This window comes from Mastomys coucha, unplaced genomic scaffold, assembly GCF_008632895.1.
Source record: "Mastomys coucha isolate ucsf_1 unplaced genomic scaffold, UCSF_Mcou_1 pScaffold15, whole genome shotgun sequence".
Lineage (NCBI taxonomy): Eukaryota > Metazoa > Chordata > Mammalia > Rodentia > Muridae > Mastomys > Mastomys coucha.
The window spans coordinates 133043578-133160854 of NW_022196897.1; the positions used below are offsets into that span (position 1 = coordinate 133043578).

Consider the following 117277-nt stretch of genomic DNA (forward strand, 5'->3'; position numbering starts at 1 on the left):
CCTTCCCTTCCCTTCCCTTCCCTTCCCTTCCCTTCCTTTCCCTCCCCTTCCCTTCTCCTTCCCTTCTCCTCCCCTTCCCTTCCCTTTCCTTCCCACCACACAGTTTACTTCCTAACACTCATGCTTTGATTTTTGTTTTGTTTTGTTTTTCCCTTGGTAGAATACAAAATCCTAGGAAACGGGGAATTTCTCTGTTTCTGTCCATCTCCAATTAGGCAGCACTCAAGTCTGCTTTCTGTTGCTGTGATAAAACACTCAGAAGCAACTCAGGAGAGGAAAGGATTTATTTGGCTAACACCTATAGGTCATAGGCCATCACTGAAGGAAGTCAAGGCAGGAACTCAAGCAGAAAATTTGAAGCAGAAACTAAGGAAGAATGTTGCTTGCTGGTTTGCTCACAGATTCATGCTTACCTAGCTTTCCTATAAGGCCCAGACCCATCTGCCTAGGCACAGGTCTGCACACAGTGTGTTGAGTCTTTCCAAGTCAACTAACAATCAAGACCTCCCATAGTAACACCTGTGGTCCAATCTGATTTGAACAATCCCTCAATTGAGATTCCCTTAGCAAATGACTATAGGCTGTATAACGTTAACAGTTAAAGCTAACTTAGAACAGGCAGCTATCATAAAATAGCTGGAGGTCTGAGATGGGGATACTAACAAGGGTAGGTTTTGGCAAAGGATGAGGGGGTGCTTGCCTAGGTTATAAGCTTACAACTTCTCAATGCCTCTTTACAGTAGAGTGTTAGATAGCTGGCTTTTATAATATAGATCACCAGTTATGTTCATGAACGCTCCACCATCTGACATATTCACCTTCTGGAGGCCCTACCTCCCAAATCATCACATGGGAAGATAGTATTTGCACTAACTGGGAATGGTGCCAGAATGGGCACAAGCATTCCTTTGTTGCACCATCCTAGCTCATTTTCCTGCACCCCAAACAGCACTTCTACACAGTGAACCTTCAGGATACATTTGTTGAGTGAGTATGAGAGTAACTGAGCCCAAAGGCGCTGCTGTGAAGTCAGATGCCTGTGATTGGCTCCATCTTGTCTCTGAACTCTCAGCCCAGTCCTGTGTGGTAGTTATCTTTTCAGCCAAACCAGTAACAGAGACCAAGTGTTGTCCTGATTGCTCCTCTTTGCTTCATCTGTGAGCTGCCTGGGGCAGCAAGGCATTGCAATGTGGAGTTGGAATGGTTCACAATATGTTTTGCTCTTCTAATGGGACTACCTCCAGGTAATGTCTGATCAGCCCTGGCCAGAGTTTCATTCCTCACTTCATTCTCCTTGCTTTCTGGAGGTCCCACAGTCTGCTTTGCACTCCACACATCCATGAAGCTTGTGAACATGGTCACTGCATCTTCTCTTTCCATTTACTGGTGTCTTCCTTTAATATGTCACTGTCCCACTCCAGAACTTTTCACTGAAGAGGTTCTCCCTAAGAACATTCTGGAATCTGCTTTTGGTCAGGCAGTAGAAGAGTATCAGCTGGCGGGGCCACCTGTCACAGTTGTGCTGAACAGGCGGGCTGTTTGTTTCAGAAGAAACATAGAGATTTTCTAAAGGTTTGCATCTAGGAACATGTGGTCATTTTGAGTGGGCCTGTGATAGCCAGGGATATATCTTTTCTTTTCAAACACAATTCGAGACCTTTTCCTATGGATTCATCAGCAGCTTTTCTCCACAGGATTGGAAGCTTTAAATGGAATGCTGCCTTCAGTTAGGAAAAAACAATAAGAGCAACAAAGGAAGGGTGTGAAGGAGCCTGCCCAGAACTCCATCTGCTCTAGTTTGTCTGTGCAAAGATAAGATCTGTTTCATTTTCTCCCTTGTTCCTGGTGTTTGGCTGTGTCTTGACATCCCCGACATGAAATGTGCTTCGTTCTGCCCACAGCAGCTCAGAACCATGCCAAACAAGAAACACGAGCTTGCCTTCGTGCCTGGGGTCCCTGCCTGTGATCTTTACCCACAGGCATCCGCCCTTCTGTGGATCCCCAAGAACAGATGCCCCATTAGCTCAGCAATGAGCCACCGAAGGGCATATCAAATTAGGGAGAAAGATAAAAGGCCCTTGCTTTTCAAAGTGCGAGCCAAAGAATCACAATAGTGTAGAGTAGGGTGCGGGCTCTTGGTAAGCATTGGCCCCACTGTCTCCCCCACTCAGTATCAAGGCTTGTTCCCTTCCAGTCGCCCTCACTTGCCTGTGATGGCATGGACATGTGTGCAGTGGTGGGCCTGTGAGTCTGTCAATGCTGGTTAGTGATGGTGGGAATGGGCATGCCACCTCCAGGATTTCAGCCTTAGTTTTCTCTTTCAGACCAGCAGTACCATGCTTAGCTCCTGCTGGAGAGGCAACCACAAAGATGCCAAACATCAAGCCTGTCTGTCTGTTGGGAAAAAAAGCTGTGCTGGGTCCTCCTTGTTGCTTCCTACCTCCACACCACTCATCTGTCAACCATTTAGTCAGTAGTGGTTTTATATGTGCTCATATATGTGATTTTTGAATGTGTGAGTATACACGTGTACATTTGTGTGTCATGCACTTTTGCACACATGCCTCTATGTCTGTGCATGGGTGTGTGTGTGTGTGTGTGTGTGTGTGTGTGTGTGTTCGTGTGTGTATACAGGGACATAGGTGTGCACATCTCCCCCTTCTACTGACTTGGGCATGTGGGGTTATTGGGCTCAAGGAAGGCTTCCTAGCCTCAATTGGGACTTAACTTGAGTGTCAGGGTGTCAGATGTTTATGGTCACATAAAGCTCCACTGAGCCTCTGGGTTCTTATTTCATGAACTGGAAGGATAAAAGGACTTTTATTAGAGAATTCATAGGTGGGAGCTCAAGACAAAGGAGGAAGAGCTGAGGCGTAGTAGGGACAGCTTCCAGAAGATGGATCCCAAGAGGCCTCACCTTGGAGTTAAGAAGGCTTTGCAGGAGCATGGACAAGGATAGTTACTCAAGTGGACAATCAATAGGCTTTCCATCAGTTTCTATCACAGGCTCACAAGCAGTCTTCAGACAAGGGTGCTCATCTATGGAAGCCGATGAGCAGAAACCAGATTTCCCTGGTGGGTTTTTTTTTTTTTTTTATAATTACAATATATTTTTAAGACTTTCCCCACCATGCTGGTGATCAAACTCAGGGCTTTAATACTTGGTGGGGTAGTGTCTCAATCATCTTAATGCAGTGCTGCAAGCTTGGGGCTGGTTCTGGAGAGTCAGTGTTTTCCATTCACATTGAAATGCATGACAGCAGCAGAGAGCACAGAAGCAATAGAATGGGTGAACTCATGAACAGCCTAGATGAATTCCCCTATCTATTCCAAAGGTAAGCAAACAGAAGTCGAAAGCTTTTCCCCACAGACAGCCCGGTATCTGGACCACCACCAGAAGGTGCTGCTCAACTTTAGGATAAGGCTTCCCACATCCTATAAGTTAAGCAAGAAAATCTCCTAAATGTTTCTGGCTTCATACTCAACTTCATTAAAAAGGGATACATTTTTAATAATTTTAAGCTTATTAACAACATATCCCTAATATACATGTAACTAACTGGCATCAGAAATACCAACAGCACACATAGTATCTTGCAGAACTTACCTGAGGATCTAAGGTAAGTTTGCCTCTATTTTTGAACTGCTGCTAAGTACCCAAATAACAGGCATATATTTCCTCATTATCTGAAGTCTTTTAAAATAAATGATAAGTAATTTGGTGATCAAGAATGCGTATATGTTTGTGTGTATATGCGTGTGTATGGGGGGGTTGTGTGTGGTTACATGTCTACTACTTGTGGTTGGCATTAACTATTAATAAAGGCACTATCTTCACAAGGACTTAAAGCCACCTTCTGTTCCTGTATCTTTTGAAAGAGTGTAATTGGCAAACAATTACTGCAATAAGTACCTGTGAGCAGTAGCATGGAGTCACAGCATGAAAAGATGCTGCTTCCTGTCTGGGACATCATCCTCCTTTGGGGGAAAGAAGGGTAGAGACAAAGTAAGAGTGAATATCAAATGCTCCAACAAATGAATCCTGACCTTGAAGGGGAAAGAAAGTTCAGTTGAAGGATAAGGAAACAGTTATTTTTAGAGTACAGCAGATAAGAAAGGAACTCAATGATGGAGAAAATTTACGCAAAAGTAAAAGGAAGTTGAGAAAGTATGTAATAAAAATAAACCCCAAACTTCCAAATGTCATCAGAAATGGGACCTTCTAAAATTTGTGAACTGAATGATCTCTTACAAAATATTGAACAGTGGCTAATCTCATTTATTAAAACAACTGGGCCTTCCAGAGGACATCTACTTGGGTCAGCTTTAGGACCCATTCACAGAAGGAAGGAATTTTACAGACCCATCTAGTGTAACAAATGAACATCACTGAAATACACACAGGATGCCAACAACCATGTCCACAGAAGCTGGGTGGACCTGGACAACCACTTACTTGAAAAGAACCAGAGATCATTGGAGTAGAATGGAAAGACCATAGGCTTTGTCTTCCCAGCTAGAACTGGCTCAGCCACTGATGTATGTACTGAGGAGACTGGCTTCATGCTTGACTTCATTAAATAAATAGACATCTTTAACATATAGTCTGATGAGCCTGGGATAGTGCTCAGCTGTGGTTCATCCTTTGGCGGGAGTATGAACAGAGTGAGTGTGGCAGTGACCAGCAATCAGACAACGTTGGTTTTACTTTTTTATTTATTTTTCAATGAGTTGCTTAGTTGGGAGGTCTGAAACAGGACCAAGGCCTAGAATATTTACCAATTTAGATCTTGAGAACAGCAGGCCACTATAGATTTTTCTCAGCACTGTACAGAACACCATGTTTAGAGGCCAGAAAACCATGTATGAGGATGAGAAGGCACAGTTAAACAGGAGCAGTAATTATGTCACTGAAAGACTGGAAGTGGTGTTCTGGACAGAGGAAATCAGTCATGTCTCCTTCACACGGTCACATAAATTGCCTTTGCCACTAGAGCCTTTTAGCAGAGCATCCTAGTCTGATAACTTTGCCTGAACTTATTTTGCAATAAGAACTTTCTCCAGAATCCTTTCAGGTATTTTAGGTCCTATGATCACCATTCTTGCCATTTCTACTAACTGAAGATGCTCTGGGCTTTTTCTCAGTCTGGGTATTTCCTTAAATGAAACACCCTATGCAGATATCACCCATAGGCTTAACCTTCACAGACATCTCTGAGGCCATGGTGTGCTGTCCTCTGGAGTGGTCAGTGGCACCAGTCTGTGGGTACACCATCCTTGCTGATGGTAATTTTGCCTGCATGTACACTTGCTGACCAAACTATTGATGGGGAAGTCACAGGAGGAACATATCAAGCTTCTCAGACAAACTCAACTGTGGTGGCAAATGCACAAATTCTCTCAGTCAGGTGTTTAACTGTTGCCTTCGTAACCAGCTCTAAATTATGCATCCTTTCACAGAACAAGACAGGAGAGCTCATCTTGAGAACCATCTTAACTAGGGTTCCTATTGCTGTGATAAACACTATGACCAATAGCAACCTGGGGAAGAAATCTTTTATTTCATCTCACAGCTTGTAGTCCAGGAAGTCAGGACAGGAACTCAAAGCTGTAACCTGGTCTGGAAGCTGAAGCAGAGGTCATGGAAGAATGATGCTTATTGGCTTGCTCCTTCTAGCTTACACAGCCTGCTTTCTTAGACATCCCAAGATCACCAGCCCAGGGGTGGCACCACCCACAATGGGCTTGGCTCTCCCATATCAATCACTAATTCAGAAAATGCCCTACAGGCTTGACCACAGGCCAATCTGGTTGGGTCATTTTCTCAACTGAGATTCCCTCTACCCAAATGGCTCTAGCTTGGATCAAGTTGACACAAAACTAGCTAGTACAAGAAGGTCTCTTATATTATAGATGAGAAAGCCAAGTTCCAGAGATGTCCTGAGAGAACCATGAAACCCAGAATCCAGAAGATCTTTTAAAGGGCGTCATAACAGGCAGCATTGATGGGAAGTCTATCATGTGTTTCACCTGGTCGTTTGGGTGGAATCATAAACCACTGAGAATCCAATAGCAGGGTCCCTTGAGCTTCCAGTTCATTCATTGCAACTATGTAAACTCTAAAATATTTGGTCATGTTTGGTAGTTTCCCCCAGTAAAGAACTTAGGATTTAGACAAGTGAATTTCAACATCCAGTCATCAATTGTCTATCCTGGTACACTGACTGAGTTCTTTACAACACAGAGACATACATAGCATGCTATATCTAACTTGTCGTTTGTTATGCCTTGGGTGCAGGTCTGCGTGTTGCAGCAATAAGTAAATATTGTAACTGACAGCCCTCTGGGATGTGGATGGTGTTAAGATTGGTTTCTATGGGCTTCTAAGGGTTAATTGAGGAAAAGAGTGTGGGATACCAGGGCCTGCAGTTGATTTCTAGGAGTCTCTCTTTGTGGGGCCAATGCTAACACAACATCTGGCATGCACCTGAATAAATCCAAGAAGTTTCCTTTTCAATATTGAATAAATTCTGCACCTTGACTCATGGCTATTAAAGCCATGGCGGTAAGATCTCAGGCAAGCATGGCAATATTTTCTTCATGAGGCCAGGCTAGTCTAGTGAGAGCGACATGAAGCCATTTCCAGGCCCTGCATCCCAAAGCCTCTGGAGACAGCTGTCATCTGGGTTTCTTCTGCCCAGCATTCTATGTGACTCACCTGATTTTGAAAGCAAACTTTCTATTTGGCTATGGGCACACTGAATCTCATGTTCCCAGGATCCTGCTGCATTTCTTTCAACCAGCATTCCCCTGAAAGATAAGTGCTTGATCAAGCCCACATAACCCTCCCTGTGCACTGTGGTTGTGCCAAGTCTCATCACTCAATGCGATTTACATTAAAAGTTGGTCCCTTGAAAGGGATGCTTCCTGTATGCCTTTCTGATGTTTTCTTTGGTGCCTCTTTGTGCTGTTGAAGAGAGTTCATCTAAGAACTCTTGATGAGGCTGATTATCCATATCCCTGACTTCTATGTGTTACCCTAAATGCAGCTGAGCTGGAGCTGTAGTGTGTTGGAGGTGAACAAGTTCACAGGGTTTCTTGGCATCTCCCCAAGAGAATTCCACGGCTTCCCAGTACAACCAAGTGTTCCTATATCTAGTAGCTTTTCATGTGCTCTGTCCTTTATTTGTCTCATTATGGTGACTTCTAAAGAATTTCTTGTCCGTGTCCCTGACCTTGCCCCTTACCCCTGTGCACCTCTAAGAAGTGTTCTTGGGGGATGGAGAGATGGCTCGGTGATTTAGTACACAGGATATTCTTTCAGAAAACCCAAGACCTATTCTCAGTGCCCACATGATGGTTCACAACCATCTGTAATTCCAGTTTCAGCTGATCTGACACTTTCTTCTGGCTTCTGTGGGTACCAGGCACCCATATGTTATACAAACAAATATATAGACAAAACACTTGGAAAATAAATCTTTAAAAATAATTTTTTTAAAAAAGATATGTTATCTCCTCCCTCACCTGACTCAACCAGTTTTTGTCTTCTCAACTCTGCATAGTGTTTCCATCTTGACCTCTCACTATGTAACCAACATGTAAAGACTGCTTTGGTTTGCCCTGAACCCCAAAACATACCCTTAGGACAAGAACTTTAACATCAGCCCTAGACTTTGGAGCAAACTGCAGAAACATTTACTGTGAATCAGAAGCGGGAGGCAAAAGGCTGACTTTCTGGTGCTTGTCTCCTAGGAAGTCCAGTCTGGAACAAGAGCTTACCGTGTTTTCTCTGGGTACTAGCTTATCTGTGTCTGACAGAAAAGTGGAACCTGAAATGCATTCATCTCATCATCTCCAAGACCGGGTATAACAAGCATTCTGATTATGTTAACAATTAACCAACAACTAACTTAGGAGATAGATATAGATAGATGTAGAACTTAACTGGACTTTTCCGGTTTTGCAGTACTGGGTGTTGAGTCTAAGGCCTCAACACATGCTAGATAAATGCTATACTACTTATATTTTGAGGCAAATCCTGCTATGTAGGCCAGGCTGGCCTCAGACTTACAGTATTTCGGCCTTAGGCTCCTGAGAAGCTGAGAGCACACATGTAAGCCACTTCACAGCTTGCAACTGGGCTCTTAGAACAACCTCTTCTAAAGTATGTATAGAGATTTTAACCAAATCACAGCACTTCTAACATTGGAGAATTTGGGGCTGGGTATTACCTAGTATCCTAGTGGATTTAATCTAAATAGCCTGCTAGCAACAAAGAGATTCTTCAAAGTTTATTTCTTCAATCTCTAGGAATGGTATTCTATTTCATAATCCATGTATTTCATTTAGTGTTTTGTAAATATATGTTAAGGTTATTAACTATTTTTATGAAAAGTCAATACTCAGAATAGTTTTGTGTGGCTTTAACAGGACTCCACATTAAACATCTTTTTTTCTTGCTCATGTTAGCCCCCAGGTCGAAAGTCACAGGCCCTCTTTCCATGTGAGAACTGCATCTGATAGAGATTTAGCTCCATGCATTCTCTCTTCACCCTCTGGGTCATTAAGAGTCCACTGCCCTTTGCCTTGGGGTCCATGTTGAGAAGGACAAAGTTGAGGCTGGAGAGATGATGACTCAACAGCTTAAAAACTGCTAGCTGTTCTTCCAGAGGATCTGGGTTTAATTCCCAGAACCCACAGAGTGACTGGTTAACATCTGTAACTCCAGTTCTGAGGGATCTAATGCCCTCTTGTGGCTTCCTCAGGCTTGGAATGCATGTGGTCCACAGACACACGCAGACATACATGTTAAAAAAGAAAGAAAGAAAAGGAAGGAAGGAAGGAAGGAATAAGGGAGGAAGGGAGGGAGGGAGGGAGGAAGGGACAGAGGGAGGGAGGGAGGGAGGGGGGGAGGAAGGAAAGCCGGCTAAGGCACTGGGCTCTTCCTCTGCCTGTAAATCTATAGCTGCAGCCGAAGCAAGGGCACATAAGATAGCATCAAAGTGGGGAGAGGAGGAGAGAGACAGTTTCAGGGAGTTGAGATTTAAATGTATCTTCATGAGGAGCTAGTTCACATCTGATGGTCCCCAAGCCTCTTTTTTTTTTCCACTCAGAGACTCCCTCAACTATTTCCCCTGCCTGTTCCCACTCCTCACTTTCACTAGTTCTTTACTAAGATCTAATTACTAAGACCTTGACAAGGTAAAGTTATTTAGTTGGTAGCTTCCTTAAAACAAACAATGCCTTTCCCTGCCTTTCTGTGTTGTGGATGGGCCTGGCGCTATTAGTATGTTGATGCTAATTCTGCTCTCCTGGGAGGGGCTGCGGACAAGGACTGAGTCATACTCAGGTGACTTCCTGTGAACCCATCGCCTAATGAATAAAGGAGCCAATCACTGGGCAAGTAGGCAGGACTTCCAGGTTGGAGAGGAAGAGAAGTCACTGAAAGATATAATAGTAAATGACATGTAGGCATTATATACATTACATATTATACACAATATAATAGATATTGATATATAGGATAAAACAGATTATAGTTAGACAGACAGATAGATAGATGGATGATAGGTAATTCCTGAGAAAGAGAAAGCTCTTGGCTGCACCTCTGTTCTGTGTGCCTGCCTTTCTTTTTTTAATATTTTATTTATTTACATTCCAAATGGTGTTCCCCTACTGGTCCCTCCCCATGAGCTCTTTACCCCGTCCTGCCTCCCCTTTGCTTCTGACAAAATGCTTGCCCTCCCACCCACCCACTCCCACCTCATCCCAATAGCATGCGCCTTCCCTGGGACGTCAAGTTTCTACAAGACTAAGGGCATCCTTTCCTGCTGAGGCCAGACAAGACAGTCCTCTGCTACATATGCAGCAGGGGCCACGGACCAGCCTATGTATGCTGTTTGGTTGGTAGCTTAGTCTTTGGGATCTCTGAGGGATCAAGGTTAAAAATTGTGGAACTCTTCACAAATTTGCATGTCATACTTGCACAGGGGCCATACTAAACTTCTCTGTATCATTCCAATTTTAGTATATGTGTTGCCAAAGTGAGCACTTATGTGTTGCCAAAGTGAGCAGTGCCTGCCTTTCTTATCTCCATAGTCCTCTGATGACCATTCTTTCTTCATGCCTGACACCAGCTCTGAGTCAACAGTCTAAAAAGGATTCCCTGTTTCCTCTTTGCCTTTCCAGGTTTTGCCTAGTGCCTTCCTAGTAGCATGGAGATGGATATAGTCTTGGAATGGGTTTCCCTATAAAGCAAATAAAATATGAGACAATTGTTCTAATAATGAAGTTTATTTGAGAGTTGATTCCCATCAAATTTGCCTAATGCATTCTTAAATATGGTCCCATTTCTAAATAGTCTATTGCTGGAGCCCATCAGAGAACCATGTGCTGCTCTGTCTACCTTTCAGGACCCTCTGCCCATAGTCCTCCTCCTTCAGCCCACTGTCTCTGACTGTGGGTTCACTCTGGGATGCTATAGGAAAAGTGTGCTTTGTGGAAAAGTGCATGCTTGCTCTTGAAGAAGGCCATTTGTCACATAAGAGATCGTTCTCAACATGTCCTCACATGTCTCACATGAATGAAACAGGCACTGAGAATGTCAGCCACTTCTGGAAAAGGAGGCAGGTATCTGTATTAAATACAGCATGTTGCTGTATTAAAGCCAATAACCTAGGAGTTTACACTTTGTCAAAGTCAGAACTTCACTGGCTGCATTCCTGATTACTATATCACTCTCATGCCGTCTGCCAGAAGAAAAGCACATACACAAGAAAATGGGAAGAGAGGTTAGAGGAAGGTCTAGATGGAGATTTGCTCATGAAGAAGCAGCATAAGGAGAATTATATTAGTTATTTTTATGTTGCTGTGATAAAATACCCTGACAGAGCCAATATAAGGAGGTTATTAATTTTTTTCTAGCTTATGGTTCCAGAGAGATAGACAAGAAGAGTAGGCAGTGAAGGCGTAGCAGCGGGAACAGGAGACAGAGATCACATATCTTCTAACACAGGAAGCAAAGTGAAAGAAAGAAGTAGATGAAGACTAGAAACCTTTACAGCTCCCTCTGAATGATGTACCTCCTCCAGGAAGGCCTCTAAATGTTGTATGACCTTCCCAAACAGGGCTACCAACCTGAAACAAGTGTTCAAATGCATGTGCCTGTGTGGTACACTTTTCATTCAGGCCTCCGCAATAATCCTCTGGAATTCTGAGGAAAGGTAAGTAAGCTGCAGGGTGCACAGCTCAGCTTCTGGGCACCGTGGCCGTCTCTGATTTCTTCCCCTGGATGGAGGATGCCAAGAAAATCACAGAGCTGAACATCTGCTCCCTCATCTCATGTGGCTGACGCGCTGACAACCTGTCCAAGGATAAAATCAGCACAGAGGAATTCAGTACCCAGGTGCTAGAGGACACTTCTTTGGAACATTATAAGAAAGCCTGAGTCCCACAGCTGACCTAGAATCATCTCCGCTTTCCTACAAGTTAGTACATTTATGCTGATGCTTAAGGGCATTTGGTTGAGGACCTTATCCTTTGCTCTTAGAAGGGCCTATGTATTATACTCTGTACTTGGATGAATGTTCTGGAAAGAGAACAATTGTTTGGAGCAAGTCAAAACATTTGAGAAGAAATGAGTTCCTGCTCCTTTAAATAACAGCCATGTAATGCCATGAATCCCAGTGGTCTATGAAAGTAAAAATTCAGATCATGGGGCTAGTTGACAATTAACTAACACAATATATACACATAGTCTAGATACATACATTATATGTCTACATATGTGTAGTCTCTGTGTGCATGTGCATGTGTCCACACATGAACTCATGCACCTGAACACAAAATGACCCCTGACCTTACAGTGTCTCCTCAAAGAACCTTAGCCAAGTCACTACAGAGTAGATATAAAGAACTCTGGTCATTGTTAATCCCATTGTTATTAATGGACTTGAACTTACTGACCAGAGATAAATTTCTCAAAATCTCCTGAGTCCTCCAAGATACATTAGATCCTCAACTACTACACTCCAGCTCCATCCTGGATCTGTGACTCTCCCCACCCCTCTTCCACCTTCTTTGCTTTTGAGGAAGGTACTTAAGAGGTGGAAGGATCTAGGAGCAGTTAGGGAAGGGAAATATGTTCAAAATATATTTTATAAAACAATTTAAATAAAAAAGGGGAAAGGAGGATAGTGTTTCCGTGTTCAATGAACAGAGCTTCAAGATAGCTATACTGAGCCATCTTAAGGAGAATGAAAACACATGATGCCCTTTTGCTATGTGAATGTCAAACAGCCTGTCATTATTACAGCTAACATAAGAGAAGGTCAACTGCATAATTAATAAGAATTTCATGAGAACAAAGACAGCACTTAGAGGCTGTCTCAGCTTTTAAAGAATGCAGGAAGCCTACTGGAAAAAAGAGGGAAGAAATCAATTGTGAAAATCAATATTACATCTACAGGAGAGGTGTGAACTCCTTATTAATCATATACAATGTTCCCCTCTTATATGTAAGGCAAATATTTGAAGACCCTCCAGTGCATGGCTAAAACTGCAGCCAGTACTGAATACTACAAGCACTAATTTTTTTATTATGCATGCTTACCTATGTTAAAGTTTAATTTATTAGTTAAGCTTGAAAAAACATAACTTTATATATATGTATATATGTATAATCATATATATATATGTATAATCATAATACAGTGTTGTAAAAGCAATGCAAATAGTCCCTTTTTGTTGTTCCCAAAGTAAGAGGGGTTTACTTTCAGGGGCTAAGAGGATAGTTCTCCAGTTCTAGAAGATCTGACTCCCTCTTCTGGCCTCTACTGGTACCAGTACCATGTGTGTATATGGTGCATAGAAGAAATACATGGAATCAGAGCACCCATAGACATAAAAAAACAAATGTTAAAGGGTTGCTTTGAAACAAGTACTGTGATACCATGATGATGGATCTGGGTAGGACTAGAGAGAAAAAGTGCAAAATCCCAAATGGAAGAATCAGTCATTTCACTCCTCATCCCAGTAGTAGTGCCTCCATGCTCTGCAGTTGGAGGACAAAGGCATGCCACTTGCACTGGGCATTCCCACCTTCAAGGTAGCCTGACTTAGGCTTTGAGAGAATAAAAAACACTTCCCGAGAGAGGGAGCAGGTATCCCAGGGAAGACGGCAGAACTTCCCAGAGCGACTTGAATAGGCATACAGAAATGCACACAGTCTTAAGATGCAGAACCCAAGGGCCCATGGGGAGTCTTCAGAAGAGTCTGGATCCGTAACTGTAGGTGGCTCACCTGGATCTTTGGGAAGCCTTGGTGTTGGCTGCTTTAGGAGCTAGTAGAAATGTCCTCAATACAGCTTACCTAGAGGATACTGAAGGATGGTCCCCCCAACCCCAGAGCACTCCTGAGATATGCTCCTCATTCTGCATTGGCACAGCTGGATAGACTGATGGGGTTTAAAGTACAGCTCTGTCACCTTCAGTAGAACAGATGCTCCAGTCTCCATCCAGCTTGCCATGTCATGGGGCCAAAGCTGGATTTCATAACAACACTCTTCTCTCTTTCCCTTCCACATCCTCTCCCCAGGTGAGAGAGAATTTACCTTCCAGGTGCCCCGAAGGGAACTTTGCCTAATAGTCACTACCACACTTCAACTTGAAACAATTCCCCTTAAAAAAGTCTTTCTCTTGAAGACTGAAAGTCAGGCTATGCCACCCCCTGAGCATGGCAGCTGCATATTACACTCAACCTGTGCTGATGTCCCCCATGAGGGGTTTTCTGAAGAGACAAGTTTGCCAAAGAGTTAGGAGAAAAGCATGCTGCTCATCTATGACATATAAGAGGGACCACCATGTGCCTAAGGTGGCAGCTGGCACTGGGATACCATCAGTAGAAATAAAGGCACGGAGTGAAGCCATAGCCAGGTAGGTTTGTGAGAGAAGACTGGCATAAGAAATGAGAAACCCACCTTCTACTACCTTCATGTGGTTAATAGCTCCTGAAGGAGTCACAAAGCCAGAGAACTCTGAGATGGTGTTAATAACAACCTGGAATGAAAATGCATTTTCCTATCTCTAGCTGCATGTTAAGTACAGCCAGAAGTAGGATCTGTAATCTACTCAAAAAAACAAATGGTGTTCAATCTCTCCATTCCCGATAATTGCCTCATCATTTAATTCCTGATGGTCGATCTAAGCAATGAGGTGACTGGACGACAATGACTAATACCTAATAAATGGATTAATCTTTTGATGGGTTCATACTCTGGTGGCATTGTTAAGAGACAATGACAGGTTAGAAGAAGTAGATCATTGTGGGGTATGCCTTTCAAAGACATTGTGTTTATCCCACCCCTGTCCCCTGCTGTTTCCTTCTCTGCTTCCTGGCTACCATGAAGCAGTCATCTCTCTTCCACTATGTCCTCTCTATTGTGCCTTCTTCTACATCATGCTCTGACTTTCCACAAGCCCTTAGTGATGGGGGCAAGTGGTCATACCCTGAACTCTCTGAAACCAGATGCCAAAATAAACTTTTCCTCTTTCTCAGTTGTTTTCTCTCAGGCATTTGTCATGCAATGAAAAATGGATTGATACATCTCCTTTTGTGTGCATCTGCCTGCAGAACTCTGCCCAGTGGTATATACTTACATTGGACACTATCTCTGAATGCCTGTTGGTGTGAGCCTTCATTCCCTGCCCAGCAGAGGCAATGATTTTGCTTTTACTCAACGTATTAGAGATGGTTGGCCAGCAGTGAAGCAATGACCCCAGTTGGCTTTGTTTTCTTTGTAGAATTCCAAAAATAACAACCACCTCTTTTTACGCCTTATTCAAAACTGGCCTATGAGCTCATATGGGTACATCTTCTTTTAATGTGTTCTAATTCAGGATCCCCCCAAAGCAACCACAGGAAAGATAAGAATTTTTGACACATGTTATTTTTAAATTCCTAAGATCTGAGAAACTAAAGGCAAAACATGTTCAAAAAAAACAAATGAAAACACGTGAAGGCTGAAAAGCTCAATTCTACCCTCTGAGTCTTTGCTAAGATGGGTCATGCCTTTGCTAAGGAGGAAAGCCATGCCTACTCTGGCTACCCAGACATCCTTGCTGGTCAAGTGTTCTAGGAAACAGCCTCTGACTCTTGCATCTCTCAGTATTCCTACTTTACATAATTTCCGAACAATCAATCATATTGCATAAAGCTGGCACTTTACTATCGTAAAGGGAATAAGGCTGCAATATCCCTGACACAAGGACAAACAATGATCCTGGGGGATGCATCTTAGTAATGTCACCTGAGCCATAGGTCTTGCATCAATAGTACCGTTTCCAGAGAGCCCTGTGCAGAGAGTAAGTAAAACTGGCTCACAGCTGCCCAGACATTGTTTTGTTCTTTCCTTTCTTGCCTTTTCCTGTTATTTGTGATCTTTCTTTGGGGAATATGTATAACATGGTTTTCAGCTCAACTCCAGGGCACTTATGAGGGAGGGAATCTAAGCGCACACCTTTTATTTGAGAGGTGATTTCAAGAAACCCCAGGAAGGAGGAGGGAAAGATAGGAGTCACCAGGATCCCCAAACAATTTAGAGAGCATCAAAGTCATCATTGCTGTGGGTACTCAGCTCAACTCTGCAAAGTGATATGAAACTCAGTGAGCATAACTCTAGTCATCCTAGAGCCTTGGTCTCAGAGAGTTCGAAGACCAAATCCATCAGCTGTTGGTTAGTGGTTGTCCCAGGGCACTGTTAATCTACTGCTTCCCCAGACAACAGAACTTTCCAAGGCTCCAGACAAAGACCTGATGACAGAGAAGCAGTTCCAGACTGAGACCAACAGGAATACATAGGCAGGCTGTAATAGCACTGACTCTGGGTGGTCCTTGGCTAGAAAACACATCCTATATAGGAGCTGCTCCAAAACAAAAGTTTAAATTGACCTTAAAACTGTGTATACTGCTTTTCCTGACAAAAGAGTAGCTCTTAATCCTGCATCAAAGCTTGTATTTAAATCTAGCTGGAGGTCTTCTTTCATAAGACCAATTAATTCAACTATACAGTGAAAAAGCATGTGTGTGCATGTGGATATGCATTCATAGATGCATGCATATATTTGTATAACAAGCATGTAGATATGGATATATAGACATATGCATATATTTACATAATAAGTAGGCTACAAGGGCTCCTAGGAGATGTTCAGTCAAGAAACTAAGCAGACTGCCAGAATGACTCCAAGGGAAAGAGTTGAGACGGGTGTCAGAGGGTGAAATGAATTCTAACACAGGACAAGAGGTATTGTATGAGGATGTAGCCCTGGCCTAAGTATTGACATATGGTGGCACTCCACTGGGGGAAGGTAGGGATGTGGGTGGGAAGGACTGAAAAATGAATGAAGTGCAAGAAACTCTGATGAGGGAGGCAGTGTGGAAGGAAGACAGTGTGAGAACTGGTTCCAGGGATTTTATCATGTGCCCTTGACTTATCATCTGCAATCCGTCTAACTCAACATAATAAAAATTATGTAAACTGGGTCCTCATCCTCAGGAGCACATTTATGTGCTCAACAGGCAGATGTGGTCAGTAGCTCCTAAATCAGTGCCCAACACCCAATGAATCAAGGGATGACCCTTAATGTGTAGTTTTAGGTCTTAAAGAGAATCCTTACATCTGAAGTGTCCGGTGTAGAACATCTGTCTTGGTTCTCCTACACTTCAGTGAGATATTGAATTCATCAGCCAGATTTCTATTCCCAACATTCATTTAAAATTGTCTCCTGGACAGCTGTGTGTCAGCTCCAGGGTGACTTACTGCTAATAGTCCCCACTGAGAGTCCTGATCTTGCTAGCATTCTTTCAGCACCATTATTGACTTGGCTAGTGGATGACAAAAATCCAAATGGTAGCCACTAAATAGTATGAAACATCTCAATTTTAACCTAAATTGGGGGCAAGAACAGTCTCGAGGCCTCTGCCCAAGGAGAGCTCAGCAGATGACCCAAAAGACAAGAGGAAAGGCCTGTGTTTGAAGAATAACAATCAGTGGCTGAAAGCTATTAAGTTCACTCTTCTAGTTCAAAGGGATTCGAAATGGCAATTTGTCAGGCAACTGTTGTCACTTTAGATGCCCCCAGTTGCTTCCTTTGAAGCTCTTGATTGACTACAGGAGGCTATGCCAGAGTCTTCTAAAGACAGATTTCCACAGTTGAACACATTTATGTCACAGTAATTATGACTCTTCCCAAATTTAATCAACAAAAGGCAAAAGAGTGAGAGTCTGAGAAAACATTCATGGGTTTGGGCCTAGTCTAGGCAGTGGCCCAGTGGCTGTGCACATGGCCAGTTGAATGGTTTTGATCACCTCACCGTGATGTTTATTTGCTGGAGACACAGGTAGAGGGACTGCCTACTTGATGGATATGATAATTAAACAGACTTCAACTTGAAATGGATTTCTAGAGAAAACAAAACTAGCCCATTAATAATTAATAATTTGCCAGGTAGTGGTGGTGCCTGCCTTTAATCCCAGCAGATAGGAGACAGAGGCAGATGGATCTCTATGAGTTCAAGGCCAGTGTGGTCTATTGTGTGAGTTTCAGGACAGCCAGGGATACACAGAGAAAGCATATCTCAAAACAAACAAACAAATAAAATAACCTAGATTAAAACACAGTGTTATCACTTTATGTAGCAGAGACAGATCTAGAAGGAAGTGGCAAACCAGTTGTCTTTGAAACTAGATGAAAAACCAGTGATCCCTTGTGAAGCAGTGGGTGATGAGCTTCAGAGAGATGCTCACAAAAGGCATGAGCTCATATACCAGCCAATCACCAAATGAGAACTGTGGATGCACTGAGCCCTAAGTCAGAATGCCATTCACAGAATAGACAACTTTTAAATTCTCTGAAGCACTTTTGCATCAGGAAGTATTTGCAACTTATGTTTCTATTTAGGAACCTATCATCAAGAACAGGAAGCTTGTTTCTAGATGTCTGCTGAATAGGGATTGCATAAAGGTTAAAACTGAGATGTCTCATACTTGTTTACTGGTTACCATTTGGGTTTGGGCACCTACTGGCCCCATCTGAAGCCTCCAAGGGGAAAATAAAATCCAAGACAACCTGAAGCTAGAAAGATCGGAAGCTGTCTCCAGAGCTCACTATCTTTCTAACCGGCTTAGCATGTCATCATCCTACCTCAAATGGGGGAGAGTAATCCAGAAACAGGGGCCTCTGGAGAGGACCAGTGCGGTGGAATCTGCCCAGTAGCTGTGTGCCAGGTATCCCTGCATACACAGGGACACATCCATCGTAAGTAACCAAAGTGAAGTCATGGTAGAGAAAATAACAGTAGAGATACCTGGATATGGGCCAGGGACAGGGTAAGGAATCAGGGAGATGGTAACCAGGTCTGTGGTGTAGATGGACAGAGACAAAGCTAGGGAAGATCTGTAGGGCTAGGAGTGAGGTCAGGGAAATGGTAACTCACCATGGACAATGGTGAACAGATGGCAGGAGACAAAGCTCTGGAAGAAAAAACAAGATGAGAGATCTCAGCTTTAGTTGTTTCACAGGTATATAGTAATACCAAGCACAAGGGCTCAGAGGGCAGTATATTTGGTGAAAAGGAACATATGCATAGAGTATATGGTGGAGACACATCACAGTGTCAAGCCATTGCATCCCCATGTGTGCATGTAGGCTGCTCAAGGAACATGCCTGACTCTGGGATGCTGCTCAGATCATATAATCATCAGCCCCAGGTTTATGCTAACTGATCTATTCCCTGAAGCCCCCCAAAAATGGATCCCCTCTGCATGAAAACCCAGAAGAAGTGAGTTTCTACAGGAATTGCTCAGATAAGGAAGACAATTGATCACATGCATACATGGGCCACAGAAGTCATGGCATCACAAAGCCAATCCAAAGGTTTTCAGAAGAACGATAAGACTTTGCAGTTAAAAATTCATTCCAGAAAAAGGTATGCCCTCCAATCAGGAAAACAAGGGGAAGGACATTTTTCCAGAGAGAATGAGATCATTGAGAGAGCCTGGGTAATGTGAGAAGACAGGGGAAGGCATCCTGTGTTAGTTACCTTTCCCATACTGTGATTAAACTACTCTGACAAAAATCAGATCAGAGAAGACTAGGTTTATTTGGGGCTTACAATTCTGGAGAGGATACAGTCTATGGTGGAAGGGAAGGTACGGAGGAAGGAACATAAGGCCAGAGAGATCACATTCACAGAGGTGAAGATAAGAGAAAGAAGGAAAGAGAGAGAACAGGAAGTGGAGTCCAGCTACAAAACAGAAAAGGCTGCTCCCAGTGGTGTACTTCCCACAAGGTTCAACCTTATAAAGGTTCCATAACCTCCCCCATACAGTACCATCCACAGGGACCAAGTGTACAGTGTACAGTGTACAGGCATGAGTCTATAGGGGGATCCTTTCTCATTCAAATCACCACATTCCACTCCCTGGCCCCTAAATACCTCATGGCCATAGCATAACACAAACCACCACACCTTCCTAATAAAGAACTATGATGATGACTTTTCTATTCCTATGATAAAATACCATCATCAAAGACAACTAGTAGAATAAATAGATTATTTTGGCTTAGAGCTGCAGAAGGATAAATGTCTATCCTAATGGGGAGGCATGGCAGCAAGCAGCAAGTTTGGTGGCAGGAGCAGGAAGCAGAGAGATTCTTCTTAGCTACAAACATGAAGCAGAGAAAGTAAACTGGAAGAGGGGTGAGGCTACAAACTTTCAAAGCCTACCCTCAGTGATGTACTTCCAGAAAGACTGTGTTGATTGCTTTCCAAAATGGTACCACCAACTGAGGACTAAGTATTCAAATGCCTAAGACCACGGAGGGTCATTCTCATTCAAACAACCAAGTCCCAACTCCTGGCCCCAACAAGCCACATAGCCCTATCATAATGCAGAATGCACTTAGTCCAACTTCAAGAGTCTCCACAATCTTTCTCAGTCTCAACACTGTTTAAAAGACCAAAGTATCTTTTGACATTCGAAGTAATCTTTTAACTGTATCCTCCCTTTAAAAAGTCCATCCTTCCAACATACAATGTGAATACATTACTATTTCAAAAGGGAGGAAATGGGGTACAGTGAGGAAACTCTGGACTAAACCCAGGAAGGCAAAGACCAGCTCCTGCAGCTCTGGGTCTAGGGTCTGAGACTTTAGTTTCAAAGGGCTCAGATGGTTCTGCCCCTCCAGTTTTGCTGTCTGACACACACATCTTTCAGTCCAGATGGTTTCACTCCCTGTATGCAGTCCTCGTGGGCAGTTGTCTTATGACTCTGGCACTCCATTGTAACCCAGGCTTCAGTTTTACAACTTTACTCAGTGGCTCCTCAGGGCCTCCTGATCTTTTAGGACATCCATGCAAGGACGTCCTTGCCACATGCTTTATCGGTGGCTCTTTAAAAGTATGGAGAACCCCTTCGGCTTTGTATTCTTTATGCCTCTGAAGCAGACACCATTTGCACTACTCTGGCAAGTTCAGCAGCTTGTGATAGGCTCCCTTGATATTGCATTAGCAGTATCTTTTTTATTCACTTTCATTCTAGATGCATAAAATTCCTTAGTCTCTCTTTTACCAACTGGAAGCTTATCTGGATGGGCTCTTGCCCTTTGGCACCTTGGTCTTCTTTTCAGTACAGAGCAGGCCTCTCCTTAATGGTGGCAGTCTTCCTGATATTACAGTCTTTGTTTCCACAAGAGCTGTGGCTGCAACATTAAGCTTACTAGTGCTCTTTTTCTCTTTTTCCTTTTCTGGCCCACTTTTTAATGTAGACCTGCATATCGATTATCAGTAACAATAATGCCACAGATTCAATATTATGCGGTCTTGAAATTTTCTCCACCAAAGAATTTAGTCTGTTAAAATTCAGCCTCAGAAAAGTTTAGGTCAGGCAGGCAGAAAGCAGATTCTTTACATCACGTAAATAGCCTGTAGCCCAATTGCTCCGAAGAACTTGCTTTCATCTGAACCCTCATAATTCAGGCCTCTACAGTCTGAGTGAGTCTCAGCACCGCTGTCTTCTAGGCTTAGGCCAATGACTTCAAAATCCTTCCATGAATTAGCACGATCAGATTCTGTCTGATACCAACCTGTTAGTTAGGTTTCTATTGCTGTTACAAAACACTGAAGGACGAAAGAGTTTATTTGGGCTTATGGTTTCAGAGGGAGAGTCCATAATGGTAGGGAAGTCTAGCAGCAAGGAAGGAGCAGGAAGCTGAGAGGTCATATCTTCAACAACAAGCATGCATGAAGCATGGAGAGAAGCCATCCTGGGAAAAGTCAAGGAAAAGAGTAGTCCAGGAGGAAAGCAAATGACCAACCTCAAGGAGATAACGGCTTGTCTTCTGTTTTGTGTACATTTCCAAACTTACCCCTGATATTTTAGAGTTTCTTGCAATTGCAGCATTGTGAATCACAGACAAAAGGTTCCCTACTCATGTCTGCATTTGCATGGACATGTGCGAATAAATATAGCTTGATATATTCCCATGTCTTTCTGATGATATGATGTGATCTGAATGGCCCACTAGACAAGCACACATGACTATTATGGACCTATCACTTCTTGAAAGGAAGCCGGAAGGCACAGAATGGCTCTAACACTACCTTGCCTGGATTGAGTTCCTATGAGTAGATAAGCTACTCACTTCTCTGGGCTTTTATTTCTTCATCTGTTAAATTACAGCGAGACTCTTCTAGTGCTATTCTGGTGTGTAAATGAGTGGTCTTATTTTAAAAAGAGCTTAGGACAGTACCTAACACAGTGAGCATTCTACAAGAGTTAGCTGTTTCTATGATGTGTTTTCTATCCTCCTTCCAGGACACTTACTGACATGTAGAAGCTTGGGAGAGATTAAATTGACTTTGAGGATAGTTTATTTTACACTGCTTGGATCCCCTTAACTTCACCCCCCCCCAGGTGGTAGTCCATATTTTAGCACACCAACAGTAGTGTTTATGGCAACCTGGGGAAACTTTTAGGCTTCCTGGAAAATGCTTCCTATGGTGGAGGGAAACCTGAGTCTTTGTAGTTTATCCATCCTTGGTCAGGTTCTGTCCCTGGTGGCCACATCAAACAGATTGGATCCAAAAGCAGTATTTCAAGAATGTCAAGGTGACTGGTGAGATCTCCTGAATCTTCTCCACGATAGAAAACTGATGACTTGAATAAGAGTGATACCTATATGTTCATATATTTGAGTACTTGGTCTCCACTTGATGGAATTATTTGGGAAGAACATGGAGGGATGGCCTTGTGTGGAAAGGTGTATCACTGGGCAACTTTGGGGCTTCAAAAGTCTGTGCCATTCCCAATTAGCTCTCTACCTTGTGCTTGTGGATCAGACATAAGTTCTCAGCTACTGATCCAGAGTTATGTCTGTGGAGTGCCTGCTGTGCTCCCTGCCCTGATGGTCATAGTCATCTGAAACTGTATCCCCAATAAATTCCTTCTTCCACAAGTCTACTTGGTCAAATATCTACATCAATATAAAAGTAACCAAGGTAATAACCCACAGGCTTAGTTGACATTTTCTAAGACATGACTTTGAGTACTTCCATGTCTTAGTTGGCTGCAAGCTCCCATTGATGTCAATACTACTTAAAATATGATATCCAGGACAGAACATCATCTTGAGAAGTAGGATTTGATAAGGACAGGATATAATGAAGCCTAGGATCTTCTTCATAAGTATTCTCTCAATGTGACCAATATGAAATCCACTCTGTTACTGCCACATCTTGAGGTCTCCCTGAATCTCTTAAGTTAGCCAGGCACTACCAATTTGGTTTTCAGCCTCTTGGTCACTGTCTTAGTCAGGGTTTCTATTCCTGCACAAACAGGACCAAGAAGCAAGTTGGGGAGGAAATGATTTATTCAGCTTAGATTTTCACATTGCTGTTCATCCCCAAAGGAAGTCAAGACAGGAACTCAAGCAGGTCAGGAAGCAAGAGCTGATGCAGAGGCCATGGAGGGATGTTCCTTACTGGCTTGCTTCTCCTGGCTTGCTCAGCCTGCTCTCTTATAGAACCCAAGACTTCCAGCCCAGGGATGGCACCACCCAGAAGGGGCCCTACCCCCTTGATCACTAATTGAGAAAATGCCTCACAGCTGGATCTCATGGAGGCACTTCCCCAACTGAAGCTCCCTTCTCTGTGATAACTCCAGCCTGTGTCAAGTTGACACACAAAACCAGCCAGTACAGGAGGAAAGGATTTATTCAGCTTAGATTTTCACATTGCTGTTCATCACTAAAGGAAGTCAAGGACTGGAACTCAAGCAGGTCAGGAAGCAGGAGCTGATGCAGAAGCCATGGACGAATGCTGCTTACTGACTTGTTTTCCCTGGCTTGCTCAGCCTGCTTTCTTATAGAACCCAGGACTACCAGCCCAGGGATGGCACCACCCACAATGGGCCCTCCAACCCTTGATCACTAGTTGATAAAATGCCTTACAGTTGGATCTCATGGAGGCATTTCCTTTCTCTAGGATAGCTCCAGCTTGTGTCAAGTTGACACACAAAACCAGTCAGTACAGTCACTTTCACTGACACCATTTTGTTTACTGTCAATGAAATTTATATACCAAGAACAATGATTGTTTGAGAAAATTAATCTTTTGTTGAACCTTACTTTTGCCACACAATGCCACACAATCTACTGCTGCATTATATAACTTGAGAAGCATACCACTAGAACTGACACTTAGTTAAGCACAGCTAAATCACAGAACAAAGTTGGGAGTCACTAGGCACACAGTTGGAGTCACCCACTGTTGTCATTTTTGCTCTTCTTAGGGAATATTTAGGACTCTTGCAACTAATTAAGGCTCAAAAGAAGTGTGTACTGAACTGGGTTCCATCTCCATTTCTCTTTGTATTCTAAAGTATTTCATGAAACAGCTTGTCAAATTATCTAACCATAGCATAGCAGGACATAGGGCCATTTAGCTGTTGGGCATGTGAGGTACCTTCTTCACTGATAGGCTGAAGGAGGAGCAAGAGCAGGATAACCTGTTAATAAAGTGAGTTGCATTAGTAGAATTTGCTGCATCCTTAAAATTGTTCAAAAAAAAAATCAGTGCCCTAGTAATATGATGAGCTGCAGAAGGGACCATCTGTGGTCCCAACCCCAGGTTCAGGGAGTCTGGGTAAAGCCCATGAATCTGCATTTCTAGCAAGTTCCCAGAGGATGCTGAAGGTACTTATGTGAGGGCCTTACTTTGAAAGCCACTGCCTTATGAACATCCTTCTGGCACTAAGAAGGTATAGAAATGGGTAAGAATGGGGGAAAGCAAGAGTTCTGCTCACACTGCTGAGGAACTATCTCTAGCACAGGACTGAGTCATTAATCTTATATCCACATTTTAATGAAAAGTCCTTTGGTTGCTGTCTATTTCTGGCTACGGTTGTAAACTTTTTTTTTTTTTTAATTCCGTGCCTTGTAAATAGAACCTGTTGATTAATTTAGGTGCTGGCAAGGAGACAAGGGTCTTCTCTGATCTTTGGCCAAAACTTTTTCTAAAACATAATACCCACTACATGGTTTAATCTAGTATTTCTTTTTTAAAAAGGAATGGAGTCTAGTGTGAAATTGCTATTTCTCAGTGAACTCATGCTGGCTTCTCGTGATCACAGATTCCCTGAAAGGGGGAACCAGAATGAGTAATGTGTTCCAGAATCTTGCCTGAAACAGACATTGAAGGTGTGTGCTCCTTGATCAACGCTGACTCTAACATAAAACTGGAAGAATTGTGTCTTCCAAGGGTGCACCCATCTTTACCCAGGACGACTTTCCAACAACAGAATTTTGCAACAACAGGCTTGTGCGTCTGGGCAACCTTTTGCTTCTTTCAGGGGTTTCCATGGCTGTCCATAATACATCGTAATTTGCTCCTGGGGACTGGCAGATCCCCCTAACTCCCACAAGACATTCCTTCTCTTCCTAGACCACTTCCCAGTGTCAGAATGCAGAGGCATCTTCCCAGAACTCTTATGGTACCACATCCTCAGGATCTCATGCTCTTGACTGTGAACACTCCAAAGACAGAATTAGTCTCTCATGATGCTCAAGGCCACCTGCATTCTGGGTGTATCCTGGACAAAGGTAAAACAAGCCAATGGGCACAAACTCAGTGGTGGGAAGTGTTGCCAGGCAACTACCTGCCTGCTAACTATGGTCTCTGCAGCAAAGGCAGCCTTCGTGACATATCCAATATGTCTTTCAACAAGGATCTGACCATAAAAAGATGCTGTGAGAGTAGACACTGTTTCCTCTGAAAGCCTCTATTTCATTTGTACAACCTCCTTTGTCTTAGGCCCTTGCTCTTCTCTGATCATGAAGGTCTAGTCACTCTTGATGCTATCAACAGATTTATAGAACTGGCTCCCTCAAGCCTTACTGAGATCTGAACTCAGAGAAAACCAGGAGATGTACAATTCTGCAACAAGCCCTTTGCAAAGGCTCTTGGAGATCTTCTTTAATCTTCATGGATATCAGTTGGTTATATAACCCCTATTTTAAAGATTAAGAAGCTGAGGCTCAGAAATGTGGTGTAAGTGTAAGTGATCTGACTTGAAAGTCTTGTGTAACCTTTTGGTCACCTACCCCAGGAACAACTGGTGTTGGAGGGCACTGTTCACACTAAACTCCCTAAAACCTTTTTCTTTCATTACCTAGATGTTTGGATTCTCAGAAGCCCACTGAAAGGCCTGTGGCTGAAAGCCTCTGAGGGCTATAGACTGTTTCCCACTTCCTCTCTACACTGATACTTGAAGCCTTCATTCTTTTCACCCTAGCATGGCTAACAGGACAGAGGGCATGCACATCTGTGTTTCCACATACCCTCCCCTTCATGTACATAAACATCGCCAAGGAGACACCTGTGTATACAGTCACCTGCTTTGGCCAGACAGATATTTATTTGCTGTTGTATAATGAGGGGAATTTGCACTCAGCCTTGAAAATTTGGCCACACTGGCCGGTCCTTCCTCTTCCCCAGTGATTTCTTCATGGAGAACGGCCACAGTCCACTGATCCTTTGCTGTACTCTGCTTCACAGACCTGGGAAGATCTGTTTTGCACCTGTACCTTAGCCTCTTTAGGTGCTTAAGCTGTCAGGGCAGCCCTGCATAGGCATGTTAAATCAAGCTGGACATGACAGAGAGGAAGTGCTTTTAAAGGCAGGTGTCAGATCCTGTCATACGTTATTTTATGGGATGGCCCTTTAAAACAGAACTGTGTAATGGGGCTTGTTTTAAAGAGATGGGTCTGTCTCACTGGACTAAATGGAAACTATGTGAAAACATGGTAGGAATATAAACCAGGACTGTTGAGGCCCACCGCAATCCACACACACAAGGGAGACCAGCAGAGGAGTAGTAGGGCTCTTTCCCACCTCAACAAACCTTAAATGCCTGTTGTGGGCTGCCCTTCAAAATGACAGTAGATGTCTTTGTCACAGCCAGAGGGTAACCACAAACAACATTACTTCGCTGGGTGACCCAGCCCCCTGGAAAGCTCCTGGATGGCTAAGTTGCTCATTCCTTTGCTACTTATTTTAAATTAAGATGTTTTAGCGGATTCCAATTTAGCTGCAGGGTTTCTTGAACAGTTGTATTTTAAAAATGTCTTTAAGAATATTTTGGGAATTAGTAAACAAAATATCATCATAGCCCTTCAAGTGTAGTTTGTTTGGGTGGGTTCTCCGCACTTGTTTCACCTCTGCTTCTCTGTCACATGTATCCTACTGCTCGCGCTGCCTTTAGTTTTCTGGGGTTAGAACCAGCATCCTCCAGCGCTGTCACAGGTATTCCTGGGATGGCCACAAGGCTAGGAAAAATGCCCAGGGGGATATGGATAGGGACAGAAGAAAGGAAAGGACACAGGGCCCTAGGATGAGGTCCGAGTCTCATCTCTGCTGCAGATATTCCCAACACCCAACCTCTTGCTTTGCTGGGTGACCCTACCTCCTGGGAAGCTCAGACATTTACAGAGCTCTGCTAGGAGTTAACTCTCTATTTCTGAGTTTGCCTAGAGCCTGTTAGAGACCAGAAAGGCTACTTATTGCTGCTTTAGTGCAGAATCCCAGGTTTAGAAAGAATTCCTGTCACCACCCTCCTACCAATGATGCCTGCTGTCGCCACCTGAGAGTTCAGCCTCTGTCCCTGGCCTGCTGCAGCGCTGTTAGATTCATAGCGTCACAGATTCCTTCTGTGCTTTTCCCAAAAAACCCACTCTCACCCACAGATCCTACCTGATCTGGAATTTTCCATGTTCAGAGGATACTGGCACTGCTGCCCACAGAAGTACCAGGCAACAGGGAGAGGGTGGGGCTTTCCATGTTTACCACTTGGTAAACAACAAAATCTGTCACCCAGATTCAGTCAGCCGCAGCATCTTCTAAGGTGTATCTTCTTGACTGTTTTTAAATATTGTTTAGTGAATCCAAATGAAATTAAATGCTAATGTGAGAAGATAGATTTAAATAGATAAACATATATTATATAGTGAGCTGTAACACGGGAGATACCTGGAACCTCACCCAGATAAATAACAAAGTACTATGAACTGGCAGCTGTTTATGTGGCGTTGAGTAATAAGCTTCTGGGGCCTGTGCATTCTGGGCAAGTTCTCCACCACTGAGTCACTCTTCCAGACCACTAACCTGAAGGCCTCTCTTGGGGACCTGAATCTTCTCATCTCATTCCTCTCACCACAAGATTTTCTTGAGAGTCTTACTAAATATGAATGTATTCTTGAAAATCATCCCTGGAGTTTAATGGCTTAATGGTACATGCTGTTCAACTAGACATTGAAGAAACCATACAAGTTGTTTCCTGCTCACACTTCCTTCATGATCTTCAGGCACCCAGCCTTCTTTCTGTGATAGTAATAGAGGCTTTTGTTTTTTTCTTTGCCGGATGCATAATAATGTGTTTTGACATCTTCTGGTGGGAAGTTGAGTCTCTTCTGGTTTGCTTAGGTACATGTGCATGCACCCACGTGAAGCTGGTACATTATTTCTATGCAAGTTTAAAAGCTAACACCTTACTGTAAAATACCTGTGGAGGGTGAACTTCCCGAGTCATGGCACATTCACATTATCTGGATAGTAGCAAATGGTTTCCTAAGGAGGTTACACTAACTGACCCTTTTCCCCACACCGTACAGTGTTATCATCCTGCACAACCTTTGTATTACTAATGCATTTTGCTTTAGTTCTTTGTGAAAAAAATGATGCTTCATTTTATTTTATGCTTTGCATTTTCCCTATTCCCCATTAAATAAAATATCTTTTTGTCGTTGTTGTTTACTGGCTACCCTTTTTTTTTTCTTCTCCACAGTTCTTCCTCAAATGCTATGTCGTCTGCTAGGCAGTTTTCCCCCCAACCCCCACCCTGTGTCTGTGTCGGGCTTTACCCATTCTGCGTACTAATCCTTTGTCCGTTCGCTATGCTGCCAGGATCTTCCTCTAATCTGTCAATTTTTATTCATGTTAGTCCTTCACTAAAATGTAGTTGAGTTGACTTATTGCTGTCATTGCCTTTGTGGCTTCCTATGTCATTGACTGTGGCTTCCTATGATTCCCAAACCTCAAGGAGCATGCTGGGAGTAGGGAGGGCGGTAAGACGGGAAAGGAGAAAGCAAGCCAAGCTTTCTCTTGAAATATGGGAAGGCACTATTGCAGAAGATAACCAATGTAATGAGTGTGTGTGTGGTGGGGGAGCATGTTACTGGTTAGAAATAACAGGTTATATTTTAAAAGCAAGAGGTAGTAAGGAGGGAAAAAATAGCAATTGTGTTTCCCCAGATTCCTATGCTGAGACTCAATCAGCAGCACTGTAGTATGAAGGCACAGGGTCTTTAGAAAATGATTATGTCACGGAAGTGGTCTTCATGAATGGTATAAAGACATCATGGATATGCTCTAAAATGTCTGGAAAGTACTCACTTCTATCCGCATTAAGTGGAGACCAAGCAGAAGACACCATCTTTGAAGCAGATATCCGGGTTGACCTGGAACTCAGTCATGGATCCCAAGCTGGATTCAAACTTGGAGCAATCCTCCTGCCTTGGGCCCCTGATTGTAGAGATTAAAAGCATGAGTCACCATGGAATTCTTAATTTTGTGGCAGCTGAATTTAGTCAGTCTGCGAAATTTCACTTGCTTGTTTAGAAAACAGATCAATAATATCTAATGTAGGAAAGCTTGATAGAACTAAGGTAACGTGTTAGTACTTCCAAATGTTTCTTATGCTGGATAGGGTAGGATACCAAACATCCCCTCTATGGAAACTCCTGGTGTATATTTCAATATATTGATATTTGTCCATGGTTATTCGTAGCTCCCCTTCCCATCCACTATGGGCTTCCATGTGGTCCCAAGGCCTCATAAAACATATTGTATAGAAGAGTCAGGTAAGGAGGAGACAGCTAAGACAGCAGGAAGGGAGAGAAGGCAAAGGTACTCACTCCCAGCACAGGAAACATGTTTCACTGCTCATCAATCTAACAGGAAAACAAAGTTACCAGTTAGGAAGAAACAAAGAGTATCAAGAAAGTAGATGGGGAAGAAGACAAGGGAATGACACAAGAATCCATTCTTGTCTTCATCAGACAAATCTTATTTTCATTCTAACAAGAAATGATGCTACTCAGCAACCACTGTCATAAGTTCTAGACTAGTCTGGTATACATCTGACCCTAAAATAAAATAAAATAAGTATTTGTAAATAAAACACTCTTGATGCATATCTGATGAGAAAAATGTAGTAAGACTTAAATAAATCGTTCTCTAATTGGATTGGTTGTGGAGATTTGTTTGGTTTGGTATAAGTTTTATTTTGTGTGTTTGCTCATGTGCATACATGCACATGATTATACAAGCAGAAATCTGAGATCAATTTGCAGGTTTCAGTTCTCTCCTACCATGTGGGTCTTAGGGGCTGAAATCAGGTCACTGGAATTTGTGGCAAGCTCCTTTGGCCTCCAAGCCATCTCATCAACCCTTGTTTTGCTCCTTTGATTATGCATCTCAGATAGAAGAGGGTCTCCAGGTGACTGATCAGTGTACATTTAGAAACAAAACATAAAGGTGAGGCTACTGTCATTGAGCAGCATGAAGATGCAAGGGTGGGTCTTCTGAGGTGATACTGGAAATGCCCAGGACTGACTCCTTAGGACACTCAGGACATGCATCAAATATGAGTGGTACCTGAAAATACCTGGTGAACTTGAGGATGTCCCACACATCAAATATGATAAGTGTGGGAAAGGGATGCTGTTTCGAACTCCTCCTTAGAGATGCTAGGTATCTGTATGCATGTGTGTGTGTGTGTGTGTGTGTGTGTGTGTGTGTGTGTGTGTATGTTTCCTGAGCTTCTCTGCCCTGAATCAGCTCTTCTTGATTCTTCTAGGGGACAGGTTTATAATGCATTCTTATATGCTCCCAAGTTTGGGAACCAAAGTGGGAACAAGAAATTAGCAATCAGCAAGAAGGAGGAAGAAGAAAGAAAGTGAAAGGAGGGGAGTATTTTCAGAAGCATTTTTTTTTTTACATTTTTTTTTCACGTTAGGCTGCCATGCCCCGAAATAGTAAGTGTGGACTTCATTTAACTCAAGTGAAAAATGTTTGCCCTATCCTTGACATTTCTAGGAAAGCAGTTATTGGTAGAAACAGAGTCCATCATTGCATGGGGCATGACTCCATACTGCAGTCTACACACATGGACACTAAAATCTGCCAACTGTAAGACAATTTTGGTTTTGTTCATGAAATCAAAATTATGAAAATTCTCATTGTACTTAAAGAAGTAGTGCCCGACAACTTGATTGAAATGTAATCATGTGAAAATTGAAGAAAATAGCTATCCTTAGAATAAGGAGAGTTTAAAACCATCCTAGGCTAAGATTCTAAGACCCTGGTTCTAAAAGAGAAGAGAAAAAAAGAGGAGGGAGGTGGGGAGGAGACTGCCCTCTAGTGACTAAATCGGTGAATTAAGCTCCGGGGACCTCATCTTTAAGCCTCCACAGATCACATAGTCTTGACAGAGCATTTCATTTGGGTTCTCTTGTAGAATCTGTTCCCCTTTCTGATACCATCACAGGATATTGAAGCAAGCCTCGGGAACTGAGGGATCTATTTATCTATCTATCTATGAAGTCATTCATGTACATTAATAGAAATCAGGGATTTATGCAGCCCAATGCTGTTAACTCTATAGAGTTTATTGTTGTTGTTTTGGTTTGGTTTCTTTACTTATTTTGCTTGTATTTTAGAACTTTTGGATAAGCATTGGCTAAGCACCTAAAACTCAATTTGTTAAGCAGCATGGTGCAATCATATGAACAGGCTTGATTTGTTTTTCTTTCTTTTTTAAGACAGAGATTGCTAAAGAGAAGCAAGCAAGCAAACAAACAAACAAAAGGGCTCACAATGTAAAACAGTGCCCTACAGCCCAACTTGAACATAAAAATAATCTAAATTATTCAAGGCCAAAGGCCTTTTAATTACATGAAATTTTAGTGGGATTTTCCTCTAACGATTCTTAGATCTTCTATTATCTCCCCTCCCACCCATTCATACACACCCCAGTAGCACATGCTATCCCCCTGGGGAACTGAAGTTTCTAGAGTTTAATTGCTTCATAAATGTCTAGAAGAAGGGGGAAGAAGAGAAGAAGGAAGAGGAAGAGGAAGAAATAGAAGAAAAACATTTCTAAACGTTTTGGAGAATCTGAATTGTAGATACTGTGTTGCCTTTCTGATGTTCGTTCTCTTTTAATCTATCATAAGTGAGTTCCCCAAATAAAAGTGAGTGCCAGGAAAGAATGAGGAAGAAGGAAAAATCATGATGGGAAAGGATCCAAAACCTGCTCAAAATACATGAAATGAGAGGGATTCGAAAGTCAGCTGTTCTCTTTTGAGTCCAGGGAACTTAGTGAGTTGATTTCTTATACAACTACAGTTCCAGTGACTCCAAGATTCCTGGCAGGAACCCCACTGAGAAAAACTACTGGAGCCAGTGAGCCACCCAATGTTCCTTTTAGGTACTGCAGGTTACTTGGCAAAAGCAGTAAGAAATTCCCCTTAGTAAGTAAATGTTTCATTAAAAGGTGAGTCTGATAAGCTTCTGTTTTGTTTTGCTTTGCTTTGCTTTTCATTGCTTTAACTTTTTATTGTTTCTTTTTTGAATTCCATGTCATGCACCCCAATCTCTCTCATCTCTCCCTCCCCTCATACTCTCTCTCTACCCTTGCATTCCCCCCCCCCCAAAAAATTCTTATTGTGGAAGCCGTAGTGTGTCATAGTATGTCCCACAGTATGCCCTCTTGTCCACACTTCTTTGCTAGCAAGTGTTCGTTGCAACGACTTGCAGGTGCATTTATGGATATCTGCTGTATATTACTGTGGTGTTTCTAAACATTTGAAAAGTTTGACAATTGAGAAGGAAAATACTGAAACAATACTCATCCATGTCTCAGGGAAGAAATAACCTATCGCATACACTGTATCAACTGGAGCCAAGCAGGGACCATTTGTATGTTTGAGAAGTTCATAGAGAGTTCCTTATGCAGCTACAGTTAGGAGTCATTGGCCATTATTTCTATCTGGGGTGCTGATTTCCTGGAAAGATAATTCTGTTTGGTTCAGATGGGGTGAGGCACCTGCTTGTGTCTCTGTGTTGATGGGCCCATGCTCTGGATGGTTGAATAAGGCAGTTGTTTGAAGATGCCAACAATCAGATTGGGGAGAGATGTCTACATGTCCGAGCATGTGTTTGGGTCAAAGGAAAGTAGAGATTTTGTCCTACAGGATGTTAACCAAATACAGGCTCATTGTATGTCTGCATCCTCACACACATGAAGGTGTGGGGATCAGAGAACTGAGAGTTCCTTGATCAGATTCTATTTGCAGAAGATCCTTTTTTTCCCCAGCATTTCCAACAAGGCTTAAGTCTGTCAGCATTTGCCTATGCCCACTGTGAGTATGCAGCATTTGGAATTTCAACTGTAGAGGGGATATTTAATTGCAAAATTCAATAAATAAATTGTATTCTGCCTCTCTGCCTAGATGTGTGCAATTGTATGAGTATGTATGGTGTGTGTATGAGTGTGTATGGTGTCTCAGTTATGTGTTTGCCTGTGTTGGTAGCTGCTTTTCCACACACTGAAAATGAACTTTGACTTTTTATAGTCTAATCAATGAGCCATGAGAGGGGTCTGCTGTCTCAGAAATTAGCTGAGATGACCTTCACTTGAAGACAGACATCATGTATCCATGCTCTGCCATTGAGAAGCACAGATTCTCAGTAATAGTAAAAGCATTGAGACTGTAGCTCTCACCTATTAAACACCATCCTCTATCAGTGAGAACCAGGGGTGTCTGGACTGTGATAGAACTAGACAGTGGGTTCCGACAAAAATCACAAAGTACAACAGGTCTCACAGGTAAGATTTATTAAGAGGAAGAGGTACAGAGGCTGCCTCTTGGAGTGTGGGGGGAGGGAAACCTAGGCCTTTTATAAGGCCTTAGTGCATGTGCAAGGGGGCATCAATGTGTCACCTATGGGCAGCTAAGGATGACATGTTGTGTTGTTTCTTAATCCCTCTGGAGCTGGCTGTAAAGATGCCTGGTTGTCTAGGAGTCCCTTTCAGCTGTCCATGGATGTGCCTGATTGCTAACAGGAAGGAGACTGAGCAAGGGGGGAGAAAACAAACCTGAAACTTCACTTTGAGACACAAAGTGAGGAAGTGCTCAAAACATGGCGTTAACACACTGCAAAAGCCTATTCAGGCTGGCGGAGCCAACACTACAGATGAGGTTTCAACAGCCAAAGCAAACTTCCACAAGTAGGGAGGCTAGGTTTCCTCTGGCCTCCACATGTAAGTACATAACACATGCACACACAGCACATGCATGCATACCCCAGAAACACATACACATGTCCACCTACACACTAAGAACACTAATTCTAGAGGATTAAGGCTCAACCCTTAGACTTTATGTAGCCATATTTACATCCTCAAGGCCCAGATGAGGTCAGACTGAAGTTCTGGCTTCAGTTTGTGAATGAGGATGCTGAGGACACAACTTGGTCCATGACACATGTGAAAGGCACACAGGAGCTGCACTGAGGGGCACCAACTTACCAGAAAATGGTAACAACAACATATAACCTAGAATAAAATGTGACTCCAGAGTCCATTCTGCTGTGGCTAAATTGACTGACTATATGAAAAACTAAGGCATATGGAGAACTACTCTTTGTAATTGAAAGCTCGCAATGATAGAGTTTGACATCCACAGCGACCATACTAGAGGCAAACATTGGCAGTAGATGATGAAAGCCGTGCTAAAGTTTTAATGGGGAATAAAATATTTACATCATCTCAAAGTATCTTTCCAAATCAGATATGTATGCCTTACAAAAAAGAAATAATAGAATACCGGCAAGCCACCTTAAACACTCTATGAAATCTTGTCAGAATCCTAGTAGTATGGAGGAGTGCAGAAGATCTCAGCATCAAGGTCAGCATGACCTTCACATGACATAGCAAGACTGTCTCAAAACCAAATCACCATCATTATGCCTCTCCTAATATAACGCAATGAGGGCAAAACATGCATTTCTAGAATATTCCTGGCAAAATCTGCATAACCAGGATCTCATCACAAGGAATACAAGTAGGGCAAATTTTATTCATTACCTAAGTTTTCCAGCACCTGATACACAATAGAGCTTGTACTCAAAAGGCCTGGTCCTCACTCTCAAACTCTGAATTCCAGAGGACTCACTGAACCTGATTGTCATATTGGTCCTCAACTCCTACACTGGTGGTGTAAGGACAGTCACAGTGCATCAAAGGGCATGGTACATGTGGATTCTAAAGAAAAGCCATCATTCTTTATCATAGGATTGGCGACAGTGCTTTCACTCTTGTCACCACACTTGATACTGATTGTCATGCTTTGGATTGAAATAGTTCCAAAGGCTCTTGTGCTAAAGGTTTGGGCCTCCACCTGTGTTTGGGAGACTGGTAGAACAGCGTTATGGAGGTGGGGCCTGGTGGGAGGGAGGAGTTGGTCATTAAGCATCCTCTTTCTTGTTCCTCTTCTCTTTCTTTTCTTTCCCTCTGTTTGGTTGATTGATTGATTGATTGATTGATTGATTATAATCTCAGTTTACAGTTCCAGAGAGAAACTCCATAGAGACTGAGAAGACACCACAGTAATTACCCAGAGCAGGAAGCTAAAAGGTTAGATCTTTCCCTATGTAGCACTGGCTGGCCTGGAACTTGCAACGTAGATTAAACTCTAGCTTTGAATGCACAGAGATCTGCTTGCCTGCCTACTTTTCTTGAGCTCTAGAATTAAAGGCAAGGTGCCCACCACTCTTGGCTCATTCCCCCCATCGTCTCTCTAGTCATCAGGATGCATGATGCGAACATAGTGCAATTCCCATAATGCAATGCAATTCCCACCATGATGTCTGCTTCACTGGCTACAAAACGAGATAACCAGGTGACCACAGACTAAAACCTCGTGAGCCAAGAACCAAAGTAAATTTACTCTTTTACCCCTCTTTCCTTTCTTTTCTCTCCTTTTCTCTTCTTTCCTTTCAGAGATAGGATCTCTCTTTGTAGTTCAGGACAGCTTCAAACTCCCAGCCCTCCTGCGTCCGCTTCCCAAGTGCTGGGATTTTCTTCCTCTGCTGTGCCTAACTCCAGTATCTGTCCCTGCTAGGAGATGCAGGCTGACAAGTGAGAGCCAGTGACAGCAAAGCAAACAATCACAATACTGTGGGAATGACAGCTGGTGGCAGAGAGAGCCATGGTCGTCCTAAAGGGAACAGCAGAAATACAATGTGCGTGCGTGTGCGTGCGCGCGCGCGCGCGTGTGTATGTGTGTGTGTGTGCGCGCGCCCGTGCATGCACTTGCATGCATGTGCCTACTTTTGCATATTCATATGGAAGCCCAGAGGTTGACACAAGGAATCATGCTCCACTTTATTTTTGAGAGAGCAACTCTCATTGAACCTGGAGCTTGCCATATTGTCTAAGCTGGCTGTCCAGGAAGCATGGGGGAATCTGCCTGTCTCTGCATCCCAGCCCTGATGTTACAAGCGAGTGCCGCTATGACCAGCTTTTACATATATTCCAGGGATTTGAACTCAGATCCTTATGCTTGCTCGGGATGTACTCTACCCTCTGAGCCCTGTCCCTAGCCCCTCTCTCGTGTTGCCCAAACAAGTAGGTGTTTTCCGTAGCTCACCCTCTCTCGTGCTTTCCTTCTGCTCTTTAGAGGCCGTCGCTCTCCAGTTTTTTCAGGCTGGATTTTAAGAAAGCGAGCCCGCAATGCCAGCACCTCGGCCACAGCCATTTCAGTTTCCTGTAAAATATGAGGTTTTTCTCTCACCGTATTTACTATGCACGGATGCAGAAGGAGAATTACTCACGTTCTGCAATAAAAATAAGCTCGGCTTTGCCAGCACCTGCTTTCCGCTGTTTAATAATGCCGGGCTCTCTTCCTCTATGTGCTTCTGTTTACTCTTCCACAAATTATTTTTGTTCTCAGTTGACAAAGATAAATGGTGGGATTAATATATATTGAAGCAGTCCCTGTGAACAGAGTGCCAGCCCGGGAAAGGGTGGGTATTATTTCCCTCAGGTAAGGCGGCATAGAGAACTGGATTAAGAGTCATTTGCTGTGGGGCTTTGCATGATCATGGTCCATTAGTGATACACCGTTTATGAAAATTGCTTTTTCTTAAATAAAAATTAGAATGACTTTCATTAACTTGTCAGGACTGAGCCAAGCCAACTGTATCCCCCAATCCCTCCCCCCACCAGGCCCCAAGGGAAAACAAAATATCAATGACATGGCTTAGTTCTTTTGTTTTTTAATTTAACCTAATAATCTCCAAACTGTTGAAAGTAACAGTGGGGGAGGCAGGAGGAACTTTACCCTTTAAGATCCTAGAATGCTGACCTGCAGTTAAAGCTGAAACTGTCAAAGGAATAGGAGGAAGAGTGGGTATAAAGTGAACCCAGCATGGAACCCTTGGTAGGTGCTCTAACTTAAGCAAAGCTTTATATGTAAGGAGGGACTTGGCAAAAATGTGGGATAAGCGGCTGCTTTCAGCACTGTTGCATTTTTGCTTTAATTTTACAGCATATTCTTGAATAATAGAAAGAGAATTTTCAGCTCAGCAGTTCAAAGTTGACCTAAGCCTAAGCTTCCCCCAGGCCCAAGGACACACAGTGTGGGTGCAATGGACACTCACCTATGTTCTCAGAGTGTCCTGTGATGGGGCATTTTTTTCCTTGCTAGGAAAGAATTTTTTTGTTGATGTGTGTTAAATAATTGTTAGGGCTGCTTTACGCTTGGTCTTTTTGTCTTGTGTGTGGGGGGCAACATTTGGAATGCAAATAAATAAAATATTGTTTTAAAAAGAGTTATATAGCTCATATTAACCGCAACTCTCTTTATGTGCTTGAGGATGACCTTGAACTTCTGACTTTCCTGCTTCTACCCCCTGAAATTCTGGGATTGTAGACTTGTGCCATCACATCTGCTTTAAATGGTGCTGAGGGCTAAACCCAGGGCTTCCTACATGCTGGGCAACTAACTGAGCTATGTCCCAAGCCGTAGACTACTTAACATTTGAAAAACATCTCTTAAATGCATTAAATGCTAACAAAAGATGTCAGAAGTGCTAATTATCTATAACCATATTTAGAATCTTTTTTTCCTGTCCCTGCTGTGGCATGTATGTCACAGAACTGTTACATCGGATTTCCAAGTTCCGTGGGGGGTGGGGGGGAATCACTGAAAGACCAGCATCTTCAAAATGAGATAAAGAACTCAGAGGGTCCAGGTCAAATAGCTTGGTCAAAGGCTCTCTGTTCACCAGACCAATTTAGTACTCCATTTACACCACATCTAAGGCTAAATTGGATCACATGGCAAGTTGTTTAGATCACAAATATTTCATTCTCCGTGCCAGTCTTCACATTAAAGAAAGAAGAAGAAAAAAAAAGGGAAAGGCTAGGGCAAACATTTGGAGGGGACTGCTGAGCAGTGGGGCAGTACCTACTGTACTATGGCAACACAATAAGCAAAGGTATTTGTTTGTGGTAATTCCCTCTTTTATGTGCTTGCTTCCTTGTGTAGCTTGGGTTCCAGTGTGGCATTACCCAGCCATTATCCTTCCTTCTGGTAACAGAACCCCCTTTAGTCTTTAGCAGATGCTCATGGTTTGAATGTTGTTGACTCACCTCCCAAGTGTCAGCAGTTGACAGCTCAACTTGAAAAGTCTTTCTCAAAAGGCATTTGGCCTTGTGGGTTGCTCTGCATGTCTCTAAGAACATGAGATCCCTGCCCAGTAAAGTGGACAGGGTTAATCAAAGGCAAAGGATGGGAAGAGATAAGGCATCCATGAACTGCTCGATCCTTCTGTGCCTGCTTTCCTACTTATGTGACTTCTGCTTACACAAAGTTAAACTGAGCTTCTCTCTCCTCCAGTAGAAGAAGTCACAGTATGTAATTTAAGACTTCTGTTAATGGGGTTGGAGAGATGGCTTAGCAGTTAAGCTTGTATTCTTGTAGAGGACCCAGGTTCTGTTCCCGGAATCCACGTGGCAGCTAAGAGCCATATATAACTACATTTATAGGGAGTCCAAGTGTTTCCTTCTGCCTCTCGGGTACCAAGTATGCACATGGTGCACATACACACATTCATGCAAACACTCATACGTGCAAAATAAAAGTGAGTCTTATTTTAGAACAACTCTACTTAGTGCCACAAAGTTTTAGGTATCTTGGTATCAGCACTGTCTAATTTACATTTTCTTGATAACAAACATTTGGAGACCAACCACCTGAGACTCCAGGAAATCATTTATTCCATTTTTATGGAGAGGAAAATGAAGCAAGTTGGGAAAATTGCTCAGTATCATATAGCTACCAACTGATGGCATGGGGGCTCAGATTTGCATCTGGAGACTAGGATACTACTTAAACAAATATGTGTTTTCACACTATGCTTGGGACCAAGTGTGGTGGTGCAGACTTCTAATTCCAACACTTGAAGGCTGAGGCAAGAAGATGGTGAGTTCCAGCCAGCCTGGACATAAATTCTTGTCCCATGCTAAACTCTATTAAGGAGCTCTCTCTTTGGTAAAACAATAAATTTGTATGCAGCACTGTAGAAACAATGGAGATCTCAATACTATTGTGTAGTAGAAAATATGAGGGAAGATGTTGCCAAAATCTCAGCAGTGGGTCTTTAACCACCCATGGAATCAAGGGACAGCTGAAAAAGGAGATGCACAGAAAAGAGAGGAGGGTGATGCCATTCTTTTAGTTCTGAAATGTCACCCAAGGAGCCATACATTTGAACAGTTGATTCCAGGTGGTACCATTTTGGGAGGCTGTAGAAACTTCAGGAAGTGAGGTCTAACTGGCAAACACATACTATAAGGGGCTAGCCTTTGAGTTGCACCCAGTCCCCCATTTCAGTCTAACTCTTTCTGCTTCTGCAGTATGACCAGCAGAAGATCCTGGCATGGTGAATTAAGCCATATCAGCTACCATGCTTTCACCACCAGGATGGAATGTCTCCCTTGAACTGTGAGCTAAAATAAAGCTCTCTCCTCTCTCTCCTCGAATTACTCTGTCCTGTGTTTGGTTACAACAATGAGAAAAGCAATGAATACACCTGGGGTGGGTATCTGAGTGGAATTCTAGAAGACATTAAGCAGCCTTTAAAGCCACATCTTAGTGGCTCAGCATCCCTGGCCCTTTGCATGGCTAGACGTGGCATGTTCCATGAGCCAGTCATGTTCTCTGAATCTCTTGTTCCTCGTGCATAGAGCTGGAAAAAATATAACTTCTCCTGTCTCATGTTTCCCTTTCTTCTTCTTGTCCCTCTTTTTTGTACCCTCTACCTGTCTTTTCCTTTTCCCATTTCATCTCCAACTCCCTCCTTTCCCTGTGCTTTGGCCTCTCCCTGCTCTGTTCCTGTGTTTTAGGGTTGACAGCTTTGGGAGAGTAGAAAGGGCACTGGAGTTTTAGAATCAAGGTAATTGGTTCCTAATCCAGTCTCCATTTAGGACTGAGAGATTAGATATGTCTCTTTGTCCATAAATTTGTGAGAAATCTCTCTTCAGAGATGTGCCAATGAGCATTGAAGCCATTACCCACATCAGCTCTTGGCCTGCATAGTCCACTTTCTAATTCTTCTCTAGAGTGGGAATCTCTGAGCACAGCTATGACTTAGCTACACACATAAAGCTCATCTGGGCCTCCCTGCTGACTTGGAAAACAAGATTACAATTCCTTCATGGGTCACAAGTCTTCATCCCTTCGTTCTTTAGATTCACATGCTGGGTTGGGCCCTGCAGTGCTGTGGCAGGTCAGCAATGTGAGGATGCAGACTCTCAGACCTCTGCTGACTTCTTAACTCAGAGCCTATGGACTCGCTGCACCTGGAAGTCATCTCTGTACATGAAAGTAGCAGGCTCTAGGTTGCTTTAAGAATTGGATCCCACATAACCACAGCTCATTCAGTTGTTCTCATGCATGTAACCTCCATCTTCCAGAAAGCCTTCTATGACCCCATCCTAGGTCAGGTCTCCCAGTTACCTATCTCTGTACCCCCTTGAACTTCTCTTAGTAACATTTGGTAATACGGTAATAAATAACCAATGTATGTTTGTAAACAATATAAGAGAGTCTTACTGATAGAATTCTTCTACATTATCAATAAATATTTAATGAGCTATTGATGAATACATATGTGAATGGACATGTTAAGGGCACATTATGTTTACATATCTAATTTGTAAGGCTAATCCAAACTCTTTGTTTCTCACCCTGTATGACAATGTAGAGGGGATGGAGCCTCTCTAATTGTATAGTAAAAATCATGCTTGGTTGATGCTGTGTAACACCCAACCTAGACACTATCTAGTCGAACTTATGGGCTTTTCTCACTCTACATATGAACTAGTAAATTTATGTGGCTTATCTTTGGCAGGGAATCTCTCCAGCAAGGCTGAAATAAATGTGCTGAAGTGCCAAGGAGACAATCTGAGTAAGGTAATCTCAGACCCCCCAACCATAAAGTTATTTCACTGCTACTTCATAACTGTAATTTTACTCCTGTTATGAATCTTAATGTAAGTATCTGATATAAAGGATATTTGATATGTGACATCTAAAGAATTCTGGCCTGCACGTTGAGGAATACTGGTCTAAGAGTCTTCAGAAATTACAATGGTCATCCCTGAGAGTTCACTCTGGTGGGAACCAGGAGTAAGATCTCCATAAAGGATGCTGCATCATTGTGGTGTTTGTTCTAATCAGTGCTTAGATTTTAAAACCATGGTCCATATATCATCTCCACTGTTGGTGATATTGAATTGTCAGTTTGCCATTATTATTTTAGATTCTATGAAAGTCTTGGAAATTTTATACATACCCTATATACTCCACGTCTCTCTGTAAGCTCTGGATACAATTCCACCAAATTTTCTGACTTATCCCTGAAGCTAGCAGGCATGTGTGGTAGAAATAGAACTTAGTGAGCTGGAGACCTGGCTTCCACTTCTGCCTTGGCTAGTATGGCCATTTGACCTTCCACTTCCTGAGCACACAGCTCTTCCTATGGAAGATGAAAGAACAACCCTGAGGGTTGAAGTCACAGTGATTCACGGAGATTACTTAATCATGAATTGCACTATAGACCCAAGGGTCCATGAAATGAGATGCCATAAGCTTCACAGGACCCAGCTGCACTGGGTATGAACATAAGAACTTAAGAAGTACAGGAAGAAGGAACGTCCAACTCCACATAGTAGCTGAGATTGACTTGTAGGCAAGACTTCAGAAAGCAGAAACCGGTTAAAGTCTGCATCAGAAAGGGCCACAGCAGGTGTGTGAAAATTGGAAGTCAGAGGTGGAATTAGTAGTGTAGAATGTGTCAAGAGCACAGAGACTGCCAGGCAGTGGCCGCACATGCCTTTAATCCCAGCACTTGGGAGGCAGAGGCAGGCAGATTTCTGAGTTCGAGGCCAGCCTGGTCTACAGAGTGAGTTCTAGGACAGCCAGGGCTACACAGAGAAAACCTGTCTCAAAAAAACAAAAAAACAAAAAAAAAAAACAAAAAACAAACAAACAAACAAAAACCAAACAAAACAAAACAAAAAACCCACAGGAAGCCCAAATGGATCCAGGACAGCTGTTTTCAAGCTGTGAGTCCAGATCCCCTTGGAAAACTATGTCCCCAAAAAATTATATTATGATTGGTAACAGTGGCAAAATTACAGTTGAGAAGTAACAATGAAAATAATTTCATTGTTAAGGGTCATCACAACATAAGAGACTGCATAAAGGTCACAGCATTAGGAAAGTGAGGACTACTGATCTAGAAGCTCAACTTAGTGGACAAAATTACTCAGCTCAACCAGGTCTACTGTAGACTTCTCTCTCTCTCTCTCTCTCTCTCTCTCTCTCTCTCTCTCTCTCTCTCTCTCTCTCTCTCTCTTGCTCTCTCTCTCTCTCCTCCTTCTCCTCCTCCTCCTCCTCTTCCTCCTCCTCCTCCTCTTCCTCTTTTAATCTTGCTCTCTCTAAAATACAATCTGTGAGCTATAAGAAATTTCAGTTTCCTAGGTCTGGTCAAGACCCAGTTGGCCTGAATGAAATTTTAAGGATGCAGCTAGGAACTTGAGAGGTTTGGGAATAGCAGGAGAATCAGAGTCAGCTTTGTCCATGAGGATGGCTCCAACCTGTCTGCAGTAATTTGACATGTTTTTTGAGTAGGTAGAATTAGTGATTTTCTTAGATGGTTGCTACAGGACTCTGAGTTTCTAGGGGATAAGGAAATTTCTATCACATGAAGTCATTGTAACCAAACCAATGCAGGGTATCTAGCTACATTTCACACATTCTGGCTAGCCTGTGAGCTCCTAGGTAGGATTATCTATTGAGGTAAGATCAGCCTTTGTGAAAGGTGATGGGAATGTTGTGCCCCCTCAGACATGATGCTGGTTCCAGTAAGAAATATTTGTCAACACTTGTCAAATGATTCACTTATATTGGATGCATTTTGCTGTATGTGAATGATACCTCAATATGGATTATTTAAAGCATGAACACATTTATTTTTCATTTACAAGTCAATATAAAGTCATTCCTCACTAAAGTTAGACAAATCTTCAGTTAGGTGAAGTGGTAAACAAAGAATGGTATTTTCATATGACTGAGGCTTAAAGGCTAAAAGGTGTCTAGAATGGGTGTTGCTAAATCAGGTTCTTTTAAACATTTTCTGCTCGAAACTGCTGTTTACCTGAAACATTTTACAGGACCCTGGGCATATAGGTTTATAAAATAGGTATACAAATCAAACATTTGCTGATAGTAAAACATAAAGAATTTTATTTTAAAATAAGATTTTGATGTCAACATACAATGTTCACCATTTCTGTAAATGAAAGCAAATCTGCACACTAACAAGGCAGGCTTGCCCATGTAGCTTTACACAAAGTCGTAAATGAATGGGTAATACCACAAGAGTCGGAATATCTTCAACGTCTTTCAGTTCATAGAGATTTTGATTTTATAATGTTAATGTTGAAAGCACGAATTTACATAAGCACCTCGTAGAGAATGACAGAAATATGTTATTTCAGAAATCATGGGAAATTTCAAGGCAAACTGCGTTGATGATGTGAAACCCAAGTCAGCAACTTAAACAGCTAAAACGTAAAACTTTCTAACACTTCAAAGCTATACTAACTTTACACTTGAATGTTGAGCATGCTGGAAAGTATTTACAAAATCTTTGTTCTTCAGTTCATAACATATAATAGTTTATTTACATCCCGCCTGAGTGTCTTGGGCTACTCTCACTGATGTTGAGCGGCATGGAGGCTGTGGTAAAGTTATGTAGCTCTCTCAAAAATGCAATCACTAGCAAGTGATGTCACACATGCCTCAGATCCCTTATGTTTTGTTTTGTTTTGTTTTTTAATTTTTTTTATTTTAAATTAGTTTTTGGTCGTTGAGCTTTCGGAGACCTTCTATGGCTGCCATTTTCTTTCATGACCCTGCATTCAGTTGGATGACCTCATTTGGGATCCAGGAAACTACTCTCTGGAATATAAAAGGATAAACCTCTTCTTTGTCTGGTGTGAGCACAGACTCTTTTGAAAACAAAAGAGCTCCCAGTTTACAGTGCCATAGAGTCACAAACCTCACACTGCAGTACGCGCCAAGAATCATAACCCGGGACAGAAAGCAAAACAAATCAGAAGAGTTTTTAGATTAGTATTCTAGAATTTTCTCTTAGTTTACCCACCTAGAGGGCTTACTGTCTGGTTCCCTTTTCAACCCCTGATTTAAAGCAAACTTGAATTATCTTCCAATAAAGAGTTCACAAATCACAAGCCTATGCCTCCTGCCATTGTTCAGAGGAGCAAATTGCACAGAATGGAGTGAGTGGTGTGTTTAACTTGGCTTCATGCATAAAGGTATTTCAGGTAAAGGCTGCCCAAGGAGTAGATATGACAGATAAGGTGAGCAAACTGGATGATACGCCATTTAGAGCACAGCTAGCCGGCTGGAGAGAGGCTCAATGGTGAAGAGCGCTTACTGCTCTCCCGCCCAGAGGACCCAGGTCTTTCCCAGGCCCCCCTCATAACGATCTTAACTCTATTACCAGGGCATCCAATACCTTTTTCTGAACTCTCTGAACATCAGGCATGCAGGCGGTTCACAGCCGTATGTGCAGGCTGTTGGTATTCTGTATAAACTCCATCCCCACAGATACCTGGCAGCAGCCAGGTATGCTCCTCCCCACGGTTACCTAGCAACAGCCAGGTAGGTCTGGCCCTATAAATAGGGGCTGCTTGCCCCCTCCTCTCTCTCTTACTCCTGCTTCTCTCCCTTACCTCTTGCCTCTTTGTTCTCCCTCTCTCCCCATTCCCTAATCCCTCTCTCCACGTGGTCATGGCCAGCCCCTACTTCTCTACTCTTTCCTTCTCTCTGCCTTTCTCTGCCTCTGCTACCCTCTTAACTCCCCTCCCCATGCCCTAAATAAACTCTATTCTATATTATAGCATGTGTGTCTGGTCCCTCAGGAGGAAGGGATGCTTCAGCATGGGCCCACCGAGGCACCCCCTTCCCCCACACCTCGCCAATTCTTATAGCTCTTTCTCATTTTATGATCACAACACAGGCAAGACATTCATGTACATAAAATAATTACAATGTTTATTTAAAAAAGAGGAGGAGGAGAAGGCAGCAAGTTTGGACTGTCAGGCTGTCATGTGTTTGGTCTTAAAAGTATGGTGGCTGAAAAATCCATGTTTTAAATCTTGTTTTCACCCAAGAGCACCGACACCAACTCCTTAAGATCTTTCCTTTAGCACAACGTCAGTATTAAAATTTCTCACATCTTTGTGTGATGCAAAGCTCATGGGCGTCCTCTATTCAGACTAAAGTCTCTCCTGAGTTTCAGAATGCAGTGGACATACCTACAATTGTCCACCTGAGGGCCCCATAGAGTAATGTCTGTGTTCCAAGGCACTTGAAAAAAAAAAAAAAAAGAACAAAAATACCGTTTCAACTGCCAATTCCAGACAAGTACGATAAATGTCTGTATTGCTGGACCAAATCTACAATTCTTCCCTTTTTGGAAAAAAAAAAGTGAGTTTTTAATCAAACAAAACTTTAAGAAAATTTTTTGTAGGCCAAGAATGTAGGGTTTGGACTTTAAAGTTATAACCCATGTTTTAAGAAAATTCTGTCAACTCTGAGCCAGGTCCCTGGCTGACTGAAGGAATCAACGGTGTGTCTGGGAATTACTTTGTCTCTCCCTCTGACTAGTCCCACGGTGTGCTGCACCACCTAAAGGTTATGTTGTGGTCTGATCTGATCTTTTCTGAGCTGATTAGAAAACCCTGTGTGTAGTCCTAAGTTCAAGAGGAAGTGACAGATGATAGGTAACTTTTTTGGTAAATAAGTTACTTGTAATCTCTTTGTGGAATATAAAACATTTAGGAATGATGGACTGCTCCCCCAACCCTTCCAGATCTTTCCATAGACATTTACTTGATCATCTCATTCTGCCTTATAAAACACATGTGAGAGACTATCCCATGTAAAAGAATTGGTCATGCTTAAATAACCAGCATCGTAGTACTCGGCCTAATCCTTGCTGTACCTTGTCCATCTTTCACAGGGTTAAACCAGCATCCTTTAAGCACCTGTCAGCCCTCCTTTTAACTGCACAGTCTTTCTGAAATATATGAAGCATAACCCTGTGATGTCAACAGATGTATCCAGGCTGCTTTGAGCTGTCACTCATCTAGTCCCTGAATTCATCAAACCTTCCTCCATGCACCTGGCTCTGAAATTACCCAAGAGCTAAGGTGGAGCCCTCTCCTTGAGGTTCCATGCCTGTCTCTGAAATGAAAACAAACCTCAACTCAAACTACTACGTCCTGTGCAAAATCACATGCATTATCCCTCGTCATGGTCTCCTGTTTCTCCTCCCTCGTTTGCACAAATGTTACCAGTTTCAGAGCTTTTGGAATTATTACCAAATAATAATTTCAGAAGCCCTCTGGGTTCGGAAAACAATGCTGAGGGAAGCGCTCCTGAGCCTCTTTAATCCAAGATAATTGCTCTGGAGCTTCGTGGGGGGTCTGGAATTCTCCTGCTGACTCTGCCAAGTAGGTCTCCTGGAAAGGGGCTTTGAGGACATTTTCTGTCTCTACTGACAAACAATATTTTTTAAGCAGAGCTTCTATTTACAAAGGTCCCTTTTCCTTCTGTGACAACTAGGAGCTCCCCTAAGGACCAAGAACCTCTGTTGGGGAGTTATGGTGGTCTGATCGTCTTAAGTCCCCCTTTTGCTTTCTTCCTTTCTTCCTCTTTCCCTCTTCTTTCCTTCTTCTTCCCTCCATTTTCTTCCTTTACTTTCTCTGCTTCCTTTTTCTCCCCTGTGCTTCACCATAGTTTTGTGTTTTGTTTTGTTAATTTATTCAACAAGGGCAGAGAGATGGCTCAGTAGTTAAGAACACAGCTGTTCTTCTAAAGAACACAGGGTCCATTCCTAGCTCTGGCAGGGTCATTCACAACTATTTGTAACTACAATTTCAAGGGAGCAACTCCCTCTTGTGGCTTCCAAGGTACCTGGGACACACATGATACATATACATTCATGCAAGAAAAAAATGTCCATTGATATAAAATAATAAGGTAATGTTAACAGCCTCTGGGATTTCTTTGGCTTAGAGGTTTCAGAAGGATTTGGGTGGTAAAGCATGCCCCTGGGGTGAACTCCACACTCCTCATCAAGATTATGCTGGTCTCACTGAGAACCGTTTACTATGATTTGAGTGCTTCGTATCTACCAAAGGCATTCATGAATGATTTGGTCTCTAAGATTACTTGGGAAGCCGGGCACTGGTGGCACAGGCCTTTAATCCCAGCACTTGGGAGGCAGAGGCAGGCGGATTTCTGAGTTTGAGGCCAGCCTGGTCTACAGAGTGAGTTCCAGGACAGCCAAGGCTACACAGAGAAACCCTGTCTCGAAAAACAAAAATACAAACAAAAAAAAAAAAAAAAAAAAAAAAAAAAAAAAAAAAAAAAAAAAAAAAAAAAAAAAAGAAAAAAAAAAGAAAAGAAAGAAAGAAAGATTACTTGGGAAGTAATGAAATCTTTGGGTGGGCCCTAGTAGGAAGACTTCAAAATGCTGGGACCTGCCCTTGAAGGGCTTTCCTATCTAATGGCATAGACAATTTATTCTGCCATGCACTCCACCACACTGTTACAGTCCCTCAGAGACCCAAAGCAAAAGCTTTACCCATCTCTGTCTTTGTCTAGAGTGCTGTAAGTGAAAGTAAACCTTTCACCTTTTAAAGTTAATTGTCCCCGTGCTTTGATACAGTAATATGAAGCCAATATATTGTTGTACTGTGGGCAATATCCTCACTTGCCAGTTTGATCTGAATTTTTTAACCTGAAACTTAGAGGTTGGTTCCTAGAAGTTACACTAAATGTTGACCTCTGAAACTCAAGCCAGGAATGCTGGCGGCCTGGGCTTGCTGTCCATAAAACTGTGTTTTCAGGAGTAGGAATGTAGGGAGCTGAATGTTAAGTTTCAGTGCCTGGGTGGGGAAGGCACCTCCTGAAACCACATGCTGCTGTCAAGAGCAAACCCTGCTGTGTCTTAGCCCCCCATCCTCCTGCACCTGGATCCTTAGGACAGGGCAGTTTTCACACTTCCTTTTTCAGACTTCTGCCAAGGACTCTGCTAGCCAGATCGGCAGACTTTCATCCTGCTGCTAGCTTTGCTTCCCTGGGGACATTTCAGACTGCTGTGTTTCCCTTCTTCTTCACACCTCTGCTGCTGGTGCTCTGGGCCTCCAGGAAGGAAGGTTACTTGTTACCAGGCTAGCTATAAATTCACCAGGGAATAGATCTGGGTCTTGTGTATAACCTCAGAAACAATTAGAACTTCAGGAGGTGACAGGTGGCTGCTTCTGTTTTGCAGCCTGGGTGTTAGAAACTGCCTTAGAGAGTTTAACCTTGCTCTTTAATTCTGATAGAGAATGTGGAAGGTGAGGATTTATTGATCTCTACCCCACAGCAAAGGAACTAATAATGCTCAGAGAGGTTGGGCTTCTTCCCAAGGTCACAGAGCAGTGAGCCTCAGAACTGAGCTTCTTTGAGGGTAGGGGAGTGTCTATCAGATGTTGGATGAAGGATGTCATTTTGCAAGAAAAGTCTAAAAGGACACATGAGTGGTGCTTGCTAGTGTTTTCTGTGTTAGTGGTGTCTCTTGTGGAGATCTCAGACAACCTGGAACAAGCTGCCATCCAGTCTAAGTATATTATAGCCATTTCAGAAAGGACAGCAGCTGGTCACAGTCATTAAAATGACACCAGGAAGAATATTTGCTGGGTCTCGATGGGAATGGCTTCCAAGCAGATCCCACAGATGGGAGGGTGTTAGCACAGGGTACAACTTCTGACCTTGTCAGTTGTGGGTCAACACAGATACTCAGAATAGAGTCAACAGAGAGAAGAAAATGTTCCTTTGGGGTCTACAAGAGATAGCTATACCCCCTCAATTGCAGCAGCATTTAGCACAATGCCCAAGACATGGAAAGAGCCTGAATTCCATCCATGGGTAAATTTATAGAAAGGACAAACCAAACAGAGTATATGAAAACAAGGGAATATTATATTCAGTCTAAAACTGAAGGAAAGACTACCATTTGTCACGATGAGGACAGGCTTAGAGGACACTGTGTTAAGTGAAACAAACTAAGCACAGAAAGCTGAGGAATGGCTATCTCACTTCCTGTAAGATCTAAAAGAACTGAGCTGTAGCAGTTAGAGTAAGTTGCCAAGGACTTGGGGAGGGAGAAAAGCAGAAGTGTTGACAAAGGGTGAATCATGTCAATTAGTCCAGTTAAGTTAGTTCCAGGAGGCTAAGGGACAGTGGTGACTGTGGTGTCCACAAGTCATCCTTTACTCTGAACACTCAACAGTACATAACATTATTTGAGGAGGAACCATGGGGGGGTCTATTTATGACATGCACGCAACTTCATACATGATAAGCATGTGGCAAGAAAAGAAACTTTAAAAAAAATAAAAGAAAGATTGTGACATCATGCATAACTCCCTGAATTAACTCCCCAGGACCAAACACTAAAATAACAAACAAAAAACATGAAGGAAAATATCACTTATGGAATTCACTGCCAGAGGATTACAAAAACCACTGTATCAGAGTGTCCTGGGAATGCCTGCATTAGTCTGCATGGGTCTCGTAGAACTGAATCTCAGTCTTTGAAATCATCCTGGGGGAGGAAGTAGGTGGGCGCTGCCTTCTGGAGTCAGAGTTCATGACCCATCCTTTGTTTAACCTTTCCGCACAGCCCCAGCCAGTGGAGCTGGCCTCTATCTTGTAGCAATCACAGAAAGTGAAGAACAGAAACATAGTGATCAGAGAAATGCAAATCAAAATGACCCTGAGATTCCACCTTACACCAATCAGAATGGCTAAGATCAAAACCTCAGGTGACAACACATGTTGGAGAGGATGTGGAGAAAGAGGAACACTCTTCCATTGCTGATGGGATTGCAAACTGGTACAACCACTCTGGATATCAATCTGGAGATTCCTCAGAAAATTGGAAATAGACCTACCTGAAGACCCAGCGATACCACTCTTGGGAATATACCCAAAAGATGCCCCACCATGCCACAGGGGCACGTGTTCCGTATGTTCATAGCAGCCTTATTTATGATAGCCAGAAGCTGGAAACAAGCTAGATGTCCCACGACAGAAGAATGGATACAGAAAATGTGGTTCATTCATACAATGGAATACTACTCAGTTATTAAAAACAAGGGCATCCTGAGTTTGGCAGACAAATGGATGGAACTAGAAAATATCCTAAGTGAGGTAACTCAGACCCAAAAGGACATGCATGGTATGCACTCACTAATAAGTGGATATTGGCCAATATATATATATATATATATAGAATACACAAGATGCAGTCCACAGAATTCAAAAAGGTCAACAAGCTGAAGTGCCCAAGTGAGGATGCCTCAGTTCCACTTGGGAAAGAGAAGAAAACAATCACAAGTGTGGAGGGAGGGAGGGACCTAGGAGGGAAAGTGGATGGGGAGTGGGGAGTGGGATGTGGGGGGAGAGGGGAACCTGATCTGGTACTGGTTGGGGGAAAGGATTGAAGTCCTGAGGGCCAGCAGAATGGAAACAGGCAACCTCAGGAAATAAGAGGTTGAGGGGACCCTTCAGAATGCACCGGAGACCTGGGAGGTAAGAGATACTCAGGACTCAAAGGGAGGGACCTTAGACGAAATGCCCAACAGTAGAGAGCAGGAACTTATAAAGCCCTGCTCCAGCAGGAAGAGAAGGCATCAAGTGAGGGATGGGGTTGCCATCCCACAGCCACATCTTTGACCCATAATTAATTGTTCCTGTCTGAAAGAATTACAGGGATGGAAATGGAGAGAAGCCTGAAGAAAAGAAGGTCCAACGACAGGATCAAAATGGGATCCAGCTCAAGGGGAGGTCCCAAGACCTGACACACTATTACTGAGGCTATGGAGTGATCACAAAAGAGACCTATTATAACCGCCCTACAAAAGACCCTACAAGCAGCTGAAAGAGCCACATGCAGATATTTGCACCCAACCAATGGACAGAAGCAGCTGACCCCTGAGGTTGAATTAGGGAAGGGTGAAAGAAGCTGCAGAGAAGGGTGATACTGAAAAAGGACCAGCAGTCTCAATTAATCTGGATCCCCGAGCAATCTCAAACACTGGCACCACCAAACAGACAGCTTACACCAGCTGATATGAAGCCCCCAACACACATACAGCAGAGGACTTCCGGGTCTGTGTTCATTCAGAGATGATGCATCTAACTAACCCTCAAGAGACTAGAGGCTCCAAGGAGTTTAGAGGTCTGGTGGGGTGGGGTGGGGGCATCCACGTGGAGACAGGGTGGGGTTGGGGAGGAGGTGTGGGATGTGGCCCATTTGGAAGGTGGATGGGGGAGCAGGGAATGGAATATGGAAAATATGTAAAAAATAAATTAATTTAATAAAAAGAAAAAAGAAACTAAGTGGCAAGGCCTCTGGCTTATTTCCGTTAAACATAAAAACATGTACACTAAAAAGATATTCTGGTTTTGTGGATGGTCAGTTGTGTTTTGTTGTCGTTTTTGTATTTTAGTCAGTTGTGTAATACTTTGGGCTCAACTTATTCCCCTCACCCTCTTGGGTATTTAAGTTTCCTAAGTGCCTGAGACACTTGTTAGCTGTCAAATTCCACTAAGAACCCTCATTTGGCCACCAGGGGGCAGATGAAACCAACAAATTACCCTCCAGACATGTCCCCCTTCATTTTGGTCTATCTGAACTCCAAGCAATTAGCAAGGCCAGGAAACTGCCTCTTAAACTGGATTAAAGGTTAAATAAAGATGGTCATGAGCTTATTTGCGTATGATTGGTGAAAGATTATGGGAAAGGAGAAGAGTTTCAAAAGAGTTTCTCCAAAGCCGTCTTTTTTTAAAGTAGTACATCAGCCAGCGTGTAGCTTTTCTCCCGTCTGCCCTCCTGGTCATATTTGGTACAGAGACCATCAGAATGTACACGGGTGCTCCCCTGAAGTTCCAGAGGGTCACCTCAGTTCTGCAGCCCTACCCTTTATGTAGAATGTCAGCAGTGTAAGTTAGATGCTAGAAAGATGAGTTGGACTTACAAAGCTTCATGATGTATAATTTCCAAGTTTGCAGCCTTCTGGAAAAAGCAAAGCTATGGAGATTGTGTGCTGGTAGGCTTAGGAAAGGGAGGGTGGGGCGCACACATAGAGATGTGCTGAGGTAGACATGAGGGTTTTAGAGTGGGATAAGGTATGGGATACCTGTGCAGGGTATATGACACTGTGTTTATCGAAATTCATAGAATACACAGCGCAAAGAAGCCCCAGTGTGAACCAGACCTTCATTGATGGACACATCCACACCCTGTTTGCAGCAGTTGCCACACTGACACAGCTGTGGAAGGCAAGGAAAATACTGAATCGAGGCTGAGAGTGCTTGTGCCCATTTTGTATTCCTTGATCAAGTTTCTGAAAATCTGAAACTACTCTAAAAGTACAGTCTATCCATTTTCCAAAAACTCAAAGAAACATCCAGCCTAGATGATGTTCTTGGTCACTGTTGATATCTATGTCCTCAGTGGTGGGTCAAGGCTAGGCAGAGACCTGTCTCTTCCTGGACTCTCAGTGTCCCTGGAGCTTATGCCTCAGACCTCTGACATTCTGTGTCCTTTTAGCTGTAGGGCTCCCTCCTTCCTTCTTTCTCCCTGAAGAGTGATGGCTAGGAGCTGCTTGATGAAGAGTTGAGTAGCTGGGTTGTTCTTGTTGCTTTACATCAAAAGCAGAAGGGAAGCTAAACTGTTGATGTCTAGAACCTGGGATTTAGGCATTATATAGGCTTCCAGAAGAAGGTGTGGCTTGGATTAGAGGTGGTTCTTCCCACTTCAAATATCTGGACTAAAGGTGTATCTTCCCACCTCAAAGACCACCTCAAAGGGTTAGAAGTGGCTCTTCTCACTTCATTTGATTTAATGAAGCAAAAATCCCTCACAAGTGTGCCCAGCAATTTGGGGGTTTCATTTAATTCCAGATGTAGTCAAATTGACAGCCAAAATAATCATCACATGACTCAAGAAAGAAACCTTCTGCATCAGCCCACAAATATCTTTTAACTTAAAGTGCCCTGATTGGAATACAGGGATCACAAAGTCACTTCTCAGGTTAGCTTACAGTGTCCTGGAATGGCATTGTCCAATAGAAATATAAGCCAGGCCAGAGAAAGAGGTCAAATATTCTAGTGACCATGTTAGAAAGGTGAAAACAATGATGGTATTAATTCATAATTCATTACATATAATGTAGCATACCCAAACTATCTTCATTTCCAAACTCCAAACTCAACAATGTGATATGTTACAGTTTTCCATACTTTTCCTTACACTAATTTTTGGAATCTACTGATGCTTTATTCTAGGGCTGGACATGGTAGTATGTGACTTTAATTCTAGCACTTGTAAGGCAGAAGCTGATAAACTTTCTGTGAACCCAAGGTCAGTCTGGTCTACAAAGTCAGTTTCAGGACATCCAGGAATATATATATATATATGGAGAGAGAGAGAGAGAGAGAGAGAGAGAGAAAGAGAGAGAGAGAGAGAGAGAGAGAGAGAGAGAGAAGTAAGACAGGAAGGAAGAAAGAGGAGAGAGCTGAATCTGTACTTAGATTTCTTAAAATTGATATTTGCAAAGGTAACTAGTTCAAAACTCCCTCAGAAGTCTCCAGTGACTGAACTAAATTTCAGTTCTTAACTGTAAGTAAACATATCTACAGATTTGGTTCTAAGGTCTGTTAATTTCCTTCCTGATGCTCAACATCCCCTGACAGTGGAAGATGTGGCCCAGTGGTTAACACAAAGTCTTCTAGACACCTCAAGAGCTTGTGTATTTCACCAACCTTCCCCCTGGAGTGTGAATCTGTCAGAGCCCAAATGAGATCAACAAAAAGTGATATATCTCAGGGTTAGAGAGACAGCTCAGCAGAAAAGAGCCCATGCTGCTCTGGCAGAGATTTGGAATTCGGTTCTCAGTACCCATGTCTCCTATAACTCTATAAGTCTAGATTCAGAACAGCTGATTCCACCAGCTTCTGTGGACACCTATACTCAGTGCACACACCCACACACAGACACTATCACACATACTGTATTAAAAATAATATAAACAGATGCAGCTATCAAGTAATTTGTGATATGTCTTTCATTTGTGAGTGATGGGAAGAAACCCATATTGGAAATGTTTCTCACCCAAGACAAAGTGTCCTAGTGTTCACTAACGTAATTAGCTATATGAGAGAGTCATTTTCTTTTGTGCTGTCTGTGAGCCACCCTGTGCCCAGTGTAGAACTTCACAAAGGACATCTGGAGTTTCTTCCTACAGGAAGAGGTACAAGCCTACATGGGAGATGAGCAGGATTGAAATAGGAGGCCTTCTAGGTGCATAATGATGGGTGTCTGGTTACCACTCTACAGCATTGTCTTTCTAGAATGTCCCTGACTCAAGAACACAGAGGATGGAAAGTTTGCACCTGTAGAGACACTGTAGTTCTTCACCCCAAACCCTGGGCTGCCAGCTAATGACATCTGGTCAGCACTCAACCTTCTGATAAAGCTGGAAATGTTAGCATCCTTGGGATGCAGAGCACCCAGAGAGTTGGTCAAATACAAAGAGAGAGCCTCATCTATGGAGGAGGGAGTATTTCCATAGGGTAAAGTCAACAAGTTTGATCCATCACATAAAGATGCATGCATGCACGCACGCACACACACCCACACACAAGCGGGCATACACACTACTGTTCATTATTACAAAGGATCAGTGCATCTTTGTAATCTGTGCAACAATTTAATACATTTCATAAGATCTGATACAATAAATTCTATGGTATTCATTGCCACAGGGTGTTTTAGTCAACTCAGGCAAGAAATGTTCTTGGCTTCTTTGAGCATGTGCAGAACAGATATGTCATATTATTTTGGAAATGATGCAGCATCTTAAAGAATGGTACCCTTGTTGTCCAGCCTTATCACAGGGATCTGGCTTCACAGTATCCTGGTGGTGTGGAGTTGAGCTTGGGAGTAAACTCTGGTCTGTTGATACTGAAGTCTGTGCTTCTGGCCCATTGTGGCCTCACATTAGATTAGCCAGCAGCTTATCAGCTGGCCCATTTCTGTACTTCAGTGTGATGCTCATCTCTGGGTCTAATGTGAGTCTTTCCTTGCAGAATCCTTCCCTTCTATCCCAAATATGACTGGGAATCACCTACTGTAAATTACAATCTATATCTAACTCAAATGTAGAATTAAAAATTTCACATTCTGTGTTTTAGTATCTAAAAACACTAATATATTAGTTTTTTCATTGTTATAATAAAATAGCCAGACAACAGCAACTTGAGGGAAAGAGGGTTGATTTTTAGTTCCCAGATGATGTCATGGCACAGCATATCATTGCTGGGGAAGTCAAAGTGGCAGGAGACTGAAGTCGCTGGTCACATCGCATCCATAATCAGAAACAAAGCAATGGAAGCATAAGCTTGCTCAGTTTTCTTTCTTCAAATATAATTTGGGATTCTGGAGAGGAAATGCTAACTACTTACAGTGGATGAATCTTCCCACCTCAACTCAATCAAGATGATCTTAGACAGGCATGACTAGAGGCCTGTCTCATAGGTGATCTGGATTCTGTCAAGTTGAAGATTAACATTCTCCCATATACTGTCTATTCTAAATTCATGCTTACTAAGTGCAATAACTAAGGTGAAGGTCTTAACTCAAAGATATGCATAAGTCTGTGGCCTAATAGTTATTACTTTTTTCTCTTCCTCAATTCCAAATCGACATATATTCTTGTGCATTCACAAACTCAAGCACATGTGCACTCAGATGCAATAACACTCTTGCATTCACATGCATGCCCTGTACTGCCTCATACATACTTTCATGATGCTGGCCTTTATAAGTACTTGCACATGCTAGGGAGGATGAAGACGATGTACACAGGCTTCATATACATGTGGGATTTAGGGGCTGCAACATTTAAGAAAAAAATCATTAATCCATGAATCAAAACAGGATTTCTCAAGGGCTTTTAATGTAGTTCAGTGGTAGAGCAGTTGCCTAGTTTGTGTGAGGCCGTAGGCTTGATCCCCAGAACTGCAATTAAACAAAATAAAATAAATAAAAAGTTTTTATCCCACTGTCAACACAGTCTTTGGTGTGTTGTGTTCACTGAAGAATCCTCAGGTCTAGTATTCTCACCTGATAGATGAAGGCATGGAAAGTGCATGAAACTCTTGCATCTCAGAAGCTATTCTTTGATAAACATCAGTAAAGACCAAACCACCTATGAGGCAGGCCTCTAGTCATGCCAGTCTAAAATCATCTTGATTGAGTTGAGGTGGGAAGATTCATCCACTATAAGTAGTTACAATTTTCTCTCCAGAATCCCAAATTATAATAGGAAGAAAGGCATGAGTCCAAACCTCAGTTACATAGTTTGATGGTTCATTTATTTCAAGACTTGGTTTCTCCTCAGTTACAGCAAGTGCTGCTGGTCCCTAGGTCTGTTGTGATGATGAGGGTAAATGAAACATCAGGACATATTCACCAGGATGAGAGGCTTGTGTTTGTGTTTGTCCAGCAGAATGGATGGTGCCTACCCACATGAGATAGGATTCTGTCTCTTCCTACTTCTTTCTCCTGAATGGCAGAGGGAACCCTACTCCCTCGCCTTCTCTGAGAAGCAGAAAATCTTCCTGTATCCTCTGAGTGAACTTAGCACCATGTCCAAACATCATATAAGCAGTAACAAGAGGAAACCCCTCACACCCACTTTGGTACACCTTGGTGTTTGCCATTATTAGAACAGCAAACGAAGTGCTGTTGATTCACAGGCTTGTGGTTTACCAACCCCAGCAGCTCAGTTCCTCTTCCTACCCAGTGACTCATGAATACACATCAAATCCTAAATAGTTTATTTACTGTTTGAATGCCTTTTTGCTTCTTGTCCTATTTCCCTCTGGACAGATAACCTAAGGTGCTTTCTTTACTCACAGAAGTAAATATGCAAACAAGAAAGACTCTTTTAGGAATAAAGCAAGAGAGAACACCAGGAATTTTGCAGAAAAGTGAAGAAAAAAAACTACTAGAGGGCTTCACTTGAAAAAAAATCTCAGTTCTAATTTTGAACTCAGCACGATTCTCATTCACAGAATATTTTTGCATTAGGTGAGATTATATTGAAACCTTACTTAGAAGAATGCTGAAGTATGGTGGTGGTCAGGACAGAGAACTGACCCCACCAGAAGGTGATCCTAACTCCTAGCTTCCATTGGGGAAATGTAAGGAATTGCTTGATAACCCATCCTACTTCACCAGCCCTCTATGGTGTGGCCATGTGAGCTCTGTCCCAGGCTAGGACCATTGAGTAGCTGAGGAAGCTTGCTAGAGAAACCAAACTGTAGAATACAAAATCTGTACTTTAGCAGAGTTCAGGTGAGCCATGTGCACGTTCAAATTAGAGACCATAGCCTTGGCAAGTGCTGCCAGGAGTTTGCTGGCCGTATATTCCAAAGGTTAGTCTGTGTTCCATTGAAATTCACAGAGTAATTTTTCCAAAGTATTTCATCTAGAGGATGACAGAGGTGGAACCTTCTTGGACCGTAGTGTTTGCCGTCATTGTCCCTGAGCCTCTCACATGGACAGTCTGTCCTCAAGCAAGAGCTTCCCTATGGTGCTTCCTTGGTTGAAGTGAGAACTTGCATCTTTAGATGCTTCCCAGCCACCCTCTCCCTCTGAGAAAGCATCCAGTTGCTCGCCCTAAGAAGGGTTTAGGGCACCAGGGCATCCCATATCTGAATCTTGTGCATAATTTTTTTCTGAAGATCTCCTGTCAAGTTTAGAATCTCTTTCAGAACCATTCTCCCTAAAGTGGTCCTGGGTTTGTCCCTCTGTTGCTAGGGCCACTTGATGCCATGTCATGGGTGAGAGGTGAATTTCACATTTTTCTAATACACTAGTGTGTGACTAAAATTATAATTATCCTATTGTTTCCAAGTGGGTCACTGGAAAACTGACAGGCTGAATGCTGGAGCTGTTTCTTAATATTCTCTCACATGTTTTACACGTGAGAGACAGAGCTATAGAGAAAGCTTTGAGTCTCAACCAACAGCAACAATAAATCTCCTTGAAATAACACTCTGTACCTGTGTGTTGGTTAGTTTTATGTCAACTTAAAACACACTAGAGTCATTTGAGAAGAGGAAACCTAAGTTGAGAAAATGTCCCTACCAGAATAGCCTGTCAACAAACTGGGATTCATTTACTTGATTGATGGTTGATGTAGAAGGACCCAGCTCAGTGGGCATTCTGCCACCTCTGGGCTGCTGATCCTGGGTTCTATAAGAAAGCAGGCTCTGCAAGCCATGAAGCGCAAGTCAGTAAGCACCATTCCTTCTTGGCTTCTGCTTTATGTCCTGCCTCTGGGCTCCTACCTCAAGTTCCTGCTATAAACTTCTCTGGATAATGTACTACAAGCTTTAAAATAAAATTTGATCCTTTCCTCCCTGAACTGCCTTTGGTAATGGTGTTTTACCACAATAGTAGAAACCTAACTAAGACAAACAGCACAACAGGAGACATACAGACCATAGGCACTAACGTCTGACAAGAAGTGCCGTCCAGAAGATCAGCTATAAAGTGCAAATATAAGCATATCACTTAAACTTGTGTAATTTTCTTGGCAATGCTTCTAATAACTGATCTCAATGGCCTCCTGGCAGTCAAGCTAAAGATTATCCTCAGTAATTTAATAATCTACCATAACCACCTAGTGGGTGTTTTCTATGATTGTGTTATTGATTCCATTGTGTAGTAGAAGCAGGGAAGGCTCTGACAGATTAAGTCACTACCTAGGTCTGTATGACCTAATCCATCACACGGTAGCTTCAAATTCTTCTACATCACTGTAAGATTTGTGTTGTCAGTCGTGATGCTGAGCTCTTGTGAAGAGGCAGTAAAGGAACAGGGAAAGATGCAAAATAATTTATTTTACAATATTTCCACTAGTCTGGCTAACAGAGTTATTATTACTCCCTGGAGAGACAACACAAATCAAGGGCATTGAAATAGAGGCTAACCTGACGTAAATTCTGACTCCGCCACTTAAGAGCTTAGCAAATTTAAGTAAATCTTTTCACCTCTCTGATTCCCAATTCATTACCTATGTAGAGGGATTCCTCATGCCAGCTTCAAAGTCTTGTTGTGTCCCTAAACTATCTTGTGCTCATAGAGTATCCAACATGGCTTCTAACCCACAGACAGAAAATTAAGTAGATGAAAGATAAGGGGTAAAACACTTCAATATATGGTTATACACAAAATTCATTTTCATGTTTTTCCCCCCAAATGAATGAGTGTGGCCTTAGAATGAAAGTTATATGCATTGCTTCCTTCAGGACAGATTCATTGAGAAATTGAATCTAAATAGTGGGGCATAATATCAGGGCCATCATTTTGGAGCCTCTGTATTTAGAATCTCATAGACCAAAGCTGGAGAATGAATAAAAAAGCAGTTGTTGAAAACACAGAAACCAAGAGTTAAACTTGGTATGAGTTAGGAGGGCATGGATGGGCACTGGAGTTGTCTTTCAAGAAGTAGGACAGGGGTCAGCAAATGTGTTTTGCAGAAAGCCAGTTAGTAAATACTTTAGGCATGTGAGCCCCGGAGTCTCTGTCTTATGACTTAGCTCTGCCACTGTGGCAGAAAACCAGCCACATAGCCTGCCATTAAACTCACAGGTCTGTCCCAATAAAACTTTATTTATAAAAATAAGAAGGGCATGTAGTTTGGCATGAGCACCATGGTTTTTCCACTGCCGATACAGAGGTTTAAAGTAGCTTGAGAATATCATCATCAAGAAATACTCCATCAAAAGGGGGATATTTAAAAGGTATTAAGATTCCAAAATATAGTTCAAGAAAATTTATAGGAAGGGATGATTTCTGGAAGTAGGGATTCATGAAAAATTAATTCTTTTTTACTGTCTTAAAAATGACTCTGGAAAATGTACAAGGGAGGGGAGTGTTTTCACTCTTCTGTCTGAAAATATCCTCCAACAGAGGATTCGAATGTGTTCAAATGTTATTTTATCCAAATAGTGGTGGCAGTTTGGAGAAATGAAGACTCCAGTGCCAGAAACTGCTACTGAACGGGAAGTCTGTGTTAAAGGGTGGGGCCCAGGCTGTACCCAGTGTCTTGGCTTGAGGTGGCCACAGGCTGCCCAGTCGCTGGGAGCTGGGCTTCCCAAAGAGGGACACACACACAAGGAACCTTCTTTCCCTATTCAGAGGGGCAGCTGTATGCCTGGGCAGCTTCATTCAGACCATGACTAGCTTATTGAGAATTTGTTGGATGAATTTCACCCTTAGAATTTCCCTTAAGGAATTCTAGGGGATTTTTTGGCAGGGATTGCCATCCAAAGGTCTAAAGGGACAAATGTTTCAACTTCCATAAGAGTCTATGTCACTACTGTCAGAAACATTGACATTAGGCTTAAAACTGTTCATGCAGACTATCCTTGCTTACTTTAGGTCTCTACCATAGGGCACAGGAGCATCAATAACTCTCACTCATTCCAGGATGCTTGCTTATAGATGGGGAAGCTGTTCTCCCATTTATTGACCTTCTCAGTTTGTGCATGGCTGGCAAAATAGTTGGGCTGTAGACTGAAAGAAAAAGTATTTTATGTCAGATAGTTTCTATACTGTGTCCTCAGAAAAGAAGTCCTTTCCAGAGATAGATGTTCAATCTTGATATCTAAAGTGGCATTAGAACTCAGAAGAAATGAAGCCAGCAGTCCCATTGGTGCGTAGTCTTGGTCGTGTGTGTGGCTTGTTTTTCTGTTGCTGAAATAAAACATCTCAATAAAAAGGACATGATGCAAAAATGTTTTTGTTTTGTTTTGTTTTGTTGTCTTACATTCCTAGGTTTCTATTTATCATGAAGAGAAATCAAAGTAAGACCTTGTGACAGGAACCTAGAGGCAGGAACATGGAGCAGATGGAGTGCTGTTTGCTAGCCTCCTTGTCTTCTCTCTGCTTCCTCTATTTTATACAATCTTGGACTACCTAACCTGGGTAGGTTGCCTCCTACAGTAGCCTGCATCCTTTCTCAACCATCATCAATCAAGACAGTCCTCTGCAGACATTCCCACAATCCAATCTAATGGAGGCAACTCATTGGACTAAATTAACCATGCAGGTTAATTAAACCAAGCACAGGGGCCTTTTGTAAGAAGCCATATGAAAACTTGCCACAATCTCCTTTTTTAAAAGAAGCCACTGCTGGAAGTTTCAGACGTAAAAGCTCTGGTCTCTTGTTGGAACGTTTCACTTTTCTACTCCCTTTTAAGGATAATCAGCACAAACTCTATTCATTTTGGGGAAAATAAACTATGTTTCCAAAGTCCAGCTGCAGTTCTTATTTTAACCAAGATGTTCTTAACTCTTTAAAATAGTTTAGTCTGTAGACTATTTTCTAACTGTAGTTCAAATACCAAGCTGGGTGTCAAGAATTACAAATGCATCTATTTTACTTATGTGGCCTTCACATAAATATTTGACTTGCCACAAAATATAAAGGAATGGCTATCTTAAAGAACAGGGCAGTGGTAGGGCATGCCTTTAATCCCAGCACTTGGGAGGCAGAGGCAGGTGGATTTCTGAGTTTGAGGCCAGCCTGGTCTACAGAGTGAGTTTTAGGACAGCCAGGGCTACACAGAGAAATCCTGTGTATAAATAAAAAAAATAAAGAACAAGGATAATGCTTAGTTATACCATAAAATGCTGTAACTTTTTTGTTTTTTCATGGACTCAGTATGTCAATAGATGCAAGTCTTCTAGGGAGAAAAGTATTAAGACAAGTATTTAGTAATTCCTTTTTCCGTAGCAATTTTTCACTAACTTTTGCATTTTTCAGTTGATGAAGTAAAAAGCCATCTACCATTATGTTTTTAAGAACAAACAGACAACAAGCAAACAAGCAAACAAAAAAACAGAATCAGCGATTTAAGACAATTACTCCCAGACCCGATTACTCCTTGTACAACATATTTTCTGTATATTTTGACTATGAATCAGTTTGAAAGCTGCAATGTTAAAACCCCAATTGAATGCTACTTTAGCCTTAACAACAGCTATCGTATAAGAACAATTCTACAATCAAATTAGTAATCAAATAACCAACGGCAAGTTGAAAATTGGTCAATGTATTATCTCTTCTATAACCTAATTCAAAATGAGACATTTAAAAATGTAAATCTCTCTTTTCAATGTTACAGAAGCGTCCGTGAATATTTCTATGAGCAGGGAAATCTTTATTAAAATCCTGACCAGCTATTGGGTCTGATCTTAGTCTTTTAACGGCCACTCTTAGAAAAGGCAACTGAGCCAGATGGAGTGCAATGACAATGGGAAATGGAAGGCAAAGCACATGAACTTGGGGTTGAACTACGCAAAGTGGGAGAACCACAGCCCCAAGGCTTTCTACTTGCGAATCTAGAAAACAAAGCAATAAATTAATTATTTTATGGGAGGAAATTTACTAGAAACACATTTACTAAATGAAGAACAATTTATTGAAGATAAAACTTCGTGTTTTTTTTTTTAAAGTGAGATTGATCTTATTGAGGTCTAGTGTCCCTAACTAGTGTCCCTAAATACTATTAAAAATTAGAAATGATTACGAGTTCAACTAACTTGCCTTACCAGCTCATTTTCTCTTTTTCATTCTGTTTAGTAGCCTTTGCCACAGAATCCTATCAAATTGTGACTGCCATTTGTATATAACCTACCAAGGTCATATCAAATCCTTAGGTAAATTAATAGTGGGAGGATTTTAAGAAGCCTTGCAAAATAGAGCAAATGAACTAGAGGCGACTGCAACTATTTTTAGGACTCTTGTTTGGCTCCTGGATAGGAGTCTACAGTTCTGAAGCTTATCACTTACTGGGGTCTCAGTTAGAGTACTGGGATTCTGCCCAGCTTGGGAGGGCGTGTGGATGCCTTTGGGAACGCGTGATACCTAATTGCTGGTGTTTTCAACATTTGCTTCCTCCATGACTGCTGTGATAGAACTTGATAGTAACGTGAACAGCATTTCTCATTAAAAGTTTACTCCCTGAGAAGGTAGGGATAAGGAGAGGAGCAGTGCTCTAGACCTCTGGAAGTCTGGAGCCAAACGAGTCTCTCCAAGACCATCCTTCTCAGGACTGAAAAGATCATCTCATATGTGAGCAATTTGTCAGTCTCTGAGGTTACATTTTAGATGTTTGCTTCAGCGACAATTTTGACATGTGAAGTGACTTTCTGTTTCTAAGTCAGATAGAACATATAACAACAATGTGATGGGGGCTGGCAAGATGGCTCAATGGGGTAAGAGCACTGACTGCTCTTCCGAAGGTCCTGAATTCAGATCCCAGCAACCACATGGTGGCTCACAACCACCCGTAATGAGATCTGACGTCCTTTTCTGGTGCATCTGAAGACAACTACAGTGAATTATGCCAGAGCGAGCGGGACCAGAGTAAGCAGGGCCGGCAGAGGTCCTGAGTTCAATTTCCAGCAGCCATACACAGGATAACTCACGGCCATCTGTACAGCTACAGTGTACTCATACACATAAAATAAATAAAATCTAAAGAAAAAAACCAACAATGTGATGAATAGAAAATACAGTCATTTCACAATATTTTTCATTGTTCAACCATCCTGATCATGTCAATTACTAAGAGAATCAGGCTTAACTTGTAGCTTGGGAAGTATTAAATAGCAGAGACATGTAATTAATGTCTCAAATTGTCAAGCGGCATAAATTTCTAGTTGTCATCTTGTAGTAAAGCCCACAGGTGAGGGCCTGATCTGCAGTTCTTCTCTTGGCAGGTTTTGCAGCCATGAGGCACAAGTACTTGGCAAATGCACTGAAAAATTATGAAGCCTTCTTAGGTAATGACATTTAGCAGTATGCAGTACTGTCAAGAAATAGGAAAGCTGTCACAATCTCAATTTAGTAGAGAAGGTTTAGAGGAGGTCCATCTTAGCCTGGAATTACAGACTCGGTGTGACAAGATGCAGATCGTTAGACCTCCCACTCATCTCTTTTTCTCTCTTGTATTTCTTAGCTAGACTGTCATAAAAATTCACAACAGAGTTTTGGAATTTGACCCAGGAGCTTGAATGTTTCCCAGTTGAGGTCTCCATAGGCTCTCTCACCAACAATTAATCCAGAGAAGTTATTTTTGATTACTTCTTTCCAATATATCAGAAGTGAATCTGCCACATGCAGGCAAATGCAGACAATTTTGTGGTTCTTATTCTTGTCTGTGGTGCCGGAGGTGGAACCCAGAGCCTCATGCATGCTTGCCATCCTCTGCCCAATGTAAGTAGTAGTTAGGAGTTTTAATCTTCGCCTGGTTTCTATTTACAAACCAACCCCTATCTGGAAGCATACTACCAGATGAGTTAGTTAACTTATAGAAACCCTAGCCTGCAGCCTATTCTCCAGCTAAGAATACCTCAGTAAGTTCAGTCAACAATAAAACCACTGCTTGCCGGGCAGTGGTGGCGCACGCCTTTAATCCCAGAACTTGGGAGGCAGAGGCAGGCAGATTTCTGAGTTTGGCCAGCCTGGTCTACAGAGTGAGTTCCAGGACAGTCAGGGCTACACAGAGAAACCCTGTCTCCAACCATCACCACCACCACCCCCCTACATAAAACAAAAAAACCACTGCTCATCATATTTAAAGCAGACACTGTGAAAATGGAGATGATGACTTAGTAGGTTCAAAATAAGGATGCAATCCCATGATCCTACAAGTCTAAGGAGCACACCTTGAGTCTCAGAGTCATTTATTGTAAGAGCAGCTTAAACAGTATTTCTTTGTTGTAATAAGTGGTATTAGTGACCACCTTCTAGCAGTGTTTGGGGCACAGGCATCCACCAAAATTCAGAGATGGTCTCTCTTCTCAATAGACCTGTAACCACAGCACTGGCGGGGTGATGTCTCTAGCCTTTGGAATAGTGAAGGCAGTAATAAAAGAAAGAAGCCTTATAAAAGGAGATACACATATCACAGTTGGTGAACTAGTAGCTTCAGTGTGGTGGGAATTCTTGGAATACTAAACACATCTTCTCACCTTACTCAGTAGCTGAACTCTGGAAAAGTTTATAATCCATGTGGAATCATGATATGGACCTGCTGAAGACCTTTGTAATTTCCTAAGCAATAGGAATGCTAAGAATATCTTTCATTTCTAATTTCTGGTCTGCCTTATCTTCTTCCTTCCTTCCTTCCTTCCTTCCTTCCTTCCTTCCTTCCTTCCTCCCTTCCTCCCTTCCTTCCTTCCTCCCTTTCTTTCTTCCTTCCTTCCTCCCTTTCTTTCTTCCTCCCTCCATTCCTCCCTTCCTTTCTCCCTTCCTTCCTACCTATCTTCCTTCTTTCCTTTTTCCTTCTCTCTCTCCATCCCTCCCTCACTTCTTACCCTTTCTCTTTGTGTGTGTCTGTGTGTCTTTGTCTGCCTCTGTGTCTGTCTCTCCCTCCCCTCTTGATATATCTGACACAAGATCACCTTAGGATCCTTTAGCCTCAGCCTCTAGGGTATTGATGTTATTAGCCTCTATGCCTTCTAACACATGAGCTCTAAAGTCCCTTGGAATTTCCTAGGTGATGGGAGTCTTTTGTTTTAAAGAGAGTCTTGGTAGACTCCTGGGTAGAGACTGTTCACCATAAAGACCAAGTCATAATTATAATCTTAGAATATTTGTTTCCATCCCCCACACTCCAAGAAGGAGACAGAGAATAGCAAGAGTTAATAATCAATCTTGCATTTGTACTGAAGTTTCTATAAAATTTTTTAGAAGACTGTATCTATGACACACCCAGCTCCACAGGAAGCTTTTTATCTGGCAATTCTTCTGTATTCTTTATTGTAGCCTTACTTTATTATATAATAAATCAGTAAGTATGCATGTTTCCTTGAGATCTGCAAGCATTCTGGCAAATGATTGGACACTGGGAGAATCTTGTAGAAAGAGGAAGAGGGCCTCAAGACACTCCAGTAACATTTCCTCTGGCCTTAGCTGCAGGTGGTCTTAAAAGGTGACATAGTAGATAGGAGATAGAAGTTGATGACGAGTAGGGACTCTTCAGTGATGACCATCACTAAGCCATGCTAAGGGTTCAACTTCCTGGTAGTATAGTTGCCTTTAAGTAACCCATGCTTCTGTGAAGAACCTCATAAATCATTGGTTTATGAAGCTGGATTTGGGGAGAATCCTTTCTTTGGTCTGTTGGTGCCCTTTCTGTCTAAGGTTATTGGATATTTCTTCACTTATATCAGACCACAGATGAGCACAGGGCTGTGTCCTAGCAAGGAGGATGGAAATGCAAATTATGGTGTCATTTCTATGTTGTGACTTTGCAAAGAAAGATGACTGCTAGCTCTTCTGTCCCCTCCCTTGACATAAACTGGAATGAGGACATTATGGACAGAATGTCTGTCCCCTTAGAATCTGTACTGTAGGGTTGTTGGCCAGCGTCTCTCTGCCACTGAGCATGGCTGCTTGGGAAGGCAGAACTTGAGGAGTTTGACTGTGTTTACCCCACGCTGCTGTTGGAGCAGGTGCTGGGCTGTAGGGAAGCCCTGAGGCATAGCTCTGGGAGTGGGAAAGTGCAGTCTGAGACATGGGAAAACTGAAGCTAGTTCAGGGGTCCCCAGGCCTTCAGCAAGTCCTGGGCCTTGGGGTTCTCAGACCCTTGGACATGCAGGCACCCCTGGGAGTCACAAAAGAGCAGGGACCTGTGGGCTGGGGACAGCATCTGGCCTGGAACCAGAGGACAAGGGGAGCTCCTGCGAAGAATAGTTGTCTTTATCTTGGGAGGTGGCAGGCTTGGTGGCTGTTGTGGCTGGAAGCACAGAGAGGTCTTCTATGGCAGATTCTATGGCTGCAGATCTGTAGGCAAAGGCCTTCTTCATGGCTCCCCACTGCAGATCTTGGTGAAAAGAGATAGTCCATGGTTCTAAACAGTTTATTGTCATGGTGGAAAGTGGATGTGTAAAACCATATCTCACTTCTCAGGGTGGGCCTGAGATTAAATACCATTTGCAGAGAGGAATATCTAGGAAGGGAAGCTTATTGGCTAAGCCCTCTGGGCCTCTAGGTACCTCATTAGCATGGAGAACTCCATTTTGGACCCATGTGACTACAGGTCATGTCTCTTTTATGTGAGAAACATGGGTCTGTTCCAAGTCAGGAGTCTGGTGGGGAGCTGGGAGTCTCCTATGCCTCAGGTGTGTGCCCATTGAGTCTCCGGATCTCTACCTGCTCTACCTTGCCAAACGTCCTGGCATAGTTTCATGTACCACACTATATTTTGTGCATTATGCTGTACAATGGAACCAAAGGAAACCTTAAAGGGATACTGATCACTTTCACTACAGATTTAACGTTAATAAATATTTTAAAGGACAAACATTTTTCCTACTTCAGTTTGACTTTCATTCGAGGCTTAGTACACTTCCAACTTCAACTTTGTAGCTGAAGAAACTGAGCCTTGGAAAGAGTGAGTAATTGAGCTAAATAGAACCTGACCCTGACTCTTAAGTGTTCTGGTTCTAAATTCTCCACATTGAACATTTTACAGTAAGACTGCAGAAGGCCAGAGACACGGAGAATGGAGGTTGTGAGTGAGGGGCACCTCTTCCATACAAGAGACCTTCAATACAAGTATTAGTGTATTTCTCCACAGAAAAGAAAGAAGGCAGTGGAATAATATACTAAGTATTTTATGAAAGGAAGTGCCAGCCTTAAATTCTTTATCTGGCAAAACTATCTTCAAAACTGTGGGGTATGGAGGCGATAGTGCACACCTGTAACTGAAGCACTTGAAACACAAAGGTAGGAAGACTTCAAGTTTAAGACCTGATAATGAATTCTTTTTTTAAAAAAAATTACATTATTATTTTACTATTATTTTTACAGTCCAGTTGTTACCCTCCTCCTGGTATGCCTTCCCATAGTCCCTCATCCCATTCCTCCTCCCCCTTGTCTCCAAGAGGATGAGCCCCCTACTCCCGCCAGGCCTCCCCACTCCTTGGGGCTTCAAGTCTCTCAAGGATTAGGTACATCTTCTTCCACTGAGGCCAGACCAGGCAGTCCTCTGCTATATATGTTTCAGGGGTCTTGTAATCTGCCTGGTTGGTGCCTCAGTGTCTGAACAATCTCAGGGGTTCAGGTTAGCTAAGACTGCTGGTCTTCCTATGGAGTTGACCTCTTCCTCAGCTTCTTCCAGACATTCCCTAATTCAACCACAGGGATCCCTGGCAAGGACTGTTTGCACAAACTTGAAACAGGAGATTCTTGGAATAATTATTACAAGGCCATGTCCAGATTCAAATAAGATAAGAGAGCAAAGAAATCAACGTTTGAATAACCCAAGAGTAAACTTCACACAGTATACAAAACATTATGCCTACAGAAACCAGCCTGCACTGTGTGTCAAGGCACTGCCTCAAAAGAGCAATGAAAGGGAGAAATTTTCAGATAAATAAAATCTGAGTGAGTTTCTTACCATTAGTCAGTCTTATAAGAAATAATAGTGAAGATCCTTGCAGTTGTAATTAAAGGATGTTGAACAACTAAAAATATGGGTTTCCAGTAACACTAAAAGATGAACCAATATAAACTCTAGTGTTTCAGATATTATAACTTTTAATTCCATTTTCTCTCTTATAAAAATTGAAAGACAGAAAACCAATTATGGATCCATGTTAACAAGCACACAGCCTGCAAAGGTGATTTCACAGCATCAGTAACATAAACCATGAGATGCAAGGCCATGGACTTATCATTTTATTGAAATTGAAACATCACAGATTAAGAGTATATTCTCATGACCTTAAGGTTATGTGTAATGACAACCATAAAGTAACTATGTGTAGAATAAACATGAAAACAAATGATAAAGGGAGAACATCCTTCTATAGAAAACAAACTAAATCAAAAGAAGGCAGTCATTGAGGAAGTAGTGGATGAAGAATAAGATATACGTAAAGAATAATCTAATGGCAAAAATAACTTCATAATCAATAAGTACTCTACATAATTTATACCATGAGCGTATCTTCCACAGCATAGGCTCTAAGAATCAGTCCCCAGTGCAAGTGCTTTATGAGTTAGAGTCTTAGGAGACCTGTTTGTGATTCCTAAGTGTGAGCTGATGCTGTCTGTAAAAGGGCTTGAGGCGCACATCTTAGCTGTCTTGCTCTCTCATTTGTACAGGCTGCCCTACCTTTTCATTTTCTGCCATGGAATACAGCAGTGAGCAGAACTTCATAAAATATTGTCACCAACCCCAAAACCAAAGACTTCCCAATCTCCTGAACTGTAAGAAGTAAGTATTTGCTCATTAAAATTATCCAGTCTTTCATATTTTCTGCTACTACGAAAAAGTGGGTCAAGACAAACAGGAATATGTTTGTCAATCAAAAGTCAAAGACTGGGTTTTAACACATAAACAGGAGACCAAGTCACATGTTGCTTATTCAATATTAGATATTGAACCTTTATTTTAGGAAAAACTATGGTTGAAAAGGAAAGGTTGGGAAAAAGAGGACATGCCAGGGACCTCGGATAAGAGACACTCCCAAGAATCTATGGGGACCTAAGCTGAGACTCACAGCAGTGGGAATTTGGAACCTGAAAAGGCTACATCCTGTAGTCAGGCAGGAACCCCAGTGGAGCGATGGGGATACCAACTTACCCACAAAATTTTCCACCCGGAATGTATACTGACTACAAGAAATGCAGGAACAGGGGATAGAACAGGGACTGAGAGAATGGCCAAGCAATAACCAGCTTAACTAGAGACCCTTCCCATGAGCAAGCACCGATCCCTGACACTATTAATGATACTCTGTTGTGCTTGCAGACAGAAGCCTAGCATGGCTGTCTTCTGAGAGGCTCCACCCAGCAGCTGACTCAGACAGATACAGAGACCCAGGGGCAAACACTGGATGGAACTTGGAGACTCTTATGTAAGAGTTGAGGGAAGGATTGAGGGCCCTACAGGGGATAGGAACTCCACAGGAAGACCAAGAGAGCCAACTATCCCGGACCCTTGGAGGCTCTCAGAGACTGAACCACCAACAAGAAAGTATACACAGTGCTGGACCTAGCACTGCCCTCCACCCCAAACATATGTAGCAGATGTGCAGCTTGGTTTTCATCTGGGTCGCTAACAACTGGTGTGGGGGCTGTCCCTAAAACTGTTGACTGTCTGTGGAATCTGTTCCCCTAACTCAGCTGTCTGGCCTCAGTGGGAGAAGAAGTGCCTCACCCTGCAGAGATTTGATGTGCCAGGGTGGGGAGATATCTTAGTATCCTTATTCTCTCAAAAGATAAGGGGAGGGAGAGGGGAGACCAGGACAGGGTCCAGTGATCTGGATGTAAAGTGAATAAATTAAACAGAAACATCCTCAAAAGAAGAAAAGTATTATTTAAAAAATAAAGAAAAGTAAAAAGAAAGTAAACGGATAGAAAACAGTCTTATGAAAGTAGCCAGCAAAAGAGCGCAGGGTGGCTGTATTACTATTTGACAAAGTGTATTTGGCAAAGCCCGATGTAAGAGATAGAGAAAAGCTTTGTGATAAGTAATGATAAAAGGGCTACTACTTCAAAAAGGAATAACAGTTATGAACACCTATGTGTCATGATCCAGAGCTCCAAACCATATGAAACAATCAACAGGACACAAACAAAGTAAAATAAAACTTATGTCAGTCTCTTACTTCCAGTGAGGAACAGAAAAGAAATTTTGAACTGTATGGATAAATTGGTTTATATCCTGAATTGTACCCACCAGTAGCAAAATATAAAATCCAATGCAAATATAGTTTTCTTCATAATAGAGTATATGTTAGGCTACAAAATAGGTCATAATAAATTTGAAAATATTGAAAGCATACCAATTTTTCTCTGCTGACAATTGAATAAAATGAAAAAATTATAGCATAAAGAAAACTGGAAATTTCACAAATGTGTGAAGTAAATATACTTAAAGAACAATGGTTCAAAGAACAAAATACATGGAAATATAACAATATCTGAAGGAAAAGGAAGACACTAATAAAACATTCCAAATGTGTGCGCTGTATAACATGTCATTCTTACTTGGAAACATATAGCTATAAGATGATATACTAAAAGTAAACAGGGACCCAATAGATAACTTTACATCTCAAGAATCCTAAAAAGAGTCAATTATACCAAAAGTTAGGAAGAGTGAAGCAGATTAAATAAAATAAAGAAAAAAAACAAGAAAGAAAAGGCAATAAAACCAAAGTGATAATGAAGGTAGAAAAACTTGAAATTAAGTTAACCAAGAGGCAAAGAAGAGATAATGCAGATATCTAAGGTAAGACACTGAAGTTTTTACATCTCACTAATTTCAAAGAAATTAAAAAGGAAGATTAGAAAAATATATCTTTGAAAACTGTAAGCCAAAACAATTTATGATCTATACAAGATGGAAAAGTTTCTAGAAAAAAATAACCCATTAAATCAAGTCAAGAGGGAATCCACATAGACCTATATAGCAAGTGGTATTTCACTATTAATAAATCCTCCCAACACACACAGACACACACACATAGACTCACAGACACACATACATACACATAAAGAAAGAGAGACACACACATAGACACACCCAGAGATTAGAGAGACACACACATGCAGATACACACACACACACACACACACACAGTGGACTGGTGGCTGGAGGGGCTGGGGACTAGAGAGCAGGGAACCACATAGTATTCTGGGATTTCAGTTTAAGAAGGTGGGAAAGTTCTGGAGACGAAGGTGATTGTGACTGAAGGACAGTCTAAATGCATTTGATATTCTGACCTATAAATGAGAAATAATCAGATTTTGTGTTGTGTATATTTAGCCACAACTCTTAAAAGAGAAAAATCTCACTACAAGTAAAGACTAACTAATGTTCTCTCTTCTTGGAGACAGGGAAACCAAAAGAAGCTCATGTTAGGACATCTCTGTGTGACTTAGAAGTGAGACACAGAGCTATCAACTTTCTTCTTACTCTTCTTGTCTATGCTTCAACTTTACTTCCTCCCCCAGACATTGCAAACTGCCCAGGGACCCTCAACATACTCTACCCTATGCCAAGCCCCTCCTACCCTCTCCGGCTCTTTCCTTGTCACATGTGTTTCATGAGATCCTGCATCTCATGTTTACAGAAAGGAGCAAACATTTCAAGTTATTGGAGCTGAGAAGTTAAAGACCTGTAATGCAGATCCCTGATCTAAGAGGGACAGCCTTGAAGATGAGGAGCTCAGCCTGCCTTCTCATTCTCAACAGAAGAACGTGTCACTATGTGAACTATCCATATATTTAAGTGCAGGGATTTGATTTGGTTTCCAAAAACTGGATAAACTTAGGAATGCCTGACTTGGAATCTCCACCTAGTATGCATGCAATGTAAAACGCACAGTACTTCCATTTCCTTGTGTCCTTCTTTTGCAGATAGAAAAGCAATCTGGACTCCCAACTTGACCCAAAGTGTCAGCGCAGATAATGCATTATCTTATATTCAAACTTCCTAAAAATTAAACTTGTGGAAAACTTGGGAGGGGGGAAAAAAACTGGTCTTGTTTTGGAAGCAGATTTATGAAGAATACCTTTTCTTTGGTAGAACTTAACAAGAGTCAGTGTCAGCTTCGTTCCACTGCAGGAAACGGCCTGTTTAGTATTAGTTTTTCCAACGGCCTCCTGCCCCCTCCTTTGTACACAGAGGGTCACAAAGGCAGGTGCGAGCTGGGAGCCAGAAGAGCAGACGGAGCTGACCTTTAGAGTTTTGTTTCAGGCCAGTGTGCACAGCCTTCTGAAGCATACTGACAAACACAAACAACTTGTGACCTATGGCCCCTGTCGCTTGTGTCTCCCATTGTTGGTGAGGCATCTGTCTTCTCCTAGACACATCTTTTGAACACAGAGAGACTGGAGAGACTGTGTATTGAGTTATGATGATTTTTGCAATCTTTCTCTGTGACCCGTTGCTTTTTTTTTTTTTTACACAATGAACAGACTGGGTTGAGGCAGATTTTAAGTAACAGATATTATTAATTTACTTCTGCAGAGTCTTTCATTCTGCCCCCTGTCTCAGATCTTATGTCTTTAGTAAGTTGTGTTTCATTTTTTTATCTTTTGTTCTGAGTTGAAATTTAAACGTAGAGGTAAAGCTAAGATGGAGAAAATAGGTATTTAATTCCCACGCTAGTATCTACTCAGCAAAAGTTCCCTCACTACTGACCTAGGTATTCAGGAAAGACCTGTGACTACAACCATTCTCTATGGTCTTTACTTCTAAGAGAGAAAAGCCTTGTTCACCTACAGGATCTTTGTCATCCACTGTTAGTTAGCTTTGCTGTGGTAACACAAAGAATGTAAAACTCAGTGGTGTTCACAGCAGCAAACCCATCAGCTTAAACATAGCAGGTAGCGGTATGTTTTCGCATTCTGCTCGAACACCTTGTCACAAGACCAGGTTCAGAGACTAGAGGGCAGGGGAGGCATTCAGCACACATAGAGAATCCTGCCTGTCTCATAGGAAGAGACCTAAAGAGAAGGGTAAAACGTTATAAGCCATACGTCCACACCATTCACAAAACTCTTACAATATGTGTGAATTGCCTTCCCCGGGTAGAGACAAGTAAGAGTGTGGGCCAGGATGGATAACTATTGAAGACAAAGGAAGGAGAGAGAGCAGAGAGATGTGGATTTTCCTTAGCCAACACAGAATCATGGCAGCTTCTCTGTGTGCTTGTCTCTTTCTGGCCACCTAGTATCACTTCCTCCTTCCTAACGCCACTTTACAGTTAGAGGACTTCTGCTTAATAGTTGAAACAGGACTCTCGTAAGAGAAGCACACAGAACAGACCTCTGCAGTCTTCTTGCCCACATTGTCAGCTCCACATATAAATACATGCGTCTTTCTCCCCAGTGCTCCTTCTCAGTTATCCACTTCCAGGTAGAAGCTTCCAGGATGCAGGAATAGTAACGACTGTGGGCACACCTCCTGCAGCTGATATTACAAGGGACCTACCTCCAGGTTCTGTCTATTTCCTGCCTTGGGAGCTTCACCCTTCCCGTAGAGCTCAGGGGAGGGGTAGGGATCTCTTTTCACTGAAATTCCCCAGAGAGACCTCTCCAGCCTATGGCCAAAGGGCACGGTCTGACCCAGGGTCATAAACACAAATTTAATCCAGTGGTATTTATTTCTGTGGACAAAATAGAACACCGAATATTAGAAAATATTATGCCATATTAGCCAAATAATAAATGAGTAAAAAATTGGAGTGGGGGGGGCTTGTCATAGTGAATTGCCAGGCTGCAGTTAGAATGTGTGTTCACAGTATATAGGTACATGAGGATGGTCAGAGGTAAGAGAGGCAGGGTAGAAGGTTAAAAAAAAAAAAAGCATCCTAGAATACTATAAATGTTTCTATGCAGGAGAATGAGGAAAATTGACATCAGTAAAACACCACCCACATACAAAGAGAGAGGGAGGGAGGGAGGGAGGAAAGGAGAATTGTGAGTGACGCTTACAAAAGAGTTATAATAGCATGTGATGATTATACTAAACTATTAAGTGAAAAGGAACAAAGGCATTGGCAATGACACATTTTGTTCCAGTAGAATGGAAGCATTATGTACACAGGACTCTGGAGTGACTTCAGATAAAACAGGAGTTCCGATTTTCTTCTTTGTTCTACTTTCATGTGGCATCCCATTCTTGTATAAAGGGGCATGAATCACCCTTACAAAGGAGGACAACATCTTTGAAAATTAACATCATCTGCAAGGAAAAAAAATGAAAAGGCAGAGAAGGATGATTTTATAAACAAAACACTTGCCTCAGCCAACCTTTAGGTAACTGAAGGTTCTCCCGCCACCTCTCTCTCTCTGGGTCTGTTTTGCCTGTACGCCTCTCCTCCATTCGGTCAGAGCTTCTTCTAATCTGCACTGAGTTGGAATGAGTTGAGGAACTCACTGGGGTTGAACACATGCCACCTGGATTTCTTCAGCTCTCGGTGTACAATGCTTCTCTCTCCTTCTTTTTGATGTTACTGTACCTCAGCATCAGCTTGTAGCATCTTTATAGTAGCCAGCCAGGGATCCAGTGCTTTCTAAATTTAAAAACAGAAACACACAAAGGCTTTTGATTAGAAAGAATCCCTGAGAACAATGTGAGTGCTGCCTAAGAGATGAACTATCTAACAGCTGCTTGGAAGCTGTGATGTGGTGGCCTTCCCCTGCCCCGTGTCACTTTCAGGAAGATCTCCAAGAATTTCTATAGAAAAGGGGGCATTTAGGACCTTAGCCAAGACACCTGCAGATCCATGGATTACCCCAGATTCTGCAGCTGTGGATAAAGGTTTTCGTGTCAATGTAACCAATCAATTAGATTTCAGAGTGCTTTGGATATCTACTGACTGACAAGAGAGCGTGTCTTATTGGAGAACAACATTGTGTGCTCTGAGTGCTCCAGGCCTAATGCTTCAAAGTCATTTCTCTTCTATGGAAGCTGATGGAGTATCTGAAAGAATGCAAATGGGGATACAAAACTGAAGCAGCATCCACATACAAAAAGTAACTTTAGTGATTATACACCCTGTGAAGCAAGATGCTGGAGTCTGCCGGCCTCTGGCTAGGTAATATATATTAAGTGTCACTCCATTCCAGTCTTACACTCATGGTGGGTATTGTTATCTATAACAACTCTACTTGTCATAAAGATAGAAGTGGGCTCAGAATGAAAGGATCCCTTACTACTAAGACTTTGGTTACCTTAGAGGCTAACACAAGACCCCTTCAACATGCTTTCTTACCTAGAGTTTACTGTTAGGCAAGCCGAAGACTGTATACAGATGTTGCTATCTGTCAGCACATGTGTACTCCAGGTTCTTATGGCCATGTGACTTTGCTCCTTCCAGTGGGTTGTGAATGGAAAGTGAAAGAGACTTAAAGGGATACAGGTTGACAAGGAAAGTGGGCTTCCTGAGATGCTGGCTTCCGGTTTCAAGGAGAAAAGGGCTGAAGGCACAGGGGTGGGGTTCTAAAGATGACCAATAGGAGAAAGAAATCAGGGTTCCTATTAAACACCCACACTGGGGTCTGTCTAGTGCCTATAGCCTCGGGCTTCTCTTATCCTGAAGAGATAAAGATGTTACTTTTCCTTTCTCCATAGGTCCATCTTCTGTCCTTTCTGAATGTTCAGCACTTTGTGTGGGTCAGGGACCAAGCACAGCAATCACTCTCAACAACTACCAACATGCCTCAGTCACAAGAGGGACTGAGCTGTCACTTGCAGGATCCTGGAAGAAGAGCCTTCTTGTCCCTATTTCAACCTCAGGATAGAAGCCAGGCTTCAAGGGTAGAAATTCATCTCCCACCTTGTAACAGCCACAGGTTGATGGTCTCCCCGACACAGTAACGTGCCTGGAGCTCTTCAGATGAGTAAGGCTAGAGGAAGAATCCTTTCCTGTCTTTTCTGTAGGACTTCACACACTGCCTCAACTCTCAAAATATTCTTCCTCTGGAAAACAAGGAAAATGTAATTTCTTATGAAAATACCAAGAACTGCTGTTTTGAAAGGCTGCAGAGAAATAAGAAATAAGCACAAGCAAGCAATAAATCATGGAAGCTGGAAGTGCTGGCCCCATTTCTGCCTCTGACCCTGTGTGTGGTCCAGGAGGTTTGAGAAAAGTTCAGCCATCAGCAGCCAATAAGTTTGGACACCATAGTGTTGAGATTTTATACTTTGTATGAGGTTTTCCAGTTGACTTATTTTTTGATGAAATGAGATTTAAGCAGAGTCTGGGGATGAAGCTCATTGATAGAATACTTTTACAGTCTGCATGAACTTCTTGGCTTGGTCCCTAGCACTTCAGATAGATAGATGATAGATAGATAGATAGATAGATAGATAGATAGATAGATAGATAGATAGATAGACAGATAGACAAATAGTAGATGGATGAATAGGTAACTAGTTTTTCAGACAGGGTATAGGTAGATAGGTAAGTAGACAGAGAGAGAGAGAGAAAGAGAGAGACAGAGACAGGCAGAGAGACAGGCAGAGAGACAGATTATACATAGGTGGTGTCTAACCAAATGTTACTCTTTAACCCAAACCTTTGTCACACACCATGTTATAAACTGTTATGAATTTATTCCTGCCTTTGTAATTTTGTTTACTAACATCCAAAGGAAATTTATTTTTGGTATCTGTGAATGTCAGTGTCTCCACATTCTTGTTTTGATCATGAAAGATGGTGACAATGTGAATTCTGCCCATTTAAAAAAAGAATAGTTTTCAAAACAATTCTGCATTTCTTTCTCAAACGGTTTGCCTAATATTTGTTTTCTTTTTCCTAAAAAGAATGGAGCTTGGTCTTCAGGTGAAGCCAGGCTGGCGCACCCTTCATAGAAGAGAGACAGATAAGTTGCTCATTTCCCAAATGTAAAAAGCCTTCCTTTGTCACTAGCAATTTCTTTGTAATAGTGACAACTATCCTCATGGCTTGTTATGTTTATAGAACCTTCTTTTTTGGACAACAGAGGATTACCAATACTTTTGTAAAGCCCAGCTGAGAGAGAAAAAAGAGGGAGTGACCACAGACAATCACCCATCTCAGGGTGGGTGCACCTCTCCCCAGCTGTGGTGAGTTCACATAGCAGGGGCTTATGGCTTTTTCACTCCAAAGTACCCTCTGTGCTTCAAAGAGAAGCCAGTGCTGCCCATGGCCCACCATAGTCCTGTTAGATGAGGAAGAGGGGACTAGTTATTGTGAATGTTCTCCTTCTATCACCTTGACTCCATATGTAAGAAGCTTGGAAGCCTTACCTAGGGTCTGACACCTACGTCAAGAGCATAGAAGTCAGTAATGGGATCTAGGCCTCAGCCTTCCAGAACAGCTTTCAAAGCTTGGCTGAGAAGAGAGGACAGAATAGTATCTGGCTGTATTCCTTTGTCACAAAGGATTCTGCTTCAAGTTGTTTGTGAGTGGGAATATCCTGAGAATATGAGAATAAGGTTCTGCTTCTTCTCCTGCTTGCTGCCATAGCCCCCTCTTTCCCTCTCCCCCTTCTCACACACACACATGCACACCAGAAAGCACATGCACAGGGCTTATTATGAAGATAACAACTTTCTTCATTAAAAAAAGAAAAACTGGTTAGTTTCAGCCCCTATTCCCTATGTGGTATAGAGAGCAAACAGAAGTTAATGAAGCACCTACCTTTTCCTCCATGGCTACATACACTTCAAGGAGCAAGGAATGTGTGCTATGAAGACTAGGTACAGATGTGGGCCAATGTCATCATTTGCACATTCTGTGAAGGCATCCTTCTTCCTCTTGAGCTGAAAGTCATTGTTCTGTCACACCATAATGGGGGAAAGTTCACAAAAATAAGGCATTCTGGATCTGCCAAGGTGAGCACACTGAAGTTTAAAGTTGCTGAGCTCATACCGGGAGTTTGGTTTCAGGGGGTGCCTTCTCTAGTCCCTCAAAATGCCAGGCACAGACAGTTACGCACTCTGAGTAAGGAGTAAGTACGTAACTAATTATGTAAGCATCTTCTCCTGGAAGATAAGACTCTGGAGCAAGCAAGGGCTACTCTTCCTCCTGAAACCCAATTCAACATCCTTGCTGAGCCCACTAGCCCAAAGCCCTTATGGGATACGCTTCCTAGTCCTCACTCTGAGAATTCACTAAGTTTCCCAAGGCCAAGTTCTCCCTGGCTTCTGCAAACCTAAAAGACTTGACTTTATTGTATCTGCATATTTGTTCCAAGGCCTCCTGGAGATCTAGGAGTAGTCTACTCTTTCCCCTCCAATGGTAAATAGCCTTGTCCATTTTGAGTATTCATCGTGTCACAGAAGACAGCAGTTCATAACAGAGCAGGAGAGAGGACTGAGAGAGAAGCAATCATATACTGAACCAGAATCCCGGGAAAGAACAGTCCATTAACTCTTGTTTGTTCTTGTTACACCACCTTGACATATGCTAGGAAAGTGACAGGAGATGTGTACATCGGGTGTACCCAGGGCTGCAGTGTGTTCCTCAAAACACAGCTTCTCTACAGTCAGCAGGTGCTATGGCCTGAGTACAGTTCAGAGAAAGGCTGCTATGGTACTTGGTAAGCAGACCTTGTAAACGTTCCGGAGGGAAACACTGGATAGCTTCCTTTGGAAGTATATTTTATTCCCCAAATTCTGACACTGTGTTATGAGATACTTTGGACAGTTCATGATGACACCAAGCATCACCCACAGTCATGTTCAACAGACACACATATATTTACACTTCACTTGGTTTCATACCGATCAAAACAGCTACCAGAACATCACCTGAGACTCCCATAATTTCTTCCCCTAATTCTTAAATGTTGTTGGGTAGTAAAACCATATGGCTTTCCAAACTCTGTTATTGGGAATCTGACCAGCAGATCCATCCCAGATGGATGGGAGCAGGGACTGTATATTCAACAGCCTAGATCAGGAAGCTCATAGGGACACAGCTAAGATTAACAAAAGGAACTGTTGCTTGGTCCTGGCTCGCCCTGGCCTTTGTGGGCCATGGACCCTGCATGCGGACAAAGTTCTGCAGCTCTCAGTTCTCTGCTAGAGAAGGAAACCACAGTGGCCATTTCTCAGGTCTGTGCTGAGGATACCATGAGAAGCAATGGAACTACTGGAATGGTCGTTACTATAGTAATGGCAGTGACTGGGGAAACTGGTGTTCAGTACATAGCCATGTTCCAGGAGCTCCTCAACAGTCTGTGTTGTGCCAAGGCATGTGGCTTAGTATATGACAAAGACTGTGACTTGGGGAGGAGAACTGAGACCGAGCTGGCCTTGAAGATCTCCAACCTTTTTGATCAACCCTATTTGCCAGCAAGAGCACCTTATACATCATTTTCATGAACAAGTGCCATAAACTTGTCTGAGATCTTTGATGGAGGTATCGGCTGTTTTACTTCAGGCTCTCTGAGTATCAGAGCCTGCACTAAGAACTCAGGTATAGTAACATATTAAGGACTTCCTACTAGGGAGAGTGGCAACAGATAGGACAGGCCTGGGCTGTAGGGTACGGAGCATGAGGAGAAACACAGTGAGACTAAGGGGTGAGTTCATGTGAAACACTGGTGTTATGGAAAGCTTAGGGCTCTAAATTGTACCCGAGAGCATTTGGCCATGAAAACAGAGTGATGTTCTGTCTCCATTATTTTCAAGGATACTCCAGTGGAGATAGAATGGAGCTCTCATCAACCAAGCACACAATGGGGACTAGAAACACAGAGGCACTCAAAAGGACCAGAGAGACACCTGCTGAGCAGGTGTTGGTGCAGGTGTTCTGGTCTTGGGCTTTGGCCCAACACAAGGCTTGGGTTCTAAGTATCTCGGTGACAACCCAGCTTAAAGCCTTTAATTGTAGAATCCTCATGACCGAAATGGCCACTGTGAGGGGGACCCGGCCTTGTGGTGCAGGGAGACAAAAGCCTGAGAGCTGCAGAGCAGTCACTGAATCATTCTGTGACTGTACTCTCCATCGTGCACCCAGGTAAACAGACTCGGCAGGTTTCACCTGCTCGAGGCTCCACAGCTGTTAATAGTAGTGACAGCCGTCATTCACTGAAGGGGTGCCATGGGCTGGGCAGCCTTCCAAGTGCTTTTTAACACTTAACATATTTAATCCTCAAACAATTCTTAAGTTCACATTATCATCAGTTCTGGGCAGGAGATATTTTTAATAATTTGCCTGAGGTCACAGAAACCCATGGACACGGTGCTGGAACTTGGACTCAAGTGCGTCTCACTAATTTAGTAGCCTCATAACACTGCCTCCAATGCTTGTGTGTGTGTGTGTGTGTGTGTGTGTGTGTGTGTGTGTGTGTGTGTATGCGTGCACACAGTTGGGGACTCACGTGGAAGTCAGAGGACAACCCCCAGGAGCTATCTACTTTGCTTTTAAAGACAGGGTCTTTCACTGGTTTGGAGTTTGCCGAATAGGCCATATGGCCAGCCCAGTAATCTCACTTTCTCTGCCTCCCCAGAGATGAGATTACAAATTACCCCCACTATGTCTACCTTTCTATGTGAGTTCTGAGCATTTTACCTATGACCTCCTCTTTGTAGGGCAATTGCTTTACTGACCAAGCCTGTTCTCTCAACCGCAGTGTTTGGTTCTTTATAAGTCTCTGTGATCCTCAAAAGTAAGGACCCTTTCTTGTCTATTTCTGCACTCTTATCATCAGACAGAGAAATGCGTTCTTTATGACACAGTCGGATGAAAATAATCATTTTGAAGCCACTTGGAAATGCTTTGCTCTACAGTTTAACTTGCCTAGAATGAGCCCAACAACAACAAAACTGTTTAAACCGGTTTTATTAACTCACTCAATAGAAACTTGGACAATGCTTGGCTTCATGTCAGGCCAAGGAAGAACAATAGTGAAATCAGATACTTTTCCGGGTTATCCCAGTGCAGCCTTCCCTTCAGTAGGTGGTTGTCACTTCAGTAGGAAGCTGCCATTCCCACCTCCAAGGTATCTAATAACAGGGTCCAAGTGGCCTCACCTTGGAACATCAGGAGGTCTTGATATTGGGTGAGAGGGACTGTCTTTCGTTCTTCATCCTCAGGTTCTGAGGACATTGGCAATCAACTTTGTTCCTTCTCTTCTTGCCCCACCTCCCTGCAATTACAGAGGTAATATCAAGCATCGTAATTAGGAAACCTAGAGCCAGAGACAGGGCAAGAGGGATAATGTTTCAGAAGGCATTCTGAGAAGCCAGATCAGGTTTCCCAAAGTGGAACACACCATGAAAACACTCTCTGGCCACCTAGCATTACAGTCACTTCCTGCTGTTCCTATGTGTCTTGATAATAAGTAACTATTAACCATTCAGTGGAGGGCATCTTATCTGAGCTGACTCTTTTTTCCTGCACTCATGCCATATGATTGATCCACAAAAATGAATGGCTTTTTTAATGAAAGAAAGAATTCACGCTGGCATCTCCAGGGCAGAAATGAGTAATTTCTTGCTCTGAGATGAGGAAGAAAAAGAGTCCTGTTTTGCTTCTTCGACTTCACTCCCATGATGCACTGAGGAAAGCCGTAGGGTTCCTGCCTTCTCACAGAGTGCCCACAGATCAGAGTGAAGCAGCACCCAGGGCTTCAGTGACTCATAACTCACCACCTCTCACATACTGTCAGAGTGTTCCCGAGGAAGAAAAAGGAACATGATCATAATCTACCCAGGGTAGTTAGAATAGGGACTTTCTCACACAAATGTGGAGAGGACATTACCTGAGTCCTAGACCCAAATGACCATTCTGACTAAAACACCTTAAATTGTTAAAGCTTAAACAATCCTCCTCACCCCTTACCCCATCCTGTGTTCCCTAGAAACCCAAGGAGGCTCTACTAGCCATCACTAGCTGCCAAATTTCAAGTACAAGAGACAAGAAGCTCTACAGGGGACATACCTAGCTCTGATTTAAATTTAATCTGTGTGGTCAATTATTTGTATAAGAATGGAGGAAAATAAAGACTATTTCGCAAAAGTCAACTCTGTAATTTTAGAGCCTTTAAGACATTTGAAAACGCCTTGTGCAATTATGTGCCGCTTAATACTCAGATAATGGAACAATGAAAGATGTATGTTTGCATTTTGTAAAATTAAACTGTATGCAGTTATTTATCTTTTACCTTAATTGTTTGAGCTTGTTTCTAATGTAAACTGTTGTAATTTTAAATAAATATCATAGAAAAAACTTTCATAGGTATCAAGAATCCAGAGTAAATTTACTTTGCAAATAGGCTTTGTAGGTACGTTTTACACGGAGGGTCTTAAATTGACACTTTCATTCAAAAATAGTTTGAATTACTCACCATTTGCCTCTCTGAGGTCAGACAGATCTCAAGGAGACAAGGTTTTATAATGAAACTCAGTTGACTCCCTCTTCCATATCCCAAGGTATGAGCAATGTGCAAAATCCATACAGCGTAAGGCAGGAACTCTAGTTTTGACTGATTTTAGTTCAGTGTACAAAAGCTCATGCTTTGTCTTTTCTGTTCTTCAGACTCTGTCCCATATTAGGTGCCCAAATGTTTATGCCTTGTGGGTAAAATTTTGGCCAACTTGAAGATTGGTAGCTTGCCCGAGCGTGGAGGCTTAAGAATTTGAACTAGAAAAGAATCAGCTCCATAACGTGAGTTTATGTGTTAACATATAAAATCACCAACAGGAGCCAGTTAAACTACTGTTTTTAAAGTCGTGTGCCATCAGTCTTCTCTGCTGTGACTGTCATACTGTGCTAAGTAGAAGTAGAACACAGCAAGCCTGACTCCTCATGGGTTCCAGGATCTAAGGTGTCATGCCAATCACATTCACATGTCTCCTGGCTGACATGACATCACTTCAGGATTACTAAGTCAGCCCAGTCCAGCGTCAAGTCTGACCCAGGCTCAGATATGTGGTTAGCTAGGTAAGTAATCCCAGGCATATTACCTAAAATCTTAGTGCCTCAGTTTCCTTATCTGAAAAAAGATATGGAGGGGATGAGTTGTTTACATTTTAGGATTCGATGCTTTAGTATATTTTAAATATTATTTTATCTAGAGAGATGGGAGGGTGTTAAGAGTGTATACTGTTCTTACAGGAAACCCAGGTGTCTTAGTCAGGGTTTCTATTCCTGCACAAACATCATGACCAAGAAGCAAATTGGGGAGGAAAGGGTTTATTGAGCTTACATTTCCACATGGCTGTTGATCACCAGAGGAAGTCAGGACTGGAACTCAGGCAGGTCAGAAAGCAGGAGCTGATGCATAGGCCATGTAGAGATGTTTCTTACTGGCTTGCTTCTCTTGGCTTGCTCAGCCTGCTCTCTTATAAAACCCAAGACTTCCAGCCAGCCCAGGGGTGGCACCACCCACAAGGGACCCTACCCCCCTAATCACTAATTGAGAAAATGCCCCACAGCTGGACCTCATCGAGGCACTTCCCCAACTGAACCTCCCTTCTGTGATAACTCCAGCCTGTGTCAAGTTGACATACAAAACCAGCCAGTACACCAGGTTCATTTACTAGCACCCTTGTTGGACAGTTCACAACTACCTGTAATTCCGGCTCCTGGTATCTGTTACCTTCTTTTGAACTCCAAGAGCACCTGATTTCATGTTCATATACCCACATAAATACCTCCAAGGACATACATAATTAAAAATAACAAAAATATTTTTTTTAAAAAAAAAAATGCTATTAGCCACTAAGCAGTAGAAGCAGTTTGTTTAATCCCAGCACTCAGGAGACAGAGGCAGGCAGATATCTGTGAGTTCAAAGAGGACAGCCAAAGCTATACAAAGAAACTTTCCCCACCCCAAATAGAAAAAAAAAGCACAAAACAAAAAATATTTTAAAAATATATATTACATTGTGGGCCTTATATATGCTTTATTTTTTAGATATTTTATTTTAAATGAGCTCAGATGTACTGAAAGGTTTCAAAATATTCAGAGAGTCTCTTAGGTTCTCTGGTTGTTCATACTTTGACAATTTGCTTTAGATATTGTATTAATTTTCTTGTGCTGTGTATGAAACAATAAAACAAACTAGGAGAGCTAAGAGGTGCACAATTACTGCTTGGCAGTACCCATGCTCAAGAGCCCAAGAAACACTTGCCAGAGTCCTTCAATCAGGATGCTTCCAGGCTGAACCCCATGAGTTAATTGGGACAGCCATCTGCACTGAGGCCTATGGTCTTCTGCTGAGCTCTTTCCTCTTTCCTGTGGATAGAGCTTGGTTCCTTGTAGTTGCAGGATTGAGGTGGCCATTCTTCTTGCTCAGCATCAGTCAGGCCTGATGTGGCTCTGCTATTCAGAGCCTCTCCTCATCAAGTGACTCAGGCACCCTCTCAGAAGATGGGTTCTAGGATGGGGAGTGACATGGGGAGTGACCTTCAAGGTTTTCCCTGCCCTTTCACATCTCAGGCTCATGCAGTTGGCCAAACGGAAGCACAATATGAGCCCTAATTCAAGTAAAAAAGACGTAGATTCTACCTCTAGATATGGGAGAGCTGCAAAGTCACGTGGCATAAGATGCAAATAAAAAGAATGTAATTATGACCTTCTCCCCAATTATGTATATTTGTGTATGAGGATGGGGAGTATATGCATGTGCCCTCAAAAACAGAAGAGGATATCAGATCCTCCAGGAGCTAGAGTTGCTTGCAATTGCAAGCTGATTGATGCATGCGGAGAGCCAGACTCAGATCCTCTGCAAGAGCAGTACTCACTCCTAGCCCCCAGGCCATCTCTCTCCATATTGTACAAGTTCGTAATTTACCAAAAATTGCCCCAAAGCAGAGTTACATCAGCTGCCTACCATCTCCTCTGTCTTTATATTTCCAGTTAAACATTGTTCCACGGTCTTTGTGGCTTCTATCACACACTCAACCTTTCCCATGGCTTTCAATAAAGATGTTTGGTCTTCAGCAGCCCTATAGAGCCATGTCTCCTGGTGTTGCTATGCCACTCACAACAGATCCAAACATCACACAATGCAGTGAAAGACAGCCTGAGATGGGGAGGCATTTCCAGGACCCCACAGTGTGATCAGACAGTTCAGCTGCACTTGAACTTAAATTTCTAACTACATCCAACTTAAGGCAACCAGTGATTCTGTCATATCCCTTTGTTCTCAGGGTGGGTGGGGGTGGGGGGGGAACTGGATACTTTCACTTTGCAAAATCAGTTCTCTGCTTACTTTCTTGTTCATTTCTAGGTGTTACACTGCTTAGGACTGATCTCTTTTGTAGACCAGGGAGCATGAGAAATGAAGATCATTTCCTTCACCATTATTCTAAAGTGGGGCACTACCAATATACACATATTTCCAAGAAGGCTACTCATCCATTCAGCCCTGGCAGTCTGGAAGGCTGTGAGACACAATCAGATATCCCTTCTGGGATCCTGGGCAATAGAGTGGTAGATTCAGATAGAGCCCAGAAATCTTGATTTCTTTCAAGCGCCTTTCAGCATCCCCTTGCCCCCTGAGACTCTCAAGAACAACAGATCCAGGAACCAGAGCAGCTTGATTTCTCCATCCTATGGAGGCACGGTGATGATTGTGAAGGCTCAACACCCCCTGTTCTTGTGAATTGGGTCCATGTGGGCTGTGGCAAGCCTAGAGCATCAGGGAAGAACAGAGGTTTTGCAACCTGGAATCTAGATCGGTGCCTGGATCTCTTGAGTTCCACCCTTACGCTAACTCATCTTGATCGTTAAATTCTGTAGTACCTGGGGCCTCTCTGGAAAGTCAGAGATGAGCAGTTCTGTAGGTTCTGAGATAGCAGATGGTATTCCTCAAGAGGCAGGAGTATGTAAGGAGGTAGCCTATTCTTGGAGGCCAAGGGAATGGCAGTTACCAAGGGGATGGTGGAATTTCAGTCTCCTGAATCACCCAAAGAGTTCTAAATGCATCTCGGAAGAGGGGAGGAAATAAGAGTCCTCTGAATGCAATGAGACCCAGCAAGCTTTTGCAACCTCTGAGGAACAAGTGAGGGTAAGGTGGATAAGGTGGCAATGTAGAGGTTCGTGACAAGCAGAAAACATGAAGCCATCAGAGTGCTAGTGCTAATATGTGCTGAAGAAATTCTAGAACATCACATAAGACATTAACCAGAATCCTCAACTTAGAGCTGTGAGGTCTTGGCAGTAGGTTGGGCAGACATGGCATTATCCCATTTCTTTTTTTTTTTTTTTTCTGGGGTTTGAGTCACTTATTCCTAGATTTTTAAAACTTTGGAAGCCAATCTGAACTCTACCTGTGAACCAAATACCAGAACACTTTGAATTCAGACTGTTTACATAAATTATCTCCATAATATATTTTAACCATAGCAGTATTTTATATACCTGTGGGGGAGCCATGACACAGCATAATAGATAGAACTTTCCCAGGCTGCCAATGCTGCTTAAGACCTGCAATAAATCTAGTCCCTGTATCTTAAGGGGCAAAACGCCAGTCTTTCTTAAGACAAGATCAGTGCCTCACCAAAAGTTAACTCACCTTTTCAGGTAACTCACCTTTTCAGAAGAGAAACATTTGCTTCCGGCTTGAACAGCTTCCATCTTAGGGATGTGCGGGAAGCTGGGGTGCTGTCTTAGTTTTCCTTTTGGTTAACTGGGAGACGACTTCATGCTTAGCCTGCTCCTGGAGGCTGACCTGTGTGAAGGGAAGGAAGTCCTGAACAGGTGACTAACATCTACTGCCATTATTTTAGCTGCTAGTGGCAAAAACCACAGTCTGTGCAGGCTGGCCTGTCTGGAACAGAGCCTGCTAGGGGGGCAGCATGACATCGTTATCAAACAACGTTAGCAAAATCACAGCCATCCTCCACGTGTGTGCTTCCGCTGGGTTATTAGAAATGGCTCAGAACGTTCCATGGCCTCATTTGAGTAGTGTAAAAGCGGCTTCCATCAAGGGAATATTCTGTGGCTCACCACAATAGAAATTCTCTGCTGCTTTAGAAATGCCACTTTTAACCTTAGCCTGATGTCCGTTCCGTGTTACTGACCACATCTCCAGAGATAGGAGACAGTTCAATCCTCGATACTTTTCAATCTATAAATAGCCCATGGTGGCATTTGTTTCCCATTTACTGCCTCTGTATGAGATAGGCAAAGCCAAGTTTTCCCTGGTTTGTGAGGCGCACCTCACTTTCTTAGACAGTTGGGCCAAGATACCAGTGTTTTACTTTCCAGTCCTGATGTCTTCATATGAATTTTTGATGTTCCAGGAATCATGTGCCTAAGGCAAGGGTGGAAGGTGAAGCTGCTTTCCTTATGTGCACAAATGTGACAGCTAGACTTGTGGAGACTGAGGGCTAGATTTTCCATTGCACAGCACAAAGCAGAATATCCACATCAAAAGAACCTTCCTCCCCTACAACCACCAAACTTCTGTTCCATTTACAGCTCATCTTCTCAAGACTGGACTTATCTGCTTCCCTGTTCTTTAGCTCCTCCCTCTTCTTAGATGTGCCTAACTAATTAATGGCTCTTACCACAGGAGCTCCTACCACAGAAGTCTGGAGACTTCTTAGAAGTGTCCACTGTAGGCAACTGGGTGGGGTACAGAGCCCCACTCCAACTTCACCTGCCAACCAGCTGTGTTAGCAATGCAACAGAATTCCATTTTATGTTTGGAGTCTAAAAATGCTTAAAGTTTGCTGTCCTGTGAATATAAGACGCTGTACTGAACCCTGGGCAAGTACCACTCTGTGGCTTGCCCTCCTCTCCTTTAGATGGCGCCATTTTACTGCAGGGAGGCCACTTGGTCTCCCTTCTCCAGCGTCAATTAGTATTCACTGTGCAAAAATCAGGAAATTCCTTCATTATGCCGGTGCCCGGTAGCAATCTGATAATTAAGGTGGTGCTTCGGCATTTCCATTATAAACTCCACTTCTCAGGGAGGGTTGTGGCACAGCAATAAGAACTTGCTGAGAGGGTTTCACCTTGGGACATTTTAGAGCAAACACTGCATTTCCCTTCTAAAGGGTCTTTTTTTCTTAATCATATTATGTCAAGTCTGAGAAATTTATTTTTCTCCATGTGACCAAAAATAATTAAGAATTTATCTAGATTTTTTTGCAATTTTAATTCAGGCATTGGTTTGCATTTAACAAGCAATATTTGAAGTAATATACCCATTAATTACCCTGATTTGATCATTACACAGAGTACATGAATGGACATATCTTACACTACCCATAACTTTGTGCGATTATTATGTGGACAATTAAAAATGGAAAAATATAAAATAAAATGCAAGATGTCAAAGTGTCTTAATTAAAAAATGGAAAGAAATGTTTTGAATTTTGATGCTTGTTTTCCCAAAATGTTGAGCGGTTCTTGCATTACCTTCTCCATGCCCTCTTGTTTAAAGTTTATGTTGAAGCTGTCCACAATTAGGCAATACTAACTTATGAGACCCTTATCCAAAACTTCACCAGAAGGAATTCCTGTAGGTGCTTCCTAAGAGTCACTGCATGCCCCAGCTCCCCTGTCAGTGGAAGCTTGAGCACAGAATCAATGCAGACACAAGGGCTCTACTGTGTAAGTTCTCAGCCACTGTCTTACAGGTTTCTGGGGCACCATCTGCATGCTCCACATCAACATCTATGGGCATTTCAGAATAGACCCCATTTTCAGTGTTCTGTTTTAATCATCAGACACTGAACCATATCATGTGTCCTACCTTTTAGTCATAAAAATACCTAGGGACAGTGAGTTTTTCAGTTTACTGAGAAATATTTGTACATTTCTACATGTTTCCTTATACAGGCTTCAACCAGAATAAAACCTCAAGCTAATGACACATTTCTATTTCCCATAGCAATGCTCTTACTTTTAAGAGTCACTTGCAGTTGGTAAGTGACTATATCAGCTAGTTTGCTGTGGCTGTGTCCAAATTCCTAAGAGTGGGGATATTATAAAGAAAAGAGGTTTATTTTACTAACTGCTTTAGACGGTGAAATTCCAAGAGTGGATGACTATCTCAGCTCAAAACTAGTGCGCTAAGCTTCCAGTGGATGAGCCTCTGAGGGACCGACACAAACCTTACCGACAAGAGCAGAGATTACCTGGATATGCTTTTGTTTCAGTTTCTGGGAGAATTTTTTTCAATGGAATTTGTAAATTGCACGTAATAAAAACATTAGTAATATATTAGCTATCTTTCTTTTCAAAAACTTTACATTTCCATGTTATTTTAACAGCTATGTGTGTGAGCATGTATGCATGCTATGCTATAAGTGTGGTGAGAACAGCTTGTGGGGAGTTGCTTCTCTCCTTTCACCACAAGGGTCTCAGTGATCAAACTCGGGCCAGCAGGCTGACAGCAGGCATCTTACCCTTTGAACCACCTCACCAGTCCATAATTATCTTTCTTGTCACCATGACAGAATACAGGACATAAACAGTCTACTGTTTCAGAGTCTGTGTTCCTATACTCCCTACTCTTAGGCATGGCTTCATGGAAGAGAACATGTGATAAAGGCTTGTTTTTATGATGAACAAAACAAGAGAAAGAGATGTCACACGGGCTGACTGATTTTAGCTTTTGAATCTGACCAGGCCCTTCACCTGTGGGAAGGTTCTGACTGGCCCCACCCTCAGTGAATCCTTTCTCTATGCTCACAGATGAAGCCAATGGTGCACTCCACCAGTCTCCCAGCTGAAGCCAAACTGATACAGAAGGTTCTGGTCCCAATGGCAACAATGGATATCTACCTTGTGCATTGCCCAGGTGATATTTCTCTACTATTACTGAGACCAGAAAGGTGCACCAGCCACACCTTGTTTGATATGATCCACATAGAAAATTAATATCTGAATGTTGGTTACCAACCTCCTTTGTACGTCACTAGCTAGTATTTTTTGTCTACTGGCACTGATTTGTCCATCTAAAAGGCAGATTTGGGGCCTAAGCAGGTCACAGTTCCAGGATTTGTAGCTCTAAAATCCACATGGGTTCAGAGGCGAGTTATGGCGTCGTCAGAAGATCAAGGTGATACAGAGATGACACATGCCTCGGTGCCACTGGGAGCTGACACAGAAAAAGAGAGGAGAGAGAGGAGAAATGGGGGTGAAAGGCAGAAATGAGCAGGACTGTGTCACTTCCCACAATTAGAGTTGATATCTAAAAAACAAATAAATTCACAGGTGAGTCATGAGAATGGGAGTAGAATTACTTTTGTGTAACTGATACAAAGATTGAAAACAATTCCCTCCTTCCTCCTGTGTTGGCTCGGCCTACAACATCTGTTTCTCAAAACACACACACACACACACACACACACACACACACAAAGGTAGATTTTAAAATACTAACTTAATTGTAAATCAAGATTGATTTCTAGGAAGCTCAGGAACAGAGGACTTGACAAATGGTGGGGCAGAGGTGTGTGCAGATGGAGGTCAGCTGTAGACACTTCTTGTCTGAAGAAAGCGGAGCCACACAGGAGCCTGAAAATCATAGTTGAATCTAGTTGGCTTCACTGCAGAAGTTTCCAGGATAGAGCTGTCAGTGACAGGTTGGCCAGGGGCGTTGAATTCTTTATACCAGGTGTGGGCTGTGTCCCCTTTTCTGCACAACAAACTGTTATTCACCCTTCAAGACGTAATTCCTGTGTCATTCCTGTTAGGATATTATAAGAGAAGGGGGAGAGATTAAGGACTAAGGATGGGGGTATGCACAAATAGGAAGGCTTTCACAGGATAGATGGAAAAGTATATTGGTGCAGCCATTGTGGAAACAGTGTATCAGAACAGAACTGCCATATGACCCAGCCAACCATCCTCCAGAAATATAACCAGAAAACAAGCCAGTGTCTGTGGACAGATGAGAGGGTGTGGAAACTAGAACACATGCATACATATATGGATGTAGCATAAGCCAGTCTAGAGCTCTGATATACAACACAAAGATTGCCAGACATTTTATATTATTGGGGGGATTATTTTTCTACATTGGTGCTTTTATTTGCTCTTGTCCACAGGCTTACCTGCTCTTGTCACACGGGCATAAATGGATCATTGTGCGAAAGGATAAATGTGTTAACTTGCTTTGCTGTGATAGTCTTACTATCCTTGTATCCTATAAAATCATGTGTATTCTTAAAATACATGCAATAAAATTTATTAAAATGTTGTGGGAGAAAATGTAACATCGGCTCCAAGTGGCCTGTCCTCCTGTGAGAACCTACTCAGTCCTTCCTACATGGCATTTCACTACATCTCCATGTGAAATGTACTGCCAAAGAACTCTGAAGGATGCCATTATTCCCAGTGGACTGTGTTCTAAAGGATCAAGTCTTGTTTTGTTTTGTTTTGTTTGTTTATTTATTTTTTGAGAGAGGGTTTCTCTGTGTAGCCCTGGCTGCCCTGGAACTCACTCTGTAGACCAGGCTGGCCTCGAACTCAGAAATCCACCTGCCTCTGCCTCCCAAGTGCTGAGATTAAAGGCGTGTGCCACCACCGCCTGGAGAGGATAAAGTCTTGTACTAGCCTTGCTCAGGAGACTTGGTAATACTGTCAGACACTGGCTAGTGAGTTAGATGGATACATGCACACATGGGTTTCTTGCTTTATTATTGGTTTGCTACACTTGAGTGATTAGGAGGAAATAATTAGTGGCTAAAAGCCAGCTTTTCATTGTGGTTACGGATGGCATTTTTGGTTTATTTCCACCCAGCACCCTAGTTTGAAGAGAATGCTGGGAAACCATGTGCATTTCGATAAAAATACCTAAGACTTCCTGAATCTGGAGATCAAACCAGGCTGGGAATTCCACCATGAATTCCCAGTCCCCAAGCTAGCTCTGCTACTCTAAAATTAAGATGGCCACTCATTTTTGTGAAACATTTGCTAGCTGGGAATGTGGTTAACAAGCAGTGAACTGTTCAGATGCCCGGAAGGTATTTCCTAAGAGACCACACGTCAAGTACTGGCTGAATCATGAGCTTCCCTTGGACAACAATAGGATGCTTTGACAGGCGAGGGGAGGGCTGTGCTGGAGTGATACCTGGCCTACACTAGAGCTGCCCAATCTGAGGCTGGGAGAAGGAAAGGGGAAACTGGAGACTGACTCACCGACACTGTATTTTCATGGGAGTTGCTTCTATGGGAATGTTCCTGGGTCAGAAAGAGCCACTTAAACTTTTTACCTCAACTCATGTTTAACTTAACGGATATTCTTCCACTCCCTTTAATTCTCAGCACACAGGCATTACTGAGGTAACAGTAGAATTTAATCTAAAGAATAAAATAAACTCTAGCGCCAGGCATGGGAGTCTCCCTTCAAGTTGTTGGCCAGAGGTGTCCAAGAGACTCCCAGAATAATATAGGCTATTGCCATTGCCCTTGGTTACCTCTCCAAACTTGAAGGTAAGACCCTGTTGATGAAGAAACCACACACTTCAGACATAGGACTTGGAGGATCTCAGCTATAACTAACATGGATGCATCTTCTCCAAAGACTAGCTCTCAGTATGCATCTAAGAACCATAAGGTGCCGTGCAAGCTCCCAAGGGGGAAAAGCATTAGTCCCACTGAGCTACAAAGTCAATGGTCTTGCTAGATATCCCTAAAGGAGCACTAGTGGCATTTTTATCATAGGGATAACCAACAATTGTCTAATTGGACTATCAATAGGAGGGAATTCATACCTATTGCTATAAACCTAGCCAAATATCCACGATAGAGAGGGTTTTAAACCCTGGAGAACCTATCTCTGCCATTTTCTGAAACCAATATAAATTCTAACTATATATTCTGAACACTTATCCTTATACCCAGACAAGTGTAGATCTCTCACCTCATGAAAGAAGTTTCCTTTTGCAGCAGACAGAGACTATTATGGAGATCCACAATTGGTCAAAATTCAGAGCATAAGCGATCATGGAGTGCCCAGCCCCAGTTAGTACACCCACTATGCAACTTCTATATCTAGGGATCAGGGAACATTGAGAAAGAGTGGAGAAAAGTGTGTAAGAGCCACAGGACTCCACTATTAGATAGTACCTTCTAGACATGACAGTGAAGCTGTACCCACAAAAATCTCAACAATATGGCTGCTTTAACAAGACTCCCATTCTATTAGCACCATGAAGATGTAGATGGGGGAAATTTCAAAAGGCCCCCATTCCTAGATGAAAAGCCACAGGCAATCATTCACTGGCTCATGAGAAAGGGAGAATCAGTTTGCTCCAGGGATGAACCCCATGATAGATTACTGAATCTCAAGTGGTCAGCCCTAAGTACATGTATGTATGAGCAATACTAAAGGGGCTCAGTAGGATATATATATATATATATATATATATATGCAGTAAAACTTTGAAAATGAACCATGTACATATATATATGTATGTATAGATAGATATATACATATATACATATGTATATATATGTATGCATGCACATATATATATATATATATATATATATATGAAGTTGAGAGGGAGAAGGAAAACCTAGAAGGGGTTGGAGGGAAGATTAGAAGTAATATACTTATATTTTAAATTCTCCAAAAAAATTAAAGATTAAAAAAAAATGAAGTTGAAAGACATAGTAACTGGCTTTAAGAGTTACTACAAAGAGACAGTAATGAGGACAGGGTGACAGTAGAAGCCACGACACATAGTACATTAGTCATTTGTTTTGTTGCTACAGCAAAATGCTTGACAAAAGTAACTTAAGAAGGGAAAGGCTTACCTTGTTTCGTAGGGCATGGTCACAGGTCTTACTGTGTCCACCACCAGGAAACAGAGCACAGAATGCTCATGTCCAGGTAGTGGCGTCCTTTTGCTGCAGTCCAGCATCCTAACCCTTTAAACCGTGCTGTCCATACTCCCACCGCAGCTAACTGAATCTAGATAATCCGTAAGATAATCCGTAATAAACATGCTCAGAAGCTGACCTAATCTAAGTAATCCCTCCCAAGCGTGTCCTGAAAACGGTCTCCTGGGTGATTCTAGACCAGAGTGACTCTCGATATTGAGCATGACACATAGGATATAGTAAAATTTTGAAAACAAACCCATGTACATGTGGCCTGTTGGTTTTTAATTAAAATACAAAGGTATTCAATGGGCAAAAATAAAGTGTTTTTAACAAATGATATTGAAAGACCCAAACAGCGGCTTCTTTAGAAGAGTATTTATCCTTGTTCATCCCTCCCATCAAGGAGCTAATCTTCTTGTTTCTTGGGCCTTCCCTCTCCTATATAAACCTGAACACTCTGCAGGGAGCTGAGGACAGACCCAGTTGTCAGAAAAATCTGAAGTACAATACTGCTGCTCAGAACTTCACTATCTCAGCCTCTGCCTCTTTACACATTGTCTTAGTCTAGTTTGCATTGGTAGAACTAAGTAGCTGAACCTGAGCGATTTATTCTGATTCTGATGTGGAACTGCTGCTGCTTCAAATTATAGCAGAAAGACTGACATATACATGCAGAATAGAAGGGAGTCAAAGGCATTAAATACTCTGTGTGGTGTGTGTGTGAGTGTGAGTGTGTGTGTGTGTGAGTGTGCGTGTGTGTGTGTGAGTGTGCGTGTGTGTGAGTGTGCGTGTGTGTGAGTGTGTGTGTGTGAGTGTGCGTGTGTGTGTGTGAGTGTGTGTGTGTGTGAGTGTGTGTGTGAGTGTGTGTGAGTGTGTGTGTGTGTGAGAGTGTGATTGTTTGGGGGGTGGTTATGGGTATGTCCATGTGTTACTGTGTCAAATATCTATCCTCACTTTTTCACCTTGTTTGAGACAGACTTCTCTCAGGCATTCTGAAATATGTTTGTGTGAAAATGCACTTAAAGCTGAGGAATTCTCGTCTTGGCTTCTGCCTGGGTTTTTATCGGATGACTTCTACACGAGCTAGCTTCCTGTGTCTTTATGTCCCTACATTCAAGGCGCTCTTTCCAAAGAGAGTGAGGATAACGTGGCTAGAAACCTGCAATTAAGCAACATTTACACATTTGGCTTACTGTAGCGGGTTTAATCTGTGTAAGTGCCATGTATTCACTGTTTCTGTCACAGAGGGATAGGTATGAAAACAAGTTGAGATGCTGCTATATAGACACACACACCCAGACTGCCTAATGGAGTCAGCTGGTATCTTACATCTCCATAGAGGCTCAGTCTCTGCTCATTCAGAAACTCTGCTGAAGCAGGGGACTGACTTCACAACCAGGAAATAGAAGCCTCTTAAGGAGTAACAATCAAAAGATTTTTATCTTAATTTACTTCCACCTCCTGGCTACAGAACGGTGAGGGAACTGATAGCAATCATCGTCTGTTCTGAGGTGCACAGGGCCTGACCATAATGAAGAGAGGACACTATTTATTACATAGGTATTTTCAAGTGTAAGATGCACTGCAGGGTTGAGACATTTCTATCAGGAAAACTGCCTGTCACAAATGACAATGGGATGAGAAATCAATGTCCTCCCTCACTCCTGGAAACCGCTACGTGTGCAGCAGTCTAGCTGATTCCTAACAGTAGCCCCTTCTTCGATGCCTTCTGAGGCTTCTGCATTAGGCTGTTGCAACATCTTTGCAAACATCTAGGTACTCAGATGCAATGACGAGCCAACTTCCAGTCTCATAATTAGTGAGGGGCTGGACATGGTAGGGGGCATCTAGGTGAGGTATATAGGATGGTCACTTCACACAATGGGGTGTGTTGCTGGAAGCAGATGCCAGGGTCACCTCCTTAGGTTCCTTACCTGTTCAGTTCTCTGGCTAAGGGGATCTGGAACACACCCTGGAGGTCTGAGCCACCCTAGAGGATGTTTGATCAGTGCACCTGCCTCTAATCTTCTGGCTTCCATTTCGAAGGCAGCATAATCCTATTTCATCAAAAGGCAACTTTGATGAATGGGCTTGTGTCTTGCTCTGCCCTACCTCTTTGTTACACTCCCCACCACCCATTCCTGGCCGAAGCCCAGCTGGGAGGAGGGCGGTCCTTACAGCAAAAGAAATAGCAAAAGAAAGACTACTTCTGCTAGTTAGGGAGAAAGCTAAAGCCACCTGTCTAAACTGAATGTTTGCTGCTGCCAAGCTGAGGTGGAGGGACAATGCCCTCAGCTCCCTCACTGGGAACCTCATCCTGGATCATGGAAAGAGGCAGGTCTCTCATGGTGGGGGTAGAAAGAGGTTTTCCACTCTAACCAGGATGTAGCCACTGGAGAAGATGTGTTAGCCTTGATGTGCTGGCCCATAGGCTCATACCCTGCTGGCAGAACAAACAAGGAGGGGGTGTTGTTTTGTATTGTGTGGACCAACATGGCCCCACTGGGGGTCTGCCTGTGGGTGGAGTCCTGCCTCCTTTAATCCAGGGTGGGATGGAAGACTTGAAACTGACAGAGCATGTGAAAGCAAGACAAAATTCTGATAGTCTGTGGAAGGTAAACATTTTCTTTCAGGATCCTCTCCTGGTGTGGACCACCTGTGCTGTTTCCCAACTATTCACCTCCATCTATTCAATTCTCTCAGTAAACATTCCATGGGTGGTACTCCAGGAAGGGCACTAGATGCTGGGGAGGAGAGATATCACAGCAGCATCTCTGCCCTCACTCAGCTCCCACTGCTCCTTTCAACAGCCAAAGGAACCTCCTTCAGCTCCACCTACTTCTCACGTGACTAGATTCCCAAGCCTTGGATGAGCAGGTGCAGTGGGCATCACTCCTGCATGACATCAGTATATTGGATGCTGACTCTCTGCAAATCAAACCAGACACTGGAGCCCTTAGAGATGTCCAGGTAGCTCACTTTTTTCAAACATGCACACTGAAGTCCAGATCCAGCCAAGACCAGCAGACCTCCAAATTGGCGTGTGACCGACCAGAGCTTCTAGCTCCCTAGACTCTGTTCTGTGGCTGCTGAATTTCTTCTTCTCCTTCTTGCCCAGCTTGGCTTTCCATGGCTGAGGGCTTTTTGATCCAAATATGAACACAGAAGAAGTATTCATGTCAATGGTTTTTATTGCAAGAGCAACCCATAACTTATTTTTGGAATTCATAGCATTTCCCCTGAAATAACTCAGTAGGTGATGAATCATTTGGTCCAGTAGCAGCTGAATCTTGTGTGGGACATGGCCCAGTGCAGCATCTACCTTCATTATGAAGGTTTATCCTGGAATCTGCTTTCCCTCCTGAGACCAAAACAAAACAAAACAAAAAAATAGCTTCCAATACTTCAAGGTTTTTATTTGACTTTATTTATTTAGTCAGTTTTTCTGAATCATCTCTTTCTTTAAACTGGTCTGACAGCTCCATGTTGAGTCTTCCAAATAACTACTTAGGGTTGAAAATGGAACTCCTCCCCTCCCCCATTTCAAGCAAGGCTGCTCATTAAAAAAATAAATGTTCAAGCCTCTGAGGTCCTACTTGCTCGGCCTTGGGAAGGAAAGGGGGAATATTATTTATGTCCCATCATAATAACATTTGAGTTGAGATTTTTGGTGATTAATCTACCAGATTCTGAGACCAGTGATAAGAGATTGGCAAAAGAAGTAGGTGAGTCCAGTTTAGGCACGCAGAAGATCTGAGATGAAGAAGTGCATCAACACTACAAGGACTCAAAGCAGTGAATCTCAACTGATGAAGGTGCAATGCTCAAATTAGATCTAGAGTCTCCTGGGACTTGGTTTCCAGACACCACTGCTCAGCCACACTAAGCCCATGGCTGCCATTTCACCATTTTTTTTCTCCTCTAAAAATTACTAGAGATTAAAGTCAACCCATCCTTATATCAGATGGTGTCATGAAAAATAGATTAATGCGACAGAATAGAGAATCAGAGATGCTCCACATATAGATCAGTATGCCACGAGAGCATCCTTTAAAAAAACAGGGGAAATCAAGATGTTAAGCCTTATACTGTATCATGAATATATGTACATGTGTCCTAGTTAAACTTTGATTTTCTTTCATTCTGATTTTTTTAAAATAAAAAGTAATAATTTTATGTAATAGAATCAATATGAAAATACTGATTTTCAGGATAGGAGACTATTGTATAACTATAGCAGCAAAGACACTCTCCTAAGAGTTTACTCTGTATCAAAAAATAAAGAAGCATTATATCTGGCTACATAAATATTATTATTTTTTTGTTCTTGAGACTATAATTACATTATTTCCTCCTTTTTTTCTTATCTCTAAACCTTCCCATGTCTTTATTCAAATACATACCTTCCTTTTCTTCACTTGCTCTACAAGTATAAATGTCTATGAACACACAGGCATACGCATGCACACACACACACACACACACACACACACACACAACCTCCTCCGTCTGTATAGTGTTACCTGTATGTATATGCTGTCAGAGCTAACCATTTGGTATTGGATAACCAACTGTTGCGCTCTTCCTTGGGGAACACTGTTTCTTCCACTTTAAGCCTTTCTTAGTTGCCTGTAGTTCTATGTACTGGGTGAGGCATCCTAAGATTCCCCAACTTCCACGTTAGCATGTCTGTTGGTATCATCTTTGTTTATGTCATGTTTAGGTGGCCAAGTTGGTGAGACTTCATGCATATACCTTCTGACATTTTTAGGAGACACAATCGTACAACAAATTCCCTGTTCCTCTGGCTCATAGAATCCTAACCCCTTTTCACAATGATCCCTAAGCCTTTTGGTACAGCAGTTATTTTGTAGATGTATCAGTTGGGACTGGGCTTCACCCCACTGCATTTTTATTGGTTGTTGTATTCTGTAATGGTCATCATCTGTTGCAAAATGAAGTTTCCTTAATGAGGGATGAAAACTATTAATTTACTGTTGATGGGTGTATTCACCTAATAGAGTCAATATTTAGCATATATAAGGTCCTGGATTCTATGCCAAGCATCACCAAAAATAAATTAATACATAAACATATGCATAAATCAGTGAAATTTCAAAACAATCACAGTCATCTACACACATACCATAATATATATGGCAGAGAAAAGATCAATATCTCTACTATATAGATTTTTATACATGTATACAAAAAATATATATTGATGATAGATTATAGAAAAAAATATAAACAGGTATCCCACTGAAGAAGAGAGATAGAAAGGGGTAATGAACATACACACACATATCTATTTATAGCCTCATTTGTAATCAAGTGAAAGTTTCAATAATTACAATATTGAAAGCATTCATTTTATTATAATTTATTATTATAAATTTGCATTTATATTATATACCCAAATATATACTCAACAGTTATTATCTGAAATTGGTCAGTTTTCTTTTTAGTGAATTTGCCTAGCACTTATTAAAAAGTACAGAAAATAAGCATTCTTTCCAGCTCATAGAAATGCAAATTGAAATAACAATTCTACAGAGAAAACTTGACAATCAAATAGAATTTTTCAAATGTGTTCTCTGGCTGAGAGCGCAGCTCAGAGGCATAGTGTTAGCCTAGCACGTGAAAGGCTCCGGGTTCAATTCCCAGCTCTACAAAACAACCCAAGAAATAAATCAAAGCACTTTTTGCTAGATTTAGTGGCTGTAATATAAATAAATGAAAGCACTTTTGCTAGATTTAGTGGCTGTAATGTCATGCCCTTGGGACGCTGAACCAGGGTCTAGACTACCTAGGAAGAACCTATTTCAAAAACTAAGAAAATAAAGGAAGGGGAGAAGGAAGGAAGAAAGGAAGTTAAGGGTAAGCAAGGTGTAGTGGATAATGCACCAATTACCATGGCTTTTGATCAAAATTTGATCCCTGGAACTCACATGATAGAAGAAGAGAATTGACTCCTGAAAGTTGTCCTCTGACCTCCACCTGTGCATCATGACACATCAACCCCCTCCCCATACATACCAAATGAATAAATAAATAAATGCTTTTTAAATTTAAATTATTTCTCTATTAAGCAGGACATATATAATATCAAAATCTAGACTTATCCTAAGGATTAAAAACAAGGCATTGAGGGAAAGGTATTCACTGTAACATTACACATTTTTCAAAAAAGACAAGAAAAATATGAGGGAAATCATTTAGCTAGTAAAGATTAAAAGTTTAAATTGTGACCTAAATGCGTGATGCACAAAAGTGGCATAATGTGAAGAAGGCACAGTTCATGCAGTAGAAAAACTGTGGTTTTCCCATTGTATTCCCTAAGGGAACTTGTCCCCAAATGGAGGCCTGCTTACATCCAACACCATGTAAGTAAAGTTAACTTAGGTGCATGTGCAAAGAAAGACATAACAATGGTTTCTTTTAAGTATTGGATATTATGAGAAAGACAACAAAAGTTCTTTCTTCATTGCTCCATTGTTCACTTCAATAAACACATAGGATTCTTAAATCAGAGGGTAATGAGATCGTTCTAACATGTCAAGCTGCCTATAAAGTGTCACCCTGTGGCCATGCTTTTCTCCCATGAGTTACAATGTGTTGTGCTTTTTGTTTCTCAGAACTCCGTAAGAACTAGTAATAGGCAAAGAGTTTCAGCTGCCTCCCCAACTCCCTGACAATTGTCCCAGGCTAATTAAAGCGCTTTGATGCATGACCTGTGATTTCAACCACAGCTTCCTGGATGCTTCAGAGACAGCATGAGGAAGCATTTGAGGAACAGGGTGTGGTTCCAGGATGTGCCTTGGCCTCTTAAGTCTTCAAGCCACACTGGGATGCAAAATCATAACTCTCCCAGGTGTCAGGGACATGTGGTATGGGAGAATGAACTGTGCAAGTGAGAATCACTGAAGCTAAGCTGCACCACACCTTATGACCTGCTTGTGTGCTTTTCTTTCATGTGTGTGCTTGTTCGTGTGTGTGTGAGTGCAGGTGTGCATGCATGCTTGAGGTGTGTGTGTGTGTGTGTGTGTGTGTGTGTGTGTGTGTGTGTTTGACAATCTTGGGTGTCATCCTCAGAAATACCATCCACCTCGTTGAGAACAGGGTCTCTCATTGGCCTGGGCTAGGCTGACTGGCCAACAACTTTCAGGGGTTCCTCTCTCTTCTCTATGGTGCTGGAATTACCAAGTACACCACCATGCCTGTCTTTTGGGGGAGTAGAAAGTTCAAGACAGGGCTTTTCTGTGTAGCCCTGGCCATCCTAGGTCTTGTTCTGTAGACCAGGCTGGCCTCCAACTCAGTTCCACCTGCCTCTGCTTCCCAAGTGCTGAGAGTAAAGGTGTGTAGCATCACTTCCTGGCTCCTGTAATTATTAGAAATAATTCTTTTTTAAAAATTTAATAAATTGATATTGAGAGGTATCAATATACAGTTATTCATTTTTGCTATTTTGTTATAGTTGTTGTTGATAGTGCATGAGCATATGTGTGTGTGTGTGTTTCCTTTCTTTGGCTTATGCTGGTGTGAGATTATTTATTGCCTACAGTTTTGTGGGTATAGTTAACCTTCTTGGGTTGGAATTTTCCTTCTAGTACTTTCTATAAGGCTGGACTTGTGGACAGATATTGTTTAAATTTGACTTTATCATGGAATATTGTCCTTTCTCCATCTGTGGTGTTAAAAGTCTCACTGGGTATATTACTCACCTGGGGTCTCTTAAGAGTCTGTGGTCCATCTGTCCAGGCCCTTCAGGATTTTAGAGTCTCCATTGGAAAGTTGGGTTTAATTCTGATAGGTCTACTTTTATATGCTACTTCCTACTGCCCCCTTCATCTTTTAATTTTCTTTCTTTGTTCTGTGTGCTTAGTGCTTTGATTATAATATGGAGAGGGGACTTTCATTTCTGGTCCAATCCCTTTTGTGTTTTGTAAGTTTCTACCTTTATAGGCATGCCCTTCTTTATGTGAGGAAACAATTCTTCTATGATTTTGTTTAAAATATCTTCTAGGCCTTTGAGCTGGAAATCTTCTCCTTCTTCTATTCCTATTATTCTTAGATTTGGTCTTTTCATGGTGTCCCAGGTTTCCTGCATGTTTTGTGTTAAGGAGTTTTTAGATTTAATATTTTCTTTGACCAATGTTTCTAGTTCTTCTATTGTGTCTTCAACACCTGAGATTCTCTCTAACCATCTCTTGTATTCTATTAGTGATGCTTAAATCTGTAGTTCCTGTTCACTTGCCTACATTTTCCATGATGGGAGATAGAATTCTGGCCATGTGCTTAGCCCTCTGATCTGGCTGGGGGTTCTCTGGGGTTCAGAATTCTGGCTTGACTTCTGGTGGGGTAGGAGGGTTCTGTCTGGTTTTTCAGAGATCAGGCCTCATCTCTGGGGTTCAAGATCATGGCCTGGCCTCTGGTTGTGTAGGGGGCTTCTGCAAGAGGTATGGGTCAGGATATGGTGATGATGAGAAGAGGGGAAATTGGGGTTTGGTATGGATGGGGTGGGATGCTGGTCTTATCTGTGTTCAAGACTCTGGCCTGAGTGAGGTAACCCAGACTCAGAAAGATAAACATGGTATATACTTACTTATAAGTGGATATTGGCTGTAAAGTCAAGAATAATCATGCTACAATCCACAGACCCAAAGAGGCTAAGAAACAAGAAGGCTTAAGGAGAGACAGACACAAAGATCTTCCTGGGAAAGGGAAATAGAAAAGATCTTACGAGTAGTCTGGGAGTGGATAGGAGTAGGAGCAGGAGAGATCAAGTGGTGAGGATAGGGAGTGGGGAATTCTGAGAGAGACACCTGGAATGGGGGGGAGGGGCATTTCAGGAATGAGATAGAAATCTAGTGTAATGGAAACTTCATAGACTTTTCAAGGGTGACACTAGCAAAGACTCCTGTAATGCCAACACAGAGATTAAACTGGCCATCCTCTACAACCAGGCAAGACCTCAAGTAGAGGGATTAGAACACCAACCCAGCCAAAAAATACTTCTGATCTACAGTTTGTCAGGCCTGCAGGATGTTCTGGGACCAAAGCCTAGCATAATCATCATCAGAAAGACTTCATCCAGCAACGGATGGGAGCAGATAGAGTCCCACAGCCAAATATTAGGCAGAGCTTGGAGGAGTCCAGCAGAAGAGGGAGAAGGTGGATTTAGAGAGTAGAGAGACCAAAGGCACCACAAGAACACAGTCCATAAAATCAACTGACCAGTTCTCAAGTGGGCAAACAGATCAGGGAACTTTTATGGGTCTGGCCTAGGTCCTTTGTATATGTCATGGTTGCAGAGCTCAATATTCTTGTGGGATTCCTAACAGTGAGAGTAGGGGACTGTCTCTGACTTTTTTGCCCACCCTTGGGACCCTTTTCCTCTCACTGGGTTGCCTTGTCCAGCCTTGATGTGAGAATATGTGCCTGGTCTTATTGTAAATTGGCTTGCCATATTGTTTGCTAGCCTTGGAAGTCCTGCTCTTACCTGAGGGGAGGTGAGTAGGGGGCACTGATCTGGGGGGCAACACAGGGAAGATAAGGGGGAGAGACTAGAGGAGGAGAGGAAGAGGAAACTGCAGTCAGGATATAACATATAAGAGAAGAAGAACAAGAGTGAGAGGGAGAGGGAGAGAGAAGGAGAGAGGGAGAGAGAGAAACCCTAAATGAAATCTATGTAAAATAAAATGTATAGCTTTAAAAAATGTGCATATGGTTATTTTGCCTGTATATGCATATGGATATGTGCATGTATGTGTGTGTATGTAGATGACCAAGGAAACTGGAAGAGGGCATAGAGTCTCTAAGAACTAGAGTAGCAGATGGTCATGAACTACCATGTGGTTGCTCGGAATTGAACCCAGTCTTTTGCAAGGACATGGAGTGCTCTTAACTGCTAAGTCATCTCTCCACCTTGACACTTGTGTTTGTAAAAGTGCTGGTAATCAAACTTGGGTCCCCACATTTGTTCAAGCACTTCACAGACTTAGCCACTTCCCCTTTCTCTCCTTCTTCCTTTTCTGAGTATTCTTATATTTTATAAAGACTCCTCAGTTCTTCAAGAGTGGAACCACACTTCCAAACTTCAAGGCCAAAACAAAGATGTTCACCTCTAAAGGATTTCCTATTATATTAACTACCTGTACTGAAAATTATGAAACATGATCAATCAGAATCAGATTTCATTAGATACGACTGAGTATGTAAGACATGGCTCCTTTTTACAGCAGAATTATCATCCATGCCTATATGCCATCCCAATCACCCATGCCCAATGAAACATCCTTTGGTGTACTTTATCCCACAGCTGTATGGAGTTTCTTTAAATAAAATTCTCTGTTATTTTCTGCCTTTCCATAAGCAATCTGGCTGGTTCTGTCCATTTTCTTCTCCCACAATCTGACCTCTTAACTGTCAATGGTCTGCTGAAAGTGGCTTGTAAAGACCAAGAAGAATCTAGTGAGATGGAGTCCAAGAGCTTCCCCATATGCCCTCACAGAAGCATGAAGACCACCGGCAGCCTACAGGATCTCCCTTGCCCACTCACCAGCTGCTTACATCTGCACACTTCTCATATTGGTCTTCAATGTTTGTCTTCTCTTGTACCTTGATATTCCTCTTGTCAACTTCCCAATTCTCTTAGCTTTGTGTCTTCTTATATTTATAATTCTTAAATGTGGACTTTCAATTCACCTGTCCCCTAGACTAATAACATCCCAAAAGTGCTCTTTCAGACCTACTTCAACCCATCCTAATACATTGCTGCAGCTTTCACTTTCCAGCAAGAAAGTGGTCCTTGGGACCATAACTAGCTTATTTTCTTATCTCTGACATTAGGATGTCCACACCAACCCCACCTCTGTGATGATCCTTCTAAATTAGGCACGTTGAATATCCCTAATGACTCAAAGAGAAACTTGGGACATACAAGTAATAACTATTCTTCCTTAATACCTTCACTAAGATCTTCAAAGAAACTGTCATCATCATTATTCCAAGTTCCAGGGCCTGTGACTAAAATCAAACTTCTAGCCCTGAACTTGCACAGCAACCAGACTGCATAGGCAAATCCAGGCTTCTGGTTTGGTTCATATAATTCCATACCACACTAACGAGGTGCAGAAAACACAGCTGTCATGTGATCCATCATCCCAATACACAGTTTTCCTACAGTAGCATCTCCAGCCAATAAAAAAAGGTCGCATTTTATGAAAGTCAAAAGATGAGATTTGTCCCTTCTTGAAGTTCTATTTATTGATATAGTTTAAACACTATAGAATTCTTTCGAGCAAGAAAGCTGAACGGTATAGAGAGTCAATCAATGTATGGCCTTGAATGATAGACAGAGTGGTATTTGAATTATACTAGTTGAACATTTACTAATTGACCTTAAACAAATTCTTTTTCAATCCTCTATAAAGTGGGGATAAGGTCATAATTTTTATCATAGTCTCTAGAATTCTGAGCATTTGCAATGCGATGTCCTTGCAGTCCTGTCTGGAGCTGCATCCTGGCTCCTGCTGAGGTTAGTGACTCAGTCTCATCCATCCCTATATGGGGTAAAGTTTACATCTCCTCCATCGTCCTCTCTATGCTCCTCCACACTGGCTTCCTACAGACTAAAGTGTGTTGCACCAAATACTACATTTCTTCCATGATTTCCCCAGGTGCTGAAGCCACTGAGAGCATCTGAGAGATTCTACCTTAGTCATGCGATCAAGACGCTTGTTGGAGACTTGAAGAATGATATAATACTTTTGACTTGAAAGAGCCCATGGAGGAAATTGTTTCCACTGACTCTGGATCTTTACTAAATTACCACCTCTTGGGTCTGGATTCACGGCTTTGTGTTGGGATGCAGTAGAACCTGGCACAGGGCTCAGTGAAATACTCTATCACCTTCCTTTTGAAAACCCCTCACAGACTTCCTGTTACCATCAGAATAAGAAACTCACGCTGAGTTGGTGTATGAGGGCTGTGCCCTGCAGCAGGAATACATAGAGGTGTCTGGACATTCCTTGCACTTTGAAGCTGTTAATAACATGCACTGTTGTCCAACTGCTGGTCCACATAGATGCTTGTCTCTGTCCAGGTGAGGAGTTTCATGATAAATTTATTCCTCTCATGGCCCACTGTGGCTGGCACAACAGTAACCATCCATGTTCTTCAGACTTCAGTGGGGCTGGGATTCTGCTGTCAACAGGAGAACCAGCCCCAGATGGGTTAAGCTCATGAGCCTGTGACTTCATTTGTCTTACATGGGTCCACAGAACTCTCTGGTTGTGTAAGAGCCCTGTAATTTTTTGCTCCCCACACTTCTCCCTTGAACAGATTTCTTGGGTTGCATTTCACATACCACAAAATGTAATCATTGAAAGCATACAGTTCAGTGCTCTGAATATATCCATGGTCTTGTACAACATTCACTACACTCACATTGCAGAGCATTCTGTCTACTCTGCCAATGGAAACCCAGTATGCCTCAATAATCACTCAATATTTCTCCTTACCTGAATCCCAAGAGACTCACAGCCTAGATCAGAATCAAACCTAGTTGTCCTTTGCTAACAGTGGGGTCACAGAGTGTGTGCTTCTGGAAGAACCAGAAATGAACTCTGTTGCTTCTGTTTCACTGCCAAGATAAACAGTCACTTCGTGTCCCCGTTCTGCATCCAAACTGACCAATGAACCACAACCTACAGACAAATGTAAACATCAGCCAATGATGAACAGGCAGGATTGTATCCTCATTTACATAAAACCCATTAGACAGTGCGAAATCCCTCCTGTGTATAATAAGCAGAGAAGAGTGGGGCCCTGGTGAGGAGCATCTTCAATAGAAGACTCCCTGTCTTTCTTCCTGCCCAGGTTCCTCTTCAGTTTGTGCAGAAGGATAGCTTCACTCAGTTTGATCACTGCTTATTGCAAACAAGACTTCCTCTTATCCTCTATTCCTTCCTAGCGAAGTTCTGAGACTCTCAATTCAACATGCCCTACACTCTCTTGGCTTGCTAGTTCTGAATGTTTCAAGTGAGTGAAATGTTGCAGTATGAGGTCTTCCTTCATGATTGCTATCATTTACTGCATGCCAGGATTCCAAGAGACATTCATGTTGTCTTCTGATTAAAAATATGTCATCAGATTCAAAAGAGGAGCATTTTGCTCCTTTTTATCGCTGAATAATATTTCCTTGTGTGGTTAGGCTGCATATATTTGTTCACCTTTCAGCTAATGATCATAAAGTCTGATTTTTCCCTTTGGAGTTAAGCGCTTTCAGTAATGTGTGGTTATAGTTCTAATGAGGCTCAACAAGCAGAAGATAGCTCCTGTAGTTGAGTGAATGAAGTGCAGGGTTGAAGCAGGTGTTCATTGCCACATCTTACTCTGTTGCTTCCTTCACCTGCTGACACTCCGGTCCCTGCCCTTCTCTTCTTAGCTCTTGTCATTCCTCAAGCCATGGAATACTTTGTGTCATGAGGGGTCTAAGAAGTCTGTAATTCATACTTGGAACATTGGAGGCATTAGAGCAGGGAGTGCAGAGTCCTTTCCTCAGTCATGTGCCTCTGTTTTCTGACATTTCAGTCATTTCGTATCAGAAGCAATGCAGAGCTCAAGGCTCTCCATCCATCTGTGCGTAAACACTGGACACCAGAGGAATGAATCTCAGTTCTCTTCTCTCAACATCTCCCCACCACACAATCATGCTTTGGTTGTTGTTGTTGTTGTTGTCGTCGTCGTCGTCATCGTTGATGATGATGATGATGATATTTTATAAAGCTCTTTTTCCATTGTAGGCAATATATCAGCTTCTTTTCAAAAGGTGTTTGGAAACTCTGTCCCCAGTTCTGTTGGTGATGAAGAGCCTTCTGTGTGTTAGTAACCTCATCAATTTAGCCTGAGAACATGAAGCATAATCTTGACTAGAGAAGGGTTGAGATTGTTGGATTTTCCTCTGTCAAGACATGCACTGCCCTCAGGTGTGATGTTCCTTCAGGGATCCTCTGTTAAAGATTTATGTAATTCTCTGTGCATGGAAATGTTTATTTGAAAAGTAATTATTTTGGAGTCTATAGATTAAAATTAACTAATATGGCTCCACAAAAATATTATCCAGTTGAGTCTATAGTCTGCCAGAGAGTTTTTGCCTGTCTTTTATTGTATTCGTGGTATGTTCTACTCAAGTGGAAGCGCCCTTGTATACATTCAGATGCCCCACCACCTCTCCTGTGTTTATGACATCATGGTCCCTTCTCACCTTCCTTCTCCACATTGAACTTTTGGGTGTGAGAAATGCAGGTAAGATGACAACACATGCTGTTGAATGCCTCAAGTATTTTTCTGCATAGTCGCAAGCCTCTATCAGTTACAGACAAAAGTCTGGGGCTCCGTCACCATTGTGATGAATGTTGACTTAGCTTGAGGAAAAAAAAAACTAATTAAAGATGTGGAAAATACAAGCGTGGCTGACTTAAACAGGCAAAGGGAATTATCCTAGTTTTATATGCACTATCTAGACAGTGCTGGAGTCCTTTGGAATCAATTAGTTTTTAGAAATCAAACAAATGATCATCTTAGTCTTCGGATGAGAAGCAAATGTTGGATGAAAGAACATTCGACATGATGTAAGAAATGTGGCTTTTAAGATGTTTATATTCTCTTTGTGTGTTTTCCTGTGTTTTCTCTGTGTGTCTCTGATTCTCTCTCTCTCTCTCTCTCTCTCTCTCTCTCTCTCTCTCTCTCTCTCTCTTGCTCTCTCGCTCTCTCGCTCTCTTGCTCTCATTATTTTAGAGATGCAGCTTAACATTACTAGCTGAATAGGTTGATTTAATTTATGGTGGTTCCGTGGAATCCACAAGGGAGGACTTCCCTCTTTTCTTCTTCACAATACCTTTGCTTCAGAGCTCCATTTTGAAGTTTATCAAGGCAATGCTCTCACAGCGCTGCCCCCAACCCTGTTTGCAGACAAGTTCTACTCGAGTAAGCTGTATTTGGACAACCATATATTTCATTTAGACCTTTTGCAATGACTGGGCCAAGGTCAGTTTCATATTTGGTGGAAATCATAGAGCGACACTTGAGATAAACAGAATGTTTACTCTCTCCCTGTGAGCCTGGGCTGATATGTAAATTCATCCTTATTCTTTCATCAAATTTGCATTTCCCCTCTTAACCAAACACCACAGGGATCCAAATCAAACAGTTTTAATGATGGTCAACTCTTTCTGACCGATGGCCATATCAGAGGGAAAAAACAGCAATTTAGATTAAAATGAAAAGCTCGATGCAATAGAACTCTCCTCTCCAGGTTGTCGGTAATTGGAGAGGTGTTTTGATGCTTCACTGCTTAACAGTAATTACCATGGCCTCTGGCTTTTGCAGGCCTTCTCCTGCGCCCCCTTATCTCCTACAAACACGCCGCATTCACCCACTGGCCCAATTTTTTATTTTAGTTTTCTGGTCAAATAAATCAAGGATCTCCAGCAAAGTCTTAGCGTTGAAAGGGAGAGATGAAAGAGCAGAGGGGACAGCTTGATTGTCTGAACATTTCTTAGCTACTTCCTTCCATCCAGGAAGAGAGACCCAGAGAATAAATAACAACAGGATGCAGACGGAAAATCAGAACCCTGGGTTCTGTGGATAATTGTCTTCCTGCTTCATAACTACAGTTAAAGCTCTCTGCAGGAGAAAGTGTGTCCCTCACTAACTCGAAGGTGAGCTCTTGCAACGTAGGAAGCCTAGAGCATCTAAATAGCCCGCAGCCCCTTGAAAAGCCACCAGCAGAAGCTTAAGTCTCTGAAGCAGTTAACCAAGAGAGAGGTTCCGAGAACTGAGGGGTAAAGTTAGTACCTGTGTTTGTTCTTCGTTCTTTCCGGAACAAAGGCAACTATTTCTCTGTCATGAGTCTGCAGAACACGAGGGATTAAACAACAGGACCACACAATTCACAATGCTTGGGGCTGGGTGCCAGACTCCAGTGCAGCCCCCCCACCCCCCACCCAGGGAAAAGGGCTGCTGAGGCCTTGCTGGGGTAAGAGGGGTGCATGATGGTTTCGCTGCCCATCTTGGGCTGGGTTTTGTTTTTGCACCTATAAGCAATGTGAGCAAGTTCAAAGCAAGGGGTCTCAGAGACAGGCTGCACAAAGACCGGGGCTGGATAGCAAGCGGGAGGGTTGTGGGGGTAGGGGGGTGGAGAAAGTGACATTCTTTCAGATGCTCCCGGCTTCTGTTTCCTGTAAGGAATAAAAAATGAAGACTTGGCGCTGAGCCTTGCTAGGTTACTGAAGATCCCCCATTTGGAATGTCAGACACATCAGTAAACGACTCGATCCGGCAACAGAGCTAACATAATTCACGCCATTGACACAACAAGAGGAGTGTCTCTCCGCATCTCCAGTGCTTGTCTTTGGAGAAAAGACAACGAAGAAAAAGAAAGAAAGGGAAAGAGAAAGCAGAGCGACCGGGGGGGGGGGGGGGGGGGGGGGGCAAGGCAGAGGACACAGTTTCCTTTTCATCGTGGCTGTCAAATGGCGATCTAATGTGGCTGGGCTGCAGGAGAGCAGATAGCTTCTCGGAAGCCTGCGAGTATTTCTGCCATTCAAGGGGCCGGAGGATGCCACACACAGTCTGTTTGTTCAACATAAGCAAACAGATTGTAAACTGGCTGATAATTTTTGTACTGACAATGTCATTTACAGCTGTCAGCCTTTCGTCTGTCTTGTTTGCTTTATTCAAATATGAACCAAGTGGACGTCCCTTCCAGCGCTTTCTTCTGCATTAAAATCACATCCATTCCCTTCCAAGCTGTCTTATCTAAAATTCATTGGAGGCCAATCAGTTGCCTGCATGCTTTGTTGTTTCCATGGAGGCAAGGAGTCTAGTGTGCACTTGCGGGGATTAGGAAGTTTCAGATTTATAAGGCTTGAAGTGCAAGGCGCTTTTGCTGAGCTGTTTTTGATAGCACAGAGGCAGGGCATTTAAATATAATTTTAGGTCTGACCTGGGAAGCAGTAATCCAAAGTTCATCATGCCACTTTACTGTTCTGATGGAGCGACAGCCGCCTTTTCTCTTCTGGTGAAGTTCCAGGATTGTGCTAGCCTCAAAGCCTGTACTCTCCTGCTTGCCCTGCCCTCTGCTAGGAACTGCTCCGCTGGCTGGCACGCCTATCCAGCACCTCTTCTTCAAGGAATCTGGTTTGGTTCCTGGGGCCTGACAAGGTGTTGCTCATAAATTTCAAAGCTTTCCCTTTTTAATCAGATGTGGCAGTACTTTCTGTTAATGATTCACTTTGGACTACTGGCTGGTGGCAGGTGGGCACCTGCGGTAGCAGCACATTTGTGTGTATCCATATTCAAGTGTGTGCAGAAACACGCTGTGTGTGTGCACAGGCCAGAAGACAACCTCCAATGTGCTTCTTTAGGCAAGGCCACCTTTCTTTCTTTCTTTCTTTCTTTCTTTCTTTCTTTCTTTCTTTCTTTCTTTCTTTCTTCCTTCCTTTCTTCTTTCTTCTTTTCTCTTTCTTTCTTCCTTTCTTCTTTTCTCTTTCTTTCTTTCCCTTTCTCCTTCTCCTTCCTTCCTTCTTTCCTACCTTCTTTCTTTCCTTCCTTCCTCCCTTCCTTCCTTCTTCCTCTTTCTTTTTATAGCAAGATCTCCTGGCCTGGAGCTCACCAAGTAGGCTAGGATAGCTGACAAGCAAGCCCCAGGAATCCACTTGGGTGTTATGTTTGTTTGTTTGTTTGTTTGTTTGTTTTGTTACCCTTCAGCACAGCAAAGGTCTACCCTCCACTTTTAAGGTTTATTTTTATTATTAATAATTTTTTTACATGGGTTCTGGGACTTGAACTCAGATCCTCTTGTTTACAAGGCAAATATTTTACCATCTAAGCCATCTCTCCAGCCCCTGGCTGTGACATTTTTCAGAGGATCTTAGTGTGCTTGTCATCAAAATAAGTTATTCACTTAGTCACTTGTCTCCGTGCAGCTGATGCTGTGATGGTGGCTGCGGCACACAGTTCTAATCTAATCTAATCTTAGTTGGTGACCAGCATCAACCCAGACACACCAACCCAAGAGGCAAGGGGCTTCTTAATAAGAGGCTGGTTCCCTGGTGAAACCTGCCTTTCCTGGTTTCTCTTTCACCATAGCAAGACACACATTGCATACCACTGGCCCCCTCTTGTGCAATTCACTGGTTAGACTGGAACTTGTAAAACCTACATCACTGACTGGTATTCTCTGATTTGGTTTATGATCATAGCAAGTGGTTTAAACATTTTTTCTAGTGCTTAAAAGAGTTGTAACATGAATCAGCTCCAATATATGGATAATGAGAATATATTACATGCAACAATAAATCATAAAACAAGTAACTCTCTCAGATAAGTAAATTACATGTCTATTAAATCTGCCATTTTTCCTTATACTGTACTGTAAGCAACTTCAAGTATTTGTTTACTAACAATGTTAAACACAAATTCAAGTAGATGGGTCAAATGAGTAAAGCAATTTTAAGAGTTTGAGAGCATTTCTGACTTCATGCTGAATGGAACCTTGTAGAAAATGAAACAACAGAGAGCTTCAGAGGCCTCTTTAAAACTTGCTAATTGGAAGGTATTCTATACTTAGCTAATATTAGAAATCTATAGTATCTAAGGAGGTTGATAACATTAAGACCTAGTGTACTATTACAGATGCATTATGACATTCACTAATCTGAGAACAAGGGTGAAGGCTGTGACCTTGTCTGTTCTTCAGTACCAAGTGTTATCAGCAGCCTGTTGCCCTAAGGTTGGGATGAGTTCTGCCACCTTGGGAGGAGATCATGCTCACTACTGCTGAATCTTGGATTCCCCATGGTTTTCAAAGACACCCTTTCTTGTCAAGAGAGGCCATTCATTTCCACTTATCCTCTTCATGACATTGATTCTACCTTGGTGGGTGGAAGGGTCTTCAGCACTCAACACTCTGCGGTTTTAAGTGTTGTTAGAATTGGTATCATGTTTTAGTATTAATTAAAACCAAAGTGCAAAGCCCAACCATATTAAAATGAGCAGTCATGCACACTGTATATTCAATTCTAAAAGTAAAATCAAGAAGTTCTGATTCTGAAGTTGGACACCAGAGTTCAGCTGATGGTGATAGTGTCATGAATGGAGCTGGGACGATATCTAGTGTGGTCATTCTCCCTGCATGTGGAGCAAACATGTTGGTGTTTGATTGTGAGATTTCTCCCCTAGTCCTCAGACGAAGTGTTGTTAAATATAGGTATTTAAATTGCTGTTTCTAAAACCCATCTGAACTCAGGTTTTAGACCACATGGTGCACACCTTTCTGAGGTGCCCGCTGTGACTATATGAGAAGCAGATTACCACTCTTGCATACCATTAGGATTTATGGCTAAGGGAACTCTGCTGTGAACAGACAAGGATAGACATTATAACTAGAAAAGGGAATTGCCATTCTCTCTGTATGTGAGTATGGGGAAGAGTTGAAGCAAGAAGGGGTTGCTACAGTGATCAGTTTGACCAGAACCATTGAGAGCATTCTTTTGTGTTTGGTACAGGAGAGGCAGACAAAAGACAAAGAGAAAGGTTGATACAGCAAATAAAAGAGAAATAAGCATGTAATCCAATAAGTATTTGTAGTGTTTATTGCTATGGTTATACAACACTTCTGCAAGTTTGAAGTTGTAGCAAATAAAAAAAAAAGAATGTTAGGTCAATAAAACCTCAAAGGAACCAACAAAGAAAGTGAACAGTCACAGAACAAAGAAGGCTCATGCATTATGTCTCTACTCCCTTTCCTCACAGGTGGCTGATGCTCAAGTGAGGAAGTAATACAGCAAGAAGGAAGAGCAAGAGGATACTGGGAGCCTAAGAAAGGTAGATGGGGGTGGAAAAAGAGATACAAAGAAACTGTATATGAAATCACACTTTCACATTATTTACCTTTTTAGAGTAGTTTACTGGGAGCCCTGATCACATTGTGTGTGTGTGTATGTGTGTGTGTGTGTGTGTGTGTGTGTGTGTGTGTGAAAGAGAGAGAGAGAGAGAGAGAGAGAGAGAGAGAGAGAGAAGAGTATGAATGGAGATCAGAGGACAACTTGCTGGAGTCAATTCTCCCCTTCCTTTATGTGGGAACTGTGAATAGAACTCAGGTCTTCTAACTTGGCAGCAATGAATCATACCTACTGATTCATCTTGCCTGCCCAGTTTTCTTCATCTATGCATGCCCACTATGTATTCATCTGTGAAGTGGGTCTAACACAGGCTTGCTGTGGCATGGGAGAGTATCAGATACGATAAGATGTCACTCTCTTCACTGTGTTTCCAGACCCCTGCATGCCTTATCTACTTTCTGTGGTCTTTGAAGATACCTAGTAGAAAACACAGGACAGTGCAAAATTGGTGACACTAGCCTTGGCAAAATGTCTTTAGATCAAAACAGCAAAATTTTAGGCAACAAAAGCAAAATAAACAAATGAATCTATGTCAAACTTAAAAGCTTCTGAAGTCTATAGAAAATTAAAGAGGAAAGAGCACCTTACAGAATGTAAGTGAAATACTTGCAAATCTGGGAAGAGGCTAATATTCAAAACACTTAAAAACCTCATCCAACACAATAGCAAAAGAATGCTCATCTTTACAGTGTGCAAGGGACCTGAAGGGATGCTTCATCAAAGAAGACACAATAGGTATGTAGGTGTGTATAGATGCATGCTTACATTCATGCATGTATGTACGTATATAAAATGTGTTCAGCATTATGACTGAGAAAATGCAAGCAACACTAAATTAAACTGTTAGCTCATACATCTCAGAAAGGCTACTGCTGAATAGACAAGAAATCTTACATTTTGGTGAAGATTTGGAATAAAGGAAATTCTTGCATAAAGTTGGTAGGAGTATAGACTGGTGCAGCTCTTATGGAAAATAGTACAAAGGCTTCCTTTTAAAATATCAAAAATATAACACTCCTATGATCCACTTATGAGTTTATATGTGAAGGAGGGGAAATAAATAAAATAGGGAATAAAAAATATAAAAGAAGAAATAAAGAGAACTACATATAACTCCATGTTCCCCACAGCATTAACCATAACCATAAAGATATGGGAACAACCTAAATAATCATTAAAGACAGATGAATAAGCAGAGGAATTTGGCACATTGTCTAGCCCTTAAAAAGAAGACAGTTCTGCCATTTCTGATTTCACATGTAAGCAAGGAGAATGTTATGATATATGAAATAAACTAGGTCTAGAACAACAAATAATGCATAGTCTCAATGATGTGAAGAATATAAAAGTTGATCTCAAAGGACCAGAGAAGGATTGGTGGTTCTCACGTGCTGGGAAGTAAACAAAATTTGGGAGATGGTCTAAGAATACAAACCTTCCTACAATATGAACACATTCTGGGTATCTAATGTATATACACAATGAATAAAGTCACTAGTATTATATAATGTTTATTGAAAACTTGATTAGAGCCAGGCCTGGAAGTTCACACCTGTAATCCAATTCTATAACAAAGGTTCTCAACCTGTGGGCCAAGAAGCCTCTGGAGATTGAACAACTTTATCATAGAGGTTGCTTAAGAGCATCTGGAAAAAAAAAAAAACTCAGGTATTTACATTACAATTTATACCTGTAGCAGAATTACAGTTACGAAGCAGCAGTGAAAATAATTCTAAGGTTGAGAGTCACCCCAACATGAAGAACTGTATTAAAGGCTCCCAGCATTAGGAAGGTTGAAAAACCATTGCTCTAGAGGCTGAGACAGATGTATTGATGTAAATTTGAGGCCAGTCTAGGCTACATCATGGGTTCTATAAGTTCCATTCTAGTCTGGGCTATAGAGTTAGTCCTTATCTCAAGAAACCAAAACAATAACAAAATATGTGGAAAGAGATGAGGTTTTATCTATCCTCACTGCTGCCATGGTAACCTTAGGTGGTGGTGAATGGATCCTGAACCCAAAGTCAACCTGGCTATAGAGCTTGGTAACAGCCTGGACTGCAAAGCAAGATCTTGTCTCAGAAAGAAAGAGAGAGAGGGAAGGTGGGAGGAGGGGAGGGGGGAGAGAGGGAGAGAAAAGGAGGAGAGGAGAGCAAGAGAGGAGAGGAGAGAGGCAGAGGAAGAGAAGAGAAGGAAAGTAGGGAAAGAAAGAGGAGAGGAAAGAAGAGGGGGAAGGGAGGGGAGAAAAAGGGAGGGGAGGAGGGAAGAGGGAAGGGATAAAAAATGGAAGGGAACAGGGAAGAGGAGGAACAGGAGAAGAAAAAGAAACAGAGCAGTTGATGCCCCCAAGTGTTTCCTTCTAGATGCTTCACCTCCTCCAACCATCCAATTCAACTATCAACTTTGAATTCTAAGTAGAAGCACCCTTATTCATTCTTTTGTGCCTGGATTCCTTTGCTCAGGCTTATCTTTATGAGACTTTACCATACAATTTTGATGAGAACAGGAGAAGGAAACTGGACTGGCAGTTTAGGGTGGGGAACAAAAAAAA

General features: G+C 42.3%; 4 long non-coding RNA genes and 1 other non-coding gene across 5 annotated transcripts; 2 read left to right on the forward strand and 3 right to left on the reverse strand.

The window, feature by feature from the left end:
- Positions 1-9947: 9947 nt before the first annotated feature.
- On the reverse strand, positions 9948-10054 carry LOC116092660. Its single transcript, XR_004119399.1, has one exon. It is a non-coding gene; the product is annotated as a U6 spliceosomal RNA (small nuclear RNA).
- Positions 10055-45689: 35635 nt separating this feature from the next.
- On the forward strand, positions 45690-77054 carry LOC116091093. The gene is made up of 3 exons (XR_004118936.1): positions 45690-45767; positions 69605-69716; positions 76593-77054. It is a non-coding gene; the product is annotated as an uncharacterized LOC116091093 (long non-coding RNA).
- LOC116091094 lies at positions 75229-78778 on the reverse strand. Its single transcript, XR_004118937.1, has 3 exons — positions 78646-78778; positions 76798-76940; positions 75229-75531 (listed from the first exon to the last, which is right to left on the reverse strand). It is a non-coding gene; the product is annotated as an uncharacterized LOC116091094 (long non-coding RNA).
- Positions 77932-82967, forward strand: LOC116091095. Its single transcript, XR_004118938.1, has 2 exons — positions 77932-78068; positions 82817-82967. It is a non-coding gene; the product is annotated as an uncharacterized LOC116091095 (long non-coding RNA).
- Positions 81779-86821, reverse strand: LOC116091092. The gene is made up of 2 exons (XR_004118935.1): positions 86708-86821; positions 81779-82102 (listed from the first exon to the last, which is right to left on the reverse strand). It is a non-coding gene; the product is annotated as an uncharacterized LOC116091092 (long non-coding RNA).
- Positions 86822-117277: the final 30456 nt, after the last annotated feature.